The following is a 125,841-nucleotide window of genomic DNA, read 5'->3' on the forward strand; positions in this document are numbered from 1 at the left end:
CAATTGAATTTAATCAGTATCGTCACAATATTGTTATAACTATATCATGTATCGTCACAATATTTCGATTACTTTAGTCATTAGTATAATATGATAAAATATAACAATATTGCAACAATAGAAGTTGAATTCGTTTGAAATATGATGAAATTCACATTTTCACTAGCAAAAATGGCTCATCAACGTTAAATATAAGATCATGATGAGTGATAACATGTTGTACTATTACAGCATTGCATAAAAAATTTTCACGTCCTTATAGGTCAGCCAGAATAAACAGACCAGAATCTGTTATTTCAGTTTTTCTAAAATTTATGTAGTACAAATTTTCCATGAATAAGTAGGCGTTAGACAAGTCTCTTACTTATTATTTTTACATGAAATACATATATATTAAATTATCGAAACATTCATCGCTAAACCTATAACAAACCGATGTGCCTCTTTGGGGTTTAAATTATATCCGGACAGGAAATGCCAACGCAGATCTGACATTATCGCTAATAATTTATTAAATTTGTTCTCTGAATTATTATATCACCATCATAGTTACGCGCCTCATATTCAAGTTTGATTATGATTTATCAACCATTGAATATTGTTTGTTAGAGGAGAGGCAAACCTGCTTTGATATACAAGGATTTAACTTCGAAATTCCGGTGCTCGGGAAAACAATACGAGATGACGTAAAATCGTTGACGTAAGAGATGATTTCGCGCAACGTAGAGTAACTTTTTTTAGCAAATGCCGATAAGTTATTTCATTTCTTTACTTGCGAAGCACTGCCAAACTCAATTATATTGTTCAAATATTCGAGCAATCCGTCTTTCAGTGTATTTGTTGCAAATGGTTGGCGAAAAATTCTCAAAAAAATCTCATGCGTTGACTAACTGATCTCCTTTAGGAACGAAATATTGCAGCCATGAGGGTGCACGGGAATGTCAACGTGACTCATGCTGACGTGGGCGGTATGCTTAGAACTGAATGGCAGGCAGGTTGATGGAAATAGCAGCTGCTCGTTGATGCTAAACTAGCCCTAAACGTTGATGCTAAACTAGCCCTAGCCCTAGTTGATGCTAAACTAGCCCTAAACGTTGATGCTAAACTAGCCCTAGCCCTAGTTGATGCTGAACTAGCCCTAAACGTTGATGTTAAACTAGCCCTAGCCCTAGTTGATGCTAAACTAGACCATCTCCGGCAGTCGCTCGACATGCCTACATCACATCTCCAGCCCGTGGCGCTCATGATGTTTGCCCGACATGGCACAGATTGATGTTCTTGAAAGCCTCGTTCATCAAGCTCGGCTGCTGTGACTTCCCGCCCACTTGACTCGCAGGTCGGCCTGCCATGAGGTCTTGTGCTGTTTTGTTGAGAAATTTGTTCTCATGCTGAGAATTCAGGCAAATCTCTAATTGTTCTATTCAATCTTACGCTAATACCGCCTTTTTTACGCATAATTCATCTAGAGGCCTAAGAACATGAAGGCATATTGATATTGGATTTTTCTTCGTGATGCGGACTGTGAATAATATATTTTAAGCATCATTTCTGATATTTGGTTTATTCAAAATTGTTCATTCTATCAGTAATGTTCTATTTCAAATTTCAAAATATTAGCTATTAGCTTGGTTCAAGTTGAATGATTCATGCAAATGAAATTAGATTCATTATTCGTGATCATTTTTACTCGTTTCTGTCTGATTTGATTCTATGCTAAAACCCGCTTTGGCAATCAACTCAAGCCAAGACTTCGCAAAGAAGGCAGAACAACAAACAAAGGAATTCATTTTATGCTCTTCTCTAGCAGAAATTACCGCCGGTTTATTGATGGCTGACAAGTGGCAGACGCTAGTCCGGTTCCGATTTTCAATGCAGTCCGAAGCTTCGTCGAAACGCCTATATATTCTTGTAAATTCAATCAACCTGCAATTTGTATCTGATTATTTCTCCAATATCGAAGCGCGCACACGCTGCTTTTAAAATACATCATTGAATTTTCCATCTTGAGATTGAAAATGCTTTAGACATCGGTTTCCCCTAGTAATAATAATATTGTTGAACAAACAATGCCTCGTGCAGTAACATCGCAGAACAAGCGCTTAAAATACTTCGGCAAGCATTCGTTCAGAAAAAAAACCTTCTTTGAAATAACATTTGCTCAAAAAACTGCTTATTACAATAACAGCAGTTACTCTATTGATGAGAATTTTGTGATTAAGTATCGGCTTTTATAGTAAACTGTGCACCGAGCTGAGCATTTGGTGTGCAATGCATCGAGTTAAACACCGTGCACGATGTACTGTGCCGAGCATTATTTACGTATACTGTGTACTGAATTGAGCAGTATGTATATAGGGTGTGCTGTGCACAGAATTGAGCGTTGGATGTACTGTGTACAGAGTTGAGCAGTATTTACGGTGAGCTGTGCAGCCTACACTGTGCCTTTCAAATGACGAGACACGATTTCTTTGAAACTAAAGGGAGAATTTGGGGCTGTATCCTTACCAATTCTTCGGGCAAAAAATTACTTTTTACTTCGTATCTCTGCGCAAAATTCGCAAATGGCCTCTTTTCCTTCGCTTCCTTGAAACTCCATCGTGAAAGTCATCCCTCTTCTTGCCATCATGGGCCGCCCATACGCCGCCCGTAGTTCTAAGAAGAATCCCAGTGACTTGCATGGACCAAAGAAATCTCCGTTACTGCGAGGTTGTCAAGTGGGGCGATCCATCGTGGCTTAGCTTCCTGTTGCTCGCTCGCACCCCGCCCCCTGGTCGCCGTATTGATGGCCGGCGTATTGATGACCGGCAGACAAGTCACAACCTACGGCCTCTCACTGCATTGATGTCTGCACGCTTAGATAATCTCTCTGTTATTTTTTCCGATTGGGTAACCATATGTTTTATTCCTTGAAACTTGGAAATAAATTCATGTGAAATGGGGATAAAAATCACAAATATTATTATCTTCTGTGTAAATTATACAAAAATGCTCGCGATAGATGTTGAGCTATCATGATTTGTTTGGTTAGGCGATTAAACTTTGCTCAAATGCACAAAATTTTTATTTATATGAATTAACATTGTCTAACCTGCATTACTTAATTAAAATCCAAGTAGTTAAATGGAATAAATTGATTCATGAATTTATAATAAATGAGCGAGCGCACTCCTATAATTTTGAGAAGGCTAACTAACTAGATGGTATTTAACTGGGATCGACTTCCATGCCATGCTTGCATTTTCAGTTGGCCTAGTGAATCGAACTTATTGTGAATTGATTATTGCACTTAAATGAATACATTAGATTTTAAAATATCGAAATAAATCATTCCAACGAGGTTTTTGAACTTTTCAAGCTAAAACCACTCAATCATTAAATTTTAATCAATAACAACTGTGGCAATTTTTTAAAATTTTTTGCTAAAAAAATTTCGCGGTATTTGTAAATAAATTCTTTATAAAATCTACGCCGTGTTATACATGCACTGAAACACAATCGGTTTCCATCTCAATTTTGAATCACGGAGTTAAATTCCCGATCAACGTAACACATGTGGTCACCTTAGGAACTTTTGAGGATTCAATGGCAGGACCCGCCACTCGACGATGCGGACAAATGGTCACTTCCCTCCTCCGGAACTGCGGATCCCTGCCGCAAGATTGATGTCCGCGCCTCCGCAGCAGCTTTCCGTCCGCTTACTTGCCCTCCATCAGGCTTCTCTTCTTGATGGCTGCTTTGAATCCAGTAAGATCTCGGCCAAATAATCCACTTATCGAGGAGCCGGCAGCGCTCTAGCTTCTCTTGCTCCTGGAATTTATTGCACTTCCGCTAGCCTTGCCAAATGTGAAGAGAAGAGCGAGTGATGTTGACTGTCTGGTGTAGCGGCCTGGATTTGTGATCATGACTGTTGAGTATTGTTTGCTCTTCTATAGGGCCTATGCAGACAATCATGAGAAGAATTGTGAACATTTTGTTTACTTAATTGAATTTGTTCCTCTAAAATAACAAACGTATTTTGCATACGCTAATAATGTATAGATGGGGAATTGGAAGCGTTTATTGGAATCAATACGGCTATGAGTTACACTTCATCGCTAACATTTTATGAGGATAAGCTGACGCAATTATTCGAATCATAAGCTGAAAGAAATCATTTCAAAGCAGTAATTCATGTTAGCAAATTTTAAATTAAATCCACCTTTTGGTTATCGGCTAGCTCTAAAAAGAAAAGAGTGATATGCATGAGAAATGATGACGATGAACATTTATGCTCATGTATATTCTAATTCAATAGTTATATCTGTGAACGCAAAATAACGCATGAAGCCTCAAATGCTGCGAGGTCGTTTGGAACGAGCAAGGAAACATAATTTTACACCCACTAACGAAACCTACACCAGCAGTTGCAGTTTTGTTCTGGTGTCCAGTTATGTGGTACAATTAGAATTAATTGTAATTTTTAGGAAGAACCCACAACTGAGCTCGCTCGCCTCCGTGCGCCGGAACGCGACTCCAAGTTCGTTAGAGTACGGGTAACTTTTGCCAGCGTCGGCCGCCAGTTTTTCTTTTCATTTGGTGCGTCCGCAGACCGCATTCATTGGGGATATTTTTGTAGCAAGCTTTCCCTTATTGTGCAGCCTGTGCTACTGTGGATATTTTCAATATTCTATCATGGTTCCCGCCGCGGAATTTGAGTTTAGTAATAAATATGCAGTGTCGAAATGGGCTGATATCATATCAGCTTCTGTGATAGAATTTTCTGCGGAATTTGGAATACCCTTGCATTTTCCGTATGAATTGAAGTTTCAATCAAGCATAAATTGGTGTCAAATACTGCATTGTCATATGTATATAATATGGTTTTACTGAGTTCCGTCAAAAAATTTAATGATTTACATTCTTCCACATTGTTAACAGCTGAAAGCTGTAAATGACTTCACATTTCACCGAGGCTTGTATTGTAGCACGCAAATAGATATCTCATAACTTTTGACCTTCTTCCTTGTTCTTTACTTAATCAAATTTATTTTCACGTTCTTTATTTGTGTGTTTTAAAAAGAATGATGTTAAAATAATAACATAGTTTGGGGAAATAATTTTCTAGCTCAAGTCGATCGTTTATATAATCCACAGGCAGAAATTGTGCTCTTTTGTATCCGAGTTCCCGTCATAATGAGATGCGCATTTTGTTTAAAACAACATAATAAATTAAAATAGAAAAGTTTTAACACTCGTCGCAAAAATTTCTACGTCTATACCTTGTGTTTTCCGTGAAATAATCCCTGGCAAATCATCCAATTCAACAAGCACAGATCTTGTCCGCTGGTGGGGACCTGAAAAAATCACTATCGGGCCGGTCTCATTCAGGCCGATCTGCAGTATTCGCTGTCTCTAATATTAACGCATGCGATACAATCAGTGTTAATATAAGGGAAATAAATGTATATAGAAATACAACCAAATATGCCAGAAAAGTCACTTGAAAGCCGGCCTTGGATGAGGAGATATTGGACCAGGCTGTCTCACGGGCGCTCCTCTTAATTGCACGGCGCGACGCACGGCGGTTGCGTCTGAAATACTTATACGCTCGCAGCTATCACCGATAAAATCCTCGCTGACATCTTAAGGGCCGTGAAATTCGCTAATTGCATACCGACCTCTCAAGCATGAGACGCGAACATATGTGGCGTTTGAAAGACTCCGTATAACATTGTCGTGATGCAAGGCGTAATTCTAATCGCGTATTTAGCGCACGCTGCGATAAATAAATAATGAATAAAAAGGTAAAAAATTTGGCGACATGAAGGACATGTTAAAATTTTCATCCCATTTGATTAAGAAATTAAAATGGGGAGACATGAACTGAGGAGATTTATATTTCAACAGTTGCTGTAATTTCATATTCGGAAATTATAAAATAGGGTATCAAAAGTTATAAAAAGCCATTATCGTTAAAACTAACTGCGAAACGAGCGTTCTATAAAGTACTAGTAAGCTTTTATTATAAACACAGGTCTTAAATAACAATAGTTGATTTGAAAACAGTTGAATGGAAAATGTGAATAAATTATTTGTATTTCTTCTCTGGAGTGCTGCGAATCCACGTGTTTTGGGTGATGGATACATAAGAACATGCGGCTAAGAATACCCCCACTGCCAGCCGAAAGAAAACGGTACCGATATCAATCGTCATCATTTGACGAACGATTGATTGCATAGTTTTGGTATTGCCACCAACGCCACAGTTGATACGGGCTGAAAAACTTGCATAAATTTCGCATACATTCTTCATTGATCTAAAATTTGTAATGGCTATCATTGCTGTAAAGCAGATTAACTGACCTCGCGTTACGCCGATTACGATTGCTATGAGGCAGACTCTTTGTCATAAGCATGGTAAGACAGGTGCGCGCAGACGCAATTAGTGCGCGGCAGGCAATATATACCTGTACTCGTGTTACGGATGATATGATTGCAGTAAAGCAGATTAACTGTACCTATGTTGCAAAATATACGAGTGCTGAGAGACGGACGAACTGTCCACGTGGTACAGTAGTCATGGCGCTGTATGACATACCATTACAGTGATGGCAGTGTTCAGCAGTGGTCATAAACCTGATATTATGCAGCGCCCATCGTCTGATGAGTGACAAAAATTATGTTAGTGCATTAAGCGCTTTGCCTCAGACGACCGTCCTGTATATATAGACTGCGTGTCACTCCTGCACACTGCACGACACTCCTGCACACTGCGTGCATGATGATGAAATGAAATGAACTTAAACAAAACAATGAAACCTAAAATGAAATGAAATGAACCTAAACAAAACAATGAAATCTAAAATGAAATGAAATGAACCTGAACAAAACTATGAAACCTAAACAAAATAAACACTGTCTTTATGAAGCACTCGGCAATATCACTGGCTGGTGAGCTGTTAATTAGACGCCTGACTCCCTTATATATAGGGACTGGGAAGAGCGCAAGCAGGTGCTTATCATTTAGCACGCTCCAAGTATACAACAAAGAACAAAATAACCTTGCAGCTTTCAGCTATGTTTGCTGCGCATTTTAAATTTTCGCGTCATAATCGTACCATTCCTAAATAAGGCTAAAACTATGGGCTTATGTCACGTCAGATTTTATACGAAAGACAGAAAGTAGAAAAATATATTGTGCGAGAAATTATTATGAAAACATTTACTTATTATCATGCATGTCCTTGACACGTTTATCACTATGTCAAAAGAGAAAATATTGTGCAAATTTTATAGAGCTTCTCCATTTCACGTTTACATCGAGTGTATCATTTTTAGATTTTTATTTCCAGTGAAAATTATGTATGTGCATTGAAATGTGAATATTGTAACCTGGAGTGATGCTTTTGAACTTTACTGAATTTGGGTGCTTGATAGCACGATACGTACGAGTATTTTGGTCACTTACTTCAAATTTTGTAGAAGATTAAATTTTATGGAGAAAATATTATTAAAACGATGACGCAATTAAATTCGTCTATGTAGGTTTTCAAGCCTCATGAGTAGCTAAAGTAACAATTACAGAACAAGAACTAGTAATTTATTACTAGTTATTACTAATTAAATCTTTCCTTGTCACATGCGCTGCATGGCTCGCGCTGAAGAATACGTAATAAAAAACGAGGCAATTATAAATATGTTTGAAAGTGTGACATGTTCTGCAATTCACAGCCTTCAATCAGTGGTTTTTCGATTTCAATCATCGACTTGGCCATGGAAAAAAAACCTTCTCTTTTACAAGCAGCAGCAAAATCGCTAGCCTGATACTCACGAGTGTGCATTGGTCGCCATCCAATATTTGGCTCAGCCCTGCAGTATCGGAAACATGCGAGTGATTCACGACTCTACGCGTGTCCGAGATGACACCACAGGCGACACTCGGAACTCAACAGCGCCTGGCTCAAGGCTTCAAGATTCAGCGGCATCACCAATTAATCCTATGCATTTGAATTTGATCTCCGCGGTTGAGGATGAATCTTCAATTTAAATCAACAAATCCCTTTCGATGTATACGTGGTTAACCGAGGTTACAGCAGCATATCTTCTCATGATCCTGAAGTCTTAGGGAGCTGGCTGCTGCTAAATTCAAATTATAGAAAGCTTGAATTGCGTCGCCTGATGCTTAGTAAAACATGACGGGGATCTGTGATGATCTGATGTGTTATTTATTGGAAATCCGGCCGACCGATGATTTCGCTTCGTGGAAGAATCAACAGCCGTGACTATTTAGGAGTTTTGGAGAACCAAGTTCATCCAATGGTTCAAGAACTGTTTTCAGAGAGGAACGCCATCTTTCAATATGATAATGCTCTAGTCCATTCATCTGGAATTGTTAAAAAATGGCATAAGGAACATTGTGATTAAGTTGAGCATCTCATTTGGCCACCACAATGACAAGACCTGAACATTATCGAGCATTTATGGTCGATTTTATAGATGCAACTCAGAATTCGATTCCCGCCGCCATCGTCTATAAAAGAGCTGGAGGGAAGTTTAGCGGAAAATGGGTTAAAATTCCTTTGGAAACAATTCAAAATTGGTATAAATCAATGCCTCGGAGAATTGAGACTGTAATTACCGTAGAAGGTGGATCAACACCATCCTAAAATATATTTTGTGGATTTCTCAGGTGTTTCCCTTATTTTGTCTAACCCCAGTATGTTAAACCAGAAAATTGATGCATAAAAAAGTATAACATTTGATCGAATTTATGCACCGAAAGAACTGGATTTGAGAACATTTGATGACGAACATCCCATTGAGATGCAACATTTAGAAGCGTGCAGGTGAATGGTTCGAGACCAGGTCCGTCCTTTGAAAGTCATGCGGCCGATGTGAAGGCAATGCCTGTGCGAGCTGCTCCGGTCACACCTCGGCTCTTTTGTTTAGGCTGCTTAGGCTCTCACAATCCCAGGCTTTGTACGACAGTAATTATGATGGCAAAAATCGCTTTTGTCCTCAGCCAGAAACAATGGATGGAACTCTATGGGACTAGGATGAAATTTGAAGGAATCTGCATGAGCTTTGAGAGCCGCGTGCCTTGTTCAGCAGCTGGGAAAAATCTGGAAGAAAAACCTACGCGTATTGTGAATGACAGATGGTTGCCGACACTGGCGCTCTGCTATTTACATTCGGGCATGATCGTTCCTGTTGAATATTAGGTATTTTTTTCAATTTCGCTCACTCATAAACCATCGTAACTGGCGTCATAAGATTGGTCGCTGTCCAATTATGCCCGAGACTATTGAAGACATTTTTTGACCTCGGACACACTAGGGGCTTGCAGGTGCTGCACAGATTTGTTTTTTGGAATTCCGCCAATTATTTCTGGACTGCAATTACAAATTATCGATTGTCATCTGCAATGAACATTTGTTGATGCCACAGGACGTGTATTATGATTTGTACATCACCGCTTTGTAATAAATAATTTTTACGGACCGTGATGATTTGTATTCCGATGGTATATTGGAATTTTATGAAATTAAAATTATTTTAATTTATTTTTAAGCTATTATAATTATTTAAATTCTTTTTTATGCTATCGAAACGATGACGTAAACGCATATAGTTTGATTTTTCTCTATGAAATATTTTAGTTTAAATTAAATTTTTCCGTTTACGAGGTTTTAGGTGTAGAGAAAGCCCAGATGTCAAATTAAAAAACAGTTTTAGAAATGAAAAATGTTTGCGAAATTCGTATATGGCAGGTAAAGTGGCCAAGCCTTCGTTTGTGAATTGTGCGGCAGGTTGGAAGATATAAACGTGTTCTACTTCGGGATTGTAGCTGGTTTTCAGTGACGCGTTTGCAGTTTCATAGGTTATTAAATCTTCTTGAACTCTTAATAAAGATGACAGTATCAAGTAACATAACCTCGTCTTGACCTCATAAACAATTTTCAGTAAACCGTATCAAAATTTTATTAGAAAGATATATCGAAATAAGTTTAAAACATTAGGCATAGCTCAATTAACAAGAGGGTAAATAAGTTAGGAGAAGGTTAGGGAAGCTAGGCTTAAGTTATCGCCGTGCTGGGAGATTATCTTGCCAGGGATTATCTTTGATAGATGCCATCCAAGATGATCGAAAAGCCAACAGCGACAGTAATGAGCGTCTTGGGCTGATGATAGGAACAACTTGGTACTTTGGTCAACCGGCTGATGGCTCTCTGGAATGCATGGTGCTAAGTGTAGCCTGTCTGCGCTGCAGAAGGCAGAAGAAAGAACACGACGTACTATATTCATTAAACCAGACAATGAGAAGTTGACTGACCTTTAATCTGTTGTTCAATTTAAGTGAAATAATGAAATATTCATTATTTATATGCAATTAAATGGTTGATAAGTACATTTAAATGGATAGATTCCCACACTGATTATATTATCGATCTAAAATCCTTCCACCGTCCACCTCATTTGTAATGTTCTTACCTCCATCTCTGGGAGCCTAAAATACGGCAAGGTTTCGTCAACACGGCGCATCGACGCAGCGGAAATTGGGCGCCGCAACCTCAGACGACGCGTGAAAACCACACCAGGCGACTTTCCGCCCGCAATTAATGAGCGCTTGCCGTGTGCTCACTCGATGAGCACACATGGCGCACACGATGATAGCACTCGTTGAAACGCATACCGTGAGCGCACTAGAGTAAGGAGTCAAATAAATTTGATGGAATAAATGTCGTCGTAAGCTACGTTGATATTCTTCTCAAGAAAAGAGGCCGGAGTCACGCATTATTAAGTAATATACTGTAGCCTCGTTGAGCTCGTACGGTTGCTTGCAAGATCAGTACGGTAATACTTGATGTGTTAGAAACCCCCCTATACGGTTACTGCATGGACGCTCTGTTATATGGACGCTCTGTTATACAGATGGACCACTTTCTGATCACTCTACCGCAGATTTTCTTAACTTGAATCACACTCCACGAAAACTTCAAGTCCCATGCGCTCGGCTTGTCACAAGCTTACATTACTTGAAATGCATTTTTTCTCTCTCCTGCTGGGATATATGGAGCTGCCCTATCGATGGAGTGGCTGAAATGGAATTGAGGTTTCGCCGGATTTACTTTTCCTCTCTATGAATTTTCAAAACACTGCGTCTGAGAGGATCTATATAAGGATGTCAGTTCTTATCCAGTTATTGGATATCGCTTCTAGTGCCGTTGATTTTCTGGTCCGATCTGTTGTTCCTTGACGCCGTCCAAATTCTAACTATGCTTATTAAGACGAGTTTCGATTGAAGTCGATAGCCAGTATGCAGTATTTGAAGTCAAATATTCAACCAAAGGTCAGTGCATCATTTCATTAGAGTATTTGTGTTGTATCTTGAATTGCATTCAGTTTCATTGTCGCTATTATTTGCAGAGAATACCTCACATAATCTCAACATTAGTCACACTGCGAGGCTGATATCTTCTTATATAAAAAATTTACTTCAGTTCAATTTTTGATTGAGCTACGGGCTAATTTCTGCGATTTTCGAACAGTTATTTGAATTTTATCAACGCTTTGACCAATGAAATATATGGCATTATATTCATTCTCAGGTGCACACCATGTTTATTAGCGCAGATTGCGCCAGTCGACACGAGCCTTTACTTTTAGTGATGTTGGAAGTTCAATTCACGAGGCCCAGTTTGGGCTTCAAACACTTTGCGTTGCCGAAAATTACGCGGAGATTTTCAACAAGACCGAACTTCTTGATTGACTTCGATAACTTGCCGGTGAAAATGCCTGTGTTTTCTGTAGGTTGGTTAATGCATGCTAGCTTGAGTCATTATCATAACGCACATGAATAAGAGAAAATGAGTGTGGTTCACTTGGGGCTTCTTGCCGCTATATTTTAGCTATATTGTCAGCGTCACTCTATTAGGTCCCACATATAGCCAACATTTTACTCTTATGTTTGCCGTATTAATGTACCATATTGAGCTATACTTACATGACTATTCGAAATTCAGATTCCATTTTTGGTCGCCCCGCAGTCTATCGAGTCGCCTTTGAGATGAATCAGGCGTTAGTCGGCCATCTGCTATTTTCCCCTGTTATTTTGTTATTTAAAAGACTTTTTCGGGAGTCCATGGCCCGATGGGCTGAATCTGCCTTATATAACCGAAAAGAGCAGCTGGTCAAACTTCCTCACGATGTTTCTGGTCAGATTCCGGTATTTGAGCAAACCATCACCATCTCCAGTTCATAAAATGGCGTCAATGTGTGTGCAGTGTGCACGAGCACGATTGTTATGTCCTATGACGCGATACTTTACAACAAATTTTTGAGATTTGGGGTTACGTGGTAGCTAGATAATTTCATTGTGTATAAGACACAAATGGTTTTTTAACAAAAAGATGCCTTTAGTTTTTACTTCATCATATATAAAAAGCAGAGGCTGCTTGTTTGAAAAAATTCAATGCCAGTAGCTCCATGAGATAATTTTAAATCCTTATTATAACATAAATAATTAACATTTAAGCTAGTAATTGGCAGAACCAGCAACTGATGAACGTTCAGTTTTGGATTCAGGACCAACGAGTTTTTACTAAACATTCAGGTATGTGATGTTGGGATGGCACTGCTTGATACAGCTATTATACAGCTTGAGACAGGCATTATACAATGTACATGGCATTATACAATATACAAGACCTGGTTATATACACCAGGTCTCTAAAATGTGGATATTCTATGTCAACGTGATACTGTAGTGCGGTCCAAATTATTCTTTCCTTCGTCAGTGAATTAATATCGTTCTATTCAATGGCGGTTGTGGGTGCTGCGCATGACTCATCGCGGGGTAAGTATCAAGGTACCTCGCTACTTTTTGAACAAATTAATACAAACTATATTCGGTGGTTCAAACGACATCGATGGCAAAACTTAGTTCATGCTGAACGGTTTTTATTTGATATAGTTACATTATTTTGTTTGCTGCGCAAAATTTTTTGTTAGATTTGTAAAATGTTTAACCCCACCCATTATAATATTTATAATCCCCCGTTAGGTGGAGGTTACCACTACCCCGGTATAGGCCATAGGGCTGTGCATGGGATGATGTGACGTGAGCAAACGCGGAGATTTCTTGTCTATGATTGGCGGATTTTGCTTGAAAGGCTGTCAATGATTGGCTGATAAACTTACGATCTCTTAACTTTTTTTTTAAGGTATGGGCCCTGGTGAAGTTGCGGCAGTTGTCTAGTTTCTCTAGTCTTGTTCACGTGTGGAGTGACACATGCTTCTAATTTCAGTTGTGTAATCGTACGGTGGAAAGCGAAGTATGCGACTTGAAAATAATTTGTTTTAAGTGATATACTACATGTTAATTTTAATCATTTTTGGAAGCACAACTTTCTTAATTTTACTATACAGGTCTTCTTAAAAGTTGAAAACCGGCACTTCATGGTACTGGTATGGCAGCATTCAAGAACATAGTTCAACGAAGATTTCTGCAGCCATAGAAATTTTCGACTTGGGGTATATCGTCATATATGTTAAGATGAGCGTGTTATTTGAGCTGCTCGTGTTCATATGCCCTGCGTTCTAATTTCTAATTCGCCATAATAGCTGAATCGATTTGTAACAGTCGATTTCACACCATTACCAACAGCCGACTTTTCACGAAAGTCTTCACCACTGAGCCGCTGCAAGCAAAACTTGTATGAACAGCGTTGTGGTAAGTAACTAAGCTGCTTGTTTTCCGTAATTATGTGTTATTTTTCCATTGTATCAGGTTTTTTGCCGGAGTGAATTCGAAGTGTCGTTATGAATTGGGTTATTTTCGAAGAATTATAAAGTACCGGTATTAGAGGATAAATTTCTGAAATTGCCATAGAACAAGCAATGTTAGCAATGTTAGAAAGGCAACAAATTCCAATTGAAATTGCGGCGATAGTAATAGTTCTATTCTTCTTTACAGCCGCTATTGGCAGAATTTTATAGACCCGTGCAAAACCGTTAGCTGAACGGAACTTACTAGTGTAGTGACGTAGCCTATCTTGAAATGACAAGTTGTTAGCAAATTACACTGGATGTTACGCGTGCATGCATGAGGAAGTAGAAATGCACGCCGGTCTCGTCTTGCGGTGCATTACCGCTAACAATTCATTACGGGTGAATGGGATAAAAAGTTTGGGACATGGATAATTGGGAGAATATTGAGCGGTGTTGCATATTGGAGAATATTTTGGGGGGGGGAAGAGAGGGGGGGCATTTTTTACGCACTTTTCAGATTCGACCGTGTCAGTGCCTAAGCTATCAGGTGGCAAATACGCGCGCCTCACGAACACCCCAAGCTCACTCGGTCTACGGCTGGGTATTCTAATCAGACGCTAAACTCAAATGATAATGTTCTGAAAACATTTAAAATGAAATCTGAAAACATTTAAAAATTTGAAAAACCATAATTTCTTTATGAATTACTGGTGAAAACTTTACAAATGAAAAGTTTAAAAACTGTATAATATCAAAATGATTCGCAGGATCTTCTGTTCTCATATAATATTGAGAGTATGTACCCTTTGTACAGTTAACCAATTCAATAGGTATCGTATTGTTGACCTCGTGCAGTTCTCCGTATAATATTGCGAGTACGTAGCTGTTATGCAAGCGTGAAAATATCTCGTCTTGCAGTTATCGCTTGGAAGAGGCAGAATTTCGCTTCGCTGATTCCGTAGCGCCTTGTTAAAGAACTTGCTATGCATCGCAGGTCGGTTCTATTGCTCCCACTAGAATTGTAATTAAACTGACTAAAGTGATCGAAGCTGAGCATCGTCTTTTTAATGAGAACTCATTTAGAGCTCCAACCCTAGGCCGTGTTGAGAGGATGGCCCTGCATTTATCAAAGAGTGGAGACCCTTAATGAGATCGCGAATTTCTTGATCGCTTTAATTTCTTGTAAAGCCGATCCTGATGCTAAGAGCAGCGTCTTCCCGACGTATTTGATATAAACTTGATCATGTTACCGAGGCGATGACAAAAATTTAGAAAATTATTCGTGGACGGGTACGGAAGAAAAATCTGATATTCGTTGCTTAAATTTTTTATTTGGCCGGCGGATGATTTATTATTATAAAGAAAATAATAGAAACGAGAAAATCTAAAATCTAATTTGTATGAATATAAAAAGCATGATTATGGATGCATTCAGTGGGTTCACATTTTAACATCTAGAATTGTACGCATTTGTTTGACGTTAAGCTATACAGATTTATAGATTTGGTTCCATGGTTACAAAAAAAAACAGGCTGCGTGTACCTGTGTTTGATCGGCCGACGTTAGCGCGCCTCTTATTAGTGAAAGAGGCACATATAAGTTATTGATGATTGGAATTAAGTTGAAAATTCACTTATTTTCTCATGTCAGTTTGGCTGCTGCATTTTTTGTGGTTAATTCAATTGATCAGCTGGAATTGCTGGCATTCAAGTCCAGTGTAATATGAGTCATGCCAGTGGTTTTGTCACCAGTCGCTTCCGTCGCGCGAATGATGACTCACATCCTTGTGTTGCATGCCTCTTGCTTCGTACTGTGAGAATGCAACTGAATGTTTTCGAGCGCTTTCTCATTATTTCTGCCTTATTCCGCAAAAAAATTAAGTTTTTCTGCCGTTTTTATTTAACTCTGAGGTTGGATTAACTCTCTAAGACTTATCAAATGCGATCCTCTACTCGGTGCAGGCTTAACCCTGCACTGAAAGATTTATCCAATTAAAATTTGTAATTGAGTAAGTAAACGAATGTGTGCTAGTTTAGAATAAGAGCGCATTTTTAATGCAATTACATGAAGAGACATTGCCGGTAAGAAGGCTCTTCTCGGGCTAACCGCACTGACCTGCAAGCCAACCTACCAATCTTGTTCTCTGTTAGAATTATTCGAATGCATTTATAAGTTTATAAGAAGAGGAAATGGTTTGCCAACGCTCGGCTGCACATAACGTAACTATAATTTTCAAGAGGGTATCTGTATTGATGCATCGATAAAGACATTCAAGCAACCGTCTGGACCAGCTGACATGTTTGTCTGAAGCCTTTGATCAGCTGACGAGCTCTGAACGCCGCAAGCAATCGCTTACATTCTTGCTGCACTATAAACGCGCACTTCAATCGTTTCACTTAATCCTGATATGATAATAATACTCGCAATTTATGTTCACCTGATATTAGGAGTGAGTAGAAGGTGCAGACTGTAACAGAGGAATTCGCAATTAATTTAACATATTATGTCTCTGGAAAATATGATTTAACATTTGAATACTGAATCTAATAGAATTGCACTTTAATATTGCCTCATATTTTACACCATGCTAAATTCTCGACATTTTTTATCCTGATATGAACTACTGATCATTTTTAGCTATCATGTCCCGGTCGTTTGCACGTACTGCACGCAATACGCAATGAATACTATGTATTTATACCATATACGTGCAGTGATACGTACATCACTGCACGCATTGCACACATAACGCTTCGTGCGTGCATTGTTGCGTGGAATACCTGCGTGTCTGTGTGCTCGCGCTCTTCGTGAGGCGCCTCGCCCCACAGTACAAGTGCTACAGGATGTCCAGCGCTGGGCGGGTGATTAATGCTCAGCAATTCACTGCGGTGCGGTACACGGCACAGCGCAGGCTCCAGAGACAGCTCTCGTTATTGTCCTTTATGATATAATTTTCAATATCTATTTTTAGCGCATTTTCTCATTTATGGAAAGCACTATTGTGCTCGCCATGTCTGTCTGTCCGTCCGTCAATGACTTCACGTTTTCGTCGATGAGAAAATGCGCTCTCTATCACTCACTGCAGTGAGTTATATTTTTTTCACATTCACTAGAAGCTGTCAGAATAATTTCACTGTTTAGGTTTAAATTGCATGGCGAACGAGAGGACATAAGTCATCTTCTTAGTCTTGGTTCCAAATAAAAGATTTTGCTTTTACTTCGCTTCGTCAATTGTAGATCTAAGGTTATCAAATACGTCTAGACCGAACGATGTAATAAATTTGTATTTCTTAGTGGTGAAATTTGTTCCTATAATTATTATAGGATTTTCATAGATTCATTCAAATTTTCAGAGATTCGTAGTAATGACGTTGATAGTTTCAACGTAAGAGACCTATAAAATAAGGTACTTTTCTCATTCAAGACTATGTGGTCTGATGAATTTACGATTATTTTGTATCTGTCGAAGATGATTTAAGTGGAATTCGCGCTAGTCATAAAAAAATTCGTGATATCAAGATTTATTAAGGTTTTCCGAGAAGCCCAAGATTCTCACGGGAAAACATCGTTTAATTAAAAAGATTTACCTGAATTACCTGAAATTTAAGAACTTTTTTGTCCAAGTTATTTATTGTTCAAGTCATGATTATTGCTACGTATAATAATGAATAAGGAAAACTTCAATGTACTCGAAATAGATAAAATTAAACAATTTTCTTGCGCTGAAATCAGTAATGATTTGCCTAACACCAAGAAATTCTCGAAAAATATTCCATATTGTTAAGCGAAACGTAATAAGTGCATTTGTTCAGCGCGCTATCGAGCGGCGGTGAGAGGCCCGAGTCTCAACATGGACTCAATGAGTGAATTATGGTCGATTTAAGAGCAGCTGAAACTCGGCCTCCAAAAGTACTCTTTACCATTGGATAGTGAGGGAAAAGAGTGCAATTGCGATCGTGAGTCTGGATGGCCAGCTCAGTCTATACCACATCTACACTCAGTGAGTCTAAGTGTTCTGCTGAACCACACAGCGATACATCACTAGTCAAACTAGGCTGTCATTAAACATCACTGTCGTCACGCAGCGCAGACTGCATTTACAGGCAGCCATGGGTCACCGACTGATTGACTATAGCAGCATGTGGGACGGAGTAACTGTCGTACAAGAGAGACTGTATGTCTGTAGCAGAATATGGCAGCGTGAAGGATCAGTTGAGCGATGTGACTGCTGTAGCAACAGAGAGACGGCTGTAGCAGCAGTAGCAGGACGAGTTACTGTAGCAACAGAGGGACGGCTGTAGCAGCAGTAGCAGGACGAGTTACTGTAGCAACAGAGGGACGGCTGTAGCAGCAGTAGCAGGACAAGTTACTGTAGCAGCAGAGGGACGTCAGTAGTAGCAGTAGCAGGACAAGTTACTGTAGCAACAGAGGGACGGCTGTAGCAGCAGTAGCAGGACGAGTTACTGTAACAGCAGAGGGACGTCAGTAGTAGCAGTAGCAGGACGATTTACTGTAGCAACAGACACAGAGAGAAAGCTGCAGTAGTAAGGGAGCGGTCACAAAGCCTCGCCCAAATCAAGTTCAATCAAAAATTTGGCTTAGATAAGCCGATGAAGATTAGGCTGGCTTGAAAGTCGTATTATATACCATGTTTGTATTGCAGCTTTCCTTTCTTTAAGAAATGACCGAGCTCTTTATTTAGCGAGATGCAAAGAACGAATAGTAAAACGATTTCCAGGAACTGTGGTAGACTTATTCGTCAATGAAATGAAAATAAAGTCAAGCTTCTGTTTAGGTGCAGAACTGTGTTCTCATGCAAGTAGCAGTAGCTTTCCCGTAGTCTAGTGATTTTCAGCATTAGTGAGCCCGACTGGCTGTCATCAAGGCATAAAAGTGATCAACTTACGCCTACACAGGCGCGGTAACAGGGAAGTGCTGGTATGCGTTGGTGATATGCGCCCGGTATGCGTTGGTGATATTTTCAACTTAAGAATGATACGTAATTTTTGTCATATTTCATTATAAATAAGTTATACATATTAATGGCTAATATGAATAAATTATGTTTTCGGACTCACCATGGCGTACGCCAACTTAATAATTACTGAGAGTAAACAAGCATTGGAGACCTGCGGTTTTATTCAAGTTTGTTCCAGATCTTCGAGTCTTAAAATTTACTATTCAATAAATGGTTGGCTCCAGATTGCTTCCGTTCTATTGAGTTATTAGACGGAGCAAGACGCTAAAAATGTAGTATTATGATCCTGCAATTATTATTTTAACCAAACTCATGATTCACTACGTTTAAACTGACTCGCGCATGCTTTGACTTCAGTGTTTGGTGAAATGAGTCTGACGTACGCAAAAACACTCCGTTACTTACGTAACAAATGATAAGTCACGTGCGTAACGAACGCAACGATACGTGTGCAACAAACACTACGTTACATACAATCGATACGAACAAAACGTCACGTACGCAATCAACAAATTGTCACATAGGTACCGAACAATCCGTTACATCCGCAATACGACTAACAACTTTACTTTAAATTCGATTAATTCAATAAATGGATTAGGAGTGCAAAATGTCGCTGTATTCTTCTTATATCGCCATGTAAAACTTCCATATTTTTAAAGGTTGCCTCATGATCCTCTTTCTCAACTCTACCTGATGCTGGGAAAGGTCGCTTTCTTATTTCGCTCTCGCCCCGCACAAATTTTATGCCCGATGAAATATTGTGCTCATTTCTATACCATTAAAAATGCAAAAGTAATTCCATCGCATTGAAATGAAATTAGGCAGTAACAAGCTTTACGTTTTTATGATACATGGTTGCCTATGTAAGTAATATCTACAATAGTAATCAATGCTACATCAACGACGTAAAACCCAGATTTTTTTAACATTAGCCAAGTTTGACACGTTGGTCACTCTGAATATTTGCTAAGTGTAATGTATAGGCAGAAAAGTAGAATAATGTGAAAATACTGCATGATGCCTCGATACGGTAGCTCCCGTTCTCTTGAACACCCACGCTCGCTCAGGTGTTTAATCCTTCAAAGATTAAGTGATTAACTGTCATAATTTGATTTAACTCCTCTGTAGCTCCAGTGAAGGATCAACATGACTCCCATTGATTACATTTAGTTTTTTAATCACCTGTGAGGGGAATTTTTAATCAGTTTACCCATTCAAGAAGAAGACTCAGTCCTCCCATATGATATTCCTCGCTCTAAATATAAGTAGTTTTCATGCGTTTGCAATAGTGTCACGATTTCATATTAATAGAATAAATTCATATTAATTAATAAATTAATTAATTTTAAGTTTATTTAGAACATCAAAATGAAAACACGGTCAATATCCAACTATATAAACGTGTTATATAATGTGTCATAAAACTGTCACTCTTCTCAATTTATAAATAAATAATTACTACTCGAATAAATTCTCGAAATTAAAAACAAAGTAAACAGTCCATCCCAAACAGACATATGAATCCTCCTAATGTATAATATTTTATATTACCAAGAGCAAGCTAGCCTGCAGAAGGGCAATTGAGTCGGTGCGTGCTTGACGCGGGTCGCGCTTGTCAGGCAAAACACACAGAGTTCTGCACCCTACAATAATTCAATGATCCGCTCCGCTCAACTGAGGGTTGTCGCCGGGACTGGCAGCTCGTCATTGATGTCGCACGACGATAGTATCGACCCCTGCCAGCTATATAGTGCGTGTGTTCAGTGCTCGGTTCTTCATACCGGCGCGTTTGTATCTAGCACCACTAAATATTATGATCAAATACAGGTGAATAATGTTTGGGTGATTAAAACACAAATGCTGCTGATTCCGTGTTTCAATAACAATATCCTATAATTTCCCAAAAACATATTCGACGATAATATCCTCAAAAATGAATATGATATTAAAAGGACACGTTTTTTAACATTAATCCACGAATGCAACAACTGAGTTGCTCTTTCCTGGCCGTTCAGAATTAAGTATAAAATAGGTTCGGCGCTCATATATAATGATGTCCATTACTTTTGAAAATAATTCCAGTATTTAATCCATGGAAGAATTGGGAGAATTGGGCCACCTCGCGCTGCACTAAATTCAATTGATTTCGTAATTTTTGGGCAAACTAAAAAAACAAGGCATGTATTTTCTAGCCCTGTCCCTGACACTTGGATTCAATCAATGCAATACAACTGGAATCTTACGCCAATTGCAAGCTAAAATTTGTATCTCATGTGTGTATGAAAAAAAAAATTCATACACATCACATGAGATTTGTATATCATGTGTGTATGAAAATTTGTGTCTCATGTGTGGTATGTGTGCATGAAAATACTTAACATAATATTGTAATTTAATTTCATTATTAGACAAATTTCCATCACTGACCTCGATATCACGCATTGCGTTCTATTCTTGAAGCACTCTTCGGTCGATGTGAGCGCGTCCTGTAAAGCTTTCTACTTCATTCGCTATTCTTTCGCTGGGCCTTGCAGTTGGTGGAGTATAAGGGCAATGGGTAGTCGAAGTTTAGTGGTAACGGACTCAAGTGCCGGACAAACGTCGAAGCGCACGACCGAGGCGGGTCTCTAACGACGATTGTTCGCAAGCGCTGTGCTTTCTACAGGTAGCGAACGTCGACCAGAACGGTCGTCAGGGGCCTACAATTCACCGTAATATGGGGCTAAACGATCGAGCCGTCCTTGTCTTTTTCTCCCTACTTCCCTGGCTACGCTTCGTGCAAACAAATATGTCCTGAGATGGCCCGTGAAGAATATAATTATTTACAAAGCATATGAATGAGTAGAACATTTACTGTGTTTTAGAGCTGCAGCTGATTTATAGCCTAGACGATTTATGAATCGCAACATTTTCGAAGGAATTTGTGCAGCAAAAACTTAATACCGTTTTCAAAAATCGTCTATTGATGAAAATCTCTTTTAAAATGAGCCCATCTAGGAAATTGTCAAATTCTAGAATGGATAATCTATTACTCAAATATTTACGATAATAAATTACTTATCATTCATCACCGCTACTTACATCGTTTATACTGTTCATCTGGGACAATGAGTGGTAGCAATTTAAATAAATAATATTATAATTTACTGTCTACAGTCAGGCAACAAGTTCAATATAAGGATAATATTACTGAACACATCGTTCTTAAAGCTATGCTGCTATTTGGCTGTTGGTAAATAAAGGAGCTGATCCATTTGAATTAATAGGTCAGATGTATAGTTTCTTTCGTTATAACATTTTGATACTACATGTCATTCCTTATGATTGAAATTTTATCCACTCACTATTTCTTGATTGTCAATATTTTGAGTGTTCCAAGCTCCGGCCTATTTCTATGAACACGAAGTTAAAAAATATAACTCAGTACTCACTGCAGAAAGTGACAGAGAGCGCATTTTCTCGTCGACGAAAATTTAAGGTCACGGACAGACGGACGGACAGACGGACAGACAGACAGACGGACATGGCGAGCACAATAGTACATTTATTCCATAAATGAGAAAATGCGCTAATAGCGATTGACAGGTAGAATATTGTAAAAATAATATGAAGAGAATGACGGTGATATAAACCAGGTTTAAGATATTTTGAAACGAATCTTCTTATGCCGATATACAAATAAATCTCCACGAGCGACATGTATGTCAGAATGTAACGCAATTGGAGCTCCCTAGTTCGTGTGATTCAATTGCATACATGCAGTACAGTAATATCTGAATAATTTATTGCTCTCCTGATGAATTACGCAGCATTTGTGTAGCGACTCAGAAGCGCTGCGGCGATGGCACTCCACAGTGCAAAGCTCGTCCATGACGACCGAGTTTTCTCTAAATCTCAAGGACCAAGGAGCGAGGCTTTGCAATTGAGCCAATGATTTCTCTTGAGATTTTCCTCGGCTCATAAGTTAATGAGGTTACCAACCTCGTAAAATTGCGCTGAACATTTATGAAGAGCTCCTTCTATATTATTACGGTGCTCTCAGACCGTCGTATCATCGTAATGAGTTCCGTGATAGCTTATTCATGCTTCATTTTATGTATAGAGGCCACTTTGAAAACTGTTCCAATAGAGGGTTATTGTAGGAGGAGAAATTGTAGCAGGAACTTTTCATTCGCATGTATTTGTCAGAAGCGAGTATCAACTACAACGGAATTCAAGAGGTTGAAACTAATGAACAATTTTCGAAAATTGAATTAGTGCCAAATATAGTCAATTTGTAGATTATCTTAAAAATTAGAAAAGTCTAAACATTGAAAAAATATAACTCAGTACTCACTACAGTGAGTGACAGAGAGCGCATTTTCTCGTCGACGAAAACGTGAAGTCACGGACAGACGGACGGCCAGGCGGACATGACGAGCATTAATAACGCTAAAAAGCAATGCAAGTATTTGTTACTTTATAAGTTGGAATACATAAGTTACTAAAACTGAATTGATATCATGGCCAACACAGCGTATCGGCGCATTGAGATGTCAATTGTATTTCTCTACGTGGAATAAGCAACCTTAGAACTGTTTTCGTCAAATCTAGGTTTTTAGAGAGCCAAGCGCCAGTATCGCGACTGTTGTGGTGGTTGCAGTCACGTCGTTGCTGTACGTCACTAAGTCAATGGTGCGCAGCGACGTTTTTAACGTCTTTACGGCAAAATTACACAGAAGTCAAGCGGCCCTCTACGGCAAGGTCTTAGAAGTGCGTCCTGCAGCGGCCAGTGTTCGAGACCTGCTGATCATGTTGATCACGTCCTCATAATACCTAAGAAGGATGGCCTCGCGAGGCAGAAAATCTGTAAATCAAGAATCCGGGAACGTGAGAGAAGTCCTTAAAAAGTTCCCGCGATGCGGATCGCGCTGATGTACTAGGTTTGTCGGCTCTGGATTTTCTCTTCGACGTCGTAAAATGAACTTAGGCGAGTTTCGAGGACTGGACCAGCGAATTTTTCCTTCTAATTTAATTAGATGACGTCTCTGCGACATTTATGATGGAGGAAATTATTGCGAGACATTATTTATAGAATTAAACAATATTTATTCATGTAAGTGATATGGTGTAAGTGCTGTTCGTATTTTAAGATTGCCATGAAATAATTCCAATTCAAAATAGGTAAGAGTGTCACTTCACAATGCACCGACGGCTTCTTTTCATTCGTTTTCATTCGGTATTCGTAGATTCTCATTTGATGAGTTACGAATAATATTTTTTACGTTTATGAATTACGTCGTAGAGATTCAACAAAGTGTATCATACAAATCGACTGGCGATATTTTCTCCTCAAAAAAATATCATGGACAATGACACAAGCTTCTCCTGCACCGTCTGAGAAAAAAGACTAAGACGGATCGAGCGTGCTTTTTTTATCTGCTCCCCTCCTTTGAAAATAAACCAAGGATGACAATGAGTTCTCGGCTGTCTGTATTTCCTTGCCATCGCCGCGTAAAAAATGCTCCTCTGGCGGCGGCGACCCGTGGATCAAACGCTCGTCGGAAGCGGTCGGGGTAACATATTTTGAATTTATTAGGAATACTGGTAGGTTTATTGGTCATCTTTTGTAATGAATTAATTGCGTTAATGACGGTCCTATTGTATTGCATTACGAATAATGTAGTTAATGCACACAAGTGGCAAATGAGCCGAGAAAAAATTAGTCGACAGTTACACAAATGGATCCGTAATTTCAAGATTGTGACGTATCGATGAATAGGAAAGGCCATTACAATTAGGGGTTGTATGCAGCTGTTTTAAGCAACAAGAAATCCATTTGAAACTCAACATAGGAAAATTTATGTATGGCCTAAAAATTGCTTATTGCATTAATTTTCTCACATTCACCAGATCCTTTGGTGAAGCTCATTTCAATACCAGTTTCTTGACTTTTAGAAAAGGTAATTGGATGTAAAAATATTGGCCCACAACTGATTGCCTATTAAGTGAAGCCAATTGAAGCCTTTTGATGTCAACTCCAATACTCGGTCAGCCTCGTTGACGATGTTTTTCAATGTGACGCCGCTTAAAATTTGCAAGCCAAATTTGCCATTACCTTAGACGCGTTAGCGGCAAAAGCGCTCTTCCCAAGCTGAATATCGCTGAGAATTTGCGCCTGGTAAATATTTGGACATCTTTAGAGCTCGGCCTGGACTCCGTTTTGCTGGGGTATGGCCAAGGAACACACGCACTTTCCTATTGTGCGATTATACTGCGACGTATGTAAACTGGGTTGCTTACGGCTGCTATTCTTAACGGGGATGTTGGCGTCTGGTAAATGCGACGCAAAACAATAATTACCTCGATATTACGCAGGACTTTCTCGTGTAAAGAAAGTGCTTTTTCGTAACGGCTTGCAGTTTTTTTTATCATTTTATTCAAAGCGCTATTACGTAACGTTAATATGGTTGCAATGTTGCAAAAAAATTATTAGGTCTCGACAAACAAAAAAATCTTTTGAATTGAATAGTTGGTAATTAAAAATTTACATTTTCAATGTATAGGAATTAATTCGATGTATTTTCCTTTTCTTTGAATTGTTTAGTTAAGTAATATTTAATATTTTCTTAGTTATTAGTGAAATACACCAGGATTGAAACATCAGTTAGTAACTTGGCTCGTTCATTTAGCACCCCCGTTGTTGCAGCCAGCCGTAACGCGACTGTACGCTCCACAATTTGCAAGCATTCGTTTGGCAATCGATCGATTTAAGACAATATTCATCTACTAAATGAAAACTTTGTTGTTCAATACTGTCCATTTAAATTTTAGATAGGATTGCACTGAATCACCTATAATGATGCATAGCGGTTAGATATTTGCACGAAATTACCTATCATTTAATTTATACCAAAATTTATTAATATTTAGATCGGTTCATTTTTGGAAGTTTTGCGAGTAAATACGCACAAGCGTTGCAGTTTAGTGTAAATTATCTTCCTAATGACATCTCGAACAAATGTTGAATGATTTTCTTTGAATTCTTAGTGGATGATATTGATCGCATTCTATATCAATAATTTATTTCAGTGCTGTATTTTTATCAAAATTATATTTTATATCAATATTGTATCAATAATGTTTTTGTTGCGTCGCAACAATGGTATTTATTTGTTCATACATAAAGCAAATGTAAGAACAATGATGCATTTTTTGTGAACTGCAAGTCAGTAGTAAAGAATATTGTGGAATCGACTTATTATTACAGGAAAACATATATTTTACGACAGTGAAACTCAAGGTCATTATAAAACGTTTTATTTATACATATTTATTCCACATTTTAAAAGATGGCTCGAGTAAAAAGGACAAGATTTAAAAATACACAACTGAACCGAAACGAACATACCGCATGACTGTAATCAGCTATGAAAATGGACGATTGACTTATTATTGACATCAGAAACCCAGCGTTGAAAATGTTCGTGAAATAAATAAATCGTATGCACTAAACTTCATCACTAAAATACATAAAGTAATGCCTATAACATCCTTACTAATAATGTACACAATAGCAGCATTGAGTCGTGACCTAAAATGTTCTCTGACAATACTTGTGCATCTAAGAAATGACGATCCTTTTCATTAGATCCGTAAAAACGAAGACTGATTCATGAAAAATCGGTCGAAAATATTATGACCATCCTTTCAAAATAAGAAAAGAAAATTTTCAGAATATAGACTTTTTTCGTATGGATTGTCTTGAAATGCAAGGTATGAGTAGAAGTTTTATTTATGTCATCGCCTCGTAAACGCCGAGGAAGTTTTGTAGATTTCAGCGCATTGGGAAGGTAGTTTTCAACATGAACTAATTATAATATTATATATTCGTTGTGCAAATAAATATGTTGCACTAACAGTTTATATTGTCGGAATCAAGAATTTGAAGTGATATAATTGCTTTAAATAGAATAATACACCTAACATTCATTCGAATGCAAATGTCAATATTTGATTGAAGAAAGTCAGTGCGGTTAAGCAGGTCATAAACTTAAGTTACTTTTGAGTATTTCGAATAAATCCTTTCAAGAGCTTAAGGGTAGAATGTTCCCTTCATTTGTTCAACTCTAGATCAATATTGTTCAATGATATCCGACAACGGACTACTCTCTCCAGTCAATGAGAGAGAGCATCGGCGCTCATAAATCAATGAAATAAAACCAAGATCCGATCGATACTGTGCTTATACTGCGTAGTCACTTGAAGTGCTAAGTAAAATTAGAACCGTTCACCCTGAGATTCTCTTGGTCCGGGATAAGAATATATATAAGTGGTCGGCAAAGAAATAATGCAAGAACGACATGACCATGAAGGCCCTAACGAAAGCTTGTAATGAAATACAAATAAAATACGTGCTAATATTTAAACTCATGGATAATCAACAGAAGGTGTGAACTGAAATTAATGAAATGATAGGTGTTGGACATATGTAATGGTACGTTAGTATTTACAAGAAAATCACATGTCAGACATCACGTCACCAATAGATTATAATTACAAGAATAATCCCTTCGGTTGCAGTAACTACGTATCGACAGTTTCCCTGCTCATTTTCTGAAGCTGAGAACCTCTAAACACCTTTACTTCCGTCAATACAATTGTACATACACTTTCAGATCCTACTAAGCTTAAACACATTCAAAAATTCGGCTCGAGATAGCGTTATTCTTAAATTACTTTGAATGTTGCATATGAAAAATAGATTCGCTTAATTACAAAATATTCACTTCACTACATCAAATCAAGGGCAAGAACGAGATAGACAAGCATCATAACAAATTCTCACCAGAAAAAAATAAAAAAGGAGCAACCACGTCAATAAAGAGTGAGATTGTCAACAGAAACGAGACAAAGTAACCTGAGAAAATTATGGCATAGTCTAACGTAATTTTGTGTAGGGTTTATGAAGAACAATACCCTGATGACCCAAGCGTCAAACGATTAACAACGATGGAAAATGAGAGCCTATGGTCTCACTACACACCGATTTTTTGTGACGATACAACGTAGTTAACTTCTGTTATTCATGCAGGCTGAGATTAAATCCTGTTGGATTCAAGTTCTTACTGAGCTTTAAGTTATTTTTTCTGCTCAGCTGCATGATGATGTTTCAATGTAAAGTCCGACTTCGTGAATACCATGAAGCTATTTTGCTTGATTGTGTACAAAATCGCGGTGTGTGTTGCGGACTTAACGTAGTGCAATCTAGCGACACCAAAGGAGCGTCTTGTATTCTTGAGAGAGACAGAATGACTCGTACTACTGCACACACGTTAACAGCAGCTGCTAAAAGCCACGTACGATCCAACGCTAGCACATAACACAACTTGCAGCCACCGGAAATACATTAGAGATCGAAGAGAATACAGAGTGCAAGAGCATTCACATCACGCAAGTGTAGCGATGTAGTAGCTATGCTGCATCACGCAAGTGTAGCGATGTAGTAGCTATACTGCATCACGCAAGTGTAGCGATGTAGTAGCTATGCTGCATCACGCAAGTGTAGCGATGTAGTAGCTATACTGCATCACGCAAGTGTAGCGATGTAGCATTAGAACGCAAAACACCTCGCCGAAACGATCGCCTGTTGCGTGCTGTAACAACATCATAGTTGTGATGTGCGCGCTGATAACAATGTACGTTTCAGTGGTCGGTGGTAACTGCGCCTAGTGAGTTATTAGGGAGACATTATAAAACACCACCAGGAGCTGCGAATGGACGTCTAGATCTTATTATTTACAGAGCTTTAATTCCTAATTAGCAAAAAACGTGGCAGGATATTGCTGCGACACCCTCGCACTGCCTCAATAGCAGTTATGACCTCAATTGGGGCAGGCATAGTGATGCAAAATAACACGATAACAAATTTTTTCTCACCTCAAACCCGTTGTCATCTTTAATAATGTTAATTAATCCGCTTTTGTTCAGAAAACTTTCCATGTCCGTACTTTTAACAAGTAAAATAGCTGCAACAATTATCTACCATGAGTTCGCCCCAAATACAACGAGCAGTAAAAGCCATTAGAAGTATATCGTTGTAATCACAGTATCATAATGAAAAAGATTGGCATGTTCATAATCTTCACCGCCATCAAGGCGTCATGACAGATCTTAAACCTTATTCATCAAGTGCCTCTTCGTGCAATATTTTTTGCAGGGCAGTTATTTCAATCTGTTGCAAGATGGGTAACAATTTTACTGCTCATTTACATTTTGCATTTTTTCATCACCCAGGGGTCTTATATTGTCAAAAATGGATCCAACAAATAAACTGGTTTGATAAATACAAACGTTCAAAAACTGCGCTTCAAGGCAGTTTGTTTACCGGCATCTGCCCCGGAGTATTTGTTACATGGCATTGTCCCTTCAACACTCGCATTATTGAGGCGATTGTATAATGAGCAATCCAGGAGTTTAAGTAATATTTTGATAAATCAAACTCATGACATCTCTTGGACAGCGAAATTTCTCTCGAATTAATACGCGATCGGAGAAATGATTGAAGGCCGTTAGATTTTGTTAATAACCAAGAGGCTGTGTAACCGTATAATCAGAAAATGTTTACAACTGTCTATTTAATTAGCTTTGGGAATACTAGATTCTGTTACGTTACGTAGCTTTAATCGCCTTCTAATTACATCACTGATTGTATTTGGTTGACACGCATCTCTAATTTCATTTCCCTAGTTATTAGTTCATGCTCGATGAAAAAAGAACTAAACAGGAATTGTTGCTTTGAATCTACAAATATTAAAAAAAACATCTCACAGATTCGTAATAACGTACAGATGACACAAATAATCAAATCGTAAAAGTCATATTGATAACAGTAGTAACGTTCGTATGCAGGATATTATGTAGATGCATGTACCGCAGTTACACTCGATACGCACGAGTGACCGCGTACAGCATAGCGGCCGCGAAGGCGACATACGAGCGCGTGACGCGGTGGGTCGCGGGACAGGCGGCCGAGGGAGAGTCGTGAGAGGGCGCCAGAGCGGAGGCCGTACCTCAGAGGAACCTGTTGGGGTGCTGGTAGATGTCGTTCGCGTGGGTGCTTTGGGTGCTCACGTTGCTACGGTTCAGGCATTGCTGCAGGGCGAAAATTAATCATTTAATTATGATGGCCTCTGAAGATAGAGATTGCGAGTGAGCATATTGAAAACATTGACGAATGTCGAGATACTAACATCGACGAGAACACGAATAAGAGTGTGAGAACATGGAAACCTTTGTAAAATTGAAGCTAAAGACGACTAAGAATATGCGCCCTAAGCTCCAGTTTACCGAGGTACTAATGAAGGAAGAAAATCGGATGGGATTTTTTTCCGTAACCTAATAACTAATAATAAATCAATAGACTGAGCAGAATTCACTGTCAATTTAATAGTTGAAGATATTAAACATACTTTTCTTGAAACGATAGTTTGTTTCAAGATGTTAGATGGTTTCCAGAGACCAGCTCATGCAAAGAGACCATTACTATAGCGGCAGGTTACACAAGTCCAATTACAAGTTCATAACTCACCGCTTGTTTACGCTCCCAGGATTTCATGGCCATCTTGTACTTCTCGAACTCGTGACACCAGTCGCTGTACACCTGCAGCGAGAGACGAACCGCCATTATTGTAATGTTATTGTGCAATGTACAACTAATTCACGTGTGTATGTAGGTCAAGGCTAACAAACAGCGCTAAGGTTCAATGTATCAACGCTAAGGCCTTCCAGGTCAATGATGATCTGTATTCTAAACACTGACACGACAGCACATGTTATAGAGAGAGAGTTCCAGTCACAGGAAATTATTGTCCGTATTGTTTAGGAGGCTATGAAATTAACATTAGAAATCAATTAATGAACAATCACAATCACGAGTTAAAAAAGCTGTGCAACGTTAGCGGCAATACATGGAACCACAAACATCTTGTTACATAGTCATCAAATTTTATAGAATATAAAATTTCTAACATTGTAAAACCAATTGTTGGTAAGCTCACACATAGTTCAACCCAAATTTATTAACTGGAATTGCAATCCAATTGAAAAACATCACACGTACCCGGTAGAAATGGAACTCAGCCGCGTGATTCTTCTTAACACGTCACCTTTTGGTAGTCGTTGGATCTGGCGGGCGCAGAGCAGCGGTCTTAACACGTCACCTTTTGGTAGTCGTTGGATCTGGCGGGCGCAGAGCAGCGGTCTTAACACGTCACCTTTTGGTAGTCGTTGGATCTGGCGGGCGCAGAGCAGCGGTGGGCGTCGACCGTAATGTTGTAGGAACACACGATGTTGCCGCCAACTTTGCAGTCGTAGCGACCAGCGTCTTGCTCCGTCACGCTCAGCACCACCAGTCCGTGCTCGCTCGTCTCGATGTACTTATCGTGCCTGCAGCACAAACGTTCCAAACCAACTTGAAATTTTATCGATGAGACATGAGAGTCAAAACTATTCGTAATGCAATAATTGATGACTGCTTATGATCTTTCAAAATACTCCAATTTGACTAAAAACGCATCATAATTTTTCCCGAGAAATTTGTCGTAAGCGCAAAATGGTACAAAAATTGTTTACATGACACTCTCAATTTGATTTTTTCATTATTTCTTTATATTCGTAGATTATCTTTTTAAATTATTTTAAAATTCATATTCATATTAATTGGGAATCAAAATAGTAATCTTCGTGACTCAGCCAATAAAATAATTCTGTAGGTAGGTATATGTTGGGCTATAATAACAAGGTAATATTTGAGACATGAGGTAGCAAGACTGACCGATATCTGATCTGATATTTGCCCTTCTCCTTGGAGTAGTGGTGCCACGTGACGTCCTTGAGGGCGATGGGCCGCGGCAGCTTCACAGCGCAGCCGAGGTGGACGCTCTGCCCCCACGTCACGAGCATCTTCTTCTTGCCGATACTCGCGTCACACACGCCGGGCGTCAGGCCTGTCACGTCCTGCAGCAGCCTGTAACACGGGGCAAAGCAGGTTAAGTTGCGTCCTGCAGCAGCCTGTAACACGGGGCAAGGCAGGTTAAGTTGCGTCCTGCAGCAGCCTGTAACACGGGGCAAGGCAGGTTAAGTTGCGTCCTGCAGCAGCCTGTAACACGGGGCAAGGCAGGTTAAGTTGCGTCTTGCAGCAGCCTGTAACACGGCGTGTAGAGGCAGGCCGTGTAACAAGAAAATACCAATTTTCAGAACAGTTATATAACATATAAGTTATATTCTTGCAAACCTTAATAAATAACTACACGCAGAATGTATTATCGAGTAAATCGAATTTTAATTATAACATGGAGTAGTTATATGACAGGTGAATATGTAGATGGATGGAAAAATAGTACAAGTATGAGCATTAGCATATTTTAGAGGAAGTGATGGTGATGGATGAAGTGATGGTGAATCTAAACACCGGCAATAGTTTAGCGAGAAGCGAATCATCGATGATTAGTAATAATATAGAAATGAAATCTAAAAAAAGTGTATCATTACGGAAAATCTTGCTATTATATATCGGAATTATAGAGGGAGGAACAATTACAGATAAACTCTTAACCATTAGGACACCATGGGAATGTATATTACAATAACAGATGTGGCACCGCTAACAATAACAATAACACCGCTACCAAGAGACAGAGAGATATAGAGAGAGAGATAGAGGGAGAGAGAGAGAGAGAGAGAGAGAGAGAGAGAGAGAGAAGGCTTACCCAGGTTGGTAGGGTCGGCATGTGCCGGCATCCTTGTCCCAGCCACAGTAAGGATCCTGTGAGCATCTCAAGCAGTTGTCGTAGCGACCGTGGCACAGCAGCAGGTCAACTTGTCGCAGTCTGTTGTCCGACGCTACGTACAAACTCTGGTGCTGCAACCACACATACAAACCAGTTCGCATATGAGAGCAGTGTGAACAACTTAAAATCTATGGAACATAAACTAGTTGAGGTGTCGGGTAAAAATGTTGGGGTTGCTATCAAATAGTGCAAATAAGCTGTTAAATTTAAAATCAAATCTAGATTGTTTTCAATTATTAAGAAATCTATTTATATACAAGAACCGTAATAGGGTATTCGAGGACTCTTCTAAATTCTGCTCCCATAATGCGCAAAAACCTCATCATGAAACATGTCTAAATAAAATCTACAAAATTTGTTTGTGAAGGTTGCCCTCTGAGAAGTTTCGTCATTATACAAGTTAGATATAGACTTTAATTTGTCTTGATATTTGTCGTTGGTTCCTTCTAACTCAGTAAAAAAACACTTCCTTAACCTACGTGAATCAACTCCATAAAAACACTACAGTTCGCGTCTGTGCATTGCACCGTATAACACTATAATTACCTTCACAAATTTCCTACAAATGGAATGCATAATTCTCTTGAGCGGCATTGCATGAACTATGTGCAAACAGAACAGAATATCCTTCAAATATATTGCTTGCAATGAACAAAGTAACGTTATTCTTGGAGTTTAACAGCTATACACAACTAGAACTTCTTACATATTCAATTGCAAGAGGAGTGAATCAGACTCGACAAGCTCTAGACAAAGATATTTCAAGCCTGCGCTGCTCAAAACTGAACTACCAATACACGCGATTGAGGTTTACACAGAATAATTGATCGAGATACGAACAAAACGGAATGCTAATCCATCGGAATCGATGAGCTGAGCTCCAGAAGTTTATGTTTGATACGTTCAAGACGAAGGCACTGGAGGAGAGACGACACTCAACACAATGCAAACATCGCCACAAAATTCTATCCAATTACCAGGGCAAACACGCGCACCAAACTCTGGCAATCTCGCATGTCGGAAGGGGTGAAAGAAGGCGTCGAATTTAAGGGAGAACTGAATAGATCCGTGGATGCTGCTCCTCGTTTGTCACGACAGAACGGGACAAGAACGGCGTATATAAACGCATTCTCCCCTATCATGCCGCACAATAGACAACTTGTCTTGCCAAGTCGGGAAAAATATTTCAAGAGAATGAACCAAAGACATTTAAAGTCAATTATAAGAATCATGTAGAATACACTCCTGTCGAAATTAAAAAATAAAGTAGGGATGACGATTTTGACAAATCAGGAAGCTCGATGTAAGAAGGTGGTGATAAAATATAGGAGGCCAATGTATATCGTACTTTGGGGGAGATGTTGATGGCTGTGATGGGCTCAGGAGTCGTCACTTCGTATACGTCGAGCAGCTGCGAGTGCGACATGCCGTCCGCGTCCAGCCACTGCACCACTTTGTATACGCGGCCTTCAACTGCACAACGATCGTTTAGAAACATTAACGTACATTAAAATAATATTGTCATGTCTACGTTCTATTAAATTCTATTACATTATTAATTCTAAATATATTACATTATTTAATTCTAAAAGAAATTTTAGAAGGAGGTTAATAATTGTCGAGACTTCTATGCGCGCAACTTGTGCTGAACGTCACATCCACATAATTAATACTGATGAATATATGAATACACCACGTACTCGATGATTAGTTTCCATGTAAAAACTGCATACCTTGTCTCTGGTATTAACCCCATTAGGCGCTATGTTACCCTCAGAAACAAACGCAACCGTGATGTTGACATTCATCCTTAAAAATAACGTGTGATGTAAACCGGTAATTAGGGAAAACTTCATATTATAGTCTTAAAATATATAAATAAGATACTACTTCATATCATTCGAGGGATCAATTAAAAAAACACACAATTCGGTCAGCTTCGGGCTTCTATTTTGAGAATCTTTGTGATTAAACTAAGTAATGTTAAGTCATGTATTAACTCACTGGAACCAGCGTAGTAGACGGTGTAGGTGGACGATATAGGCGAGCGGGTGTCTGGAGTGACCTTATCTACGACCAGGTGAGTGAAAACCAAGTCTCTCTTGAAGTAAACCGGCGTGTGGTGTTCGTGAGAGACAGCCTCGTCCATCAGAGGGTGAGACTGCAGGAACGTTAACACGTTGTCTGCAACACAACAACATCCTGTGTCAACGCAACTCCAGCTTTCAAAGTCGATTAACTTGCCGTTCTCTTCAACAAAATTAAAATGCATAATAACAAGTATAGAATCTGCGAATGGTCTATTGAAACTTGCGCCTACATGTGGACAAAAAAATGACCGACAAAAATTGGAAACGTATCACGACCATTATAAAACACGGATGTAAAGAAACATCGAAGTGCAAAATATATACAAATCCTAGCCGTACAAGCGATGGCATATAGCTAAATTTTATGGCGAATGCGCCCTACCACAGTTTAAATAAGTACAAATAAATGCAATTGCGACTGATTGTTTACACGTGCATCGAGGGTTGATGAAGAGCTTCAAAAGATAACTCGCATGATAAATAATTGCCGAGAGATTTGTTGCACAGTTTTGATCCACATCCACGTTGCAGGCTAGCCTTCCCATGACAATTGAATATAAGTCATTGAGTGCCACGCTGAACTGATACAAGCGTTGCTATGTTCTGCACTCTGGGCAAGATTTGTCAATTTAATTGTTGCAGAGGTCATCACAAAGAGCACGACAACTATCAGATAATCAATTAATTGTGCAGTGTCAGAATCATTTATGAATCATCAGATTAACATTTCAGAATCATCACAAGAATCATAACAATCAGAATCATAACATTTATGCAATCACACTGTCTAATAACATTTATGAAATCTCTTCGTAGTCAATTAATATTTACGCTGTGTAAGTATCCTATACAATTTACGCAGTGTCAGCAATTTAACATTTATGTGCTGTCAGTTTCTATTAACATTTCGGCAGGTTCAGTAACTAAAGACATTTTAGCCGAGTCAGTATATGAAAACATGTATGCGATGCCAGTATTTAATTTTTATGCATTATCAAGATATAACACCATTTAAGCAGCTTTGTATGCAAGCATAATCGTGAATATGAATTTATACGATCACAATTGTGAATATGAATTAAAAAAATTCATAATCAAGTACATGATTTTAAAACAATTCATAATCGTGAATAAGAATTTTTAGAATATGAATTCATTAACGATATTGAATAAATCGGACAGGTTAGACAAGGAATGAAAAATGATTGCAGAAACCGAACTTCCATTAATAAAGACACCATTATTATTGAAAAATCTTAGATCCTAGAACCTCTACCAAACCTACCTAAACTAATGTAACCTAATGAAATTCATAAGTGGGCCACCACCAGCAAGCAACATATATAAATGAGATGTGTCGTGGTCTGTGATGTGCTGCGACGGTGAAAAATTAGCTCGCCCCTTAACAAAGCGACCCAGAAGTCGGGCCACGAATTGATTTGCTCTGGACAATAAGACTTGTGACCCAAAAGTCCTTTGTGTATGCAGACAAATGAAGAACAATCGCGTAACTCGGAGAGTTCTAGTGTCTCTCTGTACGACAGCGGGACAATGACTCGCCAAATATTCTAATTTCATAGTTCAGTGACATGAATAAGACTAATATTGTAATCGTTCGCTGCTTTGATCCCCAGTTTATCAAAGCTAAGACATGAAAGGAAATTCATTTTGGAACATTCGGAGTGAATTCAAATATACTTCAAAGACCAAAAGCAAAAAAGTTTGCCTTGAGAATTAACACATTTAGGTCAGATTGACAACGTAAAAACCTGGCAATTAATTCAACTGCACCCGTGAAATAGGACAGAACTGTGTTATCAGAACACTAGATGTCCTAACAACATTTGAGACTTGCAAAATTCTGAAACAGCAAAGTCAGTGACTAGTTGACGCACTATCCTAGTCTTGGCTTGCGAATTTAAGTCACTAAATTCACTTGACAAAGTCACATTCGTCGACGCACCGCCACATGCTTCGTTCTCCATCAAAACCAGCTAAACTCACCCGGCAATGTCTGGGACTCGTTGACGCACTGCCCCGGTCTAGGCTCTGGGACTTTGGAAGTGAGCACGGGTAGCCAGGCGGAAGAAGACGTGGCTTGTTCCTTGAAGCGGCCAGCGAACGCCTTCTGGATGGCATCGAAGGTGAAGGTGCAGATGGCAGAACCCATGAGACCGTTCATGCTCGTAGTGAACACAGCGTAGAACTTCGAGTCGTCGCCGGGGATCTTGTACACGGACTCTAACCAGTGCAAGGGAGAGCCATACTTGTTAGGGGAGCAAGTTTTTACTTATGACGGTAGAAACGACAATTACTAAAACGGTAAAATGAAAATAAATAAAAGTGAACACAGATGTAGTAGTGAATGAAGGAATTAATTAAGGGATGAAGGAAAAATGTGGAGTAATCAAGAGTATATGGCTAGATAATGAAAAGGACGAGAGTTCGAGAAGAAAGCTTAAAACGGGGCTCGTATCGAAATAAATCGAATTTCTTCGTATAGATCTATAAATTATGCAATAAGAAAAGCTAATTACTGAGGAAGAAGGAAATTAGTATCTGTAGAAAAGCAAGTCTTTGTGAAAGATATGCAAATGATTTGAGAAAAAAGTTAAATTGGTTAGGAATGTATTTAAATTAATTAAATAGCTAAACACTGAAATAATTCTGCACACATTTGTGAACATGTTACATAATTATTAATAGCAAAATTATCGAGTAATAAGTTCTTCGACACGATAACCGTAAAAAGTTAATGAGGAAAAACAACGACCCAGTGATTCGTTGCTACTGATGATGTCCATGCCCGAAAGGAAAAAAATAAAGAACGCCCATCATCAGCGGCCTTAAACTTCCATCGCCTCCACACACAATCACCCAATCTGGAACTCACGAATTTCGTTGAAGTAGAAAGGAAACTCCCCAGGAATGGAGCAGTTGAGCCTGGCTTTGAGGTAAGTAGCCCAGTTCTGCGTGAGAAGGTTCTTTCCTCCAGTATCTTTTTTGCAGACTCGTGCCACTCGACTGTAAATGTTCTTGCCACAGTTGATGTATTCCACGGCCGTCTCGCGGAAAAAGAACATCACGTACTCGCCCACGTCGTACGAGCCCACAAAGTTTGGCTCTGGCAGGGGCAAGATTCGCATATATTTTTTTAAGGAGCCTAGGAAACGAGGAAGATCGTCCGCAATAATCTTACCGGAAAGAAATTAAGATAATGTTTAGGAGCCAGGTTACTTCTATAATATAAAACAGGTAAGTTCAGCTATCCTTGAGCTTTTGTTCTGAAGCTTGATATAAGAAATTAAAATTATTGGTTAATGCGAACGTTTAATATTGTATAATTTGTTGACTAAAAATCATAAGTCAGTAGACGTCTTCAGCGAGAGTATGACCTACATACCTTTTAATATGAGTAGTAAACGAAATTATTTGTTTATTAAATGCAGCAGCTTCATATTCGTAATCCACATTTGCAAAAGTTCACTCCAAACAACGAATTCTCTCACGAGAACATGGGAGGCCATTAGCAAATATTATGCATGTATATAAGGTCTAATACTTACTGTCAAGCCACTTGGAGTCATATTTAATGGTCCTCTTGAAGGGATACTCCCTCCTCTTGGTGGTGGTATTGTAAAGGTCTCCTCTGAAGATGACGGTATCAGCTTTAGTGAACTCTGCGACGGTGCCGCTGTATAGGCCCGCCAAACCACCAGGGTTGCCGTGTTCCACCCACACGGCCGTGTTGTTGTCGTTAGGATCAAAGGGACATCTGCCGACGCCTGAACCAATGCCTGGCACGTGCTCTTGCCGCTGTAGGTGTGATAAGTTGCCCTGCGACCAACACCACATTCGGGGTTATAATCACGCTCCAGAAATATGATACATCTCAAAATTCTTAGGCGTAAAGATGATCAGTCGAGAAGTGTCATGTGTTCACATTGAAATACTCGTGTTACTTTTTGAATGATTAGATGCGAAGGCACATGATCCTGACTTCAGGATATTAATTCAAACTTAAGAACAAGACGCAACAAGTGATTGTGTTGCGACATCTCGCTTAGCAGCAAGTAAAATGATAAAGACGAGACAACTCCCGCAGCAGCAGGTACAATAAGACAACTCCCGCAGCAGCAGGTACAATAAGACAACTCCCGCAGCAGCAGTATACAATAAGACAACTCCCGCAGCAGCAGGTACAATAAGACAACTCCCGCAGCAGCAGGTACAATAAGACAACTCCCGCAGCAGCAGGTACAATAAGACAACTCCCGCAGCAGCAGGTACAATAAGACAACTCACATAGATGACCCAGTCCTTGGGGTTGTGCGCGTTGGTGCCGCACACGTAGAGCCTGTCGTCGCTCATGGGCTGTATCACCCGCACGTGGTTGCGGCACTCAAAGTTCTGCGTGGGTACAACTTGCATTAATTTTTCAAAATCTGTAATTTTGTTTAAAATCACAAGTTTGGTTCAGCAAACAAGAACAAATACATTCTCATTTGATCCTGCGCTGAGTGAACGCTTTCACAATCGTTTCACTGGAATGTCAGATGAGAATGATGGCGTACTAATGAATATTTATTCCAGCTATGGCCACAATGCCGACGCGTTCATCAATATTTGTTAGCTTCGACAAGACTAATAAAAAAATTTCATTCAACTCCTCCTTCAAAATATAACTGCAATAACGCACATAGAAAAAATTATTTCGAATTCAACTGACTTTCTAGAACAAAATTTGAGCTAGATTTTTTAGGTCACTATATACAAACAATGGAAATATAATCTTTCTCACAAGATCTTCAAGTTTATCTCATATTTAGAGTAAGCTACCTATTCATTGCACATATATACTTAATTATATTTACTTCGACTATAGTAGGTTTAGATTTAATTTACACAATGCGTACTTTTCAAGTAGAAGCATGAAAATTAATCGAAATTTTAGGCGAATAAAAAGGAATGAGATAGTATCTGTACTCTGACAGTTCTATCTTATCAAATTAATGTTCTTCGTGAGAAATGGCAATGAATGTAACAAATAATCTCATAATGCATTGAGCACTAACCAAATGTCAAGTTAAGGTTGCAACGTTTGATAAGAAGACAACGAGAAGCTTGGTAGGAAGGAATATGGTGTCAGCAATACGTGTGAGCGAGGCGACCACAATGGCAGACAATACAGCAAAAGCGTGTAATAATAGACTGCAAGCCTACATGACCAATGGATATATCCACACACTGTTAGAAAAAATATAACTCAGTACTCACAGCAGTGAGTGACAGAGAGCGCATTTTCTCGTCGATGAAAGCTTGAGGTCACGAACAGACGGACGGACAGACGGACATGGCGAGCACAATAGTGCATTTTTTCCATAAATGAGAAAATGCGCTAAAAACGGTCCCACTGGCGTTCTAGTGGCCGGCCGCCCCGTGAAAATAAACTGTTTCGCCGTTTTTATCAGATGTATTACGGATTTCTAGCGTTAAATTAGAATAAAAACGGCGACGCGGTGTTCCTTTTCACGTGCCGACCGGCCACTGAAACGCCGGTAATACCGTTAACGGTAATTTATCTAACAGTGCACTAACTGGCCAATATTGAAGAGTTAGCGACTCACCTCAGACTTGCCTCTGTTGACGCACGTCGCGATGCTCGTCGGGTCAAGTTTCACTGAATCGCCCTGCAAGTAAACGAATGCGTCCGATATTAAATTATTAGGAAAAAATTGTTCTATTATATGTTAGAAATGTTAGTATATGCAACAATTATTGAAAAAAAAACTTGCGTCATAAGTTACAAGTTACAGCTGGGGAATATTTCAAGTGATAAATATTGAGATGTTCTTTGAATGGTTTCCTCACCTCGCAGTTGGTCAGAGAGATGTTGCTCAGTGATACTCTGAACACTCGGTCCCTGAAATTAAATATTATTGGAATTAATTACGTCATATAATGAAGTCACATATAAGTAAACAGGCTTTTAAGAAAAACAAAATCTGACAGGAATAGCCACGTCAAGAATTTAACACAGATAAAATCACGGAGATTTATTGTTATAATTAAATGATACGACAGAAAAAATAATTTCATTTTTATAATAATAACAGTGCAAGGTAACTGCTATGGAAATTTGATTTGCGGCACAAAGTCAATTAAATAAAATCTAAATAACATGACCATGTCGATTTTGCTTGATGTATAAATAAATATCAAAACACAGTTTAAAGACAGATAAATTTTATTAAATTATTCACATTATCATTTATGACTTCAACAGAAAATTAAAGAGAACTAAACAAACAAAACTAAGGACCAAATGACATTCATTTCACAGGCGCATTACACACACATGAATCGTCGACGACTTGGATACCGTTCATGAATAAAAACTCGCGCAAATGACAGAGCGTTGAGCTCAGCAATTAATTTTTGTGAAAGAAAACGTCGAGGTAGTAGCTACACCTCGGAGGCTCACGAGGATAAGCGAGGTCGTGAAAAAGGTGCTGATGGATAAGGCTTAAACTCCCATATGTGCATTTGACATTTCGGGAGATGCATTAAATCTGAATTAAATTCGATAATAATATAAGTTAGAATCATAAATTACTTTGCGAATAGTCAACTTTCCAACAGCTTGTAAACATGAAATTCTGATAAATTCAGCAATTCCAACAATTATTGAGACTCCAATCTTCAAAAATAAAAGAAATAACGATTAAAAATGTTGTCTAGCGATGCAGCTAAAACGATCCGTGGTGGCTTCTGGGTGAAATACGACCGAATAAAACGGATATTTTCGTTTCTTGAAAATAAAATTTTGCTTATGTTAATAATATGCTTTCATTATAAGAAATTGTTCTTAGCTTCATGAATAGATAACTTTGATAACTTGAAGAAATTTCAGACAAATTTAGCTAAATCATCTTATTAGTGACTTTAATATTTTAAAAATGGAATAAAAATAAAAATTCTTAGAATAACGTTCAGAGTTTCATCGAATTAAATATAGTAATGCCTGCATGCGACACATCAAGCCAAATCTGAAATGATCAGATGATACTTTTTTGATTAGGTACTGTTCCAAAACCTTCATTTCGGAAGAGTGTTGTTAGGGATGCTTTCAATCTACTTCAAACTACATTGGTTTCTGGATAGAAAGCTTACAAGACGTTTACCCTATGAATCTGCATGCCATTTTCATAATGCTATCAACATGGATGAAAATAAAGGATCTAATGTAATAAGATTTTCCTCGAGTTACTCCCATGGTTGGATTTTGGGAGGCGAGCTCAGATCTGACTATATAACGGCGGTCAGCACAGCAGCTCATAATCATAACGTAAAAAAAATACCGTAAGTGCACCTCTCACACTCCTGATGAATATTCAACGAAAAAAATACGCATTGCCCAAGATATATACTAAGAGCATAACGCCCTAATCCCTGACATTCCAAGAGACTAACATACATCAAATCAAGGAAATGGAAATTCTGAAATGGTCACTGAGTACTGATATTTGGTGTAAGGTTAAAATTCAAGCCCGTATTTTTTCATTTTTCTTTTTGCAAATCAACAAGACAACTTCCATACGTTCTCCAAATATCCCTTAGTCATCTGGATCACAGGCATTTGCCCCCTGTAAACAACCCACAATCACTGCAATCCACGCTTACCTGTTCTCTCATACTTAACGCCATCACTCACATCCTCTTCATTCAGCATCAACTCCATCGTAACTAACCTAGCTCTCCCTCATATGCCTCGCAGTCCATCATTAGGTGCCCAACATTTCACTTCACACTCCTATCTCATAAACCACTCGTCATGTCTCCATTCATTCCCTCGGTATGTATCTTCATCCACACCCAGCACCTCTGCTAAAACTAACAATATAAGCAACTATTCACCTTGCTATTCCACCTAACAGTAGGAACCCACTATTCGCCCCCAGCTATTTCACCTAACAATAAAAGCCCACTATTTGCCCCCTGCTATTCCACCTAACGATATTAGCTCACACCATCGTCATAAATGGGTTAGACAAATAAGGGAAACACCCGAGAAAGCCACAAAATATATCTTAGTATGTGTAGGTCAACCTCTTGCCGTAATTACAGCCTCAATTCTCTGAGGTATTGATTCATACACATTGTGAATTGTTTCCAAAGGAATATCAACCCATTTTCCGTTAAAACTTCCTCCAGCTCTGTTATAGACGATGGCGGCGGGAATCGACTTCTGACTTGCAGCTCTAAAATCGACCATAAATGCTCAATAATATTCAGGTCTGGTGATTGTGGCGGCCAAATGAGATGCTCGACTTCATTAGAATGTTCCTTGTGTCATTTTTTAACAATTTCAGCTGAATGGATCGAAGCATAACCATCTTGAAAGATGGCGTTCCCTTCCGGAAACAGTACTTCAACCATCGGATGAACTTGGTTCTCTAAAATTCCTAAATAGTCACGGCTGTTGATTCTTCCATGAAGAGGAATCATTGGTGCAAGGGATTCCCAAGAAACAGAATCCGAGATCATCACAGATCCGGCGCCATGTTTTACGTTTGGGAGGAGGCAGCTTGGATTGAATGACTTTTGGCTGTCTCCAAACGTAAACTCGGACAGAGGTTGCAAATAAGGTAAACAATGATTTGTCAGAGCTCACATTTTTCCATTGCTCGAGGGACCAATTCTGGAGGCTTTTACACCACTCTAAACGCTCTGAAGCATTTAAATTGGAAACCGGAGGTTTTTGAATAGCAGCTCTTCCATATAATACAGATCGGTACAGCTCTCGGCGGACAGGCTTTATGGAAACAGGGTTCTGTAGGTGTCCATTAAGGTCTGCAGTAATTTTAACAACCCCGGTCTTTCGATTGCCTCTCACAATTCGATTTTGGTAACGACGGTCTCTCTCAGACAACTTCGACTTAAGGCCAGACCTGTACTTTCCCGAGTACGTTTTTCATTCTGTTTCAAAATTAGTCATTACTTTTGAGACAGTACCTCTAGAAACGTCAAGCATTCGGGAAGTTTCTGTCACACTGGCACCTGCCATCAGAATGGCACCTGCCGTCTCTAGAAACGTCAAGCATTCGGGAAGTTTCTGTCACACTATGGCACCTGCTATACGGGCACCAGCAATTCGGCCTCTTTGAAAGTCAGAGAGGCCTGACATTTATAGGTTAGGTTATAGACACAAAAAATTTACTAAAAATATCTGTGCAAGCAAGGATAAAATATCCATTAGCAGCAAAAAAAAAAAAAAAAAAAACAATAAAACATAAAAATATGTTACGTTTTCATTATTTATAACATGTTCAAAAACTGCCATACCTAAATGTGAGGAGTTGCATGAACGTCACCTTCCCATTAGGATTAGATAGCTTTATGAGTAATATTAAGAAGTTGGGGTGCGAACTGTACAGTGTATGCGGGAGCAAGTTTAATATGCAATAATGGACAAAAATGTAGCACAATATTATCATAGGATTTTTTTTCACACAGGTGCTAGGTAAAAGCAATTGCAGTTAAAATCGAAACTAATTAGAGGTGGAATAATCTAATTCAAATTCGTATTATTCTTGTCATATTACCAAGAATTTGCCAAGGTATCCGATTTAACTCATATAGTCTATTTATTCGCGCATTAAAAAACCATCAAAACACAAAATATGTTTTATGAACAAGATTGGCGAAGAAACGCGTTTTGCATCCGTAGCAGTACCGCAAGAAAAGAAGAGTGATCAGAACGATGAGTTGTTAACGTTGGACGAAGAGCTGACGATATAGCAGATCAATTTTAAAAATAAACGGCGGTCTACGAGTAAATGAAGGCGAGCTTTTGAACGGTCAATGCTGCCAGTATAACAGCATTATCATCCACAACGCCATCAGGTCAAGTATCAAACGGCAAAAGAATCAGTACCCGCAACAGCACGAGTATCAGCAATAGCAACAACGTAAAGATGCTGCAACAACAGCAGCATGAAGAAGAAGCAGCAGAGCTATAAGTGTGTTGCAGAACTTCACTTGTTGCAAACAGAGAGGCGCTCGGTTCTCCATGATGATTTATGCACGGGATTCTTAGCACGCTCGACCACTCAAGAAAACACGCTCTCGCAAACCGCCGTCCGCCCACAAAAAAGAATCAAGGCTCATGAACAACAGCCGCTGCTGACAGCTTAGCAAACTCAAGCTCCGGGTTCCGGCTGGTTGAGTAACTTTATAGCGACCAAGAAATGAAACGAACAAGATTCTTATTGAGTAACTTTAAAAATTATGTCGAGTTTTCAGGTTTTCATAATTGACGTATACGTTGGCAGTGTTTAAACCTATCCGAATAAAAGCCGTACAAGACTATGTCAGTTGATAATAATAAAAATGGTATCAATGACGTTTCATAATCGAGCAGCTAACGCAATAATGCGTTTTTTGGTAATAACTGCTCGCATTTACAAAAAAATGGCCCAAATCAAACAGAAGAAGAACAGTGAAATTAAAGGTTAAGTGCCAACCTGGAAGACAATCGAAAGTAAAAATCTATAAATAATTTAAGCACAATAAAGTGGGCAAAATCACTCGTATCAAAGTTAGCACCAGGAAGCAATTGATGAAAATAGCAAATTGAGGAGATAACAGTTGTAACATTTATTAGTAATTGCATAATAAATGATGTCATACCATGCAGATGCGGGATCTTTAATTGCGATCACAATCGCGGTGACGTACATTACCTCGAGTTCGCCGCGCACCAGACAACATAGGAGACTGCACGGTGAGCCAGACAAAGAGCTTTAAATGAGACGCTTCGCCAACGAAAGGAGGCAGCAGCCGTTCGAAACGCTTGGGTGGATGGTATTTTACTGACCTATAGAACTTATTGGTAACGAACGTATACTACTTGTATGTATGAGCCACAAATCGGTGTGCAAACCCATTACGCTCTGAATGCAGGGCATCTGAGACAAAATCGAAACGAAGGACATTCATCATGTCAGAGACGCAGAGAACGAAAGGCATCACGGCAGAGACGCTAAGAATAAAAAACATCATGACATAATGAAATATATGACATAATAAAACATCATGAATAATGAAAGGCATCGTGGCTGAGACTCTTCCAATGGAAAAAATCAAGACAGAGACGTTAGGAATAAAAAGCCTCACGAGAGAGACGCAACAAACGGTAAGCAACATGACAGGCGCTAACAATGGAAGGCATCATCGCAGAGACGCGTACATAGAAAGGCATCGTGCCCGACGTTACGAATGAAATGCACCATGATAGAGGCGCTACAAATAGTAGAGATCGTGACAGGCGCTACAAATGAAAGGCAACATGGCTGAGGCGCGTCAAATTAAAAGCATCGTGACAGAGACGTTACGAATGGAAGGCATGACAGAGACGCTGCGCATGGGAAGCAAGAAATTTCAAGGTGCTGGATGAACAGCACAACCCCAGAGAGAGCTGCCAAGCGCTCAGCCGGGCAGGTAATGACTCCATTACAAAGACCGGTTCTTCCAGTACAGAGGTGTGGAGACCCCGCCGGCAAGGAGGCAAAAGTGAAGGGTTGTAGGATGGGAGGTGGGTTAAAGTGAGGTTGAAATAAACGTTAATATTTGTTGAGTTTGATCTTGACATTCAGAAAAATCAAAAAGTATTAAATGGACTTACATTGCGCCGACGTAGAGCGAGTCTCTGTTCTCATCCAGGTGGAAAGTTCTGTAGAATAGGCGGCCACATGAGAACTCTTGGACGTGTTCTGTAAAGGAAAGGAAATCACTGTTAGAGATGTACAAAAAATAAGCTAAACACTGAATGAACATTGTAAAGTACACGCATAACTAGAAAAATTACAGCTAACTTCGTACAAGTCACGGAACATTCTTCAATACCAAAGGGGCTGATGTCAGAATGCAAAGTATGCACATGAATTTATTGATTGATCCTTAATGCCCACTATTAAAAATTTCCACGTTGAGCCTAAAAAATTCATATTGAATTCTAAGCCCTGAAGCAAAATGATTCATCCATTACATAAAATTTATTCCGTAAAGTAAGCATATACTTTCTAAAGAATGGTGTATTTGAGATGCGAGAATAACAATTCAAACACAAGAAAGATTATCGTAATTATGACACAAACGTATTCCAGTCAGTGGAGCTTGGAATGAGTTTCCAACGGCAACAGCCGAAAAAAAGTAAACACATTTTCAGTTACAGAATACGATTCTTGTTTGCCAATATCTTCCCACTGTTAGGTAAAACTAGATACAATCTTCTCAGCATATGGAGGAGGCAGCCTAACCACAACTTACAAATTCGCGGAATTTCTGGGGTCCTTGGACTCTCCACTTCGAGCCATAATAACTGGGCCCCCTGCACTTTCGAGCAACCAATAATACTGTTAAACTAACAAATGCAACCTGGACATTTAAAAAGGAAACTAATTTACATCGCGACTTACTTTGTTGTTTGTTTTTCAGTTTTGTTGTTTTTAGCAAAATTATATGGGCACCGAGTATTAGATAAGTAGCAACCGTCGAGTTTTGCGGAAGGAGACGAGCGCAAACTACAAAGCCTTAACAACTCAAGTCATTACGGGCGTAATTTGGATCAAGAAAACAACTCGGGAATCAGCTTTTCGAGAGCACTAAGTTGGGTCATTCCTAGCCGAGCTAGCAGCAGCTCAGCATGGCTAGAAAGCAAGCAGAGCGGCAAAATCTGATGTTTATGAGGGTAATCTTGGCAGAGCTAAAGCGAGCCTAGCCGTCTGCCGACGACGACGCAACTGGCGCGTGTGTGTGTATATATAACCATTTATCGGACTTATCAAGAGCTCCATTTTCGGGTGTTCAGGATTGTGCATGGGTATCTCTTCCAAGTTTTTGAACATAAATAAACTTGAATTATTTACCCTAGTTTACCGCGTTTACCATCTTTTTGACGTCAACTAAATGAACACAACACAGGTTAACGGAGAATGAGTCGCAACACTCAGGTTAGCCGCAATACTCGCAATAATACCTCCAATTCTCTGCAGATGATCGCTGCAGAGAATAGGAGGAATCCCGCAGCACTTATCAGCGATCGCAGACGCGTCGCTGGAGCAGCCCACAATGGAGTGGATTTGGTCCAGATTTGGAGGGGGAGGCATTTAGCGCGACTGAGGAGCCGAGAAAGCTGCGCTGGATCGTGTAGTTTGTTATGAGAAGTAGCATCTGGTGTAGCGACGGGGACTTGCCTCAATGGGATAAGTTGACCTCTAAAGCGAGGCGATATCACGCGGATCAGACAAAGTTACTGTCCACATGATCTTGGTTTCACTGAGATCAGAAATATGCTCCTATAGACAACATGCAACGTCGCACTGCACTTGCTTCCGTGGGCTTGCTAAAATTCTCGCATAAGGTTTGAAATGGATGTAGCTTAGCCGGAGATAATTTCAAGTGAAAATTATTTCGAAAACTCTAGTTTACCAATCACAATAATTCATAAAACAGTCGAACAACGGCGAGAGTCCAGACGCACAATTGAAAGCAAGAAAAACATGAGCCAAGAGTTGCCCCCTACTCTATTTAAATACACTCTGATCTCCTGCATCATCCCTTGCAATAATTCCAGTTCAAGGGAGACTACACCCTGTACGATGCGAATAACGAGCTCTAGTTTCTAGTCAAATTTGAAAGTTCCCTGCGAAACAACGTCAGATATGAGCTTGGATGGCTAGAAACGGGTGAAAAAATCTGAAACTTAATTCGAGTTATGGAAAGGATACGAGTAACAACGGGCCGGAGGGTCCGACGTATACATACAAGATAACCTCGTTTAGTATCACAGATTCTTTATGGTTATCTCGACGAAGGCCCATAGTCGCCCAGCAATCATGCTGCGCCAAGTTTTAACAGGGGAGCCTGGATGGTTACGAGAGGGTGTGGCTGACGCCCCGTACGCTGGGTCTCTGATGGATTACACGCAGCAAAGATCAAAGACGATCTCGACTTGACGGCACAACAGATCAATTACTTAGCAGCGGTGCAACAGCGACGATCCTTAATGACTCTTGCATACAGCGGCTCAGACACAAGGCCTGCATTCAGACTACAAACTTTAAATTCGCCTAAGAGGCAATCGTAAAATAGGGCTACGCGCAAGTATATATGGAACACTTGTCTTTTATATTTTAAACTTTAGAGATTTAACTAAGCTAGTTGGAGATATGAGATAACAATTTTGAGGAAGCCATGTTACTTTACAGTCGTTTAACAAGAAAGGATAATGAAGCCGTAGCCGTAATGAAAGGTTCGCGGATGACTGCAGGTTAACATGGCTGCCAAAAATATTGTACGCATAAATCTCGAACTCCACACACCCTTGAGTTTGAAAGTTATAAGCCCGTCTCAGGTGCGATATTTCAGCGCTGGCATACTTTCCTTGAACTCGCAGCAAGTTCAACCAAGTCCACACAAACATTTAGCTTCGGTGCTGACGGTTCTCATGGCGGCGCAATGCCAGTATTCAAAGCATGCACGCTAACGCGCCATGGTAAAACACAATCCATCTTGTGTTCCACGGTAAAGCAGTCCGGGACCGTCACAAAGCCAACACAAGAGGGAAGCCTGAGAGTGTAACAGCAAGGGAAACCTATTCTCTCCGTCAAAACGTATTTGCATGCCGGCCGGAAGAGGCAGCGGTGCTTTAGGCTGCGTTGTAGTTCCCTTCTGGCGTCAGTACGCTGAGCGAGTCTCGAGAGAGTGATAGTAACAGCTAACGATCGTTTTGAAGAACGGGGGGTGGCAATGATGACATGAATACGTTATGCGCAGAAACATGAGGACTCTGACGAATACGAAAAAAGAAATATTGTTCTGAAACTAAATTCGACGTAATTTTGTATATTGTAGAGCCTTCCCACAATATAAATTCATACTGTGGGAAGGCTCGAACGCCTCGGGAAGAGGGTGACAGGCCTGCTAAGCCTGCACTTAGAGAGCAGATGTAGGCCGATATATGCACGAATGTAGGCCTTTACAGATGCCGTGCATAGGCCTACGACGAAGTAGCCTGATGAACACGTCACTCATGGGGCTCAGCAATGCCTGCACGCAACACATGGAATGTGTGATAATACAGGAATGTCTGGCACAGCACAACCTCAACGTCACGAATGGGAGGCGCTTCTCAATAAACATGTCGATGTGACGTCCTAAAGAGGCCTCAACAACTCTTTGAACGGCGCAATTTGTACTGCAAGACACTGCAACGACAGTTTTTTTAGTATTATAAGAACCGCTAATTATACATGATCGCCAAAAGAAAGGATGTATATGCCTGATTTTAAAAAAAGTGGTTACAGCAAAATTATTCGCTTGCCAAAGGTAGGCCTTAAGTGACTGCGAATAGACCGTCTAACGATTTTGTTACTTAGTATTCCTAGCTGTGTCACATTTTACTAAATATTCTAATCAGATAAAGAGTATGAAAGAAATACTGTCTTCAAGTACCTGGGCTCGAAACATAACTTCAGCATGAGGTGGTTAAAGAGTTTATATTAGCATGCACGGGAGCTCGAACTTGCTCAGACTGGAATTAAAATTTAATTGAATGCTGAAGAATTACATGAATTTGTCAATGGACACATGGTCGCTATATTTTGCTTAAACGCTGTTAGGGAACGCCTTTCAATATGATAATTTCGGCAATTGTTAGGTTACGTTTATTGTCATTTTTGTTTTTGAGTGAACTATTATGTGACTTCGTGTAGACCTGCCTTATGTACCTCGTCATTGCTATTTGATCAACCAGAGGTTAGTACTTGCATTGTTTATCGTGTGTTAATCTTCCGTGTTGACGTAGTGGTGGCCTTTCTGTTCTGGTGATATTGAATTTATCATTAAATTAGTTGGTTATTTATGTGTGCTATATTCATTCGTTAGTGTTGTGTTAATTCAAGTCCTTAATTTGTCTATTATTTGTGCTTTTTCAGCGGGGCTCTGAACCTGTGACATGATTATGAATTAATAGACAGAGCTAGTAAGACACACGGCTTTTAGTTTTCCATTTTTGGTTTCTTGTATTTATCGTTCATTAATTATTATAGTTTTTAATTTATAATTTTTACTCATTCTTCATTGCGATCATTGGTCAAATATCTGGGATCAAAGAAAATTTATTTACTGATTAGTCCATAACAACGCAAGTGCGTGAGTGAAAAATTTACCTGTTGCGTGTCATTATAACATAATTGGTGTTCCATTTTTGATGGTTTATAATCCAAGAGTGCATTGCTCGGAACAGGATCCACGAGATGCTCGCCATTGAGAAGTTATAATGAACCATTCGCGGCCATCCATCGCGCTCGCGATTAAGCTTCGGTGCGCATCAATTGCTACTCGAAATGCGGCCAGCGGCGGCGGGGCCATAGCATGATTCGCATGCCTCCACGGGCACCATCGTCGAGACCTGATTTATGCCGTCACGACACAGCCGAGCTGGACGCATCGATGTGGCAGAGCTGGACGCATCGATGTGGCAGAGCTGGACGCATCGATGTGGCAGAGCTGGAGGGCCATAGCATGATTCGCATGCCTCCACGGGCACCATCGTCGAGACCTGATTTATGCCGTCACGACACAGCAGAGCTGGACGCATCGATGTGGCAGAGCTGGACGCATCGATGTGGCAGAGCTGGACGCATCGATGTGGCAGAGCTGGACGCATCGATGTGCCAGAGCTGAACGCATCGATGTGGCAGAGCTGAACGCATCGATGTGGCAGAGCTGGGAGCGTCAATGAGGTAAATAGACCAGCAGTGTTGTACAGAGTTAAGCAGTAGCAATGTGGCAGACGCGATATGACAAATCGGACAAATATGAACGAGCTATTACTTGTAATGTAGACGCAATGAGCGGCAGCTATCTGTACGTAGTACTGATAAGGCTTGATCATCTAAGGCTTCCTCGACAAGAAATATCAGTTTGGCGGTACAAGTTTCCCAAATCAGGTTCTTGGATAATAAATTCAAGTGTACGCATGAATCGTGGGCTCGTGCTATCCAAAATTATAGCGTACAGAGAAGTTGCGTAACGTGATGTCCAGGGTTTGACGTACATCGAGTGCCGAGGTTGAACATTTGTGGCCATCGGGAGAGATTTACGGGCATTGAACTTGGGCACTAAATTAAGGCTACTCTAAAAGAGGCAAACTAGATACAGCGCAGAGAGAAAAGGGGAATTTAATAAGCAATCTAACAGTTTACTATTATCCGGCTACCCGGTAGTTGCAGAAGCTTGCTCTGCTAATAAGAGTTGAAAAAAAACCTCGAGTCTGAGGAAGCTATGATTAGTGAGATCTCTGCGCACAAGGCATTCGCTGATATCGCAGCGCACAAGGCATTCATATTATTGTGTGATAATAAGGCAGGGTTAATAACTCTTGAATTAATAACTGCCTCCAATAACAAACGAGTAACGGTTAGAAGCAAAGACTGCATAATGGCTGCATTTTGAATCTAATTTTATAATAATAAGGGTCAGGGAAAAGTTTAACGATTTCTATTTCAAACGGAAAAGGTAAACATCAGAATGATTATCGATGGGTTGAATGTTCAGAGAAGCAATGCATTGTAGTCTTTAGTTTGCATAACAATTACATCCAATTAGGTGAGTTCTTACATAATCTCTGAGATCTTTCTAGAGCAGCCAAAATGGACTAAAAATTATCAGAAATGGTCAAGAACATACATAGAAACCAGGGAATTTCGAATCAAGAAATGCGTGTTTTGACTATAGATTATAAAAGATCTGTAATTAAATTTCTTCAGAAGAAGAGAAAACAACAAATCTGCAAGTGAACATAAGTTGACCTCTTTGGAAGCAAATTAGACAATATCATGGATTGGAGGCTTTTTTTTTGGGCAAGGATCGTTGCCTCCATCCCGGGATGGCAGGGATGACACAACCGCTGCGGGAGGTGAGCGGTGCATCAAATGCACAGGGGGAGTGCATTAAATGCACAGAGGATGTGCATTAGCGACACTGTCGTACAAAAGGCTGAGGCTAAAACCGCCCGCACGACCGCACGGCTCTTAACACAAGCCACGTATCAACGAAGACTCGGGACTGTGCACCGCACGCAGAGTGTGTGAGCAAGATGCCTATAGATGCAAAATGATGCAGCAGTCGGCAGTCCGAACATTGAGTCGCATAAAGTGTCTTAATGTTTGCCTAGTTTTCGGACGATATTTATTTGTTGACGTCTTCAGGAATAATTGGGTAAAGGTTAACATAGAAGAAACAGCTGGTGCAGACGATAGAGCTATTATCTATCTATGAATTACCAGACCTAAGAACAACAGAAGAGAGCCGCGGTCACAGAGTAAACCAAAGTCAGCTCCCTATCGACATATGGACCTGTTCTTGGAATAATTTAACGAAGAATCTAACATAAAATAATAAGAAGCACACATCAATGGAAATTGTGATCTTCGACGCTTCTGCTTCGTTAATTTCGATGCACATGCCTGCAGATCATCCTTTTTACCTCATCTATGATGGGATGCAATAATGCTTAGAGTAATAACATTTTCTTCAAAGTTTAAATGACTTAATTAATCTATCAGCGATCACAAAACCATTTACATTAGGTAGATAATTAACTATTTTTCGACACATTAAGAAATTGCTTTCATGGTTACACCGGGTGTAGGAATCTTATTAATTTAGAGACAGGCTGTCACGGAATAATTTTAGGACCGAATAGTTGGTTATAGAGTTAATCGTCATGCTCAACAGTGCTCAGAGCTGTTATAACAAAAATATTAGGTACGTACATCATTAAACAAACGTAGCGTAGTCATCAATCAATTCTTTTGACACGACACCTGCATAAAAAGTTGAAAAAAATGCCTGGTCAGGCAGCGAAAAAAAGTTTGAACAAAATCGGAGCACGTGTTACCGAGACACGAGTGAAAACATAAAATCGTACACCTCATTGCAGCGAGCCTTAGTTGTGTAGAAATTAATGCCAACACGCGTACTGAGGGCGGGGGTAAAACCTGGTGGACCTCGAATTTTACTAACAACGGCATGAACAACATAGGCCAAGCCATCGCCAAAATACCCGTCAATATGCTTTAGCGAGTTGAACGGAACTTTAAAATCGACTAACTGAATGCATTGACAATAGGGACAGTTATTAGTCCGATGTCATCTTTAAAACTAAGTGATCCAAAAATTCAGGTAATATCTTTTTCAAAAATTTTTTTATTGTATTTGTTTCCTTACTAGTTTTTTTTTTGCTTTCCAATCAGGAAGTTTCAGTGAATCACCCTGTATTATCGATGCTCAACGACTCCAGCAATGACAACTTGCAAAGGTCGAGCAGTCACAGCGCCCACAGAATATGAATGGCGCAATCACAGGCGAACAAAAAAGTTGAAAGGCGAGGAAGTCCGAGAGTAAATGATCAGATATTGAAAGATCAAAAGGGGGTGTATAGTCGAGCCTAACTAAAAGAGCTCATGACCTTCGCAGTGAGGGTAGATGGAGAGGGCGATAGGAGGAAGGCAGACTGACAGCCAGGACGGGGAGATAACTTCATTGATGGCAGCGGCTCTAATGGATACTCGCCGTCCTCAACAAAAGAGCGATGATGGCCACGTCAGAGTTATAGGTGAGCTTATGCATGCGGACGCCTCTCAGCCATACGCCATTTGGCCTAAGGTCAACAATTTATTGGCCGATGTCTGTTCGGGATGAGACGTCCAGACTGCACTCAGCCACATCACTTGCTCGGCCATCTTATTCCATATTGAGTCTAGCAAAGTCAAATGTAACAAATAACGTACTGCCACTACCGTAAAATAATGACGATAGGTTCATATTATCGGGCTCGGTTAAGAAAAACTTTGATCCATGGGCAAGTGTTAACGTCGATTGCATAGCCTGACAAAGTCATACACAAACTTGAAACAGTAATTGCAGTGCAATACGTCTTCAAAATAAATACGTATGATATGTATTTTACGTTCATCACTCGTTAAAGAGGTGAAATTATGAGGACTATGTGACGCACTGGAACATAAGATCTCTTAACTCTTCAGAGGTAACAGCAAGTTAGCGATACTTAACTCTTCAGGTAGCAAGTATCGCTTTAAACTTTGTGCATATAAAAAATAGAGTAAGGCGAGTAAAAACCGCATGACTCGTCGTTAAGATTCTCATCGACACCTTCAATATGTAATAATAATATCAAATTTGAAAGTAACTTTCCATCTACAGATGAAATTCGCTTTCAATATCTAATTATTTCATAAGAAAGAGGAAGTAAACAAAAATATGTCCCGATAAACAATGATCAACACTATCAACTTAGATCAGCCAAAAGCGTAACTCAAGTGACATTAATTCCAGCTTTTCGTTGGCCAAGAAGCATTTCCAGGTATATATAAGCGTTGAAATGTTCATAATACGGATTTTTTGGATACCATCGGCCGGCGACCTCAGCCGAAGATCTGAACAAGTCTGCCCATGCATGCAGTGCCCGTGCATGGTAGACGAAATGACGTAATGACTGGCCACACACCCCTTATAATCAGCACAAGCCTGTCCATGGTAGGTAAAGCGCCGCCTACACCTGAATGGTTCTGCAGTTGGGGTTTGCGTGAAGCAGTTCGGCTTTAGAAATTGCTCTTGTAATTGAATTGTGACGGCAGCACGCAGCGAGGCCGGTATGGTAATGGCCACGAGAAGCTCAAAGCTGAACGCGAGCTGCGTATATGTAGCTCGATCTGCAGGCGCTGCTACAGCTGTTCAATTTCTACAAGTTATGCGAGCCCAGCAGAGTAGGCTTTGCTTTAACTTGAATAATAAATTCCAAACCAGAATGTTCCCTTGCCCCCTACATTTTAATATCAATATCAGTAAACTAAAGCATCCTACGACCCGCGATGTCTACCACAAAAACACATGTGCTTCCCTTTAAGCAACACCAACATTGACTCATATTTAGTCAAACTGCGTATAGCTCAATCATAATTTCATCATAANGAGCGCGGGGTAAAACCGGGGGGACCCCGAATTTTACTACAACAGCAACCAGAAGTTCCAACTACCCCCTCTATTTTAATAACAGTATCACTAACTCAAAGCATCCTACGTCCCGCGATGTCTTCCACACAAGCACATGTGCTTCCCATTAAGCAACATTAACATTGACTCGTACTGATATAATCATAATTTAATTATAAACAACAACCTGAGGTCCCTATCCTAACCTTATTTCCCACATAAAGTTTGTCGAGGTTGACACAACCATAGTCATCCTTGCAAGAAAAACGTTTTGCAGTCATTAACCTAACCTTAGGTTCTATTACCGCGGGTCAGTCTTGCTTGATCCAGGATGTGTGGCTTTATTATAGTTATGCTTCTTTAAAAAACAAATTTGGCACTCCTCACCTAACTCCAGATTCCATTAGCTATGTTCGCGCTGGAATAGAAGTCCTCAGTCGTTACGTTCAATAAAATAACCTGGTGTTTTATCCCTAACCTGTCGTTAACTTGGCGAGTCTTCTTCTTTTGTGCTCTTTTTGAGGACTCGGTTCTTCGCCACGCGCCTCAGTCATATTCGACAGCCGAAGAGACACGCCGCGATACAACCTTCGAGAGCAATGCGTATAATGTGTCGTTGTCAAAATAACTCCTATTTACATGTCACACTTGCAAACAAATCAATCAATTTCAGTGTTTCGTCTCGTTACCCCAGTAGACGCTATATGTTAAAACGCGCGTTCACTTTAAAAGAAACTTTGCTATCTTCACCTAACCTTAATGTCCATGTTAGCCGCATCTTGTTGTAACCAATTCAATAATACACACTTCGAGAGCAATAACTATAATGGGCCACGGTCATAATAATTCTTACGTACATGCCGCACTTACGAATTAAATATTCAGTCTCGATGTCTCGTCGCACCATCAGACGATATGTCAAAACGCTTCCACTTTAAAAATAATTTTGCTATCTACACCTAACCTTGATGTCCATGTAAGCTGCTTGATGTCCATGTGGGATAATCAACAATATTCATCTCGTCGCATGACTTGAGCACGCGTTAAAATGCGGTTTAATAAGTGAAAACATTTCAGTCTGCACCTAAACTGAACTCAATGTCATTGGTAGAGGCATCTCAACTTATCTTAGCAAAGTTTTAGTATATATATTCAAATATTTATAATAGATTTAGGTTCAACTCATTGTGTCGTCGTCGTGGCGTCATCCTTAGTAGCACTGACAAGCATTGAAATTTGACATCATCATTAAAAGCGTTGAGCAAAACATCTGTGGTGTGAGGTAGCCAATACATCTTAGAAAGGAACTATAGAAATTTTGTGTAAATAAAATGCAACCCAAAATGTGGCTTGAAATAAAATTTTGCAGCCCAAAAAACTATCCTGTGGAAAAGAGTACTATGTAAACCTGAGCTAACATCTCAAATGAAGTATTATCGAAACTTGTTCTAGCTCAGACCTAACCTCAAAAAAGATTGAAAGTTGCTTTGGGCAAAGGCTCATAAATGACATCAGAAAAACTGGAGCTAACACTAGGCTTCCTATGGAATTTGTACAGTATAAGGCCCTTAAGTTGCATAACGGCCTCGCGCAAGGCAACAACTGTAGTCCGATGATTTCGCTTCCTTTAATACACTGATTCCGGTTTTCTATCGCATCTCATGATGCACAATGAAATATGTCGATTAAACCCATGAATAATCTCCTTTGCCACAACTTACCGCATTGCAATCAATTCAATCATAACATCACTATTACTATTCATACCTGCGGCGCACGACCTGGTGAGAACTGATTTAATTTCACCACATTCATTCGTTCAGGCATCGAAATAACTGTGGATTCATTTCGAGGAAGATCCTACCAACTTTCAATGAAGTTGTTTTGACACGGGATGTTACAAATGTTATCATTTTCTCAAGCATTTTGACAGTAAAATGCTGATGGCGCCAAAAGTGCTGTTTCAGTGTGATAATTACGAAATGAAAGTAATTCTTGACCCATCAGTTTCCTGAAATGTATTTCATATCAGCATATTGCGTATAAAAATATGATGAAAATAATATTACAATTGAGGTTCTGGCAACAGAATAGTACAACACTCAAAAATTCAATCTTGCAAAATACTACTAAATTAATACCTCACTAGCACCGTTTCAGATTCAAAGTGTCATATTAAGGCCGGTCCACACGCTCAGTTTTACACAACTTCTTCTTCTTTTGGAGCTGAGGGAGTTTTACACAACGATTTGACAGCGCAGTTCTAATCGTTGCAGATTAAACGTTACGTGTGGACGGGAAACGGGAAAACTGCGCAGTTTTGAAGCCGGCGGCAAGACTGCACAGTTGCAGCAATATCTGAGCTACAGAGCATATATTTCGCTTAACTGCGCAGATAAGCTGCAACGTGTAGAAGGTAGCACCGTTTTCCGATTCAATTTGTGCTCAGTTTCAATGATTCTGACCTTCGATTCTGATTCAGTGGCTGCGACCTTCGCTAATGTTCTCGGAAATTTATTGCTCTATACGAAAGTTTTCCTTGCGTTTGGCGAGTAAAATCCAAGGACTATAATAACAAGGACAAAAAAGGTGGAGACATATGAGAGCTTAGTAGAAAAATCCAAAGAAAATTCAACAGCTATAAAAAATTAATAATTTGAGTAGTATTTACCGTAAATAATTGGGAAACAATTAATAAAGCGATTCCATCTGGAGCTGGAGAAGATAACATCAACAAACCATCTCTCTGCTATTTTGATTCCTTGCATTTCCTAAATGATCCAATCTTTCTTTAAAGAGGCACAATGACAAAATTAACCAAAATACTGCCTCCTCTATGGTGAGATCACGCAAAACTGAGCAAACTACACAGATAAGTCGGCACCGTGTGGATGCGCTAGAAATGTTAACGATTTCATTCCTACATAAGACTGCGCAGACAAATCGTTGTTTAAAACTAAGCGTGTGTACCGGCCTTAAATCGTGCTGCCGACAGCGCCTTGTAGTCGCACTGTAGCAGCACCACCGTAAGTTTCTAACGTTCCATTCAGGAGTGTCATCATCGTCATTTAATTCTATCAGAATGGTTCACTGTTGAGTTGTGTATCTGATTCGACTTCCTGAATTAAACATGGTCACAATCGTACATTTTCTTCTAGAACCAAGTTACACTGATACCTACTACTGCATTGATATAAGGAACCAATGCCGACTTACACAGATTTATAAAGACGTCCATTTCATCTTAAAATTTCGCCCACTTTCTTTTGCATCATTCTGATCTCGCATTCGCCTGAACCTCTCATTTAATAAGTGTCAAAAAAGTTCCAATCTGAGAACGTTTAGTCTTGAGTATTACCTTTGTCATCACTCTTTAGTATAGTGCCAAGTTGATGCTTTTACCACCATTTTCAAATGAATTTAATGATTGCTTCTAACTTATTTAGCGGGATCATGCTGTAAATACTTTCATCAATTATCTCCTGGATAAGATTTGTATGCGCTTGCTTTCACCGCCTTGCCGTCTTCAACGCCGTCATCCGCGCTTCAACGCCGTGCCGTTGCCGCCTGGAAGCGTCATCACCATCATAAGCAAATCCTGTTCCCTAAAAACTATTGTCTGATGAGATGAAAGGAACTCATTTTACGTGCCGGGGGTTATTTAAATAGATGCACAATATTCTGCTGACTGCATGTTTTGGCAATCATGCTCGTTTCTGTACTAATCAGTCGTTAGACTATTGTCTTGTCTAATTTAAAAGTTTTGAAAATTGAGAAACAAATAAATAAATGTCTCCTAAAATTGGAAGCCACTTTAAATTGTCATTTGAGAAGAGCATTGTTATTCTTTTCCGTTAAAATTTAGATGAACGCAGTTCAAAATAACTGTACAATGAGCTTTGGAGAAATACGGCGTCCTATGTCCTCCAAAAGGAAAAGTATGTCAGTATTTCGAAATTGCAAAGAGACCTAAGGGGAAACGCTAAGAAAATTCAATACCAACGTAAAGAAAAGATGTAGGCTTCATACAGCGCCGGCGTATACTATACTACTGGACTAAGAAATCATGCACATAATTTCCTTCTGAGACGTGACTGAAAAAATGCCTATCTACATCCTAATCGCAAACCAGAAGGATTATAAAATTTTGACTATTTTTATAAATTAGTTATTTATTACCTTACTGGAGTTAACAGAGCATTGCGTTAAAAATTGCGCATGACCCAACAATAATTTTCAATGCATTTTGATTCAAGATGCAGAGAAATCCAACCTGGCCACGCTTTTTACATCATCGCCCCGACTCCGAAAGACGCCTTCCACCTGTTCCCATGTCCGAATGTGACATCTATTAGCCACAGTCGAGCGGCACGACCCACAACTTGCCCACAACTACGAGGAATACAACACTCGTGCCTATTGATGTGCCGCCAAACACAACGGATATAGTGTTTGCCTCAGCACTGTTCTCGGCGCTGTGACTGAAGAACCGGTGGAGCCGGTCAAAACAATCCTTCTGGAGGTGCCAGCCGCAGACGTTCGTCTCGGTACAATTGGTCTACCGAAAGGGGTACACGTCAATTATGTGCGACTTCCTGCTCAAGACGAGGCCGACCGGCAACCGGTGCCCCTTAGGCCGCAGCGAAAGGCGTTGCCTAATAACGTGCAATGTCGCGATCAGAGGCTTCCCAATAAAATAATGGCTATTATGTGAGATGTATTATGTAGGTCACGATGACCTCCTACGCTAGAACACCGTGACCTCCTACACTGTGATTTGTTAGGTTCGATACCGTTTTATTAACTTTTGAATAACATTACGTCTAACTAAAATGTTGCAACGATCAATAACTGAAATTTCTTCCAGTCAGAAATGTGGACCCAATAAAGTTAGAGAAAAGGTATAGGTGCTCTTCGGACAACTTGCTGAAAATTGAGAAAACATAATTTGTGGCGGATGATACAAACACTCCATAACTGCTTCGGATGTACCAGGCGAAGCACCAAGCCAACGCCGAAATATTCACATTTCATTTCTACTACCTAGACTGATGCCACAATCGCTGACAACTATAGAAGAGACACAACATGCTCTGCAGCCTGCTAAAACTCCGAAAGCGAGCCTGAACCGGGCAGCAATTAAAACAAAAATGACAAGATTTTTTGACACTTAACTAAGTTTACGATGTTTTAACTTCAGGCGATGATGAAGACAGAACTGGAAGCAGTGGCTTGCAATAACAATGCAAGAAAGCTCGGCCATATACCACTAAACGAGGTATTATTATATCTTGGTTTACTGCACGCCGTGCCGCGAACGTTGACTGTCTGTGAAGAGGACAGCTCCACCGAGGCTCCAGAGATTGATGACTGCAACGATGAACGAAATCTAAACGCAGAACAAAAATTGCCTACAGTTCAAAGTAAAAAAACAACCTTTTACTTTACTACATCTTTTTTGACATGAAACCGTGTTCTAATGAAGAACCTTCATATTCTAATGAAAGAGATAGGAGATATAATAATGCACGTTATATTAGTAGCAAACTGTGGTAAACCTAGAATCTACATAATTAGATAACCAAGTACGCATCTTGAACTTAATCTCGAATTAATTTTTTGCTAACACTACTGGAAACGCTCGACAGTAAGGTTGATCTGAATACGGATTAAGAATTAATGCGAATTTGTTGTACACATTTGGGAAAAAATGTTCGTTTTCTGTTGGCCTTTACTCAAGCCTATTCTGGAAATGAATTAGCACAACGTAGTACGGTTCCTAGACTGAGGATAGAAAAGATGATAGTTAAAATTCTAACGCATCAAATTTTCACACAACACGTAACAAAATATATCCAGAGGACTTGACGAGAAAAACCGGTAACTCAACAGTCACTAGAATTGATTACTAAAAATATGTCGTGTTCAGGTGTTCCAGAGGTCCAGTGTTCTGCTGGAACATTGCTTCAGCACTAACAGCTCATCTCACTAGGATGCTGACGTGACGTTCTTACTGGCAAAGTCAGAAAACATAAGAAGAAATTACTACTTACAAACGAAACAATATTCTGAACAAATTTTTGATCCTCGACTGATTCTTAAAATTGTATGTAATGCAACAATTCATGAATTTAAGCGCATCTTGATCACGTTGAAATACTGATAACTGAATATTAGCTTCAACTCTTAACGAGCCTGAACTACCTACTTAGCAAGCAGCGTCTCCATAGCCACTGGTTCATGGTTATTTTCATTCTATCGACCAAAGCTCAGCCATGTCAATTGTTAAACTTTGTTGATCAATTTTATCTGGTGCAAGTGATAAATTAGAACGCGCGAGAATCTCATTAAATCACAATTTAATGCTAGCGAGAACATAACGGTTACTAGGGAAAAGGATCATGTTCGGAGGAACAACACCATTGCTAACTGCCTAGCAAAAAAATAATTCTACCAAATTATTCACTGCTTATTTACGAATTCAATATTAACATCAGGGAAATGTTCCGTGGTTAATACAGTACAAAATATCTAAAATTACAACATAAGACGATGTCGACATTAAAAAATAAACATAAATGCTTGGAAAATCAATGCAAAAGTATTTTCAAAGTTTGACGCGGCCAGATTCTGGGTGTAATTTTAGGAGCACGCGTATCGCTTAAACTTAGATTCAAATTTTAATCAAAACTAAACCTACCGATTCAGTGAAATTTTTATATTTAATAATATGAAATTAGAGCAAACCTGCAACATATGTTCAACATTATATATACACCACAATATACCGCATACACCACAATATGTGCAAGATAATCTAATATGCCCAGACTAGTGGGAAGTCCGAATGACGATACAAAGAGACCTAAGGCGTTGCTTCAAGGTAACTCAGTAAAAGTAAATAGTAACCATATAATGAATACATGAATAAACGGAAATAGAAAATGTCTAAAATAACTACACATAATACACTAAACTATACATCAAAAAAGGCAAATCCGTAACTACTGCTATTATGATGTATGACCTATTTTGTCTGGTGCTAGTAATAAATTAGAAACTCGCGAGAATCTCATAATATCAAAATTTAATGCTAGAGAGAAAATAACGATTATTAGGGAAATGGATCATCTCCTTCGGAGGAGCCAACTCCATTGTTATACTGCCCAGTAACCAAATAATTTTTTATGAAATAAAAATTATTATATTTATGTAATAATATGAATTGCGTGTTGTTGACGTCAGCACCGCCTCGTGAGTTATTGTAGTTCAAGCTGCTGTTGACCAGGCCAACAAGTAATCTTCGAGGGACCAGGCCAACGACGGGATCTCCGACGTAATCCTGCGAAAAACGATCGAAATTAATATTTGATTGCAATCACTTGGTGAAAACTCGATTCTTGTCAAATGAAGAATACAAATAAAACATTACTAATCGATAGATAAATTTAACCTAACTTTAAAGATTAAAATAGAATTCTGCGGTCACTGAATTAGATCGCACATAAGCCCAGTTTTAGGTTTGAGAGCCACTTAACGTACCCTATCTGAAAACTAAACTAACAGCTGTAGGAGGGTCCTCTGAAAAAAGATGTTCTCAGAAAACCTATAACACAATGACAAGCATCATTCCATGAATATGTTCTCCAAGCTCGCTACAAACCGGCTACACAAGTCGATGCTGCTAACGCAGCGTGGCCACGAGGCAACAGGCTGGGAAAATCTCGAATTAATTTTTTGCTAACACTACTGGAAACGCTCGACAGTAAGGTTGATCTGAATACGGATTAAGAATTAATGCGAATTTGTTGTACACATTTGGGAAAAAATGTTCGTTTTCTGTTGGCCTTTACTCAAGCCTATATCTGGAAATGAATTAGCACAACGTAGTACGGTTCCTAGGCTGAGGATAGAAAAGATGATAGTTAAAATTCTAACGCATCAAATTTTCACACAGCACGTAACAAAATATATCCAGAGGACTTGACGAGAAAAACCGGTAACTCAACAGTCACTAGAATTGATTACTAATAATACGTCGTGTACAGGTGTTCCAGAGGTCCAGTGTTCTGCTGGAACATTGCTTCAGCACTAACAGCTCATCTCACTAGGATGCTGACGTGACGTTCTTACTGGCAAAGTCAGAAAACATAAGAAAAAATTACTACTTACAAACCAAACAATATTCTGAACAAATTTTTGATCCTCGACTGATTCTTCAAATTGTCTGTAATGCAACAATTCATGAAGTTAAGCGCATCTTGATCACGTTGAAATACTGATAACTGAATATTAGCTTCAACTCTTAACGAGCCTGAACTACCTACTTAGCAAGCAGCGTCTCCATAGCCACTGGTTCATGGTTATTTTCATTCTATCGACCAAAGCTCAGCCATGTCAATTGTTAAACTTTGTTGATCAATTTTATCTGGTGCAAGTGATAAATTAGAACGCGCGAGAATCTCATTAAATCACAATTTAATGCTAGCGAGAACATAACGGTTACTAGGGAAAAGGATCATGTTCGGAGGAACAACACCATTGCTAACTGCCTAGCAAAAAAATAATTCTGCCAAATTATTCACTGCTTATTTACGAATTCAATATTAACATCAGGGAAATGTTCCGTGGTTAATACAGTACAAAATATCTAAAATTACAACATAAGACGATGTCGACATTAAAAAATAAACATAAATGCTTGGAAAATCCATGCAAACCTATCTTCAAAGTTTGGCGCGGCCAGATTCTGGGTGTAATTTTAGGAGCACGCGTATCGCTTAAACTTAGAATCAAATTTTAATCAAAACTAAACCTACCGATTCAGTGAAATTTTTATATTTAATAATATGAAATTAGAGCAAACCTGCAACATATGTGCAACATAATATATTCACCACAATACACCGCATACACCACAATATGTGCAAGATAATCTAATATGCCCAGACTAGTGGGAAGTCTGAATGACGATAAAAAGAGACCTAAAGTGTTGCTTCAAGGTAACTCAGTAAAAGTAAATAGTAACCATATAATGAATACATAAATAAACGGAAATAGAAAATGTCTAAATATTTTACACATAATACACTAAACTATACATCAATGGAATAATATGAAGTGCGTGTTGTTGACGTCAGCACCGCCTCGTGAGTTGTTGTAGTTTAAGCTGCTGTTGACCAGGCCAACAAGTAATCTTCGAGGGACCAGGCCAACGACGGGATCTCCGACGTAATCCTGCGAAAAACGATCGAAATTAATATTTGATTGCAATCACTTGGTGAAAACTCGATTCTTGTCAAATGAAGAATACAAATAAAACATTACTAATCGATAGATAAATTTAACCTAACTTTAAAGATTAAAATAGAATTCTGCGGTCACTGAATTAGATCGCACATAAGCCCAGTTTTAGGTTTGAGAGCCACTTAACGTACCCTATCTGAAAACTAAACTAACAGCTGTAGGAGGGTCCTCTGAAAAAAGATGTTCTCAGAAAACCTATAACACAACGACAAGCATCATTCCATGAATATGTTCTCCAAGCTCGCTACAAACCGGCTACACAAGTCGATGCTGCTAACGCAGCGTGGCCACGAGGCAACAGGCTGGGAACTATTTTCTCCCAGCAGGAAGAAACGAGCTATTTGATTAAATAAGTACTTACGGCGAGCTGCGCGCATAAGATTCTCTCATTGGGGCCTTTAGACCACGGCCACATGTAAACCACACGCCATCTTCGTTGACCTTCTCACCGAGTGTTCGTCAGACGATTCGAGAAACGCCAGGAACTCCACGCCTGGAAAAAATTACCTCGTTGAAATGTTACGGTAACGAATTTGGTTTCAAGTAAAGTTAATATGAAAATAGAAACGCAAAAATTATATCGGACAAGTATGAACTTTACTGGGGTGACACTTTTCGATATGGCTACTTAAACTGTCAAAAAGTAAGATCAATAGAAAAACAGCGCTTATGGTAATTAGAGAAATAGTACATACAGCAAACTGAGCGCGTATGTAGCAACAGCTCCATTAACAACAAACGATGCTAATTTGGAAAATTATAGATTATAAGAAATGAAAATGTTATCCTAAACTATACAATGAAGATTGAAACATTTAAAAATAATAAGAAAAGCATACTTACTGTTTAAAGTATAGAAATGGGAGCTCTCGCTAGGCCTCATGACGCGCCGTAACTGAGCCGCGAGAAAAGCGCAGCAACGATAGTCAAGGCAAAGTACAAGCACCTGCAGATTAAGGTGAAAATGTTACAATACTTCAGTAACATATATGTGACGATTGCATTCACTTGGTGAAACTCAATTAAGGTGAAATAAAAATTACAAAATAAAAACAACACACCTCGATAGCTAAACAGGAATAAATATTGAACATTATTATGGTACTCTGCAGTCATTGAATTAGCTCTTACATGGCAATTCAACGAAGATAAATTTTACGAATCATACAATGTACCTCAAATTAAAAAGTAAACAAAAAGCTGAAAGCGAGTCCTCTTAATAAAATATTGTTAAAAAACATTGTTACAAAAACACAATCTTCATTTCATGAACTACTTTCCAACCGCGCAACAAACCAGCTACATGAGTCGCTTATAAACTGCTGCTAACGCAGCGTGGCCACAAAGTGAGAGGCTGGGAGCAGCTGCGGTCAATGACAGCAGCTGCTCCCAGCAGGAAGAAAATAGCTATTTGATTAAATAAGTACTTACGGCGAGCAGCGCGCATAAGATTATCTTACGACAGGCCTCTAGAGCAAGGCCAAGTAAACCTCACGTCATCTTGAACTTCTGACAGAGTGTTCGTCAGACGACTCGAGAAACGCCAACAACTCCACACCTGGAAAAATTAGCTTGGTTAAAGTGTTTCGGTAACAAATTTGGCTTAAACAGACGATAACTGACATGAACAGAAGGGAGGAAACTATGAACATCAAGAAAGGCTAATATGAAAGTAAGAAACGCAACTATTAGAAAAGAGCAGAATGAAATGTACTTCAGGTAACACTGAGTATACGACTTCTGAAATTATAAAAATGAATAGGATAATAGCGACTATGATGATTCAATAGAAATATTATATACACCAAACTGTGCGCGTATGCAACAACAGCCAACACTTCATTAAGAAAAAAACGATGCTGATCTGAAAAAGTTTGTAGATTCTAATAGAAGAAAATGTCATCCTAAAGTAAACATTAAACAATACAATGATAAATGCAGTAATTACAATAAAAAACATGCTCACTGCTTAAAATACAGAAATTGATGTTCACGCTAGGCTCCATGACACGTCGGAACTGAGCAGCAGGAAAGGCGCAGCGATGAGAGTGATGACAATATACACGCACCTGCAGAGAAAATTGAGAATTTGCAATGCTTCAGCTTCAAATGTGTGACAAAAACAAAACCTCGATAGACTCTAACAGTGTTCTCATAACTTGAAGAAACGTAAAATTTCACATATAAGAAGCAGCATTTCATTAATCAAAAATTATTTTTTTATATTAATACAAAATGATAGGACCCTACCGAGTGCAGCAAAACTGTCATCCAACACGATACACTATCAAACGAATTTGGAGGTAAGTTTAGTACAAAAATAATTACCAAACTTACTTCGTAAAATATTGGAATGGGAGCTAACGCTAGGCAACATGACACACGTCGTAACTGAGCAGCAAGCGATAGCGACCCGTACAGCAAGATGGAAATTTTAAAGCTTCAGATACAAATGTGTGAAGAGAATAAACATCGACAGTCCATCAAACAGTTTGAACATACGTTGAAGAAACATGAAGCTTCATTAAGAATATATAGCAAGCGACTTTTTGTTACTAAAACAAAATTTTTCCATCAATACAAAATTTTAGCACTCAATCTAATATTGCGAAAAAAAATTTCCAAAACGATACGATATCTGACGAATTTGAAATAAAAATATTTGCCAAACTTACTTCGTAAAATATATGAATGGGAGCTCATGCTAGGCCACACGACACGTCGTAACTGAGCAGCAAGAAATGCGCAGCAACGATAGTGACAACGATGTCCGTACCTGGAGAACAATATGAAAGTTTTACAATGATTCAGCTACAAATGTGTGGCAAGAAAAAACGACGGCAAACAACTGATCACTTTGGTTTGAGATCGCTTAATTTTGTAAGTAATTATTTCCCACATCATTAACAAACGTCGGCAGCTAAATGGAATATAGTGAAAATCACATCAAAAAAACATTACGATAGCAAAAAAAATGTAATAAAAAGGCAGTTTTTCGAAACAAGCATACTCACCACTTTAATGCGTGCTCAATGCACGTTCTCCGCCAACGCCAATGGACACTTCTTCATTGAGTTTTAAGCAAGTCTGCCACTTCAAGGTGGGTTGTCTGGGCCTTTCCTCGGCAAACAAATTTAGGCCGACAGTCAATGCTTGGTGACTCTTAGCCTCATTTCCGTGTTCAGTGTGTATCCTTGCCCTCCAGGAATTGATGAAGTCCGTCAGTCCATCGTCGTCATTGCCTTGGGTGAAACCAGTAATGAAGCACGCCAGCGCCCAAGGTCTCAGCGATCTTGTGGCCGCAAGTGCAAGAGGATCGTTGAAAAGCTTCAAAGCTTGCCGCAAACTAGGTGCTTTATCGATGCGGTACGAGTCAAGCTTCAGGCTAACGACCATGAATATGAATCCTGAATCGGTCGTTGGAACACAGGCGGGTACGGACGGATAAGAACAAGTGCTTGGGATTATTCCATCTCCTTCCCGAATACTGTCACAAGCGTCCAAAATCCCATCTATGAAAGCATCCCAAGGATCAACCACTTGCAAGAGCTTCTTGATGGCTCTCAAAGTGTCAACTATATCCCCGACGAAGAGAAGATCGTCAAGAGATTGCACTCGGCTCAAAATGACAAGTAACTGATTTTTGTCCCATAATGAGAACATCGGATCTTCCAAACTTATCTGCGTGGCTAATTTGGGGAGTGTTTCCCCAATGCTTCGATGAACAGTGGTGCAGACGAAGTATGCGAATGGCCACTGTTCACGTCTCGCCTTGGACATGTGGACTTGAATTAACTGAGGTATCGTAAACCTCCTAGCCAATGAAAAGACTGGCCACTCATCTGGCAAAGCATCCACGGATACCACTCTGACTCCCGGTGGTACCAATTTGATGGTGATTCGTTGAGCATGCCGAGGAAGACTGAGGTCTGGCAACTGGAGGATAATGGCCAACTGGCCTTGTGAAAATTTTGGAACTCTACCTGCTGGTGTGGAATTATTGTATGTGAGTCTTACAATTTGTTGACAGAAGAGAAGGAGCTCGAACGGTTCCTTGCATTGCCGCGTCAGTTGTTTGCTAACAGCAGCGCTGGCAGTAATCCAATTGCCTCCAATTACTTCTACCTCGTCGTGTGCCTGTTGTACGATGTATGAAAGACCAGGAGTCGCTTTCTTTTGCTTCAAGTAGATACTGACAGCATAATCGACCGCAGAATTCTTGCCGACGACACGCTGGTACTCGTCGGGTACGTCACCGTGCTACTAGAGTTGTTTAAAGATGAATGCGCGGCAACGCTATCACACACGAACAAATATCTGCATCACGTTGACTAGATTTCTAACGTGTTAACTCAGGTTCTAAGAGTCGGCATAATTATTCAAAGATCACAATTTGGTTGGAAATTAATTACAAAACTAAATTGTAGAAGGCAACAATCCACATGGCTTGAGATTGACTCTTTTTAATGAAGGACTTACTTACTTGGTTAAGATACGGCGCAGCACCAACGAAGGTATTAGCGCCCGACGAAGGACTGACTTTGGCAAATAGTACAAACCCGAATGTCAATGTCAGGAATACGTTGCGTTCCCGACATCCTCCTGGTGCCGGCTGGAGAAATGGGTTTGTGCGGTACAAACCCATTGAAAACAAAAATACATGCACTGCATTTTTTTAAATTGTCAGTTCTCATTTTTCGCAACTTTGAAGGTTAATTATATAGACTAACAACAAATATTAATAAAATATGAATAGCTTCAAGAGACTCATACGTCTCAGACCAAATTTACGGCTGGACTCTGTACCTGAAATATCTCCCAAAGTACTGAACATAGCTTGATGAAACTTGGTTCACATATTCATTATGGCCTAAGGGTACGCACACAGTGAAAGCAGGTTGACAGCGTGCTGGTTACCTGCTCAGGCTGGCGCATGAAACCGTAGAATACAGAAGCCTATCCGTACAGGTTTTCACTGTGAACAGTTACATGATTATCCAATGTTCATTCTTGTGGCAGGTTGAAGCAGGTTGCCCGCGCGGGCAAACCTGCTTTCACTGTGTGCGTACCCTAATGGTGATGTCAAGCGCGTGACAATTCTTTTTAATATCGCCTACATTCGTGAGTTCTATGACGAAACGTGCCGAAATTAGCAGTGTACCAGATATTTCTTCTCAAATACTGAACAGATCTGAACGAAACTTTGCATATAGAAACCTAACCTCCCAACGGTGTGATGTTTAGCTCGAGACAATTTTTTTACGTTTTGCCTTCGTTGGCGAGTATTTTTCTCTTTTCCCTCATTCGTGATTTAAAAAGTAAATTTGTTTAAATTCGCAGTGTACCAGAGATTTCTTCTAAAATACTGAACAGATTTGAACGAAACTTTGCATAGAGAAACCTAACTTCCAAACGGTGATGTTTAGCTCGTGACAATTTTGTCAATTTTGCCTTCGTTTGCGAGTTATACGGCTTTATGTATATGGCTCTTGGTCAATGCAAGTTCAAAAATCGGCCTGAGAAATGCTGGTCGTTTCTCCGTATAACTCGCAAATGAAGGTAAAATCGAAAAAATTGTCACAAGCTAAACATCACCGTTGGGATTGGGAAGCTAGGTTTCTATATGCAAAGTTTCGTTCAAATCTGTTCAGTATTTTAGAAGAAATCTCTGGTACACTGCAAATTTAAACACAATTTTGCGTAAAAAAATTGTCACGAGCTAAACATCACACTGTTGGGAGGTTAGGTTTCTACATGCAAAGTTTCATTAAAATCTGTTCAGTATTTTAGAAGAAATGGCTGGTACACAGGTCTCGGACAAATTTACAGCCGGACTGGCAGCCGGTCTCGCGGCCAAAAGGTTTTCTTAGTGTTTTTATGAGTTTTTTTGGTTTTATGTGTTTTTAATGAACCTGTTCCTAACTGGACCTAACCTGCAAGGTTTTCGTTGAGTGGCTAGGTTTTTTCTATGTTTTTAGTCCGGCGGCCGCGAGACCGGCCGTAAATTTGTCCGAGACGTAGTGGTACGCTGCAAATTTCGGTACGTTTCGTCATATAACTCATAAATGAAGGCGATATTAAAAATAATTGTCACAAGCTAGACATCACCGTTAGGCCATAATGAATATGCGTACCAAGTTTCATTGAACTACGTTCAGTACTATTGGAGAAATTTCAGGCAGAGTCCAGCCGCGAAACCGGCCGCAAGTACGGCCGTAAATTTGTCCGAGACGTTATCACATGACGATGAAGCAGCATTGCGTAAAAGTATGTAAGGACGATGTTGGAAATTTCTGATGACAGTTACGTTACGATGACAGTTACGTGACATATTTTATTTACAAAAGATTTCGCACTCAAAACTATTTTCCCATTAATTACAATGATGAAATTATTTCTGACTCCTTTCATTAACCGTAGAATCTCTAATAACCCTATCAGCGCAATAATAGTATATATAGAACGAGCAAAATCTGTCATTTAACACTAATATTTGTTTACTTCATATGTCCAATTTCTGAGGACACGTCCGGACTGAATATTGCCTCACGTCCGGACCGGATGGTCTACGGTAGGTAAAAAACACAAACGATGTTCACCAGTTCGTATAAGAAATTTGTAGAAAATTTCTTTGTAAATAAATTTCTAGATTTTTGCTTTCACAAAATTTCCATATCAAGGAAAATCATAGATTATTTATGGATAATTAAATGCATATTACTTATTATGTATTATACATTTTCTGTCTCTTGTCCCTTGACAAAATGTATGTGCGCGCTACGCCAATGCTTGCGCGCGCTGCGCCGATGCTTGCACGCGCTGCACCAACGCTTGCGCGTGCAAGCAGGGATGGCCAGAAGTTGCACCAACTGTGCGCCGCAAGAGCTTGAAAAAAGTCAAAATGCGCGGGAAAATTCACTGAAAACATACATAATCCTGAGTGTGGATTATTCTACAGATAACAATTGTTCCTAACTTCCTACTTCTAATGTAGGTATATGTAACTCTTCATGTTGTATAATTCTTTGCAGAATTTGATCATCCCTCAATTCTTTTTATTAGTTGTATCACTTGTGATTGTATGTGTATGAGTTCAAGCTGCTTTTAAAATATTCATCATGTCTTTGGTCCAGAAACTTATGAAAGAAACTGGTAAGTAGCTATGTTGTCTTACTTGTCTACTGCATTATGCATTTACCTATTTAGGCTAGTCTGGTAGTCCACTGCAATGACTGCATCACTTTTATAACAATATTTATATTATTATTTGAGGCTTTTAGGTATTCTACAATAATGAATAATATTTAAAAGTATCTAGACCAAATTAAATTTTTGAGGTACCAGTAATTCAGTATCATGATTCCTAGAATTGGAATTCCTATACTATAGCACTATAGCAGTATAGAATATTCTTAAATTTAGGCATTCAAGTAACATGTTCTTTTATGAATGAAATTCATCAAGTTTAGGGTACTGTGTAATTGTGTTTCATGATCATCTAGTAACTAGAAGAATGCCCTTTAACATTTCAAGCTTTTATGAAGACTTGCAAGTTGAAGTTTTAGTGCAGGGTTTGTGACAGAAAACAAAAACATTTTTGCCATTTGAAAATAAATATATATAGATATATTGTATATGTGTGCATATATATGTTCCAAATTTAAGTTGTAGCTTAAGATTTAAAACTGATAAAAGGAATCTATAATTAATTTTAGAATCTAACAATTTTCTTCAGAATGTTTGAAGGCAATTTGTTACCTATACACTATATAGTTTTAACAATTTATCTCCCATTTTCAAATAATTTTGACACTAACCACTATAGAACTATGTAGCTATACATAGACACTGCGATGACTTCTTTTACTTATTGTCCCTTTTTATTGGCAGGTGCTGATGAAAAATCAGCAAAGTATTTATTGGAAGCTTGCAGCAATAATTATAAAATGGCTGTACTCATGTATCAAGATTCACAGCCTGCACAGGTAACTACGCAACATGTTACTTCACAAGTTAATTTGGAGTATGAATGTATATCTAGGTATTAATTATCATTTGTCATTTGGTATTACATTGTGATATCTCCTTACAATTACATGGGAACCGTATCTCCAACATTGCAATGATGAAATTATGCTGGAATACTTATTTTCAATATTGGACAATAAATGTTTGACAATTTCTAATTTTACTCTCAGGTATAATATATGCCTCATCAGAGTCTTGATTATAGATGTATATATTATTTTGTTACAGGATTTCACCCATGGGGCTAAGTCACTGCATACCATACAGATTGTCCGTGTATTCATTCATGCCCCTATTTTTACAACACTTGTCTTTAACTCCACTTCTTGTTGTTTGTTTGTCTGTCTTCTACAAATCTGATAATTGATATTTAAAGCACTTCTACCTCTCCAATTGATCTGAAATTTTGCACACTTGCGTAAAATTGGAGAAAATGCATGAATCAATTGACACAATGAATAATATTGACATTTTTTTTTCATATATTAAAAAATTAAAAATTATTTTTTAATATATGAAAATAAAATTAGAAATTCATTGCAGATGTGTAACATCAGAGACACTGTATTCTTTAGAAGTGTTGTCTTTAAAAAGTAATTTTTAAACGCATATTATTCTATTGCCCCATACAATTTCTCTGTAATCAGCAAATATGGCTGTTTTTGTCCTTGAATGTGAAATAATGTTTGAAATATTTATATAGTTAATGTTGTGTCATTACAGTGTGAAGTCAGCTTTATTTGTAAGTGGATCGGATGAACTTGGTACCAATTTTTCCTGTTTTTCTTTTTGATTTTGATGTACAATTATTTCATTATTATTCATAGTCAACATCATCAGAAGCCAGAGAAGAAGATGTGAGGGCACCAATTCCCCGTAAGTTTGAAGTTTTATGCCCTGAGCCTGGTATGTCTTCCTCACACAACCTCAGAAATTGGGCAACCTGGCATGACTCAAGTGACAACATACCATTCAGGAACACTATGCACATGAGAGACTTTGAACAGGAGACCAGTAAGTGTCATTTCTTGTTGAATTACATGTTACTCAAAAAAATATAATGTTCTTATCACAAATATTCTGAACCAATGAACATTTTTAGCGCATTTTCTCATTTATGGAAAAAATGCACTATTGTGCTCGCCATGTCTGTCTGTCCATCTGTCCGTCCAGTGGTGACCTCAAGTATATTATTTTATTATCATATTAATCGTCAACGAGAAAATGCGCTCTCTGTCACTCACTGCAGTCAGTACTGAGATATTTTTTTGTATATTTTTGATAACATGTAAGATGCATTGCTTGTTTTACAATGAGTATCACAATCTCAAATCTATATGCTTCCTATATCCACAATTCAACATAACTGTAGTAGAATACGTGTGAAGTTTTTATGTGTATTCCAGGACATCAGGAAGAAATGATGGGCCTTGGTCGTGGTATTTTTGGGGCTGGTAGCTCCAGAGGCTCACACGTTGCCGGAACAAGCAGCGGTGAGTTTTTTCATGACTGAGACACTATGAATAAGAATATATTAAATAATGAATCTGGGACTTGATGTTTATGACTCAATGATCCCCACTTGGGAAATATAGACTCTCCCTGTGAGTTAACTGAAACTTGCTGTGTGAATGAGTTATATAGTAAATGCATATATGAATATTGCAGACAATACCTATATTCTTATACTCCCCTCTGGAAAGCTTCTCACCCCCTCACCCCCAGTAGCTCTTTGTTATTATCCTTATATACACTCATTACGTGTAGTACTAGTTATATACGTATTAAATTGTTTATTAAAGTGGATGCAAAAACGCCATGCATGTTTTGTTGAGATGCCATGTGAAGTTTGATACAAATTAACAATGGTGTAATGAGTTTTAATTTTGTACCAGCAACTAGAATTAAATTTATTACAAATTCCCAGGTTCTTCATCTTCAAGTGGATCGCATTCATTGGGAGGTGAAGCAGACCTTCAGTCCAAGCTGAAAAAACTTGAAGATCTGTTCAAACCTCCTCTTGATCTCATCTACAAGGGTTCTTTCTTTATGGTACGTTCAATTGCCATAGATATTGCTATTTCCTTGCTATACATTGCATGCTACATGTTTAAACTCTGCCTACCTCACTTAAATTCTAGTGTGACAACTTGATTTATATGAGCAGGAAATTATGTTCAAACAATCTTATTATAATGAATAATGGTTTTTGAATAGTGTTGTGAATTGTATCTATGATTTCTTAAATTCCAAAGTTATTGAAAGAATGGTATAAATTCCTCTCACGATCCTGTCCCTCTCACGATCCTGTCCCTCTCACGATCATGTCCCTCTCACGATCCTGTCCCTCTCGCGATCATGTCCCTCTCACGATCCTGTCCCTCTCACGATCCTGTACCTCTCACGATCCTGTCCTCTCACGATCCTGTCCTCTCACGATCCTGTCCTCTCACGATCCTGTCCCTCTCGCGAACCTGTACCTCTCGCGATCCTGTCCCTCTCACGATCCCGTCCTCTCGCGATCCTGTCCCTCTCACGATCCTGTCCCTCTCACGATCCTGTCCCTCTCACGATCCTGTCCCTCTCACGATCCTGTCCCTCTCCTCTCACGATCCTGTCCCTCTCCTCTCACGAGCCTGTCCCTTCACGATCCTATCTCTCTCACGATCCTGTCTTTCTCACGATTTAGTGAAATGAAAATGAAATCCCTAGATTCCTAGGGATTTATGTTGCCTTAAATCGAGAGGTGTTGAAAATTCACCATCAGCTGGTGGCATCTTAACGTTCTGCTGTTAATGAGAATAATTTTGTCCTACTTAGCTATCACCCGTGAACTTGTTTGGATTTGAACCAATTTATTTAGCTTGGCTTGCATAATTTAGCCATCACGTAGGAGCCCATGAAATACCCACAGACTTCAAAGACTCTTACTAAAATTGCCTAAAAATTTTAAACATTGATGCAGATATTCTCGAATTTTATCACTTTTAATTATTATAAGTCTGGCAGTGATAATTGTATGGCTAAATTACACTTCCATTTTTTTTTAAACCCAGCGTCTTGAGTGACGATACTCATGCACAACTAATCTCTTGCAGGCGCGAGAAGAAGGCAAGGAGAAGGGCAAGTGGCTTCTCGCCAACATACAAGACAACAATGACTTCATGTGCCACACACTCAACAGGGACGTATGGTCCAACGCCAACGTCAGGAAGCTGCTCGATGGCACCTTCTTGTTATGGCAGGTCTGTTTATTATTATTGTTATCATCACTTTTAATTATTACATGGTTGAAAATGAGCATGAAAATAAGACAGCAAAGAAGGATAGAAACGACTGTGTACAAAAGTCAAATGCTCTGTGAAGTAATCGGATTGTGTCCAATCCGATCTGACCCTCTTTAGCTCTTCACACTTCACATTGACCACAAAAAAGGTTCATTGTTTGAAACCCTTTAGCTCATTTAAAAGAAAATGGTTTGGTTAAATCATCATGTTTCAGCTAGTACAAGTATGATGCCAAAATGACTTTAATTATCAAGATTTGTCTGCAAGAACACAGAGTTATGATCGTGTTTATTCTGCTCTGATTGAGCATTATAATCATAAGTGACGTCCATATTAAGTATTGAACAACAGCAGGGATGTTATTTCTTGCTATTCTGGGAGACGGCAAAGACACGATGTACCGAGCCCTCGACACTCTATCCAAATGTTTTCTTTAGTAATAGGTAGTCAACTGTTTGCCAAAATGCTAGCAAACACATAATATTCTTCCTTTTACAGGCAGCTCATGATAGCGAACACGGACGCAAGTATATGAACTTCTACCCGTCAGTAACCTTCCCGTACATCGCAATCATCGACTCGCGCACCGGCGAGCATATGAGCACCTTCACAGAGACTGATCCCAAAGCCTTCTGCAAGTTCCTGAAGAACTTCATCAGCTTACATGGCAGGATGCCCAGCAATCTTCAGTTTGCTGCTGACTTCGCATCACCGGAAGCTGGCAAGAGGAAAACTCCAGATTCTGATGTCTCAAACGGCCATGATTCATCAGCACTTTCCAAATTATCGGTAGGTATTATGTAATTTTAATTAAAAAATACGTTTTTTGATGTTCATACAAACTTGAGTCAGCATTCCTGTAAATTTGGCCCGTCGGACGTATTCCTTATTACAACATTTGTCACTGATGATTGTTTTCCTCAATTTAAGCTCATTCTCAGTTGCCGAGAAATTTCGCTGGCTTGGGTGATCTTATGTCATTGAATTGTAACTTAATTGAATTGAAAAATATCTTGACCCCAACTTGAATTATTAACAATTTAATTTTTATTTTGCTTAAAAAACTGTATGTCTTTTTCGGTTTAATTTAGGCATTCTATCCTTAAGGTTCTTCTTTTCTAAACTCGCTTTCCAAAATTTTCATCTCATTGCAGAAAGTTTACAACTAAACTGTAAATGTATAGCGTCCGCCGAAAACTATTTTCTTGCTTTCAAATTTAGGTCATGATTAAAATTCCATTCATTTTTATTATTTCGATAATATTAATGACTGATTAATCAATCCTTCTGTGCACAGCGCTCGAGCCAAGCTAGCGACGTGTCATCCAGTCGCTCCAAGGCGTCAGGCTTGTCTGAACGCGGGCTTGAAGCTCAAAGCCTCCGTGAAGTGAGCCAGTCTGCTGTTAAACGCAAGGTCGGTTGAAGTTTTAATTGATAAATCTCCTTATTGTTTACCTACCGTTATTCTATCAGTGTCGTATCAGGTAAAATGTTTATTACTTCTTCAATATTTCCTTCTTGGCAGTGATTCATTTTGTATACTTTCAGAGCATTAAGTTATGATGCGACAATAAATAAACTCAACATAATCATGAACTGCAAATCGTTTCAAGAAATAATCATTACAAGCTAATGGAAACCTATTCAAATAGTTTCTAGCCGTTCATGAAGTAAGAGGCCTATCCAGGCCTATTCTTTTATGCCGAAGATACTAATATTTCCAATATCTTAAATAAATTTTTGAATAAACCTTCAATGGAAGGTGAATTAATTTCTTGATGTAAATAATTTAATAAAAATTTGTTTGCAGGCTCTGTTCGATATCACTGAAGAAGCCCAAATGGAGCTCGCCATCGCAGCGTCTCTGAAGACCTGCCAGTCCAACTCATCAGATGCAGAAGACAACGACGACCTGCTTTCCCTGAACAGCTCCTTGGACGATGACCAAGAAATCAATTACTCGTTTGAAGACAATAACGCTACGACCAGTGAGGCGGTCGCTTCAAGTCATTCCCCTGATAAAAATGAGACTGGCAACAGACCTTGTGATAAGAGTTGCGATGCAGGCAGTGGCAGTCGCATTAGTGAATGGAGAACTGCGAAGAATCACCTTGTCAACGGCGCACCAGTGACTGTTGGCAGCTCAAAAGATGATAGCATTAAGACCCTAGGAGGTGAGGTGTCTAACTTAATTGGCTCTTAAGTAGTGTATGTTAAAGTCAATGACGATTTTATTTTGTAACAACTCGTTCGTATTGTCGAAGTGAGATCTCAAATAATTCCTTTCTTTGCGTCCAGAATCCGAGAAAGACGATAGTGAAAGCTGGCGTCGCCTGGCTGCTGAGTATGACAACAGCGACAGCGCTGCCATTGTGCTGCGACTCCCAGATGGCAAGCGAGAAACAATTAACCTGCCACGAGCAGCGCCTCTGACGGTAACAGCTTTGCAGAAACTGCCTACATTTCGATTACATCAAGTATATAATTTTATTTCTGGCTATATCTTTGTGTGCACGACTTCTTGTGTATGATAATTTTTTATACATGAGGCTTGTTTTTAGAGTGTGTACCGTTTTTACATTACAGCGGCTGTTTAGCGACGGTAGCTACATATTTTGAGAGGCCACTGACGCCATTATGGAACCATCCAATCGAGTGTGCATCTGTTTAGGCGATTTTAAAATATCACCTATTGAGAATTCCACGCGACTGCGATGTGCGTGCGCGTCTTTTGTGCTCCAGGCTTCAAATCAGCTGAAATTTAGTGAAGTGTGTGGTGAAAAAAATTATGAGTGATAGTATGGTGCGGAAATAGGTTAGGGCCTTCCAAGATGACCGCACATTCTTGCTAGAGAACGTAATGGGAGACATTGTTATTACCGATAATTCATTAGAAAACTGAGAGTGTAAAGTGAATAAGAAGAAACGATTCACTATTTCGACTTCATTGACGATGGCATATAAAAGCTGGTCCAAAAATACGATACACGTCTCGACGTTAATGGAAATTATGTAAAAAAGAAAATAAATTTACTTGTCTTGCATGTCAAAACGGTACACACTTTAAAAACATGCCTCTTGTATTACAAAACTGGGAGATCGTATGATAGGCCCTTTATTCAAGTTTCTTGCATTTCATATACAATTATTGTTCTTCGGTTAGCCATCTTACATTTTTTGTTTGCACAGGTGCTGCGGCGGTACTTGCGGCCCAGAGGATATTCCCCACCAGGATATCGGGCCTTCACTGGCTGGCCTAAGATAGACGTGTTTGAACTGGACGAGTCTATCTCTCTGAAAGACGCCGGCCTCTCGCAAAGAGACACTATTATTCTACAAAAAGAATGATGGATATTAATATAAGAAGTGATAACCGGTCGAGTGCTCACCGTCGGATGACTTATCCTACTGCATGGAAATGTAAGGATAGTTTGCCTGATGTCTTGTGTTCATAGGTTATGAAAGATGTTCAATTCAGCAACCATGATAATGAGCCCATTCGTGTAATTAAAATTTATTTTTGATCAGCTAATTCTTTACCTTCCTTGAGCTCAACAAGAAAAGTTTGAATCTTGAGAAGAGTTGCGAAACCCAAATTATAATTGAAACTTATTGATTGGAGTTCTAAACTTCCACGTACACTGGTAACAAAGGCTTACTAAGCAGGTCATAAATAGCTTGTTATTATTAAACTAGGAGAATTAGTGGCAAATAATCTTAAATATAATTCAGTTTCAACGAAAATAAGACATGGCTGGTTTCTTGGAGGCTCAGCTCATAGCGGCAGCTTTGGTGAGCAGCTGCTGTAGCTGCTGCTGTAACTTCATGATTCCTTCCCGCTTGGTGTTTTGCTCCTTCTCCAGTTTTTCCAGTGCCGAATCATGACGTTTTCTGCGGGTAAAGATACTTATTACGCCACTTGTCTCGATGCTAAGCTGTGCTTATCAGTGCGCTACTGCAACGTAAAACTGTTCTGTTAATTAATTCAAGATTGCTTGGCATTACTACTTTCTGACACGAACTAAAATGATTCATTACAGGAATGTTTTGATGAAAATACACATCGATGCATGAAAACAAACTTTACACAGAATGGCAAATTCTATTCAATATTTGTTGATGCGAATAGGTACTTGCATTTCATTCGTGATGTACTCTATCCTTTTGTCGACGCTGGACTTTGCTTCAGCGAGATCTTGCCTTATCAATGCCGGGCCAATGAGCTTGTAGACCACGTCGCTCTCCTCCAGTAAATCAACTTCCTAAAATAAACAACAAATAATATTTATTCGCACTTTCTGAATAAATATCAATGGTTCAATCATTCCCAAAATCTATTTTTCAAATTATTTTTTGTTTGCACTATAATAAAGCTGTTGAGTTTCTAGGAGGACATGTTGATAGTTGCTTGTTTAACTGTGAACACAGAACAAAACTACAATGATAGTACATACAGCTTTGAAAAGGTGATTGGTGATATGATGAAAGTATATACAGCTTTAACAAGGTTAGTGATGATAATGATAGTAGATACATACAGCTTTAGCAAGGTTAGTGAAGATATGATGATGTTAATGACAGTACATACAACTTTAACAAGGTTAGTGATGATAATGATAGTACATACAGCTTTAACAAGATTAGTGACATGATGATAATTATAGTATATGAAGCTTTAACAAGGTTAGTGAAGATATGCTTTAACAGCATATCTTCACAAGGATATGCTGTTAAAGCTTCACAAGCTTTAACAAGGTTAGGTAGTTATTATATGATGTTGACATCAATAACAAGGTTATTGATGATATGATAGTACATACAGCTTTAACAAGGTTGTTCTCATTTAGCTGCGAGTCCAGCTGTGACCGCCGTATGCTCGTCTTACTGATTTCTGGAAGTCAATAAAGATGATTATTACCATGCTCCAAAGAATGCCTTGCATGAAAAAATTAACACTGACAACTTTTTCAAAGTCATGCAATAACTACAAAATTTCATTTGACAATTCTTTACCGTATAAAATCAGTCAAAAAATTGATCATTTACTGAACAATAGTAGGAAAATTAATGCTCTATGGAAGTAGGTTTTCATGGGCGATCTAAATCATGGAAATTTGTTTCAGAGCGTCCATCATCTTGTGTAGTATATAGTTAAATTAAGATTCAAGCTTTTCATTACTAGCAAGCAAGCTGGGTTATTTGAATCATACCTTTTTGCAATTTCTTGAAGCCTTCAGATTCTTCTTCAAGTTTCTTCTGGAGAGCTTCAGGACCCATGGTCATCAATAATTTTAGCTAATATTTAATTCTGTAATATAACAAGACAAAAATTTGTGGATAAATTATTTGATACAAATTTTAATACCATTTATTGACTTGCAGCAATTATTTCTGGTATACAATCATGCCACATTTCAGGAGCATCAACTTTTATAATGCTTCACAATGTAGGCATATTGTAATAATATAGAAGTCCTAGGAGTTCTGTCATAAACTAGGTATTAATTTGGAGATTTCTCAGCAGTCTAAATGTTGATTCAGAGTATAAATTTCAGCTAGGTCATCAATTTCTTAATCAATATAGCATACTCAGATCATAACTTTACTACTCATAATTCTCAGCTCTCATAAAAATTTCCCATCTCCTGGTCAGGAGATGTAGGAAAAATTCCACTTTCACATGAAATTCCTTGAAACACAAAATAATACATATAATTATTTTATTCCATAGTTTTTATAAATACCTGTACTGTACTCTGTGTACTGATTCACTTATTCACATAGGGGGTAAACATGGATTTTTTAGACTTGCTTCAATTTGAATTTCCTCATCTACTCAAGATTTAAACCAATATCTTATGTATGATAATGCTGGTGTCCATGATACCTAGCTGGTCTACTTACAAGACTCAAAAATGAACTATAGAGAGAGTCTTAAAAAAATTCCACTTTCCCACTTGTTATTCACAACCTAAAATTATCCCATACAAGGTTATCCTCCCAAGTCCCGATTACAGTAAGCACTGCAATTTTTCAATATTTTGCATAGCAAAGTAGAGCAATTTTTGAGCTGTAAGTCCTTTCTTAGGTCCCTTGAAAATAATTTTAAAATTATAAATGTAAAACTATGTCTCTGGGCTAAAAATTGAGCAGAAATAATGGGCAGAAATTTCTTAAAATTCAGGTAAAAGAATTTGTTTTATAGATTTAAAAAAAATTCAGTTGGAAATAGGCTTTCTTTATTATAGTTCACTAAATAAATTGAGACAAGTCTATTGTCTCAGGCCAGAACCAACATCAGGAGCCACGGCTATAAACTAAAATAACTGCATTGTAACACATCCATGTGACAACTTTTCTTCTTGCATCGAGTCACCGACATGTGGAACAGCCTCATGCTCCAAGTATGAACGCCTTCAAGAACTGACTAGACAAATAAGCTATGCAGATGCATATGTTCAGTCTTAAAATGCCTAGGACCTTATGGACCAGGCAATAAGTCCAGCAGCTATCTCAATCAATCATCAGCTATGGAAAGATCGGGTTCCAAAGGCCGGATCCCTTGTGAATCAAGTCACGAAAAGTACAAGAATTAGCAACAGGCCATGGGCATATTTCTTCAGTGCAACACTTCTATTCTATCCTATTGAAATGGGTGAAATTGACCAGATTCATTGGCATTTTTGTCCAATTCATGGGGGACAGCCTATTTTTCATTCAAGGGCCAAAACAACAGTAAGCAATCTGGCATGATATACCTATATCAATTATTCAAGCCCTCACTAGAGTATTCTTACCATTTTGGGAGCTGCAAAATTCCCGCTAGATGAATTATCTACAATCAAATTGTTGATAAAACTGCAAATTGTGCTGCTAGATTATAAATGAATTGCAAATTGGCCACTTTTGAGCAGTGAGATTTAATTGATGAGTAGGAAAATTCCAATCTAGTGGTCTACAGATGGCTTACTGGTATTTAGAAAAAATTCCATGATGTTAGGGGCCACATGGTGGCATATGAATATGTAAGGAGTTGTGAGAAATAAATACCAGTGTAAATACAGTGTTTAAATACTACCAGTATTCAAACACTGGGGATAACAAAAAAAAAAAAGAAAAGAGAATTAAAGCACACAATTTACAACTCCTTACATATTCATATGCCACCATGTGGCCCCTAACAATGACTTTTCCATGACCTGGTTCTGGTAATCTTTGAATGTTAACCGAAAAGAGAGTAGTTGGCGGCTTGGCGCAGCAGAACCCAATTTTGCCAGAACGTGTACAAGATGTGTATCAAACCTGCGCATCCACTTGTATATTTATTTAATCTTACAATTCTGTTATGAATCCATTTTTCTCCGCTGGTTCCAAATGGAACCACTGGGCATTAATGGGTTAACACATGCAGCACAGAAAAACACTTCCATTTTTCTTCATTTGTTTGCAAATTCCATGACTTTCCAAGTTTTCCATGAACAGTACGCACCCTGGGTCTAGTAAGCAACCATAGCAACTCCACAGCTGGAGTCTGTAGAGACCTAGTGGCAAACCTGAGATTTTTTAGAATCCATACATTTTCAACTTCCTCATCAATTCAAGATTTAAATCATTACCTTATGTATGATAGTAATTACCTTATGTATGATAGTAATGCTGAATTGCTGGCACCCATAGTACTTCACTGGTCTACTTATAGGATTCAAAAATGAACTTAAGGGAGCATCTATAACAGTCTCTGGGTCTGCTTTGCAGCTATGTTTGGAGAAGACAGAATACAACTGATCAGTCTGAACTGCTTGGCAATAGTTGTCATGACAACATTTTGGCAGCTGCTGAATGAGGCAGATGCACAAGCAGGCTTCCTGTTCTAAAATTCCTTCCTTTATACTCCACTGGGCACTGCCACACTGGCAGTGACTGCCCTATGAAAGCCTCAATACAGTCAAGGTTTGGCCATCTTGTCACACCACTCTTGACAAATGGTATCTTGCCTGCCGGGACATACGGAGAAGCCAAGCGGTCTCTCCGCAGGGAGATTACCTTCTGCGTGGCGGCTACTGCCACCATAAACGCTGTCCTTGCTGCTCCGACACCGCAGATTGCTTCAGTGGAGACCTCACTCCCTCGCCCCTACTGCTCAGCGTTATCCCAGCTCCGCTCGGGATACCGCAGCTCCTTGGCATCCTACTCCGCCAGGATTGGATGCTCCCCTAGTTCTGCCTGCCCGGAGTGCGGGGATCCCCTCCAATCCGTTCAGCACCTCTTCGTCTGCCCCGCCTTCCCCACACCTCTCAGCGTCTCCTCACTGTGGGACAACCCCATGGAGGCAGCAGCTTTCCTGGTAACCCTCCCTGCCTTCGCCCACCTCCCCTCTTTTCCGGTTCTGGCCCCCCGCCCGCCACCAGAGCCTCCCCCCCGTCAAGCAGATGGTTGCAACTAACAACAACAACACTGGCGGTAGCTTGGTATAAAAATTACATGATGTCGTACTAACATATGCAAATGCTCACTGCACATAACTATATAATATTGATAAACTAGGTATGATTGTATAGGAACAAAAAGCCTAGGTATCCTTATACATAAAAAAACTAATTTTAAACTTAATCACCAGCAGCAGCAATATAAGATTTACATTTGAGAGGTATTTAGAGAACAGAATTTTCAACTCCTTAACCATAGTTTCCACTCTCCAAAGCACTAAGCAGGACCAAAGTAAGGAATTGAACAGTAAATGGTAGTCATATGACCTATTGCTATTGTCTCATTTGGGAATAACCTCAGAATATTGTTTAGACAAAATTTTTGAGTAAATACCAATAAGTTATTCAAGTAGGCCTATAGAATATCTATCAAAGCTCAAAGGTGTACAAGGCAGACAGCTCAAGGCAGACAGCTTACGGCAGACAGCAGACAGCTTAATTGACATTTAAAATTATTTAATTTGTGCACCAAGAGAATGACTCATGCTTTCATTTACTATTCTCTGCTGAAAAACCAGGTTTTATTCTTCCATTCTAATTTTACTAACCTACTTCAAATACTTTTTCAGTTTTAGCACTTGCTTTCAATACTAATGTGGTGACAAATCCATTACTCTTAGGTACTACTGTCAAACAGGATTGGAAATTTCATACTTCTTTCTAAAATCTTGCGGCTCTAACGTGACAAATTTTTAAAACAATTAGAATCTTGCAGCCCAATCATGCACATTTGTTAACAATTAGATAGGAGGTAATTCATCTGGTGGAAATCTCGCAGTTCTGGAAATTGTGGGAAAGCTTTAGTTGAGAACTTGAGACCTAAAGCTAGATGTTTTCCATGCTTGCTGTCAAACAGGATAATTAATAAAATGTATAAAAAAAATTTTAAAGACCACGTTTTTCATGTGGACTCAAAAGTAGGAAATAATTTTTCGGCAGCTACTGATCTCTGTTTGCTAGAAACACGTTGTTGCGAGCCAATTTACTTGACTTGATGTACGTATCGATGATACGAAGCGTATCATCGATATACGCAGTATAAACACAAATATCCTCTCGAGGATGACGTGCATTAAAGGTTCCAACCCCTGCTTGTGAGTTCCTTTAGAGTTTATACGCCTGGAAACGTGCAACAAATTATTGATTATTGTATTGTTATCGGGAGCTGAGCTTCCCTAAAAGTTTCAGAGCACTAGCTAATGGGAAAGTTGGTGAAATATTGATTGCAAGATTTGATCATCACAGACACGAAAGCGAGCTAAGAAAAACGTGGTAATAAGGGATGGTTTTTATTCATATTTTTATTCATATCTTCTTACCATGAAACATTTCATAAACAAGTTTGGGCTCATTTTATAGCTCTTTGCGACTGCAAGGGCAATTGAATGGCATGGCAGCTTAATTGTAGGTATGTGCAAAAAAACAACAAATTTCTTTGATTGTAATGAAAATTACAACACTGAAAAGAGAAAAAAAATTAGAAAAATATCATATACCTAAGTATGAGTGGAGTAGGTTGAAAAATGAAAAAGATATGAATTTTTTCCTTTTTTCACTTTCACATCAAAAATGGACCAACTTCTGTTACTTTTTTTTGGAAAAAACTATCAGTTGTAGGTTTCCTATGAGCCAATTTCAAAGTTTTTAGTAACATTAGAAAGCTCTTGTTGTAGGCTATCTATTCTAACTAGAATAAAACATTTTGGTTGAGACTTTGACTGCAGGTGGCCGCCACTGTGCAGAGAGTGGATGAATATTGCAAGATCTTTGGCGATGCTTCAGTAGCCAAATTTTCGCCTTCAGAAGATCTTGCCGACACATTTAGATTGAAATTCTTGCATTTAATATATTTCTTAGTCTTCGGCCAACTATTTAGAAGAAAAGTAAGGTTTCCGGTAAGTTGGATGGATTACAATGCAGCGAAGCTTGTCCGGAAATCAGTTGCGATGAGTTCCCGCAAAAAATGTAAACAACGTTTTTTTGATTGCGTTGTTTCGGTCACATTAGAGCGGTCAGCATTAGAGCGGTCAGACTGCTTTATTACATGTTCAGTTGACACTTGCAGTACAATCGGACTGTTTTTAGGGTAAAATTAGTTATTTGGGGTAGCACGTGCATGCAACCTTGTAAATAAGTTTGTGGCTTGTAAATAGTTCGTTATTACTCAGTGTAAATGGCTTTTCATTAAAAATTACCCGGCAACGCATCTTTAAAATGGCCGGCGACGCTTTGGGCATAAAAATCCATATATTGGCGACGCTGCATCCACCCTCTGCATAGTGGCAGGTGGGTGGGGGAGAAGATGGGTGCAACTGCTAGATATGAATGTTATAACTTAACTTAAAGGCAGAATTGGATGGAATAAAATTCAGTTTCATGGTCTTGGCACCATAATTGAGTTTAAAAATATAAAATTAAATAGAATATGCAAATGAAATTTACTAGTAATAATAATATTATTAATGTTAAATTATTGTTATTTAATATTAATTCTCAACTAATTATAATAAATATTAGCAAATATTGTTATTAATAATACCGACAGTATACCATCAATGTCAAATGGGGGAAAAAGGGACAGGCGGAGGCGGGGTAAATTGGGACACGTGTCCCACAGGCATGGAATATATCTGCTTGGTGAGCCGCGACTGAATTTTTTGAGCCGTGGTTTCATGGATTTGCCAGCCGTAATTACATTTCTTCCAGCCGTAATTACATTTCTTCGAGCCGTGATTCTATTTTACCAAGCCGTGAATTCCATATCTTGGCCATGAAAAGCCATTTAGGAGGCGCAAATTTATTTACAAAGTCCATGCACGGGTTACCCAAATTTCTAATTTTACCCTAAAACAGTCAAATGGCAACAATAAAATTTGTCTTTACTGTAAGTTGAGCATATGTTAATGCAGTCTGACCACTTTGACATGACCGCAACTATGCACAATCTTCAGCAAAACATTTAGTTGATTTGTTTACATTACGATGTTTATGTTTTTTCTGCAGAATATTTTGGTGGGAACGGTAGAGCAATGCGGATTGCGGAAGTTGAAAATTTTATGAAGTGACATGTTTGCAAAGTGCAAACCGCGATTTATCAATCAAACAAAAATTTATGACATTTGAGCCGCGATATTTCATACCTACTGAAATTATATGATATTAGAGCCGCGATATTTCAGACAAAAATAGGACTTTTCCTGCCCTGGTAACCNGTCATGTCTGAGTCAGAAACTAATTTGAAGCTGTCATCCACACTTAGACAGCCAAGATCTTCATCATTAGAGTAAACCACATCAGGATTTGGGGATGGCATGGATACATTAGGGGCCCTCTTGATGGTTTCCAGATTAGCAGTGGTAGAGTTTGGGATGATCTTATTTATTGAAGAGGCAGTAAGGGTAACACCAAAATGCTTCTGAATGGCATGGTTTATCAAAAAGCTAGTCTTGGAAGGTGATTCCTTGTGCAATGGGAGAGAAAACAAATCTGTCAAGCAGCCCACCAGGCTGGATAGAAATTCAATAGGTGGAACAAAAGCCTTTGGCTCACAAGCCGCAACACAAGGAGCTGAGTTGAGGTTAGTAACGCCATTTGATTCTTCCACTAAGGGCTGATTTGAGACTACTTGACTGTACATTGGAGAGCAGAATCCCTGAATGGGGCTATTCAATTGGTGGTGGACATCAGCTGACACTGTCACAGTATGTTTTCCCAAAAATCTCCGTCCATATCTCCTCTCAAAGCGTACTGGATCTGATGGCAGATCTGCACGTGCATTCATCAAGCTAGTCATGTGTCCAGGCATACCACCTTGAGAGGGGCAGTGAACCAATTCACTGTTCCCATGTATAAAATTGGTACTCACATTATTAGTGTTGCTAGGTCTCACTTGTCGTGCACGCCCTGGGGCCCTAGGACACTCTGTGAAGTTGGCTTTATGTGCTCCACCACAGTTGGCACATTTTGGCTGCTTGCTTGTGCATTCCTTGTAATGGTGTTCTTCAGCACACACAAGACACCTCTTCTTACTATTGCAGCCATCTGCCGAGTGACCATATCGTTGGCAACGGTAGCATTGCAATGGAAGGAAGATGTAGGGGCGGATGGAGTAGGCAATGTAGCCAATTTTCATTCTATTAGGGAGCTGTCCACCCTCAAAAACCACCCTAATTGAGGTAGAGGGCACACGCTTACCTTCTAGGTTTCTGCTTAACCTCTCCATTTTCACAAATTTACAAGGACTATCTATTTTAACACGCTTCTCCATAGCAGATATATCAGCACCAGTATCAACAGGAGTGATGACTCCATAACAATACCTTCCCTGGTTGGGTTGAGAGCATGTAACTGACCAAGGGCCGAGCTGAGTAAGTTGCAGTAGACGAGTGATATCTTCTTCATTATCATTCATTAGCTGAACGGCAATCAATCCTTTTCGGTGATTTACTCGTACATCCTCCACTTGCATGGTTGAGAATGGTGGAGCTTCCAATATTGCGCAAAGCTGCTCTGGTGAGGTCAGCATCTGCTTAGAACTATTGTCAGCTGGGCGGATGAGTATCACCTGTGAATCCCTTCGCTCAGTTGCGCTACATAAATCAGCATCTGCTGCAGCAGTGATGGTCTTCTGACTTGATTGCTCAATAGGCGTTGAGTTTATTCTGGTATTAGGCCTCTTCTTGATCACTCCAGACGTATCTCCAATTGGCATGGGCGAACTCTTGCGTTTCCGACGTATTTCTCTGCAGTTTGACAAGTCGCCATCTTGGGTCTTGGAAAGAGTCGCATCATTTTCACCGGCGATCTCACTTTCACAGAAATGTCTGACTTGAGAGTCTGTCATCGTGAAATCTAGACCTGATGCGTCTGGTGAAGCACCCGGGTCGATCAGATCTTGGCTCTCAGATGTATTGATCATTGAGAGATCGTTAACCATGACACAGTATACAAGAAAACAGAGAGGTTTGCTGACACGTCTTCTCTCGACAACGGTTCAAGCTTTTCCCTCACTCCAAGAGTTCTTATCGTAGGTATTCAAATTTCCTTATACTTTATAGGAGAACGTCATGTAGTAGAACTTCAAAAACATATTCACAAATTTAATAATTAACGAAAACAAAAAATATAAAACGGCGAAGAAAATTTAAAATATTTAATGGCATTTCCGCATTCCGCCGTAATAATTAGCACGCACAGATTTTGAATGTTTGGTGCTCATATCTCCTCAAAAATATTTTACAAATGGCAACGAAAACAATACAAGGTAAACAACTTCCAATGCAAAAAGGCACTTAACGCTCCACGTCAACACTTAGCACTCTGATTCGGTGCTTAACCCTTTCGTAACGGATACATTTACCCATGGTTGAACTATATAAGGTTGACCCACGGCGATAACGAATTTTCGCCTTTCCGTGCATCTCTAGAGTGACGTCACTGCGGGTATAAAATATAAATATTGAAGTTCAACACATTATTAATATGTCATCTTGGAAGCATTTAAAAAAATTGACCGTATCAAAATGGCTCAAAAAATTATTTACTGCCTGCAACTAGTCTTATTTTAAGCAGAACCGGTGTTACAAATCAGTTTGACAAGAGCCAAGGTGACGTCATATGAGCCAAAGTTACTGTGAAGGGTTTTCTCATGTACGCGTAATATAAAATTTTAGATTCGTCCTATTCTCGAGCACGCCAGTTCACTAGGGCGTTGCGATTGGTATAGGCCATCATTAGACGATGAAAGCTTTTACCAGTTTGACTAACCGAGCTTTATATTTCGTTTAGTCTTAATGAATGTTTCGACTTCGCCAGAAACCGTCGGCAAACTACACGTGTCAAATTATTCTACCCTAAGAAGATTCTCGATACGAGGTTCTTCACAGTGACGTAACAGTTGGAATAACAAATTACATCCGCTAGGCCCAGCCGCGCGTGGGTCAACCTTGTATTAGAATAGAATAGGATAGAAGTGTCGGCGTTGAAAAAATAGGCCCATGGCCTGTTGCCGATTTTTGAACTTTTCGTGACTTGATTCACAAGGGATCCGGCTTTTGGAACCCGATCTTTCCATAGCTGACGATTGATTGAGATAGCTGCTGGACTCATAGCCTGGTCCGTAATTTGCTAGGCATTTTAAGACTAAACATATGCTCCTGCATAGCTTCGTCTAGTCTGTTTTTGAAGATGTTCATACTCGGAGCGTCAACGATGCTATCAGGGAGGCTGTTCCACATGTCGGTGACTCGAAGCGAGAAAAAATGTTGTCGCATGGATGTGTTTCAACGCTGTTTTTTAGTTTATAGCCGTGGCCCCTGGTGTTGGTTCTTGTTTCAAAGTCTAGTAATCCTTCTGGGACCTTGTATAAGCCATGAGTATACTTTTATACTTCAATGAGGTCCCCACGCAGACGTCGATAACTGAGGCTTGGAAGCTTCATAATCTTTAATCTTTCCTCATAGGACTTGCCTTTCAAGCCCGGAACTATCCTTGTTGCGCGTCTTTGAACACTCGCTACTAAATTTAAGGTGGATAACTTTACATTTGTCAGCGTTAAAACGCAGCTGCCACTTAATTATCAGCCCAGTCAACCAGCCTGTCAAGATCACCTTGCAACTGTACTTTTTGCGACGTATTCTTCACTGTATTATAAATTTTTGTGTCGTCAGCATACATCGAGCAAACGCTAGACACAGCTTCTGGCAGATCGTTTATAAACGCAACGAACACAGGCCCGAGAACGCTTCCTTGTGGCACGCCGCTGCGCACTGAAGCCATCAATACTGACATGTTGTCGTCTCCCTACTAGAAAATCTCTGATCCAATTGAGTACATTACTCTCAATTCCCAAAGACTGCAATTTCCGCAACAGCCGCTCATGTGGGACACTGTCAAATGCCTTGGCAAAATCGAGGTACACTGCTTCTACTGGCTCCCTTTCGTCCAGCAGGCGGGTCCATTCCTTCAGTCGCTTCAGAGTAGACAAAAGGTTAGTGGTGCAGGATCTCCCGGCAATAAAGCCATGTTGACAGTCTGATATGAGATTATTAGCAGTCAAATGATCTATCAAACGATCCATCACAACAGATTCCTCACAACAGATTACCTTGCAAAAGACACTTGTCAAACTGACAGGGCGATAGTTGCTCGGGCAGCTTTTGTCACCTTTTTTGAATAATAGTGTCACTTGAGCTTCTTTCCAGTCAGCCGGCAAGATCCCTTCGTTCAAAGTTTTTTGAAAAAATGACGTCAAAGGGCCGGCTTGGACAGTTGCTAACTCTTTGAGTAATCTGGGGTGGAAGCCGTCTGGTCCACATGACTTGTTTGGATTTACAGCGATAAGGCGCTTGAGAACCTCTTCTTCTTGTATTTGACTGGGCGCTCCTCAATAGCTGGAATACTGTTCAAGTCCTCTTCAGTGAATACGCTATTGAAAAACTGATTAAGAACGTTAGCCTTGCCCTCATCAGAGGATATCTTTCGTTGATCTACTTTCAAATAAGAAATACCTTCCTTTATCATGCACTTCGAGCTAGATGTTTTCACGACTTCGATTGTTGGGAAGGATTCTTCAGACTCCGCATAACATCGGTGACATGGCGGCACATAACTAATGACGTGCAGTGGTTGGCAGTAAATAACTAACGGCGTGCAGTGGTTGGCAGTACGTAACTAATGGCGTGCAATGGTTGGCAGTACATAACTAATGTCGTGCTGTGGTTGACAGTAAGTAAATATTTCTGAAATTATACAATGGCAGGACAAGGTCCACATCCATGTGGCAGGGTGGCCCAGTGGTTAAAGTTCAGAGTACCAAGATTGACGCACTAGAGAGGCGCGGGTTCGATCCCAGCTCTGTGCGACAGTTTCTGGTCAGAATCGGCAAGGAGGCCGGGCGGTTAAGCACAGCAGAATTGTAGCGAGTTCGAGACCGAGACCTCAAAATGCTGTGAATGTTCTGCGATGTTAAGAATCGGCGACAGGCCTACGGCCTAATAAACGCTGAAACCGCTATTATTATTATAAGATGAGGGGCATTGTCATGACAGAAGCGACTCATGCGGAAAGTCCATCATGTATAAAAATCTTTTAGTTCAAATTTTTTTGTTTCAATTTTTTAAGAGCCTTCCCTCATCGAAAAAAAACTAAATTTTAGATAAAGTGAACGAAATTCTCTCCTATTTCTCAAGGACTCGATTATAACCAATCAATCGTCACACACATGGCAAGAAGAAGTACGCAGTTGTCGGCCACAATTTTAGCTCCTGAACAAGCCTTGTAGCAAACGCTTTGTATAAACATGCTCAGCTATTGTCAGCCTCAGAGCTACAATGTTGCAGACCGCGCTAGAAACATCACAAGCCATATAAACGAATCTAATAGGCTCAATTTTCAACAGTTAAAGTTCAGAGTACTTATTTATTATTTATTACTCTATATTAAGTTACTTATTTATTTTCAGTTAATAATAGGTCTTTTCATATGTCGGTTATCGTCGACCTGAATGCATGCTATATGACATTTACATAAGTAATAAATGGTTATTAATGACTGATTCTGAAGCATTAATAAATTGTGAAGTATTAAGTAATTGGATCCATCCTTCCTTTCACATCACTCTCCGTCACTCTATTAACATCTTGAATTTTGTAGTAATATTTAAATCACATAAATTGCTGGGTTCAACGTTCCTTAATTAATCAGGTCAAGCCGGGTTACTAGCAACGGATCATGCTTCTTGTTTCTGATAGTGACTCGAAATTCCGAAATTAATATGAATACGAAGAAGAAATTTGGCAGTAACTCCTAAACTAAATTTTAGCGATTAAGGTGACAGTGTCTACTGTCGTTAGAACCGGATGACACAAACTCATATCAAGCCAGTCCTTGAATGAAACAATGAAAAATTACACTGGTCATAGTAACAATTTTAAGCCTACACTAACTCAAGCATACGCAATTGAATCTTGATCATAAGTACCAACGTATACACCTACGTACCTGTCAAACCTCCTGCGCTGGTATAACTGATTTCGACACGGAGTTCCGGAGGCCCAATAACGAGTTACCAAATTTATCACTTCGTTGGTATCACATTTACATAGTTCTAATGCTCTTTCATGCTCTTTCACGCCCACCGAAGGACTTTTATATTTACGACCACAGACGATTTAACGCCGTCTGTAGCCGACACGGGACTGACAAAGTCTAACTTCACAGCTTCTGTGCCATCCTACTTAGTATGGAGACAGCCAGCGGCAAAACTAATGGATTTTAGTCGCTTTCAGCTGTGAAAATGGAAGAATAATCTCTTGATTAGGTATACTTCTAAATAAAATTGAGTTTTGCAAATAAATCGCCGTACTGGTGAAGCAAAATTTGTGTTGAAGACGCGTCACTATCCTCATACATATATCTCTCAGCTAAAACGTACCCAGAATTGAGGCATTTTTGAAAAAAAAAATCTTGACATTTAGTTCTTGACTTCGTAAAGGTACAATCGAGTTATCAAGTACGGCCGCTGTATACGCGACATATAAGCTGCAGCCTTAAATATTTTAGCAATCCTCTCGCTGAGTTTGATGGAAAAAGTCTCGATATTTGCTTCAGGCCATTGTCAGTTTGGCATTGTTCCAGACGTTGCCCGATTTCAAATTATTTCTCAGTCGTTTGGTTGCTGCTAACTTAATCGTTCAGCAATAATTTGTAAGGAATATGTGATAGTATGCACGATGTATTATCATTTTGTTGTGCTGACGTAGTTTACATGTAAGTAAACAAATAACTCAAATTGCCTTAAACTTCATCAGATAATAATATGACGTGAGCCCTTATATAATATATATAATAACGGTTTCAACGTTTATTAGGCCGTAGCCCGTAGGCCTGTCGCCAATTCTTAACATTGCAGAACATTCACCGCATTTTGCGGTCTCGAACTCGCAACTCACTGCTACAATTCTGCTTTGCTTAACCGCCCGGCCTCCTTGCCGATTCTTACCAGAAACTGGCGCACAGAGCTGGGATCGAACCCTCGCCTCTCTGCGCCAATTCTGATACTCTGAACTTAAACCACTGGGCCACCCTGCCTATTGGCTGTACGCGCTGCGGTAGATGGAAAATAGGTACATTTTTATCGCCACGCTGCACTGGACGTTCATAATTCATTTTAAAGATGGATCTAGTGATCCTTAAATTGTCGCAGGTCGTCACGGCTGAATAAATTATTATATTTGACGTATTCATGCAAAGTGTATTAGCATGGAAAAGGGATTGTTTAACTATGAGAGAACTTGATGTAGTAAGTAAAGAAATTGAATCCCTGTAATGTATGATGCTCCTAAATTTCAAAGAACACTTTTTATTATATAGTTTCTTCATCACTATTATTGATGAAAATTTACAATGTATTCAGCCTCTCTATGATGTCCTAGACGTTTTTTAACGAGACTGAATTATTAATACTGATATATTCAATTGAGGAGTAATTGTTCTTATATGAACCAGATCGTTATCAGGACTGGCGAGAAAATGAAGACAATCCTTAAAAATTGACAGCTCATACAGTTGAATAATTATTTCTATTATTTTCTATTTTCAGGTTGTACTTCATATAATCCATGTGTACTACTTAATTTTGGCAGAGGGAACTCGGCATATTGGTTTTCCAACAAAATGGTTAATCTTTTGTATGAGTTTCGATTAATATATTCAAAAATATATTACTCGGAGTTATAGCGAAAATATCGAAAAGTTTGAGGATATTAGGGATTTGGGGGGCCACAAAACTTTTATTTCATTTGTTGTTTACCCGCAAAACAAATGTTTTCCGACCTCTTAACGCCTATAAGTCAAAGAGGATGATTTTGGGCACCAAAACTGTCATTAGGATTTAATGATATTGTCAGTGTATAACACCTAATTTTGACTCTATCCTATAGTGCTAAACCTAAAGTAACATGTAACCCGAACAACGCTGTAGTGCTACCTCGGCAGCTTTCTTCTAGGTTATTTAGTGTCACGATCGTTGTTCATCAGGACAAGTTAGGTGTCCGTGTTGAGGTGAAGTGACGACATCAACGCCCACTTGACGATGACGCCACGGCTTATTGAGGAGCTTAACGTTAAAGTAGGCGATAGAAACAACGTGTGAATGCAACACATTTACTGGGGAGCTGAATCAAATCTGAGACCGAAAACAACAACGGAGAAAACTAACAAGAGGTTGGAATATTAGTACAGCTTTGACTTGAACAAACGACAAAGTGGCGGGCAAAGCATGAGTACATAAGTAATGCCCGTCCTGATCCCCAATTATTGCCGCAAAGATGCCCCAATTAGGATTGAGTGTTTAGCCGTACAACTGATAATTGCAGGGTCGAGAATTCAGCAAGCGACGGAAGTTATCATGACAGATTAATAGATAAATTTCGGAGCTTCAATGTGTACATTCAGTTTCATTAGCAGCACGCAAATACAAAGATGAAACACATAAATTTCAACCTATCCTTAACACGACAAAATTTTAAGCACAGACAGGGCTAGAATTGCAGTAAATTTGAGAAGTATTTATACAATTGAAGAACAAATGATGCAGATCTGGTCAATTCAGCGAGTACCGGTTTTGTATCATCGACAAAAGGAAAATTCTAATTATGTGTTCTTCATTCCTCTGCCATAGTCGATTTGATTCTCCGGACAGATTTACTAAGGTTGTGGCAACGAAAGGTTTAATTGCACGGGCTCAGCGTCTCAACAGTTATTTTTTTTGAGCAAAAATGTGAATTCTGAGCTGCACAAAGTCGAAAAAAGTTCTTGATACAGCTGTAGAAACAGCAAAGATGCTTGGCATCACTACTGCGCCCAGATAAACAGCACTCGTGCATGGCATCACCACTTCACACAGCTCAAGTAACAGCACTCGTGCGTAGCATCACCACTTCACACAGCTAAAGTAACAGCACCCGTGCGTCACGGTGCGTGTCATCACCACTTCACACAGCTAAAGTAACAGCACTCGTGCGTGGCATCACCACTTCACACAGCTCAAGTAACAACATTCGTGCGTTGTTCACTGCGTCGTATGTGTCCAAAATATGGTAAAAAATTGAGTACAGCCCAGCGTCACCAACAACCCTCTGAACTGCTCATGCCACCACAGCGTTGCCTGTCTTCCTGACGCTGCCCTCAACCTTTCTAGAATCCTGTGTTGTCTTCAACCCTAAGTTTTGAGCAACCCGAAGTTGCTTCTACCCATCTTGCCTTGCAATCAAATTCATGACAGTTTACATGTGCCGTATAAATTAATTTCCCTTTTTAATTCCTACTGCTCCATACCCATGCCGTTCCCATGCTTATATGCAGGGTTTACTTCAAGCAACGAGGGGGCGCCAGGTGCCCCCAACGCTCAAAGATTGGCACCACCACCAAAAAACATACTATTTTGAAATTGATAAGCAACACTAGAATAATCATCTTTTTATTTTAAATATACTGGATTGGCAATATTAATAACTCACTATAATGAACTTCCCTGTTGCGGGCGTTGCTCTGAAGGATTTATGTCATGAGGAGCAATTGACGTAAGCGGTGTGTTAATTAAGAAAAATTCACACGTTCAAAAATATCAGGAAGGCCATGTGCACAAACATCCAAAACGCGTTGCACCACATTAAACGATGCCCATAATAAAACACTGTATCGAAAGCCTTGTTGAAGTTTTGCCTATGTCGCACTACGTCAAAATCAGAAGCAAAACCTATTAGTAGAAATTATCACCAATCATATCCAAAGACAGGAGAAAATTCTGGTTTTCTCTAAAATTAATTACGGAGGATAAAAATGGCGCCGAAACATCTCATTCCTCTGTCGGTTCAACAAAGCCTCGGCTACCTCGATCCCGTCCTGTCCCTCTTCTACAACGTATAATCCTAGTTGGACTGCAAATTTCTTATTGTATTTCTACACTCGGTACGATTATAACTCCGCGGTATTATGGAGTCTGAAGAGGGTTAACAGTCTACTCCCAAGCTCAGTCTTACAAAGTAAAAATGAAGAACCCCGCTTTGAACGTCTTCGCAGCCACAGTTCCTCGGATGGCGATAGTTATGTTGTAGAAGGAGCCGGGCTGAAAAACAATGCCAAAATAAATCAATTTAACAGTGACACTGATGGAGATCATATTTACTTTCGTGGCTTTTTGTCACGAGTCCACCAATGAGATGAAGATTAATTTGTGTGTACTCCTTTTAGACTTTGCAATCGTAATGTTTTGCTACTAGCAACAAATAGAGGAAAAAAACTCTCAAACGCAATTACATGTACATATTATGTATGAAAAACCCAGGTATAGTAATATGACCAGACGGTGAAACACTTTCAGGCACTAACTTTTAAAGGTTTGCACAAATCAAGGTTTTCGTTTGAATTTTTTTGAGCGCTCATCGTGTAGCCGTCACAGGACCCATCAGCACCAGCGAAAAGACCGGCACTTTGATATTCCCTTAGCTTAGCTGCCGTGAAGGTGACGCTGCAGTTGTAGGTATGACCGTCGGGGAAAGCCTTGCATCCAAACCCGGGGTGTGAGAACACCAAAATCTCTGTATTTTCAGCTAGTTGGATGGTGTTGCCGCATTCGTTTACTGTAAATTGAAGTTAAAAGGATGATCTCGCTGCAGCTGAGGAGTTAACAACGAACCAAGTCTTGATATAGCACCACGCATTTCAGTCCCCCATGTCTAAAGTTATTCCATAAATTGCCACACTCAGCAGGATGACCTCCTAATGCAGCTAGACGCAATGGACACGATCATTGATCAATATTGTAAAATCGACAAGAATTAAAGTTCCATCAAATCCTACTTCAAATGTAGTGGCTCGAAAATGATAAAAATAATAATAATAATAAATAATAATAAATAAAAAGGCTCACAACTCGCACGTCTTATGCATAATCTTATAAGTTACCGATAATCTCACAGATTACATAATTAATTCTAGTGACATTTGCTCCGGTTTCGTGGTGTCATGAGTTATGGTGACATCCAATAAAAATCTCTAATAACACTAACTCAAGATCTTGAAGAATTTATGGAAGCTATGAACATTCTCGACGATCATTGTATCGGTTGTTTCAAAAAGCCAAAGTTTCTGAACTTTAGTTCGAATACATGGGATTCTTGAATGACATATGTGAATTAATTGCTACCTATATTTCTCATTCTAATTTTCGCTACCAATATAACATCTGAGAAAACACCGTGGTTACTGGTTCATTCCCTTAACTAATCCAATGCACTGCGTCACCAAAACTCACGTATGTAATAAGTCAGCCGAGTTGTGTTGACGAGGACGGGCAGCCCGCATGGGGTGTCGGTGACGCAAGAAGCCACGTCCAAAGCGCCCGAATGAACAGCGATGTTGCCGCCTTCTTCTCGTGGGAAGACGTAAAAGTACTGGTGAATTGTGACCACTGTGGGGAACAGAAGCTATTAATAGTGAAGTTGTTAGTAAATCCTTTCACTATAAAAGTGATTTATTTGGGGTTTTACAGTGTAAGTTTAATTTACATTTCAAAATCGGAGGAGGAAAACCAATTATCTAGTATGAGAATAAACATTGATCAAATCGTACACTAAGAGAATCAATGCAATTATATTGGCTGTAACTGGAAAGTGCATGTCATATAAGCAATGAAGATGTCAGAAATGAAGCCATGTTGGCCTGTCGTGTTGGGCCTTCAATATTTATGATAATATTGAAGTTATTAATGACTGGTTGTATGACTAAAAGTTTTAACTTGTAAGATATATTCAGGCCATATTATAGCGATATAAATAACAATTTTATACATCAGGGGGCTACAACTTCTCTAAAACAGGCCTAATGACGCCACTGACATGTTACAATCTCTTGGAAGGAGATTGGACCGGTTCTCTGCCATAGTAATTGTGGTAGTGACGTGTGTAAATGTTGAATAGATAAAGTTCTAACCAAATTCAGTGACGAGATTCAACAGGGAAAATGGGACATGCCTTCTCCATACCTATCCCTTCCTTGCGACACGCGGCACGGCTAAAACTTTGCGTCAAACCCTAACTGGGGTAGAAGACATCTTACCGCTCTCAAAAGGTTGCATCAATGCAGAATTAGAAAACAAATCAGAGAAAAAGTTCACCAGCTGGTACTGCTTGAATTCAATATTTTCGACAGTAGTCTTGATGTAGGGAGCAGTGCCTGTTGGAATATACATGGGTGAACATCAATTTATTGTCATAGTCAAGCGAACTGTTGCAGAAGTTCATTGTTCATAAATAGACAAGTGAAGAAAAATTTACTGTCAGAGTTCAGTGAAATGTTAGTGAGCAGGGCCTGTTGGTATATCCAATAGGGAAAGTTATTTAACGGTTAATGTTAGTGGCATGATTGGTTTGGAGTTGACATGACGAATGCGCGTAATCGGGTTTACACGTTGGTATTTCGAAAGACCTTTCAGAACAAAGACTTCGCTAGTTATATAGGTAAAGAAATTATAGGTAAAGAATTTGCTTGCAACGACTGTAGGCTATACTTTCAAAACTCGCTCAGGTACACGTTTGCAGCCAAGTACACGTTGCGGGCAAATTTTCGTCTGTAATTGGTGGCTTGCCTTGAAAAGCCTTTAATAAATGATTGGTGGGTTTGGTTCGAAAAGCCAATTGGTTGCAGGCCTCTCTAGAGCAACGAACTCTCAACTGGTTTTGATAGAAGAGCCGCTGCTCCATTTCTAACTGGAAGAGCTGAGGGCTTGATTTTGAACGCACAGTGCAATTAAGGGGTTTTAGGAGTTCTATTACGTTTTTAGAACGATGCGATCGGCAAAATTAGGCTTTTTTAGTATCGATTTTACGAGTGATTGTCATTTTTGTAGATTTTTGCACGGAATACCATATCATTATCGTTACTATACCGTCCTTCGAAGTCCTAAAAAGCTTGGATGGAGCATTTGGAATTTTTGATTGTTGAATCATTCTAACTCTTAACAACTCTAACCGAACAGAGGGAAAACATTTGGAAGAACATCTAAGGTCCAGGAATGATAGCCATGGCGTTGGCACAGCGTCACAACACGCACTCGTCTACCATAACACGCTACCAAACGCAAAGATATGAACAAATAAGGACACGCACATTCACTTCTGCATGTGGCGGTAGATACAGTTGAACTTTCACACACGCTCACAGCACAGGCTCTGAATGATTTCTGTTGAAACTGGATGATATCTGTCGAAACATCACTAACACAAACTTAATACGTTACGTACATCACTTATGACGCTATTTTCCCTCTGCTCCAATGTTGGCAGGCAAACCCCGTTTAGAGCTCCAAATCGAGGGTTGAGTTCAAAAATAGTGCTAGTCACAGCCTCGCCTAACCTAACTCCTCAAAAGTTTTTTTTTTATTTTTTTTTATTTTTTTTATTTTTTTTTTTAGAAAAGGCCTTCCACACTCACCATTCCAACAAAAAAAGAATTGATTTTATTAATTAAAAACAGGGAATGGTTTCATGTCAATGATCAGGGCCCCGACCTTAACGCCTCTGATGGTGGCCTACACCGACTCCGAGGGTCACTGAGCTGTGACGCGAGCGAGGAGCATGATTAGTCCAAGAAGTTTGTTGGATGTGTTAGCTTGCGTTTCAACATGCTTAGAAAATTTCAGCTCCTTGTCGACATAAACTCCGAGATCTTTTTCCACACTAGACTTTTTAATCATTACTCTCTCGTTGCAACCATGTCTTCTGATAAATCTTGTAATGTGTAATATAATTTTAAATGTTACTAGATAATTAAACTATAAATTTGGTAAGAATTATATATTCCAATATACGTAGGGTGTGGGCATCCAACACAGTAGTTGTAGCCGTAGCTTTAACGCATCTCATGAAGCACTTGTACATCTTACTAGTTTACCTTATCGCTCCGTCATCACTTGCCATTTTTGCTCCTGACGTCCATTACGGTACGACGTGGGGACGCTGGACATATTTATCGCCATGCTATTAAACAATACTGACTGATTTAAACTGTACTTGCATTTCTTTCCCATACGTAATTGTATCTCTAACTTTTGCGGTCCTACTTGCAAATAATTTCAGATTGTGGCTGTGGCGTGAGACCCATGACTGTGCCTGTGACTCGTGTGAATTGAAGCCTTAGTCATAAAACGTGAAGACCACCGGCAGGATGGTTTGTAACCAACCCTAGGTTGGACAATGGATTTGAGCGGTAATGCTATTATTCACTCAGTTGATATCTCAGGGACTCACCGAAAGGTACAGTCGCGGGAGGTCCGTAAGAAATGCTGGAGTTCGCCAAATAAATGACTTTCTCGCCCACAAGACAGGAAGAAGGTTTGCTGTTGAATTTGTAAGTCGTACAGGCTCCATCAAACGCAAAGGCAGTCATATCTGGAAGAATAAAATTATTTTCGGGTAATTTTTTGCAGTTTACGGCAATGTGGTCGATTATTTACGTAGTTTATTATTTCAAGCAAACTGTTTCAGCGTAAGAACTATACACCACAAAATATCATACAACCACTGTCCTCAATCGCTGATTAATGTCCCCAATCTCTAAACTTGCGCTTCTTGATGGAAATCCCTGTGTTCTAAATTTTTACTGTAGAAAATAATTAGCCTATCTTTGTCCTCTGTTGGTGTGCCTCTACACTAAAATGCCAAGATTTTCGTCAGTCATGCAGGTGCCATGACTCAGATGATTTTTACAGATGACACTCCGTGCAATTCAAGTCGGCTGACAATTGCTAATATGCACAACAAACATAATGATTGGTTCTGTTAATTGTCAATGTAAATGTTCTCCATCCGAAAGTCGCGATTCGTGACCGCGTAGGATCGGTGATGTCGGCGGCTAACCACGGTCCGGTCAGGCTCGTCCGTAAACATACTGTAACTACGTCTTTATTGCAATCCTGCATGCTGCTGCCCATATTTTGATCATAGATCCAAGCATATTTCACCATTTAATATAGTTTGCGATAATTATTTAGTCCCATCCAAGTAAAGAAATCGCAACAACGGTGCAAATGCAGTGAGTGTCTGTCGGTTGCCTCGTCTCATCCTCCAATTGCGAAGGCGGACGCCTTCTTGAGAAACTAAAAACAGGATTCTCACCTGCCAAGGCGGACTTTCTCGCACACTGCACCACATCCGTCGCTGTGATCACTTGAGACGCATTAGTGACCCAAGCCAAATCGCTCGCCGTAATCGGAAAGCGTCGGTACGTCTGCAGGGAAGATACACGTTAGCGTCGGTTAGTCATATGGATGGACAAATATTAGCAGCAGTAAGTCTGATTGGTTGAGCATTTATTCCTGAAGGAAAGATACACGTTAGCGTCGGTACGTTTGAAGGAAGGACACCTGTTATCGTCGCAGTCGTCGGTATGTCTGAGTGAAGAACACACGTTAGCGTCGTCAGTATGTGTACCTTCTCATCTGACGTTTTCGTCGATATGTTTAGAGGAAGGACTCACTTTGCTCCACCTGTTAATCATTTATCAAGCCTCATAAAATATGCAAATCAGCGAATAGCTCGTGCATGAGCTGAATATACGAGTATTAACTCCATGCAAATGAGTGAATTTCAATAAACTGGTATGAAAAAGTGATGACATATGAACGACTCGAAAAATGATTCGCTACATCAAGAAGCAATATGCAAAATTTCGTGGAACTAAATCGGCAAGAGATAAAAAACTACGTCCACAAACATGTTTTCAGCTTGGCATTTAAAAAATATGTATAACCTGAAAGTAGTATATAATTTCCGCCGCAATGCTGAAAGTGTTTTTGTATTTGAATGGCTCACCACCATCGATTTTGGGCCCCGCATCGTCAGGGTCCTGAAGCGTACGGAAGTGGTAGTCGCCCGACAGCCCTGCAGACCAGACGAGCGTGAAGCCACGTTTACCTGCGGGTCAACATGGGTGCGTTACTCCAAAACGTTAAAAGTTAATAATTACGGATAAAGCTCTTATATTTATTGATGAAATGTTCAGCTTGCTTGTTCAAGGTTTATATAAGGCTCTGTATGGGCTCTGTGTTAAACTACGTAGATCACAGTTAGGGAATTAAAACACACTTTGTTGAAATAGCGATGAACTTCACTGTGGGTTACCCTGACACAATTTGGCCCGGCCAAAGAGCACAGACGTGTTATGCTTCTGAGGTGCAATTTATCAATTCGATGTTGCTGAATGCGAAGTATCAAAAGTAGTTATGTGAACCTGATCGTAAATCCAATCAAAGGTTTCCAAATAAATGATCGGATAGTTCAATCAATCAATATGTTCAATATGTTGTAAAAATACAGAACGGACCTATCAGCTCAATTTTTAATTGACTAAAACCTAAAAATATATCGTGTCTCAACTAGAACCAACAGAAACGCTTCGGAAAATTTTACAATTGTTCAAACTTTGCCCATAACTTTGCATTAAAAACTATGTACAAGAATATAAATTTTGATATACAAATGCCTATGAGGTAAATGCTTTAATCTTCTACTCTCACACATTACTGCTTGATCTCACTTTTGGATATGAAAAATAGTTTATTGAATTATTTATATGTTTAAGCGTACATGCATTGTTAAAAAAAAGATGCGACCATTTGGGGTCTAAAGAAACTTGAAGCCTAGCTGTAACATTTTTTCAAGCAAAAGTACACTTAATAAAAAAATAACTGCACAAATAAAAAATAACCGCACAAAGTTCACATTATGGACAAATGATAATGAAAGGAGCAATCAAAATATTGTAGCAGCTCACGGTACTCACGCTGTCGGGATACGATGCCATAGAGAGTCCAAAGCACAGCGCCTGCAACACAGAACAAGTTAAAATTAAACCAACGGAACAGCATCAGGAAAAATAAATAAAAGTAAATAACACTTACAGTACATAAGGCATTAGGAGAAGAAGTAATAACAACCATCTTCGGATGTATTCAAAATTGGGTTGCTGTCATCGAGGTTAGTTCAATCATCAGACCTACAAGAAGGTACGTAGCGCTTTTGGTGCAAAAAGATGCAGTAACCTTGCAATTAAAGTCAGGACATTTCGTGAGACTGGTAAATCGTAAATGCGAATCTCTATAAATTTTCAGTGCTCTTAAATTAACTGACACAGTTCATCTTTATTAATGAAGGGAATTTTTAAGATATTTATGCGTACAAAAAAACATGCACGATGTTTTTAAGAAAACTTTGTCATCATTTTTTAAAAGAATTATGTTTAAAAAAAATATTTCAGCCATTGGCAACTGAGTGACTTTCATGAATGTAAATTCATTGCAATTTGATTATAATTGAGGATCTCGCCACTGATAATATAAAAAAATTTTCCAAAATTACAATTTAAAAAAATGATGTTCGACTATGCATAATTGTCATAGGTTCTCTGATATCTGCTATTTGATGCTGACTGGTTTTGATTTTGAGGCTCGCATCCTGTGAACATTTCAACGCGGCCAAATCATATGTTATATACATTATTGCATTGAAGATAAATAATCGAAGCATGCACCGAAAATCCAATGTGTGCTTGCAAGTCATTCAATTGCCACGTAGCATAATAGATAAGTTTATCACTCCGTATATTTTGAGGATATGTCTCATGAACAAATATAAGTTGACCTCAGTCTCACCGAAGTGAAGAGGCCAGTGAGGATGTTCTTTATGCGAAGCTCCTTCATCATTTTGACTATAATGTTTCTCTTCACTTTCAACAACTTTCAAACAATGATGATGATCACTGTAAAAATCATTAGGTTCTGTATTACAATATACGTTATTTTACCACAGTTTACCTACACACCCAATCCTTACTACCGTTATACCAGTAAAGTACGACAACCATATTTGAAGAATGATGTCTTAATTTCTACAACGTATTTTTAGTTATTAGTTTATTTAAATTTCAAGACAACGAAGATCTGAACTAGGTTTACATATTTGATGTCATAAGATATGGTGTCTTCACATTTATAGGATGCTTCTGAGATTTAAGAACAATAAGAAATGTTGACGAAGCTCATCGAGACAAGTGAATCAAAGTAAAAATGGGGAATAGGAAGGAAATAATTATTTCACTGGCAATATGCGATTCCGACGAAAACGGAGAGCATCGATATGTTCACTAGCCATTGAAAAACTGGGAAACTGTCTAACTGGAAAAACAACCAATCCCTATTGCTGCAAGTGATCCCAGAGAGTAATCAAATAGCTCATTAGGACTGTGTCAGTGATATGGCCAGTTGCTGCCGTATTGCAATTGTAAACTTGAGTGTTAATGTCGCTATTTTAATGGGTAAATATGAGGAGGAGTTCGAGAAGTAAATGAATCAAATCTTCCTCAAACGGCACTCCTGCTCCCAACATCTAAGAAACTCTAATATTCTTTAATTTGAATAGGCGATTCTAGAACACCATCAACAATGTATGCAAGCAGGAAAATTTACTATAAGCAGGCATTACCAAACGAAGCAAGAGAACATGAGCTTTCAAACCACCTATAATCCCGGCAGTGGCTGGCAATCAGAGAGAGAAATACGAATTTTGTCCATATTTTAATGCGGAGCAATATGTAAAAGCTTGTTAAAAAACGACGAAAGTTCAGAGTACTGAGCAAGCCTTTAAAACTTCGTGATATGGACAAGGCCATGCAGCAGCCAGTGTGGTTAGGCGTGGCCACATACGCATAAAGCCTCGTCACATTTGTAGTCAGTACGAGCATGTATGTAATCTTTATCACCACTGAAGAGGAGTGCGTGTTCATGGCAGGTCGCGTCTAAATTCACAATCAACAAAAATTTATTTCAGTGGGCAAAAGATATCAGTGGGCAACGTAATATATGCCATCAATTGCTAAAAGCCGTTGGGGCCAGAAGTACACAGCTACTGCTCAAATCTGTCTTCATTTTACAACACTTCTCTTTAACTTCACTTCTTGTCTGTCTGTCTGTCTGTCTGTCTGCTACAAATCTTGTAATCAAAATGTAATACACTTCTACTTATCCTATCGATCTGAAATTTTGCCTACTTGTGTAAAGTTGGAGACAATGCATGAATCAAATGTCAAAATAAATGATTTTAGAAATTAAAAAAAATTTTTTATCAATATTAAAAAAATTGAAAAAATAATTTCGTCAGCTACAAATCTTATAACTGATATTTGACACACTTTTACCTGTCTAATTGATCTGAAATTTTGCACACTGGTGTGAAATCAGAGGCAATGCACGAATCAATTAACAGAATAAATAATTTTGAAAAAAAGCAGGTGAGCAGTTAACTCACTCAGGGGGCAGGTGAGCAGTTAACTCACTCAGGGGGCAGGTGAGCAGCAAAAGGCTTGTAGAAGAGAAGGCAAGAGAAGTAACCCCCGCCGCACGGACGTCATCAAAATTAAGACAAAGTACGAAAAGTATTTTCTGATATAAAGTAAATCTCGTCACACCCGAGCACCAATGGAAAGGTAATACCAAAGAGGCACTGATATTAGGAGAAAAAATGCACTGTAATTAAGATGTCGGTGACTAGGTATGTCTTCAATCTTTCCCTAGGGGAACAGTAACCTGAGAGTGCTTTGTCAATTGCGAACGGCAAGAATCCCGCACTACAAACAAAGGTTTTAATTTCCAAGGGAAACTTCTTTTACCTGGAATCTCAAATCATAAGTTCAGCAATTGCTCCGTAAATGATTTTTTAAATTTCGAATGTGATACATGAATTTATACTTTCACAGTGAGTAATCTTAATTCCAATTTACACATATTTTTCTTTATGTTTTAACATTGAGGCTAACTACGCAGGGATTTTTTGAGTGTGGTTATTTAGCCCACAGTCAGAACGTCACTGTGGAAGTTTTATAAAAAGTCATGAACTTCGTGAAGAGAACGAATGTTTTGAATAATGCACTATTTTATACGAAATAAAAATTATTCCTATCAAAAATATATTGCGGACACTGAAGATTTAATATCTTTAAATCTTCAAAATTTTGAAGCCAGAGCCAATGAAGCTATATGGTGCGATACATATATAGTGAACACATATTTCCATAAATATTTCTTAAAATGTCCGCTAACGCTACTTTTCTTATAAACTTTATTGCTATTTTCAGATCTTTCATTACTACGGTAAACTGGATACATTGCAAAAAGTTCAACTTTATTTCGTTTCCAAGATGTATCTTTTTCTCAAAAATATTCTACATAGGTATAAGACAATAATCTACAATACAATTATGTTAATATGAAGAGGAGATATGATAATTTAAAAACTCGGTTAACATTTTTGCATGACAGTTTGTATATTAAACCTATGTTTATATACAGTCACAAAACCTCGCCACAATTTACTCTGTCGGTGGTGAGCGCAACCACGAACTATCAACCAAATAAATTCTTCACCGCGGAGCAACTATCCGCTACGAGCGACCACTCGAGACAACCAAACCGAACACAACGCACACTCTAAATGAGGCCGACGCAAGTGTTGCGAAGTGAAGTGTGCAAGGGAAAGTTGGCTTTAGGGTATTCAAAAATACAACTGTATTCAAAAAGACAACTGGCTATGGTGTATTCAAAAAGACAACTGTTCCGTCTCATTCGCAGCTGCGCTGGTAGTTATGTATGACCCGAAAATGTTCGTTATTCTGTTTTAGTGATACATCTGTTTTGATACATCTGTTGTCTGTTTTAGTGATACATCTGTTTTGATACATCTGTTGTCTGTTTTAGTGATACATCACAAACTTGTTCATAGGCACTTATTTTCAATTTATCCATGTATACATACAGAAAAATAAGAAATTTTCACTAATTCCTTCTTTTTATTTCATTTATATACATATTTATTCATTTATTATTCTGTTTTTTTTTTTCATGAAAAAAGACGCCGCGGAGGAATCACCACTCTATCGTCTGCCTCCATTGATGTTTTAAGTGGTTATATCTTCAAAATTTCTCTTTTATGTTAGCTATTCCAGCTAAAATGTTCAGACACGTGATGTCAGAATGAGTTAAAAAATGAAGCTTGGTGCATTTTGGTGTTTTTAGAATTGGTGGAATAATTTTTATGTGCTCGGTGGACCACATTTGTTTACTGTGATCATTATATCGGCAGGTAACTATGACTCCCCGTGATTGATCTCGCTCCGACTGACGTTTTGATATGAATAAATCGATGCCTTCGTGCAGCTAATAACAAACGAGTGTACACGCTTTGATTGATGGAGTCTGATGTTTAAACCCACAACACTTCTAAGAAATATTCTGATATAGTGAAAAAAAATCACTGACGTCGATGAGTAAAATAAAAGCTAGACTTCATGCTGAACGCGCAGCATGAAAAGCTAGACTTATGCTAACTAGTAATTAGTAACGCTCTGATTGACGCACATGATCAAACACACTGAACTTTGAGTATATTTTTCAGTCTGGTGAATAAGAAACCTGGACTCACAAATGAACCGTGATGGAAAACCTGATCATGCAGTAAAGCTCGATCGATCACGGTAAATTTCTTCCAATGAGAACACCATGATATCGTAACTTCATTCGTATTCGCGTTGAATAAAGTCTTTAGACATAACATCTTTTCTAATGCTGGTATACACAGTAATGTTGAACCGATTATTTAATTTACAAATTGAATATAAAAATAAAACACCCAATAGTAAAAATAGAAAATAAAATATTATTATCATTCAAATAAAAATAGAAATGAAAAATGTAAGAAAATAAAATTTACTTACAATATTTTAAAATGTTTTAAATACGCCGCCTCCAGCAGTTTCTGCAGAGCATCCGCTGCGCAGACCACAGCTCCCCGGGGCACCCTTTTCAGTGCTCTACCATTAGCACAACACCGAGAAACATACCCCAGGAAGTCGAAATCTACGGGCCCTTCTGCTATACCGACACCGGCTCTACCCAAGCAACCCGGGCACAGCCAACGCCCGAAGGCGTCTGCCTGCGCTCTAGTCAGCCCCACGCATGAAAGATGGTAACATCCCTCACACGAAGAACAACTAACTGTCCTCTTCCTGTTGTTAACAGTCGAGCAACTCAGGCACCCGCGTCCTCTCCCCTCAATCCCCCGGCCGTTTCCATAAGGTTAGGCAAAAACCAAGACGGAACGGCTGCTGTGGCTACAATCAAAATTACGCTTATGCTAGATCGAATACTACGTGCAACCAGTCAAGCAAGTGGCACGCCGCAAAAGAATAACGAGCACACCCAGTAGAAAGACGTGTCAATAATAAAATCGCCGCGTCAGCAAGAACGAGACGAGAGAATGGGAGCAACGTACGCGCAAGGCTACAGAGCAAACAACAAGCAATCGAAGAGCTCTAGGCACCACACAACCTGCTCTCGTGGATGCTCAGTCAACACTGAACGCCCTCAAAAGTTGCACGGGAGGGCGTCTTCTGAACATACCTACTAAGTATGAATAATTGTTGTTATTCGTTTTTTTAGGAGTTAGGGTCGTCCCCCATGTAACTCATGACTCAAATTGTTACTAAGTCTTTACTTTTTACTTATACTTATGGGAGTACTGGAAGCTGGTCCATGTAGTCCTATTCAGGTTTAATAAGTGTCAAACCACTCTGAAAAGCTAAAGGAAGAAAACACACTCACACACACAGAATAAAATAAAATAATAATAATAAAATAAAAAAGTAAAAAGAAGCACAAAAGGAGGACAAAATACAATGAAATATCAAAATAGAAAATGCAAAACATAACAGACAATGACACAAGGGATAACGAATAAATATTGCATATTAACATATGAGAATCACTCGCATCTGCATATTGTGATATAACGAGATACGCAATACAAAATTGGGGGCTACCACCGTCAGGTACCAGGCAAATATTCATCTCACAAGATGAGTATTTCGTCCCCGGTAACCATGCCCTGTCGTCGTAACCATGCCCACATATGAATAATGTACAGATTTTGTTCTGGAATCGGAAAAGTTCACTCATGCAACTGAATCCTCCAGTCATTCATTTATGATTCAAGATTACCATTTGATGATCGAATATTTTTTCATGTCATATTTTCCATTATTATCTCTGTTGTTGTCATTTTCATATTATAACAAAATTAGGTATTCATAAGTAGAATCTCAATTTTATGTTAATCTTAATCTATAACATAACATAGTGATGTCGGCTCTGAAGTGTAGGCCTGATGTGGCCTGTCGCCGATTCTTTTCCATTTCGTGCCTTGTTCATAGATCTAAACTCGTGTCATTTGACCGGATCTTTTCATGACTGGCGATAAGGAAGTCTAGTAGCTACTTCAAACTATCGCCAGTCATGAAAAGATCCGATCAAATGATACGAGTTTAGATCTATGAACAAGGCACGAAAAGGAAAAGAATCGGCGACAGGCCACATCAGGCCTACATTTCAGCGAAGACATCATTATGTTATGTTATGTAATTTTATGAAAGGCTACCTGTTTCTTGGTTGTGCCTCTTTTGAAACTTATGTTGCCAGTTTTTGCATTAACAATAACTTATAAACATGTAATATTTAGGCATATGTGTACCGATTGTTAGCAAATATAACTTTTTTCATGTTGAAACTGCCTTGCGTACAAACTGAGGCCCTCACAAACATAAGGTTTGCTGCATTAAGAAGGCAAGAAGGCATTCTTCACAGCTACAAATTGAGCTCAGAAAACAGAAAAAATGACATTTTTGATCAAACCTCTTTCCTTATAGTTAAATCGAACCGGTAAAAAATATTCGTTTACAGTACTGCGGTTTTGTATAATTACTAAAAACTTAATAGCAAAGAAAACTCCACAAAAATCCAAAGTATCTTTAAAGAAAACGTTTAGAAGTTTTTAGAAACGTAATTTCCACGAATTTAGAAGGATCGGTTATAAGTTCAGTAAGGCTACTGTTGTACCGGCTACGATCGACCAATACAACCCCCCTGCATTTATCAGGTCTACAAATGATCAGGTCTCTATTTTTGGCCAAATCTTTCAATAAACGAGTGTCACGGGGTTTGAATACAGAAGAAAAATAATTTTAAAATGATTTGAGAAAAATGATTTTAAAGAAACATCATAACCATCAAAAGCCAGAAATTTTAAAGTATATTCTCGAATTTTGCGGAATTCAGGCCATAAGTGACGCCATTGGCACAAGTGCGGTGCTTCGCTGACACCTGTGCTGCAGTGGCCTACCACAGCTCTCTACCACGGCGCTCGCTCCTCATCGATAACAACAAGTTATTGATGTTCGTCTAGATCATTTCAGTCTCATCATATGATGTAGTTTCGTTATTTAAACTTCATTCTAGGAAGATTTGTTGAATCCAAGCAGGATTCATAGGCTGGGTTTTCTTGGCCTTTGGTTCAACCCAGATGGATATCCTCATACATTTCAGCAGGCAATTCACGTACAACATCCTTTTATATTACATCCAACACTTCTTAGATATTTTTTACCTGCGCATTTGTTCTCATATCGACCACAACGGCAAACTTGCAATTTGTAATTGGCAACGTTTTCGCTCAAAGCAATTCTATGTAATTTGAACAAATTCATGTTAATATTCATTCTAAGTCTAACGATGAGCATGTATTGACGATCTTGTCTTTGGCGCAATGGCGCAGCATAGTTCTTTTATGTAAATGAATATTTATCTAGAATAAAGATTATTCGAAGTAGCATTTTTGATGCCGTGAAAACACATAGTATTAACAAGTATAAGACCTGCGACCGTGCTTACTGCGACCAATCATTCTAGCTGAACCTTCGGGGTAGTATTAACAAGTTTTAGACCTGCGACCGTGCGTACTGCGACCAATCATTCTACCTAAATCTTCGGCGTTCACGCGAAACATGCATTGCACCAACAGGCCAACTGGCCTGCTTGCTATTCCTCAAATTGCTTGGAACTAACCTAATCTTTAAATATTTTCGTGAGAAAAAACTGTGATCTTAGTTAATTACGCTACTATTAACCTGCAGAAATAGCGCTGGGCTTGGGATCTTTGAATTTCCAAGCCCACTGTTTTAGCGGCGCCTCTCCACGCAGAGGATGAATAATGAGAGCTTCACGATTTGGTGATTTAATTGTGGAACGTCCATGCTCGCTCCGTCGGATTGATGCTAAGTTACTCACTGCTTAGGCGGACGATGCTTGGCCATACTCAACCCGGCAACTTTGCTGAAGGCTGGTTGATAAAATTCAAAAGATTTCCTTTGTCATAGATGCTTGCTGCCGATGAAGCGATAGGACAGAATTGTTGGAAGTCACGTTATTGAAGGAAGGGATAGTGTACGCTGTTCGTAGTTGGCCACTGTTGGTCTGTAAAGGACGCCATAAAGAATAAAACAAATTCATTGAATTTTCGTTGCCTTTCTGGCTTCTGGAAAAGTTCGTTTCAAATATATTCATTGCTAGAAAATGAATCAAAATTTCGTATATACAGTTTTTATTTCATATTTGTGTATTATTGGTTATTATTATTGAACTTTCTCTTATTTCACATTTGTGAATATCATGGTCATATTTTCCTCGGTTTTCGATATCTATTTGGTTTTCCAACATAAGCAGGTGCTGATATTTAATGAATTCTTCAAACATTTCATCCATTTGTTCTAATTTTACTTCATTGCAATATATTATTCACGTATTTTTCATACAGTTGGCAAATGTTTTCATTCCTATTTATATTAATCAAAGTTTTTGTAATTTAGGCCTCGCGCCGGAAATATTCCGCGATTGTTCGAGCGCAAATTCAAAATAGTTGGTTCAGATATTACGGGGAAGTTTTTTCTCTGCGGATTTCTGAGACATAGAAAACTGGGGAGGCGAAGAAAATTTGATGTTAAAATTTGATTTTTTCTTTGGTCCATATGACTTGCATTAAAAAAGTATCAAGTTAATTTATACTTCAAATTTGAAAAAGGGCCTAAATGAGTGTTCGGTGCTGCGTGTATTTATCCTGGTCTCAGGATAACGGAATTTTGAATAATAATATTTTCCAATTGCACGGATAATCTATCGCGAGCAACGCCGGGCTCGCCAGCTAGTCCTACATAACATTATATATTCGTTTAAAACTTGCAGAAATTTTCTACAAAATTTTCACCAACTCTCCAAAATTATTTTCAGAATTTTTTTACATTTGCACTACTTTTTTGTGCGTATTTAAGTATATCATACATTCTTCATACATTTTTGAAGCCTTCCGATACATTTCTACGAATATTATTCAATAATTTGCAACCGATTTTCATTTGCGTAAATTTTTCGAATAATTACGTTATATTTTCGTTACACTTCCCATCATTTCGTAATATGTTTCGTGCTTTATATGATGTAATTTTTACTCCTGTTGTCTTGTTTTATCATATTTCTCCTACATATCCTCTCATCTTTATGCACCTCTATATAATAGTGTCAAAATAGTGCCAGTTTAAATTATTGCGGAAGGAAGCAACTACCCCTAGCAATGCGCTCTCTACCTTCATAGTCATGCGTTTTAAATAGATGAGAGCACCTCAGAGTTTATTTTTCGTAGGAGGACGCCACGCTATTTTCGAGTGATGGAGCCATCATTCTATAAACAAATGATTGTCCTAGATTTTAGAGTGACTCTTTCCAGTGGAGCCAAGTGCATGGTTTAGGAAGGAAAGATTCGCAGTTATCGTTTTTAAATGTTTAATTCATAATAATCGTTCATTCCGTCCGTAGCTTTCCCTTCAACAATAAGTGAGATCATTTGCTCGATAGTTCTACTTGTATATACACGGCATAAAAAATGCTGCTTCAGACAATCTTTGTTATAGAAAATATTAATTTACATACAAGAACTATGCTGTTCCAATGCGTCAAAGACAAAATTATCAAGAATTGCTTATTATTGACGTTTGAATCAATATTAACCTGAATTTGTTCAAATTACTTTGAATTGCTTGGAGCGCAAGCTCGGCCAATTACACGTTACAAAAAAAATATATTTGCATTTTTGGTCGATATGAGAACAAAAGCGCAAGTAATAATATCTGAGAAGTGTTGGATGTAATATAAAATGATGTTTTGAATTGCCTGCTGACATTGTAACTGGGTTACTTATTGGGTTTTTGTCGCAAAATAAATTCGTTCTTTAATAATTTATTCTTAATTACTTTGTATAAATATTTTTGTAATTTTTGGGTAATATCATCTTATATCATTTAAGGGTAAAGGGAACCGACTTCTAGGATCCTTTGTAAACATTCGGTCTTGTCATGTACGGCGTCGCTAGCTAAATTTAGTTGTTGGACCGATTGTGCAGAATAAGATTGGCTAGTCGGATTTCATGAATTCTTAATGTTTCATTATTAGTTCCCTATATTCAATTCATTATGTTGCTCGATTAGAGTTTTGTTTATGATTTCTCCATGTCCAGTTGTTGTATTTTTAGTTCAGTTATTTTACTATAGTATTTATACTATTTCTTTATTTTTTACTGTATTTTCTGCCCATGCGCCCTAATTCCCTGGTAGTATTGATCTGTAATCTGTTCTGCGCTTATAATTTACATATAGTTGCCTGAGAGACATAAGTAGGTCACGTAGGGTGGACTTCACCCGCAAATGCGCTGGCAACAACATGAATGAGAATATCCACCTGAGTTGAGCTAAAGGCAAGGAGAATCCAGCCAATGAATCCTTCTCGGATTCTAAAAATCGTCCAAAAATGAAGTTTAAATAACGAAACTATATTATATGATAAGATTGAAATTGGGAAAATGAACGGCTCCTTAACATCGGTGTTATCGATCGATGAGGAGCGAGCAAGGTGCAGAGAGCAGTGGTGGGCCGCACCAGCACAGGTGTCACACAGCGCACAGGTGTCCCGCTGGCGTCATCCATGCATGGCTTGTAGTCCACAATATTCGAGTACATACTTTGAAATTTCAGGCATTTAATGCTTATAATGTTACGTTTAAAGTTAGTTTAAGGGAAGCGTCTTGGTCACAAATACAAATTTTTAACTATTCTGGTTTTTAGTATCATTTCACAGTTCCTGAAATTGCGAATAAAAACATACCAAATCCATGTTTGTACGTTCATTTGTTCGTTCACGATAGTCGTAGAAACGAATATAGAACCTATGCTTTCAGTGATCGCAAATTACAGTTTTTTTGCTCTCCTGAACACTTGGAATTTTCATCTTGAAAATCAACTATATTTATGGACTTTCCGAATCGACTGAAATGTCTCTCGATAATGTAGCATGTAAATTGCCCGAGAAAATTTTTTTTCAGGAAATTTAACCGAACCAAAAAAGTAATAGACATCTGTTTTACATATGCGTTAAAAATTTCAAAATGATCCGTACGTAATTTGAGAAGTTTGTATACCCAGACGCTCACACGAAGCCGCATATCTATTTTCGCTGGCAAATGGATTTCATTACTAATTTAATTGGAAATCCCACATTTCAGTTTATATTTTTTTGGTTTCTTTTTTAAAGCTTTAATTAACTCAACTTAAATAATATTTCATATATAATTTTATGATTATAACATCGCAACTACAATTTGTACTTGGCGGGAAATTTTTCTTTTTAATGAGCAATTTAAACTAACGCTAGTTATTTTTAAAGATAAAAATTTCTAATTCTATAAATAAACTGTCAATAATGCAGGGCATCGCCTCATCAGCAATATCCGATGCCCATAGGCTACCAGGCGTCACATGATGCCCATAGGCTACCAGGCGTCACATGAAGCCCATAGGCTACCAGGCGTCACATGATGCCCATAGGCTACCAGGCGTCACATGACGCCCATAGGCTACCAGGCGTCACATGATGCCCATAGGCTAACTACACACATTGTAATACTATTGTATGAAACAATTATGGGCATATCATTTGTTGATGCCACTAAAACACCAGCATTTTCATAGTGTAGGCGATCGCCTCTGCTAGCAGAGGCTGGACATAGGCTATGCATGTCCTGTGTGTAGTAGTCCTTGATAGGCATATGTGTACCGATTGTTAGCAAATATGACTTTTTTTCATGTTGAAACTGCCTTGCGTACAAACTGAGGCCCTCACAAACATAAGGTTGGCTGCATTAAGAAGGCATTCTTCACAGCTACAAATTGAGCTCAGAAAACAGAAAAAATAACATTTTTGATCAAACCTCTTTCCTTATAGTTGAATCGAACCGGTAAAAAAAATATTCGTTTACAGTACTGCGGTTTTGAATAATTACTAAAAACTTAATAGCAAAGAAAACTCCACAAAAATCCATAGTATCTTTAAAGAAAACGTTTAGAAGTGTTTAGAAAAGTAATTTCCACGAATTTAGAAGGATCGGTTATAAGTTCAGTAAGGCTATTGTTGTACCGGCTACGATCGACCAATACAACCCCCCTGCCTTTATCAGGTCTACAAATGATCAGGTCTCTATTTTTGGCCAAATCTTTCAATAAAAGAGTGTCACGGGGTTTGAATACAGAAGAAAAAATTTTATATGACTTGAATCCATAAAAATGACGGTAGGCTAAGCTTTGCAGCTCCCCAAGAAATTCAGGTCGGTTGGGGATTGAAACATTCTTTATGCTCAAAGCAAGTCTTTCAAAGGCTAAAAAAATTTATAATAGTCTAACTTAAAAATGGGCAGACAAAAATCAAGGCCAAAAGCTAACAAAAATTTAGCGCGGGGTTCCAGGCTGAAGGAACTATAGTTAAAAACGACCTTATCTGGGTTGACAGGATGAATTTCGTTGTGGATTCCGAGGTTGTGAAGTTTCTGTTGATGAGTCTGACTAGTGGCTTTCTTGAAAGCTTCCGTAGACAGCCTGGCATGCCGGCGCACTGCAAAGGCGTCGAGGGTGGAAAACGAACGACCAACTCTTGCTTCACTCTCGGCGACTGAACCGGTTAAAATCTTCACAGTATTCCTCTTGGAGAATTTTTTGGAGTTTTCTATGAATTTTTGTGGAGTTTTCTTTGCAATTAAGTTTTTAGTGAATTTACGATTCAAGCAAACGAGTGATATTATTATTTGTATTGACATGTACGAGTAAATTTGTAATTTGACAAGTACGAGTAAATAACGTGTGAAAATACAATAAATTTTATTTTGATTACAATGCTCTAGGTCTAGGTTGTAACATGTAACGAAGTTGTATTGAAAATAGTTTTTCAATTAGGCAAAAGTTTCAGGATGGGCAGCGAGTAAAGAGAAACGAAAAAGCCTTTGTTTAAAAGAACGGTAAATATTAGTATTAGTATAAAATATTATCATAATATTGATAAGATAACCATAAAGTACATTATCTTGAGTGGCCATAAGTTCAGTAGATGACGTTTGCTGCTTTCCCTGACCTCCTATACCAGCAAGATTGAAGATGGAGGTCTAAATCCTCCACAACCACAATAATCCTCGGTACGTATCACTCAAACAAAAATAAATTTGCTGGAGGGTGTATTGAATTCCTATCACACTCTATTAAGATTTTTGCACGAATGATTACAGATGCCGGTCAAAAATTTGACAGGCACGTGTGAATCACGTGTAACCACATACTTTAGAAAATCACGTAACTCACTTCATGCATACTCAGCACTGACACATGCTTTTGCCGTTCTGTTCGTTTTACTAGGAAGTTTTAGTGACGTATTTGCTCCGCGGGCCGTCCAGTTGTGATGACGGTGATCTTTGCACCGCGGCGCCGTCCAGTTGTGGCACAAGCGATATATTTGCACCGCAAGCCCTCTAGTTGTGGCGCCAGCAATCACAGCTCCGCGGTGATGTTCAGTTGTATCGCCAGTGATCTTTGCACTGCGACGCCGTTCAGTAGTGGTGTCAGTGATAGTTGCATAGCGGGGCCGTCCAGTTGTAGTGACGGTGATTTTTGTAACCCGATGGGGTCCAGATTTAGAGCCGGAAATTTTTGCACCGCGGCTCGTCCTGTTGCAGCGCCAGTGATCGTTGCGCCGCGAAAATAGATAGGTGGCTAAAACCTGATTTTAAAGAAACATCATAACCATTAAAAGCCAGAAATTTTAAAGTATATTCTCGAATTTTGCGGAATTCAGGCCATAAGTGACGCCATTGGCACAAGTGCGGTGCTTCGCTGAGACCTGTGCTGCAGTGGCCCACCACTGCTCTCTACCACGGCGCTCGCTCCTCATCGATAACAACAAGTTATTGATGTTCGTCTAGATCATTTCAGTCTCAACATATAATATAGTTTCGTTATTTAAACTTCATTCTAGGAAGATTTGTTGAATCCAAGCAGGATTCGTAGGCAGGGTTTTCTTGGCCTTTGGTTCAACCCAGATGGATATCCTCATACATGTCAGCAGGCAATTCACGTACAACATCCTTTTATATTACATCCAACACTTCTCAGATGTTTTTTACCTGCGCATTTGTTCTCATATCGACCACATTAGCAAATTTGAAATTTGTAATTGGCAGAGTTTTCGCTCAAAGCAATTCTATGTAATTTGAACAAATTCATGTTAATATTCATTCTAAGTCTAACGATGAGCATGTATTGACTATCTTGTCCTTGGCGCAATGGCGCAGCATAGTTCTTTTATGTAAATGAATATTTATCTAGAATAAAGATTATTCGAAGTAGCATTTTTGATGCCGTGAAAACACAAGTAGAAGTATCGAGCTAATGATCTCACATAATGTTGAGGGAAAAGCTACGGACGGAATAAATGATTATTATTAAGTAAATATATAAAAAGAGAACTGCGAGTCTTTCCTAAACCCTGGAATGCTCTCATTCTATTTAAAACGTATGAGTAGGTATGACATGTTAAAGTAGAGAGCGTATTGATCGAAGTAGCTGTTTACTTGTTAAAGTGAGGCGAAATCTAACATTATATAGAGGTGCATAAAAATGGGAGGATATGTGGGTAAAATATGATAAAAGTAAGACAAAATGAGTGACAAATCAAGTAAAATAATTTTATAAGGCACAAAAATGTTATGGATAACAATCCTTTCATTTTATTTTTCGAACATAATCGTTCGAAAAATAATATGAAAATCGATTGCAAACTAATGATTAAAATTCTATAAATTTATCGACAGGTTTCAAAAATTTATGTAGAATGTATGAGATACTTAAATACGCATAAAAATTTGGTGCGAATCTAGAGAGAATTCATTAAAATAATTTTAGAGAATGGTGGAAAATTGTGTAATAAAATTTCAGCAAATTTTAAACAAATATATAATGTATATGTAGGAGTACTTATATTATCAGTCTGCTTATATCGCAAGTTCACAAGGAATTTAAAAGCAAAGAAAACACCAAGCATCAATAATCCAGTTAATTTGAAATAACGAAAGCACCGAAATTAAGAAGAGACCAGGATAAACTCATGCAGCACCGAACACTCGTTTAGTCCCTGTTTTGAATTTGGAAGGATAACTCAACTTGCTACTTGTTTGAATGCAATTCTTATAGACCAAAGTAAAAACGAAATTTTAACCTCAAATCTTCTTCACCTCCCCAGTTTTCAATGTCTCAAAATTCCGCATAAAAAAAACTTCTCCGTAATATTTGAACCAAACTTTTTTGAATTTGCGCTCGAACAACCGCTGAATATTCCCGGCGCGAGGCCTCAAACACAGAAACTTTGATAAATATATGCAAGATTGAAAACTCTGGCCGCTAATAGGCCCACGCCTTCTCCTATTTTTTTACAATAAAGAGCTTTAATAAATTAACATCTTAGTACACTTTATGATCACTTTAAATGAGCAATGCTCCAGATTTGATGACAGGATACCTCATAAATAACTGTCACTTGATCTCACTTCACATATTTTCACCCCATGCTATCACTACCTACACAATTACCCCATCTTTCTATCTTCTAAAAAATGATTGCAATTATTACTATGTTCAATCATGATTGTTAGGTGGAGAGTCGAGGGTGAATGTGAGGGAGTCGGGGCTTTTCACATTTTTTACACGCCGGGCTTTTCGCTCACATAATTGGTGGTGTAAAGCTCTTCATTGTAAAAAAATAGGAGATGGCGCCTTAGGCCTCTGGGATGATTCCAGGCGTTCTATTCAGGGCTGACGATTAATGTTAAAAATTTATGCCTCTCGGCAGCGCTCCACTCACAGTTATCTAACATGACATGAATTAGACCTGTGACAGTGCGTACTGCGACCGCATCATTCTAGTGCGTACGATTATTCTAGCTAAACCTCCGGGCTAGTATTAATAAGTATTAGACCTGCGACCGTGCGTACTGCGACCAATCATTCTAGCTAAACCTCCGGGCTAGTATTAACAAGTATTAGAACTGCGACCAATCATTCTAGCTGAACCTTCGGGGTAGTATTAACAAGTATTAGACCTGCGACCGTGCGTACTTCGACAAGTCATTCTAGCTAAATCTTCGGGGGTCGCACGAAACATGCATTGCACCAACAGGCCAACTGGCCTGCTTGCTATTCCTCAAATTACTTGGAACTAAGCTAATCTTTAAATATTTTCGTGAGAAAAACTGTGATCTTAGTTAATTACGCTACTATTAACCTGCAGAAATGGGGCTGGGCTTGGGATCTTTGAAGTTCCAAGCCCACTGTTTTGGCGGCGCCTCTTCACGCAGAGGATGAATAATGAGAGCTTCACGATTCGGCGATTTAATTGTGGAACGTCCATGCTCGCTCCGTCGGATTGATGCTAAGTTACTCACTGCTTAGGCGGACGATGCTTGGCCATACTCAACCCTGCTACTTTGCTGAAGGCTGGTTGATAAAACTCAAAAGATTTTCTTTGTCATAGATGCTTGCTGCCGATGAAGCGATAGGACAGAATTGTTGGAAGTCACGTTACTGAAGGAAGGGATAGTGTACGCTGTTCGTAGTTGGCCACTGTTGGTCTGTAAAGGGCGCCCTAAAGAATAAAAAACAAATTCATTAAGTTTTCGTTGCCTTTCTGGCTTCTAGAAAAGTTTGTTTCAAATATATTCATTGTTAAATCAATGAATTCGAAATTTCTTACATACAGTTTTTATTTCATATCTGTGTATTATTGGTTATTATTATTGAACTTTCTCTTATTTCACATTTGTGAATATCATGGTCATATTATCTTCGGTTTTCGATATCTATTTGGTCTTCGAGCATCATGAGGTGCTGATATTTAATGAATTCTTCAAACATATATTCATCCATTTGTTCTAATTTTACTTCGTTACCAATATATTATTCACGTATTTTTCATACAGTTGGCAAATGTTTTCATTCCTATTTAAATTAACCAAAGTTTTTGTCATTCAGGCCTCGCGCCGGAAATATTCCGCGATTGTTCGAGCGCAAATTCAAAATAGTTTGGTTCAGATATTACGGGGAAGTTTTTCCTCTGCGGAATTCTGAGACATAGAAAACTGGGGAGGCGAAGAAAATTTGACGTTAAAATTTGATTTTTACTTAGGTCCATATGACTTGCATTAAAAAAGTAGCAAGTTAATTTATAATTTGAATTTGAAAAAGGGCCTAAATGAGTGTTCGGTGCTGCGTGTATTTATCCTGGTCTCTTTTTATTTTTGGTGCTTCAGGTGTTTCGAATTATTAAACGGATTCTTGATGATGGCATTCAGGATAACGGAATTTTGAATAATTTAATTTTCCAATTGCACGGATAATCTATCCCGAGCAACGCCGGGCTCGCCAGCTTGTCCTACATATACATTATATATTTGTTTAAAACTTGCAGAAATTTTCTGCAAAATTTTCACCAACTCTCCAAAATTATTTTCAGAATTTTTTTTAGATTTGTACTACTTTTTTGTGCGTATTTAAGTATATCATGCATTCTTCATACATTTTTGAAGCCTTCGAATCCGATACATTTCTACAAATATCATTCAATAATTTGCAACCGATTTCCATTTGCGTTAATTTTTCGAATAATTACGTTACATTTTCGTTACACTTCACATTATTTCGCAATATTTTCCGTGCTTTATGCATTAATTTTACTTAATTTATACTCCTTTTGTCTTGTCTTATCATATTTCACCTACATACCCTCTCATCTTTATGCACCTCTATATAATAGCGTCAAAATAGCGCCAGTTTAAATCATTTCGGAAGGAAGCAACTACCCCGAGCAATGCGCTCTCTATCTTCATAGTCATGCGTTTTAAACAGAATGAGAGCACCCCAGAGTTTATTTGTCGTAGGAGGACGCCACGCTATTTTCGAGTGATGGAGCCATCATTCTATAAACAAATGATTGTCCTTGATTTTAGAGTGACTCTTTCCAGTGGAGCCAAGCTGGTTAATAGGAAGGAAAGATTCCCAGCAGGCATTCGGCGGTTGAATCAACGATGAATCAACTACCTATTACGACGTTGAGATCGGGGTGAAAGGAGGTTTAGAATGAAAATTGAAGCAACATCTTTCATGCAACGTCGTACTGACGTTACAATGCAACGTTGAAGCAATGTTGCTACTACGACGTTGCTACAGCATTGAATTCTATGGTTGAATCGACGTTGAAAAAACTACCTATTACGACGTTGAGATCGCGGTGAAAAGTGGTTTAGAATGAAAATTGAAGTAACATCTTTCATTAAACGTCGTACTGACGTCACAATGCAACGTTGAATCAATATTGCTACTATGACGTTGCTGCAATGTTGAATTCTATTGTTGAATCGACGTTGAAACAACTACCTATTACGACGTTGAGATCGCGGTGAAAAGAGGTTTAGAATGAAAATTGAAGCAACGTCTCTCATGAAACGGCGTATTGACGTTACAATGCAACGTTGAATCAATGTTACTACTACGACATTGCTGCAACGTCAAATTCTCTAGTTGAAACGTAGAAGAACCAACCTGTTTTTCGTCCGTAGCAGGATTCGAACCCGGGATCGCTGGAGACCGCGCGACGCCTTAGCAACCTTGACCACTGCAGCTTGAGCGCATGAGCAATAGAAATAAACTAAAAAATTGTTCGACTATTTGAAAATTGAAATGCATTCTCTGGTCATTAATCGTTCACTTATATATATGAATTTAATTCAATGTTGGTGTGATAACATTAGTTCCAGGCTGGTAAATAGCTAAACATTCAACGTATCGATATCGATAATTTTTCAACGTTGAAATAAGGTTGTTTTACGTCCGTTCTAGCTTTGGTCATATTTCGACGTTGATCGGACGTTTAACAATAAATAAACATTCAACGTCCCAATATCGACATTGTTTCAACGTTTAAATAAGGTTGTTTTACGTCTGTTCTAGTTTTGGTCAGATTTCGACGTTGATCGGACGTTTAAAATTAAATAAACATTCAACGTACCAATATCGACGTTGTTTCAACGTTGAAATAAGGTTGTTTTACGTCCGTTCTAGTTTTGGTCAGATTTCGACGTTGATCGGACGTTTAAAAATGAATAAACATTCAACGTACCAATATCGACGTTGTTTCAACGTTGAAATGAGGTTGTTATACGTCCGTTCTAGTTTTGGTCAGATTTCGACGTTAATCGAATGTTTAAGAATAAATATACATTCAACGTACCAATATCGACGTTGTTGCAACGTTGAAATAAGGTTTTTTTACGACCCTTCTAGCGTTGGTCAGATTTCGACGTTTATTTGACGTTTAATTTTGGTTGTTCAACATTTCAACCCTAACTCAACCATTAGTCAACGTTGTTTCAACGTCAGATTCCTGATGGCTTCGCAGTTATCGTTTTTAAATTATTAATACATCATAATCGTTCATTCCGTCCATAGCTTTTCCATCAACACTAAGTGAGATCATTTGCTCGATAGTGCTAATTGTTTATACACGGCATAAAAAATGCTGTTTCAAACAATCTTTGTTACATAAAATATTAATTTACATAAAAGAACTATGCTGATCCAGTGCGCCAAGACAAAATTATCAAGAATTGCTTATTATTGAAGTTTGAATTAATATTAACCTGAATTTGTTTAAAGTTATTTAGAATTGCTTGGAGCGAAAGCTCGGCCAATTACACGTTACAAAAAAATATTTGCATTTTTGGTCGATTTGAGAAGAAATGCGCAAGTAATAATAGCTGAAAAGTGTTGGATGTAAAATAAAATGATGTTTTGAATTGCCTGCTGACATTGTAACCGGGTTACTTATTGGGTTTTTGTCGCAAAATAAATTCGTTCATTCATAATTTATTCTTAATTAATTTGTATCTATATTTTTGTAATTTTTGGGTAATAACATCGTGTATCATTTTAGGGTAAAGGATCCGACTTCTAGGATTCTTTATAAACATTCGGCCTTGTCATGTTCGGCGTCGCTGGCTAAAGTTAGTTGTTGGACCGATTGTGCAGAATAAGATTGGCTAGTCGGATATCATGAATTCTTAATGTTTATTTATTAGTTCCCTATATTCAATTCAATATCTTGCACGATTAGAGTTTTGTTTATGATGTCTCAATGTCCAGTTGTTGTATTTATAGTTCAGTTATTTTACTTTAGTATTTATACTATTTATTTATTTATTTATTTACAGTATTTTCTGCCCATGCTCCTTAATTCCCTGGTAGTATTGATCTGTACGTAATCTGTTCACCAATACATCTGATATCCTTACTTGTTACTTATTTGTGGCCTCAGCGCTTATAGTTTACATTTGTTGCCTGATCGAGAGACATAACCCTATCGAAATTCGAAGACCTGTCAGCCGCTGGCACACGGACGCCCCAGGTTCTTATGGCCGGGTAAATTAGAAGCTCTATGTCCGCATTAGGTTCCGGTTGCCGTAGCGAAATAAGCGCCGAAATGGAATCTCTGTCTCTTATACACATCTCTTGGGGCGATCGTGGGGCGCGCGTATTTGGTACCTGATACGTTCGGGACAGACACGGCCGAATATGAAAAATGCTTAAAAAAATGCCCCCTCCCTTCCC

The 125,841-nt window shown here is 38.9% G+C and overlaps 4 protein-coding genes and 1 long non-coding RNA gene across 7 annotated transcripts; 1 reads left to right on the plus strand and 4 right to left on the minus strand.

The window, feature by feature from the left end:
* Window positions 1–26,013: 26,013 nt before the first annotated feature.
* On the minus strand, window positions 26,014–47,818 carry LOC108666623 (semaphorin-2A). Its single transcript, XM_018153536.1, has 15 exons — window positions 47,689–47,818; window positions 46,336–46,423; window positions 40,521–40,572; window positions 40,277–40,339; window positions 38,955–39,059; window positions 38,216–38,486; window positions 37,543–37,773; window positions 36,654–36,890; window positions 34,564–34,743; window positions 33,908–34,032; window positions 32,479–32,630; window positions 31,545–31,736; window positions 30,985–31,156; window positions 30,300–30,371; window positions 26,014–29,863 (listed from the first exon to the last, which is right to left on the minus strand). The coding sequence occupies exons 1-15, from the start codon at window positions 47,816–47,818 to the stop codon at window positions 29,783–29,785; spliced, it is 2,151 nt and encodes a 716-aa protein (XP_018009025.1). The 3' UTR covers window positions 26,014–29,782.
* Window positions 47,819–64,839: 17,021 nt separating this feature from the next.
* Window positions 64,840–69,284, minus strand: LOC108666629. Of its 2 annotated transcripts, XR_001930503.2 has the most exons (7): window positions 68,051–69,284; window positions 67,712–67,812; window positions 67,003–67,105; window positions 66,468–66,594; window positions 65,880–65,982; window positions 65,398–65,529; window positions 64,840–64,967 (listed from the first exon to the last, which is right to left on the minus strand). It is a non-coding gene; the product is annotated as an uncharacterized LOC108666629 (long non-coding RNA). The 2 variants fall into 2 exon arrangements; XR_007156774.1 differs by lacking the exons at window positions 67,712–67,812; window positions 68,051–69,284 and adding an exon at window positions 67,374–67,383.
* Window positions 69,285–72,043: 2,759 nt separating this feature from the next.
* On the plus strand, window positions 72,044–79,878 carry LOC108666625 (UBX domain-containing protein 7). The gene is made up of 11 exons (XM_018153538.2): window positions 72,044–72,188; window positions 72,927–73,021; window positions 73,892–74,078; window positions 74,471–74,557; window positions 74,992–75,116; window positions 76,163–76,309; window positions 76,850–77,140; window positions 77,649–77,765; window positions 78,162–78,525; window positions 78,650–78,786; window positions 79,541–79,878. Exons 1-11 carry the CDS (start codon window positions 72,155–72,157, stop codon window positions 79,697–79,699), a joined length of 1,743 nt encoding a protein of 580 aa, XP_018009027.1. The 5' UTR covers window positions 72,044–72,154; the 3' UTR covers window positions 79,700–79,878.
* Window positions 79,854–81,681, minus strand: LOC108666626 (prefoldin subunit 6). Its single transcript, XM_018153539.2, has 4 exons — window positions 81,562–81,681; window positions 81,172–81,242; window positions 80,489–80,613; window positions 79,854–80,242 (listed from the first exon to the last, which is right to left on the minus strand). Exons 1-4 carry the CDS (start codon window positions 81,632–81,634, stop codon window positions 80,122–80,124), a joined length of 390 nt encoding a protein of 129 aa, XP_018009028.1. The 5' UTR covers window positions 81,635–81,681; the 3' UTR covers window positions 79,854–80,121.
* A 14,305-nt stretch (window positions 81,682–95,986) lies between these two features.
* Window positions 95,987–105,653, minus strand: LOC108666627. 2 transcript variants are annotated; one of them, XM_047880985.1, is made up of 9 exons: window positions 105,545–105,653; window positions 104,677–104,718; window positions 103,707–103,808; window positions 103,011–103,122; window positions 102,144–102,284; window positions 99,955–100,071; window positions 99,152–99,265; window positions 98,227–98,477; window positions 95,987–97,963 (listed from the first exon to the last, which is right to left on the minus strand). In XM_047880985.1, the coding sequence occupies exons 1-9, from the start codon at window positions 105,593–105,595 to the stop codon at window positions 97,874–97,876; spliced, it is 1,020 nt and encodes a 339-aa protein (XP_047736941.1). In that variant the 5' UTR covers window positions 105,596–105,653; the 3' UTR covers window positions 95,987–97,873. The 2 variants fall into 2 exon arrangements, with proteins under 2 accessions (XP_047736941.1, XP_018009029.1); XM_018153540.1 differs by having other exon boundaries at window positions 99,152–99,307.
* Window positions 105,654–125,841: the final 20,188 nt, after the last annotated feature.

This window comes from Hyalella azteca, unplaced genomic scaffold, assembly GCF_000764305.2.
Source record: "Hyalella azteca isolate HAZT.00-mixed unplaced genomic scaffold, Hazt_2.0.2 contig6751, whole genome shotgun sequence".
Taxonomy (NCBI): domain Eukaryota; kingdom Metazoa; phylum Arthropoda; class Malacostraca; order Amphipoda; family Hyalellidae; genus Hyalella; species Hyalella azteca.

What these genes read in the sequence shown, in the direction of transcription:
- LOC108666626 (XM_018153539.2), bottom strand. Translation starts at nt 81,634, where the DNA reads ATGACCATGGGTCCTGAAGCTCTCCAGAAGAAACTTGAAGAAGAATCT. An exon ending in AGAACAACCTTGTTAAAGCT is followed by an intron (nt 80,614 to 81,171) that starts GTATGTACTATC and finishes TGTTTATTTTAG; the next exon opens with GAAGTTGATTTACTGGAGGA. An exon ending in GAGTACATCACGAATGAAAT is followed by an intron (nt 80,243 to 80,488) that starts GCAAGTACCTAT and finishes CTTTACCCGCAG; the next exon opens with AAAACGTCATGATTCGGCAC.
- LOC108666627 (XM_018153540.1), bottom strand. Translation starts at nt 105,595, where the DNA reads ATGATGAAGGAGCTTCGCATAAAGAACATCCTCACTGGCCTCTTCACT. An exon ending in TCACTGGCCTCTTCACTTCG is followed by an intron (nt 104,719 to 105,544) that starts GTGAGACTGAGG and finishes TCTGTGTTGCAG; the next exon opens with GCGCTGTGCTTTGGACTCTC. An exon ending in GGGGCCCAAAATCGATGGTG is followed by an intron (nt 103,123 to 103,706) that starts GTGAGCCATTCA and finishes TCTTCCCTGCAG; the next exon opens with ACGTACCGACGCTTTCCGAT.
- LOC108666623 (XM_018153536.1), bottom strand. Translation starts at nt 47,818, where the DNA reads ATGCCTCCCCCTCCAAATCTGGACCAAATCCACTCCATTGTGGGCTGC. An exon ending in CGTCTACTACGCTGGTTCCA is followed by an intron (nt 34,033 to 34,563) that starts GTGAGTTAATAC and finishes ATCGTTGTGCAG; the next exon opens with TTGAAGGCCGCGTATACAAA. An exon ending in CCTGGGAGCGTAAACAAGCG is followed by an intron (nt 29,864 to 30,299) that starts GTGAGTTATGAA and finishes TTCGCCCTGCAG; the next exon opens with CAATGCCTGAACCGTAGCAA.
- LOC108666625 (XM_018153538.2), top strand. Translation starts at nt 72,155, where the DNA reads ATGTCTTTGGTCCAGAAACTTATGAAAGAAACTG. An exon ending in AAGATTCACAGCCTGCACAG is followed by an intron (nt 73,022 to 73,891) that starts GTAACTACGCAA and finishes TATTATTCATAG; the next exon opens with TCAACATCATCAGAAGCCAG. An exon ending in TAGCATTAAGACCCTAGGAG is followed by an intron (nt 78,526 to 78,649) that starts GTGAGGTGTCTA and finishes CTTTGCGTCCAG; the next exon opens with AATCCGAGAAAGACGATAGT.